At 39.6% G+C, this 143,777-nt stretch overlaps 7 protein-coding genes, 8 long non-coding RNA genes and 4 pseudogenes across 21 annotated transcripts; 10 read left to right on the forward strand and 9 right to left on the reverse strand.

Annotated features, from left to right (window-relative positions):
• The first annotated feature begins 5,604 nt into the window (after positions 1-5,604).
• LOC123470026 lies at positions 5,605-6,235 on the forward strand. Its single transcript, XR_006643434.1, has 3 exons — positions 5,605-5,765; positions 5,827-6,035; positions 6,096-6,235. It is a non-coding gene; the product is annotated as an uncharacterized LOC123470026 (long non-coding RNA).
• Positions 6,236-7,320: 1,085 nt separating this feature from the next.
• Positions 7,321-15,223, reverse strand: LOC123469850. Its single transcript, XM_045169197.1, has 6 exons — positions 15,214-15,223; positions 14,749-14,887; positions 14,559-14,683; positions 14,398-14,473; positions 8,417-8,617; positions 7,321-7,369 (listed from the first exon to the last, which is right to left on the reverse strand). Exons 1-6 carry the CDS (start codon positions 15,221-15,223, stop codon positions 7,321-7,323), a joined length of 600 nt encoding a protein of 199 aa, XP_045025132.1.
• Positions 15,224-18,938: 3,715 nt separating this feature from the next.
• On the reverse strand, positions 18,939-19,366 carry LOC123470027. The gene is made up of 2 exons (XR_006643435.1): positions 19,162-19,366; positions 18,939-19,086 (listed from the first exon to the last, which is right to left on the reverse strand). It is a non-coding gene; the product is annotated as an uncharacterized LOC123470027 (long non-coding RNA).
• An 18,027-nt stretch (positions 19,367-37,393) lies between these two features.
• On the forward strand, positions 37,394-38,889 carry LOC123469667. Its single transcript, XM_045168838.1, has one exon. The coding sequence runs from the start codon at positions 37,692-37,694 to the stop codon at positions 38,448-38,450; it is 759 nt and encodes a 252-aa protein (XP_045024773.1). The 5' UTR covers positions 37,394-37,691; the 3' UTR covers positions 38,451-38,889.
• A 5,730-nt stretch (positions 38,890-44,619) lies between these two features.
• Positions 44,620-45,627, forward strand: LOC123469851 (annotated as a pseudogene).
• Positions 45,628-45,674: 47 nt separating this feature from the next.
• LOC123469737 lies at positions 45,675-48,493 on the reverse strand. Its single transcript, XR_006643066.1, has 2 exons — positions 48,380-48,493; positions 45,675-45,913 (listed from the first exon to the last, which is right to left on the reverse strand). It is a non-coding gene; the product is annotated as an uncharacterized LOC123469737 (long non-coding RNA).
• A 2,387-nt stretch (positions 48,494-50,880) lies between these two features.
• LOC123469728 lies at positions 50,881-51,617 on the forward strand. Its single transcript, XR_006643041.1, has 3 exons — positions 50,881-51,385; positions 51,454-51,529; positions 51,591-51,617. It is a non-coding gene; the product is annotated as an uncharacterized LOC123469728 (long non-coding RNA).
• LOC123469729 lies at positions 51,438-52,053 on the reverse strand. The gene is made up of 2 exons (XR_006643042.1): positions 51,902-52,053; positions 51,438-51,828 (listed from the first exon to the last, which is right to left on the reverse strand). It is a non-coding gene; the product is annotated as an uncharacterized LOC123469729 (long non-coding RNA).
• Positions 52,054-52,344: 291 nt separating this feature from the next.
• LOC116926697 lies at positions 52,345-57,419 on the reverse strand. The gene is made up of 2 exons (XM_045169351.1): positions 55,973-57,419; positions 52,345-52,705 (listed from the first exon to the last, which is right to left on the reverse strand). Exons 1-2 carry the CDS (start codon positions 57,229-57,231, stop codon positions 52,642-52,644), a joined length of 1,323 nt encoding a protein of 440 aa, XP_045025286.1. The 5' UTR covers positions 57,232-57,419; the 3' UTR covers positions 52,345-52,641.
• A 1,912-nt stretch (positions 57,420-59,331) lies between these two features.
• On the reverse strand, positions 59,332-61,274 carry LOC123469852 (annotated as a pseudogene).
• Positions 61,275-61,551: 277 nt separating this feature from the next.
• On the reverse strand, positions 61,552-86,970 carry LOC123470224 (hrp65 protein-like). Of its 6 annotated transcripts, none has more exons than XR_006643867.1 (10): positions 85,499-85,659; positions 84,961-85,296; positions 84,674-84,895; positions 84,445-84,615; positions 84,146-84,385; positions 83,894-84,080; positions 83,523-83,827; positions 62,506-62,634; positions 62,233-62,304; positions 61,552-62,151 (listed from the first exon to the last, which is right to left on the reverse strand). XR_006643867.1 is itself a non-coding variant. In XM_045170249.1 (8 exons), the coding sequence occupies exons 2-8, from the start codon at positions 85,291-85,293 to the stop codon at positions 75,086-75,088; spliced, it is 1,461 nt and encodes a 486-aa protein (XP_045026184.1). In that variant the 5' UTR covers positions 85,294-85,296; positions 85,499-85,659; the 3' UTR covers positions 74,753-75,085. The 6 variants fall into 6 exon arrangements, 4 of the variants coding, with proteins under 4 accessions (XP_045026184.1, XP_045026183.1, XP_045026182.1 ...); XR_006643868.1 differs by having other exon boundaries at positions 61,552-62,177; XM_045170249.1 differs by lacking the exons at positions 61,552-62,151; positions 62,233-62,304; positions 62,506-62,634 and adding an exon at positions 74,753-75,088.
• On the forward strand, positions 63,990-67,341 carry LOC116917441. Of its 2 annotated transcripts, none has more exons than XR_004391143.2 (7): positions 63,990-64,930; positions 64,998-65,194; positions 65,266-65,423; positions 65,488-66,547; positions 66,635-66,796; positions 66,872-67,068; positions 67,125-67,341. It is a non-coding gene; the product is annotated as an uncharacterized LOC116917441 (long non-coding RNA). The 2 variants fall into 2 exon arrangements; XR_004391144.2 differs by having other exon boundaries at positions 65,488-66,543.
• Positions 86,971-87,086: 116 nt separating the features above from the next.
• LOC116918030 (tyrosine-protein phosphatase non-receptor type 11) lies at positions 87,087-90,701 on the forward strand. Its single transcript, XM_032923687.2, is given in 16 exon segments — positions 87,087-87,419; positions 87,566-87,623; positions 87,626-87,690; positions 87,750-87,944; positions 88,037-88,211; positions 88,274-88,340; positions 88,343-88,449; positions 88,512-88,659; positions 88,721-88,800; positions 88,895-88,984; positions 89,048-89,107; positions 89,181-89,342; positions 89,402-89,585; positions 89,654-89,805; positions 89,873-90,129; positions 90,193-90,701. Coding segments are annotated over 16 exon segments (1,992 nt in total). The 5' UTR covers positions 87,087-87,405; the 3' UTR covers positions 90,371-90,701.
• Positions 90,702-99,347: 8,646 nt separating this feature from the next.
• Positions 99,348-99,690, forward strand: LOC123470183. Its single transcript, XR_006643768.1, has 2 exons — positions 99,348-99,484; positions 99,542-99,690. It is a non-coding gene; the product is annotated as an uncharacterized LOC123470183 (long non-coding RNA).
• A 6,228-nt stretch (positions 99,691-105,918) lies between these two features.
• LOC123469761 lies at positions 105,919-106,898 on the reverse strand (annotated as a pseudogene).
• Positions 106,899-107,852: 954 nt separating this feature from the next.
• LOC123469733 lies at positions 107,853-108,808 on the forward strand (annotated as a pseudogene).
• Positions 108,809-109,156: 348 nt separating this feature from the next.
• Positions 109,157-110,219, forward strand: LOC123469853. The gene is made up of 6 exons (XM_045169198.1): positions 109,157-109,198; positions 109,425-109,580; positions 109,649-109,729; positions 109,801-109,932; positions 109,993-110,114; positions 110,195-110,219. The coding sequence occupies exons 1-6, from the start codon at positions 109,157-109,159 to the stop codon at positions 110,217-110,219; spliced, it is 558 nt and encodes a 185-aa protein (XP_045025133.1).
• Positions 110,220-115,192: 4,973 nt separating this feature from the next.
• On the reverse strand, positions 115,193-115,809 carry LOC123470095. Its single transcript, XR_006643593.1, has 3 exons — positions 115,748-115,809; positions 115,414-115,681; positions 115,193-115,343 (listed from the first exon to the last, which is right to left on the reverse strand). It is a non-coding gene; the product is annotated as an uncharacterized LOC123470095 (long non-coding RNA).
• Positions 115,810-138,344: 22,535 nt separating this feature from the next.
• Positions 138,345-141,738, forward strand: LOC123470264. The gene is made up of 3 exons (XM_045170371.1): positions 138,345-138,398; positions 138,534-138,593; positions 141,541-141,738. Exons 1-3 carry the CDS (start codon positions 138,345-138,347, stop codon positions 141,736-141,738), a joined length of 312 nt encoding a protein of 103 aa, XP_045026306.1.
• Positions 141,739-143,777: the final 2,039 nt, after the last annotated feature.

The raw sequence follows: 143,777 nt of genomic DNA on the forward strand, positions 1-143,777 counted from the left end.
TTGCAGTTTTGCTTGCTGTTCATTTTTATAACAAAGTTCAGTTGAAGTTGATGGAGTTGAAAGTTAGAATAAGAAGCCTCGAGAGAAAAGGTGGACAAGGTGGAAGCGCTTCTGTGGAATAGCTGATTTGTTTGGTAACTGTTCATGTGAGCGAGAAAAAGAGGAAAATCATGTTTTTGAAGAAGTTAAGGTTGAAAAGGATAGTTTTTTTTAGGATGTGTTTGTTGTGAAGGTTTTGGGTGATGTTTCCCGTTTTGGAAAATGGTTACGAGTGTTGCGGGGTTGAATTGAAATTGTGGTGGTTTACATTCCATTAGTGTCATACAGTGTTTGTTCAGATGAATTTTGTATTATTTGTTTTGTTAAATCTGTGCTTGTTTATAGTATGTGTCGTATAAGCATTTGTAGGTGGTTATTTGTCTTTTCATGGTGATTTGTTGTAGGTATTTTTATTTGTGTAGTTGTTTGGTTTTGGTGTTACAATTCAATGTTAAGTTAATAAATGGAGTTCGAAGAATGTGGTATTTTCTTTGTTTTTCTGCGGGATATGTCGATGATGAAGCAAAATATTACCTCTAGTATCAGTAGTAGGAACTATAAATTATGATAATGAATCGTAGGAAACATAAATTATGGTATTAGAATGCACACTTTGAACGTGTTAGCAGACGACTACAAGATAGATATACGAAGTCGTAACAGTTCATCTCCACAAACATTTAGGGGAATGGGATCCAGTCAAAAATTCAGATGTACACACAAGTCTATCTATGTTCATAATGTAATCTTCATTTCAATGAATTTTTCTAATTAATTGGATTTTCAATTTAAAACATTTAACTAGTCTTTGGAGCAAAATGATAGGATCATAGCCTTATGTAAATCGTTGTAGCCAACCAAACTGAAACTCCAGCAGTCCTTCAGCTATGGTAGAAAGTTACCTAATTAGTTTATGTGATTTGGAGAATAAATAATCGATCAGATGTATTTCTAGCTCAAACTATATTTACGGTGATGCATCATTCCAGGCAGAATTATAGATATCTTTGCTAAAAGTTTGGTTAATATGGGGAAAAAGAAGAATTCACACTATGAAATTAAGCAGTTCGAAAGTCAAGCAAATATGGTGTAAATGTGGTGGAAGCTTAAAATTATCATTTTCCCCCATTCTGCAACATTCGTTGCATACGATTTTTTTCATTGTTATGTTTGAGTATTTCAAAGATAATTTGAAAATCCTCCTTCTCTAAAACAGTTGAATAATTTTGATAATTATTTTCAATTTTAAACAAGAATAATGAAATAACATTCAAAATTTCCTATTGTAAAGAATGTCATTTTAATGTGTATGTTTTTCCTATTGCTTTCTATATGTGACCGCTAGATGGCTTTTTCTAGCGTGGTCTTATTATTCTAGAGCTAGTCAGATCTCGCTTGTTCGTTGTCGGTTTAGCGTTGTATGTTTCTCGGCTGGTGTATTGTTGCTATTCCTTTAGTGTATTTTAGTTTTATCCATTAGGGCACCATTGGAAGTAGTGTTAGTGTAATTTAGAGTAGTCCAATGGTGAAAGGGACCTATATGCTTGCGCCTTGTGTCGTGAGGCCAACATTTATGTAACTTTGGCTTTGGGCTGTTTACATCATCAAGTGTTTATTGCCATATACGAATTCTACCAGTGACACTATTATCTTACATTTTTTGTTTAATTGTATTATTGCTTTTTTCGCAGTGAGCCTATAATGAAGTAAGATTTGCAAAAGTATCGTGACGCTTTAGTATCGTTACGTCCCAACGGATTACACACTTTTCATTACATGGCATTTTTTTTTCTCGCAATTCCTCTGAACTACAGGATTTTCTCATTCGTGAAGCTTTCGCAGTATGCCTACGATGCAAAAACGCTTCCATATATCTGTGAAAAGCTGAATCCTTTACATCTCCATGTTTATTTAGTGAAGTATTGCTGTCGAACGCCATTGGATACTGCTTTCATCGATTCGTAAGTAGGACGTGGACATATCCGCGTTTCAATCATAATGTGTAGTATGTTGCTAGAACTTTTTAAACATGCCAATTACAAGAGCGTCCTGATTTTGTTTTCATTTATTCTATTTTATTTTCGACAGAATCTCATCAATATATTTATCTTCCACGATGACATCTGTTCATTGTATCATCGTCGTCGCTCTTGCAATCTCTACGAATTGTTGCGAATTGTACATTTCAGAAGACGGCGATCTATTCGAGATGACCGAGTCGACATCAACCTATGTCACAGTATTTCCGTCGAATCTAATATTTCCAAGACAAGGACAGTATCATCCTTGCCATCGTCCTCGTCTTCTCAATTTTTATTTTGGCTGCTACAATTTGGTATCTGTGTTAAAAATACGCAAATGTAAGCCCGACTTTTGATTGTCATCAAAATTTCTTATACTTCATTACTTCACGTCTTCGGTGTAATTTATTTATTATTTATCTATTCCAATTTTTTTCACAGACAGGTCACGGATTTCGAATTCAAACCAATCCTTTCACATTTCTAACTGTACCTCCAGCCATAGCCTTCTCTATTAGAGAAAGCCGAAAGGAACGCTATCCCTTGCATGTGGGAAAAGTGAAGCACATTTTGCTCACCTTTCCTCCCATTCCCTTCCTCCAAGGGTACCCACGGGAGCCATCTGGTGATAAAAATGATGTAGAGGGGAGGGGGAGAATCACCCGGATTTATGAGCGGTAATTTATGAACGCCCCATTTATATTTTGCCGTGAGGGATTTTAATGACGATGTTACACGGAATGGCATGCATTCCTGTTTATTGCATATGTTCATTCGCAGCCATTCAACACGTGCAGCCGTACAATAAAATTTTTTTGTCTATGGCTCGGCGAGAATGGGCATAACATGTGTAATTGAGGGATGCCTCACTCATTCCAGAAGGAATGAATTCATATCGATCGAAAAGTTAACTTTTAAAAATCGCCACTAGGCGATAAAACGGCTCCCATGGGTACACTTGAAGGATGGGCAAAATTGGAGGCAGGGAAGCCAAAATTGCTTAAAAAAAAGCCCCAACCTTTCGGCTTTCTTAATAGAGAAGGCTATGCTCCAGCCCGCCAATATCAAGCACCGGCACAAACATGGATTGAACACGAAATTTGAAAGCACTTTGTTACATTTTGATGTATTTTAAAGATCCTGATATGTTCCGTCAAATGTTAACCGCGATAATAAATTTGCCTTACTAATACATGAATAAAAAATAAAATTTCAAAGTTTAAAATATTGATAATCACAAAAGCAAGTTTAAATCTTAGAAAACCTTAAAACACATTTAGGGAATACGAATAGGTCTTGTTGTATTCCTAGATGGTCACTACAGAACGAACGAAGAATCACCGACTGCAGAAATGCTCATTCCTCCAACTTTTCATGGGAAAAAAGAGAAAAAAAAAGGAAAAAAAAATCACACGGAATTATTAGAAAACCAGTCCACTAGACGTAAAAAAAACGTTACAATACCAACGATTAACGTGCTTTCATTAAGGAGGCTCAGTCAACTGCCAACCTCATTCAAGCAAGATGCTCCGTGATAGCATAGACAACGAAGTGTCTAATTAACAATCTAATTAACAATCTAATTAACAACGCTGAAAAACCTACAGAAAATACTAAAACAGTCTATGAACCATTTCTATCAACAACCACCATGAACGGTTTAAGGGTAACGATCCTGAGTACAATTGATGTTACGAATTTTCTGTTTGATTCGGGATACGAGTACGTTTTAACAGGAAAATTTAATCAAGACTGTATTGAGGTGAGGTTCATATTAATTTATCTCCGTGGCACGTTACTTTATATATTACTTATTGTTCTAGAGATTTTTCGGTATCATTCGAATGAGCGGTCGCTGTGGCAACAAGCCTACAGTTACATCTTTCTTGGAACTCTTTCGGTTGTTAACACTCTACTACCCTACTAAACAAATCCTTAGAGGGAGCAACTGTGACAATGAGGGAAAAAATGTTGTGCTTACAACATTTAGCGTATGGATGAAATCTAGATTCAACGATATGAAGGAAAAAATGAAACAACGAAAGGAACACCTTCGTGACGTACTACTAAAAGGCATAGAACGTGAGCTATGTAGTCTGTCAGTGATCGATCCACTCTCACAAGTCACTATATGTGATCCAAACACAAAAATTGATGTTTTGGACTCAAATGATTTTATTTGGACTGAAATTATTTATTACATTTGCGGGTACGTTGTACATTGTTTTCGTAAGAAAGGCAGAAGGAAGAACTCGACATTTTGTAAAGAATGTCTGAAAACTGTCGATGTTAGTATTGAAGATCTACCACTAAATTTCACTGCAAAAATGCTCACAGAAATAAAAAAACGGGGACAGCTAATTTTCAGCTCCTATAGCTTGTTCCAATTGTTATGTGAAGTAGAATTAGCTTTTTTGTCATTGGTGAAACGTGATATGGTATTTGTTCGTGATGCAACTTTAACAATTCTCGCTGCCAAAAAATTGCCATTCGTTGGTTGTCCGCAACACCAAAAATCTCTCATGGTTAGTGTAATTTTTCAGTATTTAATTCTACGTTTCCGTTGTTTCGGGGAAAAGAAATTTATCGATATAGTGGAAGAGAAAAAAACGCAATCTCATGCAAGGATGAAATTGAAAAAATTAAATAAGTCAGTTAGAAAATAAAGTCAAGGGCAAATTACTGTTTGTGAATTTCAAGAAAATAAAAAAAACGATTGAACATTAATGTATTATCTTAACATTTATTTATTTCTTAAATACAAATCATAAATAGAAGTATGCAACAGCTATTATATCCATTATAGCAAAATTAGTAGGTTACCACAATAAGAAGTATCAGCAAATCATAATTAGCGCCCAACAATTGCACTCTATAAATATAAACAAAACAATGCTGCGTTTCAAGATTAATAAAATTGGTCTCGGAAAATGGGGAAAAATAAAACATTTTATGAACGTAGGTTACCCAACCACTAAAAATATGAAATAATTCACACGATATGCTGAATTTTTGTGCTTAATTTACATGTGCATACCAAAGTGATAACGTGCATGATTTCATTAAAAATTACGGTGTGTGAAGCATTGGATCAGTAGGGAAACCCAAAATTATTATCTTAGCGGACTCAGCGCCACCATGCGGCATCTCACGCGCATCGCTACCTATGCTCCTCTCAGCCTTATGGCCCCCTTCGTGGTCTTCCACTTCGTTGTCTATGGTGATAGTGACAGTGAGCCGGAAATCGAAAATGTTCAACCTGGATGCAGTACTCAAACGGAGACAGTACCAATGAACACTGCACAACCTACGTTTGAAAGAATTAAAAACATCAATCCACAGCTCAACAAGTAAGTAAAACTCTTCTCCTGTTAAGTAGACAAATCGTTAACCAACTAAGCTTATACAATTCTAGATGGAAAATTAAAGGAAGGGCATCCCGTATATCGAGACTTTTCCCAATCAAGGAAAACAAAAGGATGTTCTTTTTTGGACTTCAAGACGATTCGGGAACAAAAAAAGTAAAAACTTTCGGCAAAGACGCTGAAAAATTCTAACAAGTCGTTCAAGAAGGAGAACTTAACACCCTGCAGTTCGCTAAAGTTGTCCCAACTGCAAACCCCACCAGAAAGGTGAAGGCTTCCAATATGTCATTGAAAACATTAGGGCCCGGAAGGAATCACAGGGGTGTTGAAGAATTTGATGGTAATACGATTAACTATTACTATACAATTCTATGCTTTTATTAAAACAATTCTCTTGTTAGACACAAATTTTGATTGGCTATCCTACCACGAAAATGTTTAAAAAATGTTTGAGCTGACAAACGAGTCTCCAACTGCTCCTCCAGCTTTATTGCAGCTTTGGGAATCAACTTTTTCTGGTCGAAGAAGGGAGCTCGAAACCAATGTGCTTCCTCAAGGCGTATTCCCTGTTATAAATACCTGATGCCCTATTCTCAAACTACAACAATGCGTAACTTTCTAAGCTTAATCAACACATTTTATTGTAATCATCAATTTTATTATTCGATAGTTACTGGAAGAATTCGATTTGATATGTGGACCGGGAACATGCAGGATCTTTCGAGAAAACTGGCTCAAGTTAGTTCCAAACGTCATTGATATTACTGGGAAGCAAAAGATTTCGAATAAAGTTGCTGAAGGGCCAGTGTTGATCGTGTACGCATCGTCGTGTACGTGTACTGGGTACATCGTGTATTATACCGTGTATTTGCTAAACTCCGCCCCCTAGTAGGAGGGGCTTAGCGCCGTGTACAGTACACGATTGCCGGGTAAATCGTGTATTCGTCTTGAATACCATTTTGTATGAATGTGACGATATAAATGAGTTATTCGAAATTTAGTCCCACATGTATTATCTTAATTGAATGAATGGAAAAATTATTATAATTAGTGACATAGTGAGGTACACATTGACATTCACTTCACATTTTTGCTCCGCCCCGCCCTGGCTGACGAAGTGACACCCGATTCAGCTCCGATTGCCTTTTCCCGGGGCGCGGCGGTTAACCCGATTATGGCTAATCGGGGCCGATCGCTAGTCAAGCCTCAAGAGCGTTTATCATTTCGTTTTTTAAAATGCGCTGTTGCAATATGCAAGAAATTTTTTTCAACAATGTTTCGTTGAAACAATATCTTAGATATATATTTGCTTATTCGGATGGCAATCCTTTCGATTTCGCCGTCCTTCCATTGCGAATATCTGTAACCAAATACTTATTACGTAAATTATGTAAATTATACCACGCAACTAGTAAGCCATCGTTGATTTTTTAATTATTAATAAAAAAAGACTGGATTTACTGATTTTTCTATTTAAAACTATCGTGTGGTATTTATTTCAAATTGACAACCAAACCAAACCAATACACGTACACGAAAGGCTCCGTACACGATTTACCCAATTTCCGCCGTCGTCTGCTAGTGATAAACCGTGTACAAGCGGTGCTAAGTCCCTCCTACTAAGGGGCGGAGTTTAGCAAATACACGGTATAATACACGATGTACCCAGTACACGTACACGACGATGCGTACACGATCTACACTGGCCCGTTGCTGAAATTCTACATCGTTATCGTTCTTTGGATTCACCTGATTTCGGTTCGTGGCAGATCTAAGTGCTGATCGAGCGCGGAATGTCAAAGCCTTATGTATGTTTCTTATTAAACGGAAATTATATCAATGAATACGAGTTTTTTTATTTAAAATAATATTGTAGAAATTTGTGCAACCCTTTTTTACTCGCATTGGTTGCCAAAACCGATATGCCCGAGGGCAGCTTTCATACTAGTTTTAAGCATTCATTTTTCGAAGGTTAGATACTTCGAAAAATGAAAGTTTCATTTGGCGTAAATCGAAACGTGGAAACTAATTCACTTTTCGAAGGTTATTAACCTTCGATCTGGGTTGTTGACATTTCGAAGGTTTTTTCGTTCGAAAAACGAATGACTTTTTTAACAGTGAGGCCTTGGCCTCACACGGCCTGTGGAAAAACCAGTCCGTTGCCAGGTGACGCACAAAGCCCCGCCTTGAAAACAGCTTCGCGGCCTGATTTTTCCCTATCTTCATGACCGACGCGCCATCTCTCAGAAAAAAAATCTCCCAAAACTTCGAGTCGCTTTTAGATTGCTCCGCGTTCCTTTATCGTTGAGCCGATAATTGACACGACCCTTCGTTAATCTCCGCGTTATCTCCTCTACAACATGACGTCAAGTTTTGCGCCACAGCGTTTAAAATAAGAAAACGTATAAAAGATACGTACGAGACCCTGAAATCGACTCGAATGGGCCGACTAAACTGCTCCGCACTCCTTTGCCATTCAGCCGATAAAAACGGGGACTCGACCGGGAACTGCTGCGTTATTTCCTCTACAAAAGGAGACCAATCTCAGCGGCACAGCATCTAAAATAAAAAAAACGAACGAAAGATTAGTGTCGACACCCCTGAAATCGCCGCGCCATCAGCGCCATCTCTGGGGTAAAGTCTCAGAAAAAGTGTCGATCGATCCACCGGTCGTTGTAGAAGGGTAGGGGTGCCTGTATCAGGGGGCTGGGAAATGCGAGTTTTGATAGAATCCCTATCGGGAAATTTTGTTTAATTACTTTTTTACCATTATTATTTCTCCGTTTAGAACTTAACTTTCTTAAATATACGCTACAAATTAAAACATCTACATATCGTTCAGGAAAACAACACAGGACAACACACAAATAAAAAATCAAATTTCAGTGTTTATTTTTACTCACAAATTAGTTTACTTTTAAGTTTAACAGACGAGAGACAAAAAACGTTCCTATTTCTGGGAAACTGGTTGGGATTCTGATACATTTATACCGGATAACATCAAATGGGTATAATTCCAATTCAGATAAACAAGACACAACAGCTTCAAACAGAATTGTTGACGACAGAGGATACTCAAACATAGATTCAACCTTGAGATACCTTTTACCAATAACATATGGCGCGCCAGCTACACCAACGAAGTTCTCAATTAGGAAATATTGCAGCGTTTTATCCTGAATAATGACACAGCTATCACGCAAACAATTTGAAATAACCGAGTTTCCAAATATCAATTTGTTGTACTGTTTTGCATTACCTACCGCAGGCAATGTAGGACCATTTGTGTGATTACCAACTAAAAACACAGCATTTTTCTCAACGTTTGTTTTCCTAGATTTCAATTTAAGAAGGGTTATGGCATCCTTTTCATCGGAACGACAAACAGCTTGTTCTGTCTTTTCCTCCTTGATGCACAGAGTTTTTAATAATTTGAATTTGATTCTCAAATAAAAACGCACTTGTTTCTTGGAGACTGCCGTGTTTTCTTACACCTTCAGCTAGATGACAAAGACTGTGTATGTTTAAAGACACAAACTGTGGGCCAAATAGTTTACTAGATGCCTTAATAAAAAGTTTTAGCAATTTATCTGCATATTGTAACAGTATGTTGTATTGATGGTTCACAAGACTAAGACTGCCCACTGATACACGACCACGGGGGACTATATATGGGGGAAACACTGACGTCACACGTCCGGTAGCATTCCATACCGGATCACATAACGTGGTCATTGACCACGTGACATCCCCCCCTCTAGCTGCATTCGTCCCCGAATGCATTACTAAAAAAAACAAACATTACAAACAAAAATATAACGAAAGAAAACCGGGAACATTGGTACATGATATAGGCCACATGACACCCCCCCAAAAAAAACATCATCCTTTATTTTTCGGCGGTACTCCACCGCCGCGCACGTCGATTCTTAGCTTCTTCTTCTTCGAACTCCTCCACTATCCGTAGGCGTTCCCGAAGGTCGGAAGCAACACTGGCCATGAACAACGCTGCTCCCACACCCCATAGCTCGAATGGGTATGTATGATGTTCCGCCGCTCGTTTTTCCCTCTCCGAGTCGTCTACTGAGTCGTCTACCGACCGCAGTTGAGTAGGTGGGAAAAGTTCCCCCATCTGCGGTCCTAGTAGTCCTAGCAGAAGGAGAAAAGCCCCCACTGCCACCTGCGGCATTTGTCCGTATCGTACCGGTGGCATCCGGAATCGTGTCGATCGACGCACCTGATCGTCCACCCTTTCATTTCGAGCTTATTGCACCTCCTCGTCCAGGGGTATAGTCTCTCTAGTTTCAGCCTCTCGGTCACGGATGTCCTTTCCCCTGGCCTCTATTGTTTGCCCTGCTGCCGTACACAGTCCTAGTTGGTCTCCGGGCCACGAAAAATAGTCGCCATATTCCACTAACACTTCTCGGATGTTTTCTCTGTCTATCGGCATTAATCCTTCTCCAATCCTGCTGTCAAATTTGTGCTCTCGGTGCGCTTTCTTCTCTGCCTCTGCTGTCGCGACGGCTACTGGCGTGTCTCCCTCCTTGATTTCGGTCACTGGCTCGATTATTCCTAACACCGTCCCCTCTTCGATCCATTGTTTGTGGTCCGATAAGTGGGTTATCGCCATCTGTCCGATTGTTCCCACTCCGCTAACTAGGACCTTACCCGTCGACACCCTTTTCGTCCTCTGCAATGCTTGGGATGGTTCCACCAGTGCACCTTCGCCAAACCCATTCAAATCTAGTGGTTGAGTTGCGACCACTTTCCTCGATCGGGGTGGGACCCAGCATCCATTCTGGACTACTAGTTTCGGTGCTTCCTCCGTCATCTCTTCCACCGGTGCTCCCATGGCAGTGTCTCCAATGAAGATCTCCGGTAGCGCCCCAATCTTCATCCGCGTTACAAGTTTTTCCAACATGTCCTTCCCCAGAAGTAAGTCGATGTCGCCGTCCAGAACCAAAGCCTCCCCCTCAACGGTCATCCTCCCATCTGATACTGACAGCATTGCGGCTCCTCCCGGTTGAATCTCCTTGCCGTCAACTGATACTAGACGATTTGCGCGCCATGGTGTCACTGTTATCCCTAGTTCTCTTACTAATTTGGGCGAACACACGGACACTCCCGCCCCTGTATCTATCACGGCAGCCACCCGTTTTCCCCAGCACCACACATCCAGTACTACCATCCTCTGGATGTCGATTTTCAGAATTGGCCATGCTACTACCTCCGGGTCTACATGCTGTGTCCCTACTAGACCAATTACTTGCCTACCCTCTCCAGCGAATCGCACCTGCCGTTGCTGTTGTGGTGCCCCTCCTTCTCGCTGGGAGCTCGGGCAGTCACGACGTATGTGTCCTATCCCTTCACACCCGTAGCATACGACCTGTCCGTCCGGCGTCCGACCCCTCAGGCCTCCCTGACCGTTTGTTCTTGTTGGACACTCTCTCCCGATGTGTCCCTCCGTCTTACATCTGCTGCAGATAGGTTCCCCATCCGAAGTCCATTTCAGTATCGATCGGTTATCCGACCGATACTGTTGACTCTCCGCTCTTTCTCCTTGCTGTGCGGCTGCCCCTGATGCGTTCCTCAATGCAACGGCTCCCATCAGTCCCTCTAGCAATTTTTCTAATCGATCCATTCTCTCACTTCCCGCCGTTGGTGTTTGTTTTCCGACCACGCCCATCGCCCATTCCTCGTGTCTTGCTCGGGAAGTCATTTCCTGATACCACTTAATTTCTTGAAGGAATTCGTCACATGAGTTGGGTTTCAAACTCCAGAGTTTCTCTAATAAACTTGGCTTGAGTCCTCTCCATAGGTGCGCCAATTTCGTAGCTTCAGACATATTCGGGTCTACTCTGCGACATAAATCCAGGATGTCGTAAAAATACTCGATCGTGGATTCTTCGATTCCTTGTTTGCGTTCTCTCAGTTTCGCTTCATTGAATCGATTCTGATTGACTGGCTTGAATTGCTCCAACAGCTGTGTTTTAACTCCTGGTACAATTGGCGGTCCTGCAACATCCTCCCATTCGGCTGCTAGTTGTCCCGCGGCCTCTTTGTATGAGCGCCTCTTCGATTCTGCGCTGAACCGGACAGCGACAGCTCCACGTGGTCGCGAAGTTCTTCATCTCCCCATCGATTATATCTCCCGATTCTTTCGTATCGATGCATCCACTGCACGACGTCTTCCCCGTCCTTCCCCCCGAAGGTGGGTGGGGATTGGAATTTTATCTGTGCGGCCATCGCTTGCCTTGCGCCCACTTGCTGTTGAGCTGCTCTGAATCCCCGGATGTAGCTACTGATATTCGATGATCTTCTTCTCAAATCCGTGAAATCCCACTCTGGCTGCTCTTCTCCGTGTTCTCCCGATCCTTCTTCCTCTTCGGCGTCCTCCCACCGCTCAGTTTCCTCCTCACTGAATGTGAGATGATACTCTGCCGAACGGATGCCGGTCGCTGCTCCTGTTGGGGTTCGTTAGCCCCGTCCTCTATTTCTCCTCGCTCTTCCATTCCGCTTTCCCTCAACGGTCGACTGCGCGTCCTCGCCCGCCCCTGGGATGCACTCCCGATCTCGGGTATACCCCAACTACCCCGTGCCACGAACCGTCCCCGAGCGTCTCGGATTCTCTCCCCGCTCCTTACGTCCTCCTCTCCTATCATCTACTTCCCGCAATCCTCGCACCGCCTGTTTCTTGCCGAACTCTTCGGCTCCCGGTTCACTTCTCCGCTTCTTGCCAACAACTTTGGCTCACGGTTCACTTCTCCGCTTCTTGCCGAAAACTTCGGCTCACGGTTCACTGCCCCGATTCTTGCCGAACACTTCGGCTCACGGTCACTTCTCCGCTTCTTGCCGAACTCTTCGGCTCACGGTTCACTGCCCCGATTCTTGCCGAACACTTCGGCTCACTGTCACTTCTCCGCTTCTTGCCGTACTCTTCGGCTCACGGTTCACTGCCCCGATTCTTGCCGAACACTTCGGCTCACGGTCACTTCTCCGCTTCTTGCCGTACTCTTCGGCTCACGGTTCACTGCCCCGATTCTTGCCGAACACTTCGGCTCACGGTCACTTCTCCGCTTCTTGCCGAACTCTTCGGCTCACGGTTCACTGCCCCGATTCTTGCCGACCACTTCGGCTCACGGTTTCCGCTATCCACTTTCCCTCAATGTACCCGTCTGCCCCGCCTTAAACCTTTTCACCGTTTTCCCCCCGGCGTCTCTCCTTCGTTATGCTTCCCCCGATTGCCCTACGGTCGGAGCCGTGACCCCGTACCCCAACAATTTATGGTGCTAAAACCAGTTGGGTCGTCGACTCTCAGGGGTCCCTGACAGCCACCGCCTCCGTAGCACAGAATCGAACAGAAACACAACCACAAAAGAGACTTACCGGAGGTTCTGCATCTCCACCATGTAACAGTATGTTGTATTGACGGTTCACAAGACTAAGACTGCCCACTGATACACGACCACGGGGGACTATATATGGGGGGGGGGAAACACTGACGTCACACGTCCGGTAGCATTCCATACCGGATCACATAACGTGGTCATTGACCACGTGACAATATACAGAGTCCTCTTTGCACGAATCAATTTCTAATAGAAGTCTAATGGCAACATGGAGCAATATGATGTGGTGATAACGAGTTTTACTTAGAAATTTCTTGTAAATAACTGGGCACAGATATAGGAGATCAAGTCGTAGTTCAGCTGCTTTCCAGCGATTCAAATATTTTGCTTCTCTAGGCTTCCTTGCGAAATCGCTAGGAATGAATTTTTGAACATACAGGCAAAACGCTGAAATTTCTTCCAAAATTGCCGCACTTAGTCTAATGGTATCGAATGGATGGGAAAAATAGCAAGAAAAAAACCTTCTTGTATGAGCCTATGCATACTAGGTGCATATAATCTAGATGAACATCACCAATCATGTCTTCAATAACGTCCTCAATGATAGATCTAACGCCGTTCTTATTATGATGATTTCGATGAAGTCTTTGGCGAAAAGAACAGTTAGTTCGAAGAGGGGCATTCAAATCTGAATATGTAACTCGCCCACCAGATCTTGCTTTGTTTAACTTTGTTACACTAGCAGACCACTTCCCCTTACATATGCATTTACGACAGCCATAGAACGAATTGTGTGTTTTTTTGTTCAAAACGAACGAAGTGGCTGGGGCATCACAGGTCATTCCAACAACGGAAACACGGATCGTATTACCTTCAAAATCAAATCCGGATGACTTCAATTTAACAATTTCATCTCGAAAATCAGCTAGGAATAGGTTCACGTATTTTGGTTTTCCAGGTCCATGGTAAAGGCCTGCTACAAACACGTGATCCCACCCTAATTCCAATTAGAAAATTAAAATAAAGAAAAAAAAATTCGTAGTAGGAAATAATTACCAACAATTCGACAAACAATTCGCCAGAATTCACCGTATCCGCTTTTGGATGTAGAACTTCCATCCACATTGAATATAATTTGAACAACATTTGGAATTGGGATACCCATTTCTTTGAAAGCCAGCATAACCTTCAACAGCCCAGCTTCTACCCCGGAATGATAATATCGCCCCGGAGGAATTTCTTTGAAGTTTAGGTTTCCACGAATGGATCCTAACAGTGTTTTTGTTGTTCTAGGCATAAACGTTATCCCAGCAAAATCCTTGAGGATATGAAGCAAACGTGTACTGTGCATGTGAGCGACCCCACTTTCAACAACCCACTCTCGTAGCAGGCGTATGGCACAGTCTTGTAATTCTTCAACTGTAGGTTCTCGAATTTCTTCATAGAGAAACAGAAAAAAATATTTATAAAACAAGTCTGTAGTATACGTAACAATTTCCAGAAATAAAAAATGTATCACTCTTACCAGACTCATTTTGTTGATTGCCCAATACAATAGTTTCTTCCTCAACAAAGTCCTCCTCGTCAGTTTCTATTCTTAATGAGTCATTACCGTCAAAGTAATAATCACTATCTGGTTCACTGTCTAGTTGATTCACTTCATTGTGTTGTTCACTGTCGTAGTCTCTGGCTGGTTCCCTTTCGTAGTCTGTGACTGATGGTTCTACTTGATTGACACTAACTTTTAGAAAATAAAGATACCATCAAGGAAATAGCTATAATTTCTTCCCCCACTGACTCATTTGGAGAACTTTGGTGTGTGACTTGTCTCTGTGAGCAGCCCAGATGTTCATTACAGGTTTCAGGAATGTCATCAACATTTCTTATCTTCTCTTTACATGGCATATCTCTAGAAAGATAGAACAGAGAATTTAAATTATTCTAAGACATCATCATGAAAGTAAATATAGTTACACTAAGTTTGACATATCTTCCTTTTCAACTTCTGCATAATATTCCTGTAATCTTGCATTCACCCGATTCCTCATTTGTCTAGGACCAACAAAGACTTTTGTCGTCTTTTTCTTAACATATTTGCTTTTTACTGTGATTGCTGAAGTTTATAGTTCTAAAAAGTAAAAACCACAAAACCGACGAAATTTAGAAAAAACGGTAAACTAGGCTATACTCTTGGACTACTAAATCAAAATGGTCTCCGTGCTAAACTACTCCCAGGTCAGAGAGTTGTCCAACGTTGTCCCACTAGCTATTAGGCAGACCAATACTTTTTTAAATTTCTGTTATGCTCCTAAATTAAGATTGAAATGACAAAAAAAATTTATTTTAATTTACGGAATTTGATCACTTACCTAATTAAATAAACTGAACTCTTAAAAGTCTTAATTACAATAAAAATTATTTATTTTCTGTACTTTGAACTTGGCAACATACCACGCTGTCGGAAATCGTTCAAGTCTCCTGCTATCCTGTATGGTTGTGTCGAACTGTTTCGAAACTCGAAAACCACGCTTCTTTAAAACAGAGATAATTTTTCTCAGAACTATTAACTCGCAAATAAAAATGTTTCAAGAACAAGATGGTTGCTACGAAGATGTGAGTATCAAATGTTCTGTCATTTCCGATGTTTTTGAGAATTTTATGACTAACGTTTATGTCCATCTAAAATTAAGCATGGTACTTTCGCCATCGTTGATTTGCACTGTCATGGAACTTTACAAGTCGCGATTGTACCCGATTTCTGGTTGTTTGGTGACGAAGGGGAATTGTATTATTCATACCCACCTGGTAAGAGTACAATAACTCCAATAAAAATGAGGCATGATCCCGATAGAGAAATTTGGCCAAGTTTCAGAGCAGATTTCAGGAAGTCTTACAGTACGTTTTGCATGTGTCTTTTTACCAATAGCATTATTTTGTATAACTAATATTGGTTTTGCTTGTTTGTTTAAGGTTCTTATGAATTGGCTAGGAAAAGTCTGTCTAGTGCTGTACAGTATACTGACCTTTCAGAAGATGAAGACCTCGAACAACATTTAGAGACAAATGGACCAAATCTACGTAGATCTATGAGAAGAAAGAAAAATCCTTTTCGTCAGATTATGAATTTGATGTTGACTTGCACGACAAACCATCACTTCCTTTTCGTAAGTATTAGAGTTATCTCATTATTGTGATATTTTGTAACAGCAACCAATATTATATATCTGTGGTTTACAATTATTTTAGGAGGTTTGTGCTCACCAAAAGAATGTGATAAAGGTATTAAACTTGCAATTGTACTTTTACTTTGTTAATCTATCTAATCAAATTGTTCTATTAATCTAGGGAATGTGCCAAATTCTGACGACGATCGACCAAGCGATGACGATGAAGAACATGGACAGAGTCTAACTAAATATTTAAAGAGGAATAAGAGAATGCCTTTATCAGCTGATACAAGTAGTGATGGTAGTGATTTACTGGAAATGGAAGGAATAACACCTTCACTTCCTCTTTCGGTTGGTGGGAAGAGTAATTATCACAAAAAAATTTTTTTGTGTATTTTTCATATTATTGGTTAACTTATGGGTAATTCTATTATTTTCGTCAGGAGGATTCTATACATCTACACAAAAGGAACCAGGTGCGATACGTTTAAATTTAATCCGTTTTGAACTGAACTAAAGACAATTTTTATTCTAGGCCTGCCAAGTCCGGTTAAAGTAAATACACCTTTGCAATCAGAAGACGAGAGCAATAGTGGTACATTAAACCAATCTGCTAATGGTGAAAGCCAAAGTTATCAAGATGCTGGTCGTAATCGCCCGAAAAACAGTTATTTCAATCAAGCACCAATAGTCAACCATGTTAGTCGGCGTGTTTCTGTTGAAAAACCCAGCAGCGATGGTAACCGTTCGCACGGACAAATTGATTCTGCTCTTCTTGGCGGCAACTCATTTTGGCGGGCTCCTGTTGAACATTCTCCTGCAATTGGGAGACGTGTACGAGAAAACTCTATTCCCCTAGGTCAACCCGATGGTAAACGGCAAAATGCAGAACCCGTTGCAAGTGGAAGTCGTTATCGAGAAGATTCTTGGGATCAAGTTCTACCTGGCTGCAGCACAAATAAATATACTCCAGCCCCTTCTGCTAACGGAAATCGTTCTCGTCCGATTCATAAAGCATCTCATGGCAGACGTTCTACTGAAAATTCAACCGATATCGAAAGGACTGCAAGTAAAGGTCATCATCATCAACCAACACCTGACGCCAATTGTAATCGACAAGCTCCGAGTAAACAACCTGCTGCTAGCGGGAATAGCCACACTCCAAAAGTTAACGTCAACACAGCCTCTCCTCGTTATCCTGGTGTTCTTGTTACTGCCAAACAACCTACTTCAAGTGTTAATTATGCTAAAGAAGTTAGAAGAAAGGAAGCTCCACCAGTCGGCGAACCTCTTCGACGTCCTTCTGTTTCACAACTTATTCCTAATGGTAATCGACGTGCTGCAGTTGATCCCGCCACTACTCCTGTATGACGTGTCTCCACAGGATTAAATAATCATCCCTCCTCTGGTGTAAACGATTGTCGCCGTGAGGTACCTGCTGACGCTGTACTGCGGGCTGTTTACCAAATGAACGAAAATGTGAACAACATTCAACGTCAAGTTTCTCAAATTGCTGGCCGGATTGATGCGTATCGCCCTGAAGCAAGAGAAAATTTGGATCCTTTGAATGAGTTGCCCCTTAGCACATTAGAAGATTTAGTGGCATTCCAAAATGCGCTCACTGTCGACGAAAGGAAGCGTGAAGCGTTGGTATATTGCCATAATTATCCATTTCGAAATCTACTTCTGGATTTAATTGTTTATATTCTTTAGGCTCGTTTCGTGAAAAACATTGGTGGAGCAACGGAGTCTAAGAGTGTCAAAAGAGCATGGAAAGAAGTGATTTCCGTTAATGTTCGGGCGCTATGCAACTGGTACGGGGTGAACAGAGGAACAATACAAAAACATAAACTGAAAAAATCCCCAATTGTGTTAGCTGTATGGGGTAAAGTTTTAATTTCTAATTTACTTTAATTAACTTATTTTTATCTTTGTTTTGAATGTCAGATGGGCTTCGCAGAAACACGGCTTGCTGCCACTCCACCGATTCGGCATTGCAATGTGAAACAATAAAGGCATTTTCAAGATCAGCTGAAGAAACCAGGAGAAACGCAGCGCGAGCAGCCGCTCTTACTGAAAGGGAAAACGCAGAAAACATAGAAGATAACTAGTATCTATTTTTACCCTGTCATCATAACAATTAATTGATTTATCCGTTTGATCGCTCCAATACAATTATTGGAAAAACAATGCTTCTGCTGTGTTATTACTTTTCCTTTTAACGTTAAGCTTTGCGTTTTATAAAAGAAAATTCTTCTGCGTTGGTACCAATAAATTTTATTCCGTATCAGTACCGATAAGGACAGATTTTGAATGTAATTGGTATATACTTAGCAGGACATACAGACGATATACCATATGCGACGTCCATGGGAAGGTAATTAGGAAGTTTCCAGTACATCCATTGTATGTACAAATGGGATATACTACATCCCAAATTGTACATACCATGGATATACCATGGACGTACATGTTCTAGTAGGGAAATGTTGTTGAAATTTGTCACACGTCACACGTCACACGAGGAAAAAGCAGACGTTATTTAGCACAGTACGCTAGACAAAAACGCCGATATAATTGCCAGATTATTTTATACATGAGGTGTCCATTGACAAAAATAAAAAAAGGTTAGGCAACGCAGGTATAGGCCTTGTAAACAATTAAACGTCGTCTGTCTATATTTTTAATACCTGAATAAGATTTTTGTGGGCGCTTGAAAGGATTATCCCAAAACCTATATCTTTGAATGAGCAGGAACAATTGGTGACTATGAAGTTGAAATGTAACTCAGGCAAAATCTCCTTGACTTTTCTGATAATTTATTTTTTTAAGTCTTTGCTGATGATGGGAGTAAGTGGCACACTATGTGTACTTACTCCCATCATCTATGTGTACTTAACTTCCCATATAGTTACTGCCGTCCATTTTAAGAGAAACGTAGATTTTGTTTGCTCGAAACAGTGACAACTGAACGTCATCAGGTTTAAGTATGTATTGTTCTTGGACTTTAACGTAGTATTTTTTTCCCCCTCATGTATCGCTCATTAAACGCATAGAAAATAAAGCACTGCACTGAATCGATGAAGTCTTCGGTGGAAAGATAGCCCCTCCGAATAAATACCGAAGAAGTGAAGCTTCTGCAGGCCTAATTCAAGGAAAAAATTAAATTAGCACATTTACTAATGTTCCTAATAACAAATTTAAGAAAACATATTCGTACCTATAGATCATGATGTATTATTGGGACGATGATGCACCCTTTCTCGTATGGCATAACCCAACACTTCGAAGAAAGCTGCAATTTGCTGGTTTCCCATATGTTTGAAGAACGCGCAAGTCCGGTTGATTTGTAAATATTGATGGAATTTGATGGCATAGGCTTCTTGTAAAAACACCTGAGATCCAGGAAAATTCTACCAGTGATGTGCGTTTCGGTAATTCTCATCAATTTTATTACCAAACCGTTGTTGCATAAATAAAAAGAATCAGATCTTGTATTTGATCTCACCCCTTTCAGACGCAATGTTGAATAGTCTTCAGTGTTGAAGACCGACGCTGAAACGTCTTTCATGGGTCTTTCATTCCCCTTTTCAATTTTCCTAATATTCCAGCAGACAGAGAAAAAGGATGAAAAGACTTGTCACCGACTTTTACTTTTGTGGTTTTCAGAATTGTTCTTTGATCGGTTGGGATGTCGTGGCCCAAATCTTTAACGAGTTTTGCAACGCCACCAAGAGCACTGAGTGACAGACCCTTCTTTGAATATAGCAGAGCCAGTCGTTGTAATATTCCCTCTTTAGTAAGTGCTGGGACATGACTGCTATCATTTACGTTTTCACCAGTTTCAAGAACTAGGTGTTCTTGATCTTCAACTCTCTCCCTACTCTCATTTACGGCATCTGTCGTTAGATCGTTCAATTCGTCGTTATTAACTACGTGTAGGCCTACCTCAGTGGAATGGACTATGAGACCGGTGGAAGATACATCTTTGAAACCGTATTTGGTGCTGATATTTGGAGAAGTGTCTTCAGTCGGCTCGACAGCAGAATTCTCGTCTACGGGTCTTAAGTAGTAGTGGGCCGAACATCTCGTAATGAAATTAAAATTACTATCGGTTTGCATGAAAAAGAAATTTGTCAAATACCTACTATTCAAAGAGCCAACATTGCTACGAACTGACAATTTTCTTTAACTTGACTTGACATTGGCCATGAAGTTCTTCACTGCTTCATTAATAGCATATCTCCTTGCCTGTCTGGACTGTTTGAACATTTTAAACAAGACTAAAAAACGCAACAGATAACAGACTTCAATGGTGCACCTGTCACAAGTAATCAACCAACACACCAAACTGTATTTTGATGAAATAACAATATTGGGGCGTGATACAGCTGTGAGCTGAGCCCGGATGCCAAGTTTAAGATTTTCATAAAAATATAAGAAAACCGGGTTTAAACCAATAATGGGACATGATACAGCTCAGCACGGATGCCAAGTTTGAGATTTTCATAAAAATATAAGAAAACCGGGTTAAATCCAACATTGGAACATGATACAGCTCAGTACGGTTTCCAAGATTAAGCTTTTCTTAAAAATATAAGAAAACCGGGTTGAAACAAATATTGGGACGCGATACAGCTCAGCATGGTTTCCCAGTTTGAGACTTTGTTTAAAATATAAGAAAACCGGGTTGAAACCAATATTGGGACGTGATACAACTCAGCCCGGTTCTAAGTTCGGTATTTTATGGGAAACCGGGTTGAATCCAATGTTGGGACAAGCTCCTTTAAACACACGGATTCCGATTTTTGAGAAGCGCGGAAAAACGGATTCATCCCAATATTTCAGCAACTACGTTTTAACCCCAAAATCCATTGTTTCTAAGACGATGTCAGAGCAATCACATACCAATATCTTTTAACCAAGACTCGAACCCCCGTGACTAAACCAAGATTGGCCCAATGAAAAAAATCGTACATCAAAATACCTTGAAGATTGATGAAGATTGATGAAGATGGAAATAGCCAACAACAAAACGGTAGTCGTTGTTTGTTTTAGGTTTTTCCTGTTCATTACGACTACTTTGCAATTTCCTTTCAGGGAATGTTCAGTGCTCTTCTCCTTATGGCGATCATAATGAGATGCAAAGTATCCCATCTTTGGAATAACTCAAAGATGTACCCCTCTTTATACTTCCCACACACCACACTGACGTCTTTTAAAGGATATTTATTCATCCTAACGGCACTACTAGGATTTCTTTATTCGGTCCTGAAATCCTACAACGATGACTTAAAGATGATTTTAGCAGGTGTTGATGACCGGAAAAAACTGCTCTAATACAAGGATTTTAATGTTCACCAAAGCTCTCATTTTAGCCTTCACTGGGACGACTATAAAAAACCACTAAAAAGATTATTCTGCCATCGGATTCGAACACCATCTACGAATCATTCATTAATATTATAGGTAGGGGAGCGCGGGGTCATACAGAACACGTGCCAAACAGGACAGTAGCAGATACGTTTCTTGGTGATGATTTACTGGGGAGGGGGGAGAGGGGAAATACTGTGATGTTTTCAATGTCAATTTCTATATGTGGCAAAAAAATCATCGTGAAATTCTTAAAAATACACGAGTTATAGAGGATACAAAAAAGAGCACTTTTTTTCATTTTTATTTGCAGCACATTTTTTGGTATTGCCCACGCTATGACTCGTCAAAAATAAATATAATAGTTAAAGAAGCTAGCTAATTCATTTACTTATACAGAGCCGGTATAAAAAATTTTTTACGAATTACGGTTTAAGAGTTGTTAATGAATTAAAAATAGATTCTTATTGGGGGTGATACTGGACACGGTTTTGGGGGTACAATCGGACGAAATCGATTTTTTCTTGGCGGAGCCTAAGTTGGTCCAATCATGGTCCAAAAGCGTTGTCTGCTTCGTAAAATTTGTTTCACTAACAATCGATCAAGAATCGGTCACGAAATATCTAAGATGCCCCTCCCACTTCTCCATATGGTATCAAAATGGTCCAGTCCTCTCCCCCCAACTTCGTTAATTTTCTTCATGTTAATTTATTTTTTTGAAATTTAATCTACGCTAAAATAGATGTTCTATTGATGAAGTATTTAGGGAAATTTTTTTAAAAATTTATAACTAGAAACTTTTAGTGCAATTACCCGTGTCCAGTATAGGACACCCTCTGTCTAGTTTTACCCCCACATTTTTCCTCAACTACAATTTTACCCCTATTTTTCAAAATTCAATGATTCTTAAACTATATAATGTATAACGATGAAGAAATTCACTAATGTTATTTAAACAACGCTCTTTACACTAATCTAATTTTTTTCAGCGTAACATTGTTACACACTGAATTACTGACAAAAAAAAGTTTTTGTCCTGTTTGACCCCGCTTTCCCCTATCTTTAGACTGGTAAATAAGACAGTGAAATAAGTTTTTAAATAAAATTTAGAATTAAATAAATCGACACTTTGAACTCTTTTAACAAAATACCAAAAGAGAAACATAATTGTTATGAGTTTCGATCATTAGACTCCCGCATCATAGACAGAGCTTCTTCTTCTTAACCAATCACTACGTATTAAAAAAAGCAATTGCAGATTGTTATTTGATGTGGCTTACGTAATTCTTACGAAGTTGAGATCCAACGCTTCACTGTTAATTGTGGAATGATGGCTTTTAAAGAAATTGATCAAAATAAGACGTCTTCTGAGGGACATGATTTATTTTAAAAAAACCGTGGCTTAAACCGTCCTTATAACGTCCTTTGGCGGTCCAGTACTGCACGTCCTAGTAAGACAGATATAGGATGAGTTGCTGCATTAAATTGTTATGTGGGTTCCGATCTATCGCCATCACCTGGACCATATGAGCAGTCGTACACAGCTTTCTTGAGGAAATGTTAATAATGCTACACATTTTGTGTATTTTAACAGATTCACTGGGTTAAAGGATGTATTCAGTCATAGACAGCTTACACGACACACACACACAGCATTACACAGTGACAGCACTAACAGCACTAATAACTAGTCTGAAACACTACATTGGACGGCCCCTCTGGCCGGCCATAGACGGACTTTTGAGTCCACTGACATCCGGCCAGAGTGGCAAAGTCCATTGACATTACACATTTGCATCTCTTAGCATCCGGTGCTAAGTGACAAAGTACATTGGCGCTACATCCCCCCCTCCAACTTACTGACATGGGTTCCCTAAACTGGATAACAAACCCCACAAGGCATAACAAAAAGAGTCCCCCATGTTTTCTACTTTAACATTTGGTAAAACTAATCCGGGTAAAACGAAGATATTCACGCGGCATTCGGGCCGGGCTGACCTTGATCCTCTTCTCCTGGCTCTCGCACCTCAACAAGACGAGCCAACAGTAGGGGGTCCACGTGACTACCCAGCCTCCGATACTCGAACCACAGGTATACCAACAGTGGAAACGGGAACAGGATTCCGGTAAACCATTCAAAAGGATAACGCTTTGCATTTTACTCTTCTTCTCATTGGCGTCAAAGGCGTTCGACCGCTTTCAGGTGTGAACTCGTCCCCGCTAGGTCTATACGCGTAGGCGTTCTTAGGGCGGCTGGTGCTTCTTCCATGATGGGGCTCTTTGTCACCGGTAGCGATTGCTCGACCACCGGTGCCAATAGACCGCTCAGCATTCCTGCAGCTTCCTCGTCGATGACGCTTGTTACATTCACTGGCATTATCTGTCGGAAGCTCACTTGCAAAACCCATTCGTCCGAGGTTGCCAAACACAACCGTGGGATTTTTATGACCCCCGCTGCTGGCAGAACTTGCGGTAGGCCAATTTCGCCGATCGTTTTCCCAGGGTACTAGAGCACTATGGTTACGTTGTCTTTACCAGCGTAACCCCACTTCCTTCCTCCAATGTAGAACAGGTCAATGCCGGTCCACTTCTTACTGTCTAGGTGACAGTTCCTCTGGATTCCTTCCTGCTCCTGCATAAAGACCGCCGCCGCGCAGCTCTTCATCTTTTCGGTCAATCGGCCTCAAGAATGGATATACACTGCCTATGTATGGAGCTTATTTCCGGACTTCATCCACGTTGAACTCGACGAATAGCTGCTGATCAGGCGATACCCCCCAGGTATGGAGCCAATCCCGCGTTCAAATGGGATACCGACTCCTCTTTGCTGGTGGCTACCGGCATAGGAAACGCACTGTAGATCTGCAAGGCATGATTAAACTCAAATACCGGCAGATGAATGAACAAACGAACGTTGCCGTTCGCCAGCGCCGCCTCCACCCTGGCCTACTGGTACGCTCTCCAGCCATTTCCTCCTTGTAATGCTGGTGTCAGTCCCCAGTCTTGGAACAAGGCTTGTCGAACTGAATTCAGCGCTTTAGTCAGTAGATTTGGAGGACAAAGGAGTGGTGACCGTCTCCCTATAGCTGGATCTGCAAAGCCGGTTTGCCAGCCGTGCAAGACGTCGGCCGTCCAATCCAGTGCCCTATTTGCCTTTTTCACAGACATCGTTACCTTCTCTAGGAAGAGTAATTCTCTGGCAAGGTGGGTCCAGCTTTCATTGAAGACTTTCCTCAGCTGCGCCTGCTCTCGCCGCATCTGACCCGCCGCCGCCATGAGAGCACTGATTTCGGACTCATGCTCCGCCAGGTGCCCCATGGTCACATTTAACAGGGTCGCCTACTCCTGGAAAAGGTGTAACACCTCCAGACCTTTCTTGACAAATTACTCAAGCCTCGATTGCACTGATTCCAGGTCCTTTATCTTAGCGGTCTCAAAGAGCCAGTTAAGCAGCTGGCTACCTATGTCGAACAGCCCGCGCTTCCACCTGGTTTCGTCGCCTTTCAGAGCTCGTTCCAACTACCAAAATTCCTGCCCCCGGTGCTCCGCTCTTGCCTTGATTTCAACCAAGTCACGTGCCGGACCTTTCAAAAACGGGGTGACTTTCATAGGGAAATTCCCGTGATTGCTTTGTCAAAGGAACGTGCCATATCGTTTACCCAAGCAGTGACAAGTTTAATTACTTGTTCAGCTCGCTTAGTGGGCACTTCATAGATGACTACCCATTCCAAATCACCCAGGGCCAAAGTACCTTGTGGATGAAACATCGCTTCTTCGGTCGCGACGTACTTCCCTCTCATTTCATTTGCTTAAACCATTTGGCCTACGACACAGACCAATGTGAAGAACAGCATATTCTTCATCCAACCGCCGGTGATTCCGTTGCAGCTGAGACCACGGAATCCTTTCCGTCTTGTAGGCCTTCGTCCATTTCGGCAATCGGCTCCAATGGCCGGCGCCTCATTCTCCCCTTTTCTCTCCTGGCTGGCGGCTCCACAGCTGCTGCAGCCGTGCTGGTGTCGGTTGTCACTCCAGTGTCGGCTTCAGGCGTCTCACCCGTGTCGGTTTCGACACACGCCATACCCTCTTCAGTTTCGGCGCGTGCTTCTTCCAAACCAGTGTCAGCACGCGCGACATTCGAGTCGGTGTCGGCACGCTCGACATCCAAGTCGCTGTCGGCATGCTCTAGCTTCTCATCTTCTTCGTCGCTATCGGACTCCTCGTCCGATTCAACATCAAACTTCTTCATTTGCGACACATGCACCACTAGAGTTTTTTTTCGCTTGGTTTCCGAAGTTTGTAGTTCAACACAGTGACCTGCCTGATCACTTTGTAGGGCCCCACGTATTGATGCAGTAATTTTTACGCGAGCACCTTCTTCCGCTGCGGGCGAAAGATTAATCTAGAATAATCTAGCTGTGTTTAAAGAGAAAAAAATCTGAGCACTTGAAATTGATCCCAGTGCCCCTGGTGGCGCAAGCCTAAATCTTAATTTTCTCTGTAAAACATTTGAGTGTAACAACTTTGGGGTATAGGGAAGCACTTTTTTAGTTCAAATAATTCAAAAACATACACTATATTCTAATAGAATAAAGAAAAACGCGTCGTTCGGCATAACAAAATTAATTTAAGGATGTTTTGAAGTATTTTATTTATATTTTTGGAAACGCCGGTATTAACATGGCGTTTATGGGGAGAAAAGTGGTGTAACTAATCATGTGAACGATACTTTAGCGCCCTGGGTGTAACTCCTACAATTTTCCATGTTAAGATAACTTTTAGAGCACTTTCTCTTCTGATAGAGGAAAAAAGAAAAAAAAATTAATCCTTACCAGTAAAACGATATTTAAGTTTTCCTGAGACACGTAGCGCCATAAGAATGCACTCAAAAACAGGGGTGTACCTAATCGTTTGGTGGGTACTGTATGTATTAAAAAAAAACAATGATAAAGCAACCCACATAACAATTTAATGCAGTAATCCATCCCACATCTGTCTTACTAGGACGTGCAGTGCTGGACCGCTAAAGGACGGTATAAGAACGCGCTTAAGCCACGGTCATTTTTTTTTTAATAAATCCTCCTCAGAAGATGTATTATTTTGATCTCTTTCTTTAAAAGCCACGTTTCCACAATTAACATTCGAGCATTGGCGTTCAACTTTGTAAGAACTACGTACACCACATCAAATAATAATCTAGAATTATTTTTTTCAGTACTTAGTGGTTGGTTAAGAAGAAGAAGCTCTGTCTATGATGCGGGAGGCCAATGGTCGACACTCGTAACAATTATGATTCTTTTCTGGTATTTTGGTTAAAAAGCGTTTAGTGTCGATTTATTAAATTCAAAATTTTATTCAAAAATGAATTTCTTAGTGATGGAAGCCAAAATAATTTCACTGTATAATTTGTCAGTCTAAAGTTACCATCAACAGTATTCAATGTTGCGTATATGGTAGATTACTCAACAGTCATGCGGTAGACTTCTGTTCGAATCCAATGACAGAATAATATTTTTAGCGTTTTTTTTTTGGTAGAGCAAAAAGTCGTCCCAGTGAACGCCAAAATGAGAGCTTTGGTGACCATAAAAATCCGTGTATTAGAGCAGTTTTGGCCGGTCATCAACACCTGCTAAAATCATCTTTAAGTCATCGTTGTAGGATTTCAGGACCGAATAAAGAAATCCTAGTAGTGCCGTTAGGATGAATAAATATCCTTTAAAAGACGTCAGTGTGCTGTGTGGGAAGCAATTAACGACCCTTCAAAATTATCTGAGCTTTTTCTTACAAGCCTAAGATTAGCTATATTATTTTTTGTATATCAATTTACGAAGACCATAAATTGTCTTTTCTTCCAGTCACAAACCTAGAGGAGTTTGAGATATTCGAAAGAGATATAAAAAGATTTTATGCAATTTATAATAAAGTGTTAAGTTTTTACAATGGTCTCTTATTAGTAATCATTGAGCAATGTTCTCATTAATATAAGGATATATAAGGAGGTTATATCAGAAGGGCATAGAGTGTGCTTATTAAGTATTCAGTAGCAAAAGATTTGAATGGACTTGGGAGACCAATCAAAAGAATAAAAAATAGATTGGGAGAGCGAGGCATAAAAAAGCCCTGGATCCATTTCTTTAAAAGCCACGTTGCCACTATTAACAGTGTAGCGTTGGGGTTCAACTTTGTAAGAACTACGTACAGTATCCTGCACAAAAATCCGAACACCGATTTAATTTTTTAAAGCCACCTATTGGCGGGGTAAAGGGTTTTTTGTTTGTTTTTCTTTAAGAGGGAGGGTAGACGGGGTGATGGACACATAGGGCAGGGTTGGGTAAGTCTAGATATTTTTTTTATGCCTTAAGGTATTACGCTTTAAGGCAAGTAACAGGTCGGGACATTTTTGCAACCCCCAGGGTGGTGTGTTTTTTTTAAACGATAGTTGGAAATGTTGGACTTAGGCTGTGTAATACTCCTTACCCAAATAAATTAGATAGCTGCCTGTGCACAATTATCTCGATACCGATGGCATATGTGTATAGCCTCTGATTGCGACGCCGTAGATCAGAGTTCGATTCCCAAAAAGGAATTGCAAAATATTTGGTATCGTTATAATATTCTTCATTCGAATTTGCTGGAAATATTAATTTTTCTAGAACGAAGGAGATTATTATTTTTTAAATTATTTAATAAACAAAAAAACATATTGCTCGATGAAAATTTGTTTTATATATAAACGAGAATTTCTCGTAAGTTAACCATATTTACTCAGCACCTCATCTGGAATCGAACGCCGATCTCCAGCATCACATTCAGAAACGCTACACCTACGCCATTGACAGCGACGTAAACATTTACAGGCAGCTGGAAGATAAGCTAAATTGTTTCAGCAACATTACCAAGCCCAAGCCCTAAATTTCCAACTGTCGTTTTAAAAAACACACCACCCTGGGGGTTGCAAAAATGTCCCGACCTGTAACTTGCCTTAAAGCATAATACCTTAAGGCACCTTTTTAAAATGTCTAGACTTACCCAACCCTACCCTGTCGTGTCCATCAACCCGTCTACCCTCCCCCTTAAAGAAAAACAAACAAAAAACCCACTACCCCGCCAATAGGTGGCTTTAAAAAATTAAATCGGTGTTCGGATTTTTGTGCAGGATACTGTACACCACATCAAATAATAATCTAGAATTGTTTTTTTTCCATACGTAGTGATTGGTTAAGAAGAAGAAGCTCTGTCTATGATGCGGGAGTCCAATGATCGAAACTCATAACAATTACAAGTATTGATTTATTAAATGCTAAATTTTATTCAAAAATTCATTTCTTAATAATGGAAGCCAAAATTATTTCACTTTCTCAGTCTAAAAATGCCTACAAAAGTATTGAAGGTTGGGTATATGGTTGACTAGTCGACTGTCCTGCGAGAGACCCGTGTTCGAATCCGATTACAGAATAATGTTATTAGCGTTTTTTTGTGTGTATTGGATCACTAAACTTGAAGAAATATTAGGCAGTGTCTGGATTCGAGCTCGGGTATACCACACCACAATTGAATCTTATTCCACTGTTCCAATCTACACATATGTTTAATATCATTTTCGAGCAATCAAATCAAAATGTTGTAAAACACTTTAGTTTTTTATAAAAACGCTAAGTTTTAATAATGAACTTAGCGATCGGCGATCTTTGCCACCCACAGGGTAGTGTGTTTTTTTTTATGACAGTTAGAAGTGTTGGACTGTAATATTCCTTGTCGAAGTAAATGAGCTAGCTGCCTGTTCACAGTTATTTCGTTACCAATGGCATATGTATAGAGCATCTGGTTGCAACACCGGAAGTCAGTGTTCGGTTCACGATAAGGGAATTGAAAATCTATGGTGTATATATAATATTCTGTGTTCGAATCTAATTGAAATGTCTTTAGAATGGAGAGAATTATTATTATTAAAATTATTTCATGATCAAAAAAAGAAAAATTGATTGACGAAAATTTGTTTTATATATGACAGAGAACTTCTTATAAAGTTACCATAATAATTCACCACCCTTTCTGGAATCGAACACCAATCTCCAGCATCACAGTCATAAACGCTACATCTGGTGTAGGTGTAGGTATTACATGCGCCTCTGGAGGGACGAAACTGAAATGCAAGCACATGCACCATGTTTTATTTTCAATTGATAAAGATTTATATTATTAGGGATGATCGTGGAGAAATTTCTTCTAAAAATTCCCAAAAACAGGTTGGCCTTCCTGTTTGATCTTGTTCTAACTTACACTGCCGCCCATATAGTACAAGTCAGTTCCACGGACATCCATAGTATATTGAATTCGGAAAGGATGACATCTTACGGACATCTGTGAAACTGCCGAACCTCCGGGTAGGACTGGATATTGTAACAGTATGTTGTATTGACGGTTCACAAGACTAAGACTGCCGCCTGATACACGACCACGGGGGACTATATATGGGGGGGAAACACTGACGTCACACGTCCGGTAGCATTGCATACCGGATCACATAACGTGGTCATTGACCACGTGACATCCCCCCCTCTAGCTGCATTCGTCCCCGAATGCATTACTAAAAAACAAACATTACAAAAAAAAAATACCGAAAGAAAACCGGGAACATTGGTACATGATATAGGCCACATGACACCCCCCAAAAAAAACATCATCCTTTTTTTTCGGCGGTACTCCACCGCCGCGCACGTCGCTTCTTAGCTTCTTCTTCTACGAACTCCTCCACTATCCGTAGGCGTTCCCGAAGGTCGGCCCTATTAACGTCTCCTTTTCTCCCGCGGCACCACTGGATGCTGAACACAGCCACACTGGCCCTAAACAACGCTGCTCCCACACCCCATAGCTCGAATGGGTATGTATGATGTTCCGCCGCTTGTTTTTCCCTCTCCGAGTCGTCTACTGAGTCGTCTACCGACCGCAGTTGAGTAGGTGGGAAAAGTTCCCCCATCCGCGGTCCTAGTAGTCCTAGCAGAAGGAGAAGAGCCCCCACTGCAACCTGTGGCATTTGTCCGTATCGTACCGGTGGCATCCGGACTCGTGTCGATCGACGCACCTGATCGTCCACCCTTTCATTTCGAGCTTCTTGCACCTCCTCGTCCAGGGGTATAGTCTCTCTAGTTTCAGCCTCTCGGTCACGGATGTACTTTCCCCTGGCCTCTATGGTCTGCCCTGCTGCCGTACACAGTCCTAGTTGGTCTCCTGGCCACGAAAAATAGTCGCCATATTCCACTAACACTTCTCGGATCTTTTCTCTGTCTGTCGGCATTAATCCTTCTCCAATCCTGCTGTCAAATTTGTGCTCTCGACGCGCTTTCTTCACTACCCCTGCTGTCGCGACGGCTACTAGCGTATCTCCCTCTTTGATTTCGGTCACTGGCTCGATTATTCCTAACACCGTCCCCTCTTCGATCCATTGTTTGTGGTCCGATAAGTGGGTTATCGCCATCTGTCCGATTGTTCCAACGCCGCTAACTAGGACCTTACCCGTCGACACCCTTATCGTCCTCTGCAATGCTTGGGATGGTTCCACCAGTGCACCTTCGCCAAATCCATTCAAATCTAGTGGTTGAGTTGCGACCACTTTCCTCGATCGGGGTGAGACCCAGCATCCATTCTGGACTACTAGTTTTGGTGCTTCCTCCGTCATCTCTTCCACCGGTGCTCCCATGGCAGTGTCTCCAATGAAGATCTCCGGTAGTGTCCCAATCTTCAGCTGCGTTCCAAGTTGTTCCAACATGTCCTTCCCCAGAAGTAAGTTGATGTCGCCGTCCAGAACCAAAGCCTCCCCTCGACGGTCATCCTCCCATCTGATACTGACAGCATTGCGGCTCCTCCCGGTTGAATCTCCTTGCCGTCAACTGATACTAGACGATTTGCGCGCCATGGTGTCACTGTTATCCCTAGTTCTCTTACTAATTTGGGCGAACACACGGACACTCCCGCCCCTGTATCTATCACGGCAGCCACCCGTTTTCCCCTGCACCACACATCCAGTACTACCATCCTCTGGATGTCGATTTTCAGAATTGGCCATGCTAGCACCTCCGGGTCTACATGCTGTGTCCCTACTAGACCAATTACTTGCCTACCCTCTCCAGCGAATCGCACCTGCCGTTGCTGTTATGGTGCCCCTCCTTCTCGCTGGGAGCTCGGGCAGTCGCGACGTATGTGTCCTATCCCTTCACACCCGTAGCATACGACCTGTCCGTCCGGCGTCCGAGCCCTCAGGCCTCCCTGACCGTTTGTTCTTGTTGGACACTCTCTCCCGATGTGTCCCTCCGTCTTACATCTGCTGCAGATAGGTTCCCCATCCGAAGTCCATTTCGGTATCGATCGGTTATCCGACCGATACTGTTGACTCTCCGCTCTTTCTCCTTGCTGTGCGGCTGCCCCTGATGCGTTCCTTAATGCAACGGCTCCCATCAGTCCCTCTAGCAATTTTTCTATTCAATCCATTCTCTCACTTCCCGCCGTTGGTGTTTGTTTTCCGACCACGCCCATCGCCCATTCCTCGTGTCTTGCTCGGGAAGTCATTTCCTGATACCGCTTAATTTCTTGAAGGAATTCGTCACATGAGTTGGGTTTCAAACTCCAGAGTTTCTCTAGTAAACTTGGCTTGAGTCCTCTCCATAGGTGCGCCAATTTCGTAGCTTCGGACATATTCGGGTCTACTCTGCGGCATAAATCCAGGATGTCGTAAAAATACTCGATCGTGGATTCTTCGATTCCTTGTTTGCGTTCTCTCAGTTTCGCTTCATTGAATCGATTCTGATTGACTGGCTTGAATTGCTCCAACAGCTGTGTTTTCACTCCTGGTACAATTGGCGGTCCTGCAGCATCCTCCCATTCGGCTGCTAGTTGTCCCGCGGCCTCTTTGTATGAGTACCACTTCTGCGCTGCCCCGGACAGCGACAGCTCCACGTGGTCGCGAAGTTCTTCATCTCCCCATCGATTATATCTCCCGATTCTTTCGTATCGATGCATCCACTGCACGACGTCTTCCCCGTCCTTCCCCCCGAAGGAGGGAGGGGATTGGAATTTTATCTGTGCGGCCATCGCTTGCCTTGCGCCCACTTGCTGTTGAGCTGCTCTGAATCCCCGGATGTAGCTACTGATATTCGATGATCTTCTTCTCAAATCCGTGAAATCCCACTCTGGCTGCTCTTCTCCGTGTTCTCCCGATCCTTCTTTCTCTTCGGCGTTCTCCCACCGCTCAGTTTCCTCCTCACTGAATGTGAGATGATACTCCTGCCGAACGGATGCCGGTCGCTGCTCCTGTTGGGGTTCGTTAGCCCCGTCCTCTATTTCTCCTCGCTCTTCCGTTCCGCTTTCCCTCAACGGTCGACTGCGCGTCCTCGCCCGCCCCTGGGATGCACTCCCGATCTCGGGTATCTCCCAACTACCCCGTGCCACGAACCGTCCCCGAGCATCTCGGTTTCTCTCCCCGCTCCTTACGTCCTCCTCTCCTATCATCTACTTCCCGCAATCCTCGCACCGCCTGTTTCTTGCCGAACTCTTCGGCTCCCGGTTCACTTCTCCGCTTCTTGCCAACAACTTTGGCTCACGGTTCACTTCTCCGCTTCTTGCCGAAAACTTCGGCTCACGGTTCACTGCCCCGATTCTTGCTGAACACTTCGGCTCACGGTCACTTCTCCGCTTCTTGCCGAACTCTTCGGCTCACGGTTCACTGCCCCGATTCTTGCCGAACACTTCGGCTCACGGTCACTTCTCCGCTTCTTGCCGAACTCTTCGGCTCACGGTTCACTGCCCCGATTCTTGCCGACCACTTCGGCTCACGGTTTCAGCTATCCACGTTCCCTCAATGTACCCGTCTGCCCCGCCTTAGCCTTTTTCACCGTTTTCCCCCCGGCGTCTCTCCTTCGTTATGCTTCCCCCGATGGCCCTACGGTCGGAGCCGTGACCCCGTACCCCAACAATTTAAGGTGCTAAAAGCAGTTGGGTCGTCGACTCTCAGGGGTCCCTGACAGCCACCGCCTCCGTAGCACAGAATCGAACAGAAACACAACCACAAAAGAGACTTACCGGAGGTTCTGCATCTACACCATGTAACAGTATGTTGTACTGACGGTTCACAAGACTAAGACTGCCGCCTGATACACGACCACGGGGGACTATATATGGGGGGGAAACACTGACGTCACACGTCCGGTAGCATTGCATACCGGATCACATAACGTGGTCATTGACCACGTGACAATATTACAAGACCTCCTGGGAAAATGCCATCGGACATTCTAAGGGCATCCGAATGGGCTTCTTCTGGCAGTGAACGGCCGAATCAAGTTTGATTCCAATCAAAATTTGATTCGAATCAGTGATTCAAATCAATTTTGCTTGATTTCCCGATTTTTTATTCTAACCTAGTTTTGGTTTGATTTTTTATTCTGATTTTGTCATTTTTCAATGAAAATGATTCAAATCAATGATTCTTTAAAAAAGAATCAAATTTTTTAGAAAATGCATTATTTTTATCCTTATTTATTTTATACGTCACAACGTCGGCCTTTATTAGCAAGCATTACATTAGCAAACTTACTGTACGTCAAGTCTCAAGTGTCAGACTACAAGCATGCTTCAAGTGAATTTCAGCTTATATCAAGTATAAATATAGATGTTGGAAGGTAAGAAATGTTACATATTTGAAATAATACTTAGATAACTAATGACTCACTGAATATCTGAAATACTATCATCCAGTGTTCTGCCGAATAAGGAAAAAATTTATTTGAATATGAATACGAATAAAATGAAAATTGAATCGAATAAAGAATAAGAATAAAGAATAAAAATAAAAAATGAAGAATAAAGAATAAAGAATAAAAATAAAATATATTTTTATTCGTATTTCGAATAAATTTTCGAATAAATTTTCGAATAAAATAAATTCTAATGATTTTCTTAATTTAAGGATGATGTTTAGATTTTTGAATCATAAAATTAAAAACAATTAATAGTAAATAATTAAGCAAGTGATTTGAAGCAATCAGCCAATTACACTTCCAGTCAAATGACTCCAAATTTCTGAACAGCTCACACCTGTCTTACACTCACACGAGTCACACCTATTCAAAATTCAAGTAGCCCTATTGTATTAGCATTCAATTATAAAAATAAATGGCATTATTTGATAATTTTATTACCGAAATGCCTAATTCCAGTTGCAAGATTTGATACACTTTAATACGTAAACGTAACAGCTTAGTTTTATACTTTAAGTTCTTCCAATTGGCAACTCAGCCAATGGCAGAGGACGTTGCTCAAAATTCTTCTCGTGGTTGCAGACGAATTTTAAGTGTCTAAGTCATAGCAAAAGAAGTTGGAACTTGTACGCAAAGTGACTCAAAATTGCTGTGATTGTACTTTTGTTTACATAGTTGTTTTTAAAATGAGTCAAATATTAATTTAATTTATTATTAATTTAGTTTAAAATGAGTAAAATATCGGCAATAAGTGCTGAAAAATAAAAATTTTGTAAAAGGGGAATTAATTCTGCATTAATTTTTGTGTGATAAAACCTGTGATGAATTCTATAGAAGGTCGATCGAACCTAAAAGTCACCATTAATTTGTCAGCAGAAAAATAACTTAGAATATCTTTCCTTGTACGATAAAATGGAATAAGACGACGCTTTTTGGCTCGGCGATTTTCGGCTCGCAATTCATTATCACTCCCCGTAGATAAATCGTCAAAATTATCAGTTAAATTACCCATATCCTCTAAGAATTCATCAATGACGTCATTACAATAATCGGCCATTGTGTAAACAAACGCAACGCCACTGCCTATTCTCACCGCTACTTATAGAACTTAAGCCCGTAAGTCAGTTTCAAGGCACCTAAAAGGTACCTTGAGATTTGAGAGACTTAACTTAGTTTTAATGCTCGACTTTTGAGTTTTCAAGTCCAAGTTTCTTACTTGAATTGAAATTTTTTGTTCGGAATTCAACTTCGGGTAAAGTCTGAAAATTTTTTCAAGTCAAGTAGGAAAAACGCCTAAGTCAAGTCCAAGTCAAGTCTAAGTCGGCGTTCGGAATACGACCCCAGAAGTAGTATCACTAATTCAAGAGTGTGCTAGTAGCAGACAATTATTGGCCTCATGACATTTTCAATGGCTAAACGGAAAAAATAACTCCAAACAAAAGAGCAACGGCTAGCGGAAACAAAGATTTTTAAAGTTAGAGGAACTTTATTTTTTATTCGATTTTTCCATTTAAATTTTGGATAATCGAATAAAAAATAAAAATAAAATACAGGTAAAAAATATTCGAGAATAAAGAATAAGAATAAATCGAATAAAAATTTATTCGAAATAAAGAATAAGATTTTATTCGTATTCTTATTCAGAATACGTTTTTTATTCGAAAGAGCTTTATTCGGCAGAACACTGCTATCATCTTTCTCGCAGTAATAAGCTTAACCGAAGCAAATAAGCATTCATATTTTTTCTCGCTCACTAATGAAGAAAAAAATTGACACGGATATTGCTGAAAATGTTACATTAGAAGATGAAAGTGATGAAATTGTGAGGGGAATGAGCGAAGATTCTGATTTTCATATAGATTCAGAAGACGAACCAAATGATCATGATTTGCTACTTGAAGAAGGAGAAAGACATAGGACCAATTCTTCTCAAAGCAGGTTGTCGACCAGCAAATCAAACGAGCAGAAACTGGGGTATGAGCAACTAGTTTTGCAATACTTTGAATTTCCCGAAAGTCTCAAGAAAAAGAAAAGGGATGAAATAAAAGAAAATGAAAACATCAGTGGGAAATGTTTAGTGTAGGAAAAAGTATTCTTGTCGTCCTTTTTCAGCCAGCAACTGGCAAAGGCATCTTAAGGTTAGTTGCACTTTACTGCTAGACTGGCAATATGCGTTTACAACATTTTCATAAATTTTTTTCTATATTCTATAGACACATTCTACTGTATACCAGGAGTACACCAAGAAGTTGAAAGAGGCTAGAGAAGTTAGGAAGTCTAAATCTAGGTCCACATCCAGCAATTAAGATATTGTCGCGGTTATTTGAGGCCCCATGGACTAGTTGTCACGTCCGGCGCTTCTGTATCGGCTATTGACCGCAACTCTACCCGAGATGTCCGGCAGTCTTGTCAGCAGATATTTCTCCCGGTAGCTGCTGTCTACGTTAGTGCATAAATACTTGTGTGTGTCCCTTGCTGTGCCCCCAGTCTAGTTGTAACTGTTTGTTAGTACTGTGTGTGTGTGAGTGCACCGACAATGAATACAATCTTAATCGCTACTTGAGTCTCAGCGTTATTCCTCGGTGCTACATGGTGGAGATGCAGAACTTGTGGTAAGTCTTTGCGCTGTTTCATTCTATTGTGCTCTAGTTGTGCGGAGGCGGAGGCTGTTAGGGGCTTCCGAGAGTCGTCGACCCAACTGGCCTATGCGCCTTAAACTGTTGGGGTACGAAGCCACAGCACCGGCCGTGTGACGGGCGATTAGGGTGCGATAGCGCGGGGACGGCCATAAGAATTTCTGGGGAGGTAGGTGGGACCTAGTGGTGATTAAGGGGGCGTAGAGGCGGACAGTGGTGCGCTGCAAGGCGGTAGATCATCGCCGGTAACGATTGAAAAATCGGGAGTTAGACGAAGAGTCGTTCGTCGGGAGGCGGTAGGTTACCGTTGTGAGCGATCTGAGGATCGGGTTTTAGACGAAGAGTCGTTCGTCGGGAGGCGGTAGGTTACCGTTGTGAGCGATCGGAAGATCGGATTTAGACGAAGAGTCGTTCGTCGGGAGGCGGTAGGTTACCGTTGTGAGCGATCGGAAGATCGGATTTAGACGAAGAGTCATTCGTCGGGAGGCGGTAGGTTACCGTTGTGGGCGATATGAGGATCGGGCTTTAGACAAATAGTCAGAAGGCAGTAGATGAGTGGGGGTGCTGGTAGAGCCAGGGGAAGACAACGCCCTCGCGACGAGTTTGGGCGATTTGCGCCAAGGGTTGATCAAGCAATTGTAGGTGGTATCGTCGAAACCCTCAACCCGAGTAACCTTGTGCGAAGGATCGGGAGTCGAGTGGACGACTGTGTAGGTGAGCCAGGAGGATTATCCGGGTGGGAAGACCGTACACGGGTAATAACGAGAGAAAATAATTTGGGGCAACATCAAGCTAGTATTAGCGAGGAGGAAACTCTAGCGTGGGCGGACGGCGAGGACAGCTCTGATTCTGAGGACAGTGAAGAGGGAGTAGAGTGGGATTTTGGCGCTTTTCGACGGAGATCTTCGGTTGCAAGCGCTCGATTGCTACGCGGCAGGTTAGCGAGAAATTCTGTTGTGGCCGCGGCAGTTGCCCCCCTCAATACCGTAGGGATGGCAGCCCAAATCAAATTCCAGACTCCACCCACATTCACCGGTCGGGATGGGGAAGACGTAGTGAGTTGGATCCATCGCTACGAAAAGGTGGGTAGATACAACCGATGGGGTGAAAACGAGTTACGGGATCACATTGAGCTGTCATTAGAGGGGGCTGCGGGCAAATGGTATGCGTGCATGGAGGCAACGGGCAATCTTCCCAATGCGTGGTCGGACGTACAAGGGCCCCCGGTGGTCAGGGGAGTTAAATCGACACTGTTGACACAGTTTACGCCCGTAAACTATGTGCGACATAACGAGGCCAAATTGCGTGCGAGGAAGCAGGGAATTGAGGAATCGACCCTGGAGTACTACTACGACGTGCTTGATCTGTGCAGGAGGGTAAACGCGCGTATGGCCGAAGCCACGAAGCTAGCGTATCTCTGGCAGGGGTTGAGACCTAGTGTACTAGAACAATTATGGAGCTTAAAGCCCACTAACTGCGATGAGTTCCTCCAGGAAGTAAAGCGCTTCCAGGAGATGACCGATCGAGGGAAGCAATACGAGTGGGCTATGGGAGTTATGGGAAGGGAGGAAAGACCCACGCATGACCCATCGCAGCAAGATGCAACGGTAGAAACGAGGTTGGAAAAAATCGAGAGAATGCTGGGAGTTATGGGAAGGGAGGAAAAACCCACGTATGACCCATCGCAGCAAGATGCAACGGTAGAAACGAGGTTGGAAAAGATCGAGAGAATGTTGGAGGAATTAATGTAGAGAAGAAAAAGAGCGGCGTGAAAGCAGCCGGAGACAGAGAAGGAGAAGCAGAGGGGAGGACTTGGCCAAGCTGAAGACCCAATTGGTAGAGAAGAGCGACACTGCATGGAAATTCTTCGATGGCGGGAGCGGTTGACTTGCTGAAAGTGGAAAAATCCCCCAACTTATGTTATTTTATGAACTCATGTACTTTTTTTTCTCTCTCTCTCTCGGTTGATGTTTGGCAAGGTATTGTCTTTGTAGAGTGTAGAGGGGTCAAATGTTCCCCATGGTATGTTGAGTTTTTGGGATATAGAGTCTTATAGGAAAGTAATAGCGGTCGGGACGACTCGCTATCTAGGGAGGGAGATGTCGCGGTTATTTGAGGCCCCATGGACTAGTTGTCACGTCCGGCGCTTCTGTATCGGCTATTGACCGCAACTCTACCCGAGATGTCCGGCAGTCTTGTCAGCAGATATTTCTCCCGGTAGCTGCTGTCTACGTTAGTGCATAAATACTTGTGTGTGTCCCTTGCTGTACCCCCAGTCTAGTTGTAACTGTTTGTTAGTACTGTGTGTGTGTGAGTGCACCGACAATGAATACAATCTTAATCGCTACTTGAGTCTCAGCGTTATTCCTCGGTGCTACAATATCAAGGCAAACGACTAAAAGTTAGACAAGCAAAACTTAATTTCTTCGCAGTCCAACATTAATTTCTTCCCCTATCCGTCTATGACAGATAGGGAGCAAAAAGTTATTAATAGGCTTATCGTGAACTACATTATTGACGAGGCAAGACCACTCCAAGATGTAGAATCAATCCCATTCCAAGCAATGGTAAATGGTTTAAACCCCCGTGCAAACATTATGCGTGTCAAAAAGCTAAAGAAACTCATCGAGACGGAGAGAAAATCCTACCATACGGAACTGCTTCAAAAATTCGAGTCAGGGAAATACGTTTGTTTAGCAGTTGACATGTGTGGTTCCCTTAATCGTAGCTTTATGGGAATCACTAGTCATTGGATCGATGAAGCATCCCTCGAAAGAAGATCTTCTGCTCTGGCTTGTAAAAGATTCCAAAGTGGGAAGTTCAAAATTACGACAATCTTTTTCTTTTTCAATCAGTATTTAAAATGAATAAATCCATTTATCTTTTATATTGCTGCTTTCAGGGCGACACACTTCTGATTCTTTTGCCAAAATGATTCAAGAGGTGATGAAACACTTCAAGCTTGGTAATAAAGTAAAATCCATCGTTACTGACAACGGATCAAATATATGCAAGGCGGTTAAGAGTTTCCAAGAAGAAAAGAAGACAGTTGTGAAAAAGAAAAGGCTTGCTGCAGCAACTTTGGCAAAAGAAACCGAAGAAAAGGTTGGCTTTCGTAACGATGGAGATACAGACAGTGACTGGGGAGACGAAGATCTTGAATTTATCGACATTGAACTGGAAATAGTAGATTCGGAGAATGACGGGATCATATCCATTGGTGTTGTATTAGATGCTCTGATTGTCCAAGACAAGGACGAAAACGATAAAATTACCGTTTACAATACCGCTTATATCCCGGAACAAATACGTTGCGCCTCTCATCTCTTGGCCCTACTGGCGTCCGCTGATTTTACAAAGATTTTGCTTACTAATCGCATCTTTAACGAAAATTAAAACCGTTCTATGGGCAAGCTGCCAAAATTGTGGAATAGATACAACCGAAGTACCCTAGCATCAGATACAGTTCATTCCGTTTTCGGTAAGAACTATGCTTGAAATATTTGTGAATGGAATTTAAAAACACATTTATTTGTAAATTTGTTAAGGTTGTCAGCTCAAAACACCAGGTGAAACCCGATGGAATTCTAAATTTGATGCTGTAGAGGACATTCTATCCAAAGATCGAGCTAAATTAGATGAACTTATGTTAAGGCTGCAACTGGAGACTCTCGACGAAGAGGACAGGATTTTACTAAACGAATTTTTATTAGTCATGAAACCGATAGCTGTTTACCTCCCCATGTAGCAAGAAAACAGCCCAAGGATGTCCCTCGGCCATTCTGGTCGGATATTTGGGACATCTTTAGAATATCTCAGAAAGAAACCAGCAAATCCTTAATACGTCCTAAGGATGTCCTTCGGATTGTTCCTTGATTGATTGCTGCCTATTCATATCGTTCTCATGTACCATGGACGTCCAAAATGAACTATTCCGGGCACTATACGGTCACTCAATTTTTGATAGATCCTCCTGGACTTTACAATATGTTGCTGAGTAATTAAGTTTGTGATTTAACGGAAAATCAAATGTATTCTAAGTTTTTTTACGTCACAGTTATTTTGTTTATCAACTGAACTGACCAATAAACAGAAAATAATCAAATCAAATGAAAAAGTAACGGATTTTTTTTTATTTGGATGATGAATAATTCTTATTCAGATGCGCTGTGCCGGCTTGTCTTCAGTGATCGGCTTCCTGTCCTTTGCGTGGCGCAAGTAGTCACGAATGTGCTTTTCCATTTTTTTTTTTGTCTGTTGCCCCTTTGGAATCTGGACTGTCTTTGGTAGCACCTGAAGTATTTAAATAATGGGAAATGAATCTATGGAATAGAAGACGTAAGAAAACACCGCAATACTTATAATGGTAGACCACACTTCAGTGTCTTTGAGCTTTCGATTTCTCCTCAATCCATCAACACTAAATTCTCGTTGGAGTGCTTTCGTCATTAGCCTGGAAATGATTCTCCTAATGAGATCTCCCGTATCATTCCCACCTATCATCTTAAGCTCATCTACCTGTAAAAAAATAAATTTTAGTTAAAAGTGATTTACGTGTACAATTTAGAATAAGTATTTAGAACAAAGAGTTCACACCACAAGCGCAAGTTATAGCAAAATAGAAAAATTATTTTGATGAATAGAGTTTCGACACTTACTGTTTGTTGTTTGAACTCTTTGTCCTTCTTTCGACGGTTAAGGGCCATAAACTCGGTGTATGACGTCAGTGTCCATTTGTCGAATTCCTCTGGCTGATGTGATGCTGTATTCTTTTTGCTGAGGGCGTCGATAGATTTTTGCATGGTCCTAAGCCTAATCATCAGCTCGTAGTCAGCCTCCTCTCTATCTCAAGAATCGAAAGCTAGACCAATGAGATTTTTCTTGAGGTCCTGTTCGGAAGCTGAAGAAAATCTATTATACTTGCTTACGTAAGAAGCAGGGAAAAATCTGTAAGTCACCTGGTTTACGATTACTCCCGATGTTTCTGTCTTTACCGCAGGCGGATTGAAATGTCTAGGATGATAGACGAGAACACAGTTTTCTAGAAGGACTTCCGTTAGCTGTATTGAAGGTAGACAAAAAATTGAAATATTATCACGATTGTTTGAACCAAAGTTTCGAATACCTGAAGAAGTCGGTTTAGGTAACAGGTAATCCTCCCCAAGAACAAAACATGAATTTTCCTGCTCCTCTTCGTAAGAAGATAAAAAGTTTTTGCCCGATTTAAGAGAAATAGCCATTTAACTATCTTGATTGTTTGAATAACGAATTCTGGTTACATTTCGTGCTTTTCTTCCCACAAAGCTAGTCCTTGCAACCTAAAATACAGTAATAAATAACAAATTAAGAAATTACTTCAAATTGCTACAATAGTTGGTTTGAAATGTGAAGGGAACCTGATGATTCAATTGTGGCGAGCTTTGTATAGATGAAATACGATAATTTCCCTCATTTGAGTCTTGTTCATGCTCACCTGTTTAAAATTTGATTGAATGAACAATTTTAGCTGCTCTTTAAAATCTACATTAATAAGAAAGCTACCTTTTTCTGCGTCAAAACCAAAGGATATCGAATCCTGTGTTTGCTCAAAGTCGTCGTTTTCACGATGAGCGTTCCTTTCCGTGGGCCTAATCACAGACCGCTTCCCTTTTGTCTCTAAACAGCTCGGACGACTCATGTTGAACTCGCCACGGGATTTCGAAGTATTTTCGTGTCCTAACAATAAAAAAAGAAAATGATCTCTTCTAGATCAAAACATAGTGCAAACTATATATAATGGTTTACTACCTTTTGTATTGGGAACCGGTGGCGCCAATTTGACTTTCGCTGAATTTCTGATTTTCTGAATTTAAATCGTTGGAGGAATCACTACCATCAGAGGACCAGCTTTCACATCGATTCCTCCTTTTAGAGGATGTCGAACGTCTCAGCTGGCTTTTGCTACGGTAACCTGGAGAATAATCACAACAAAGAAGTCGTTTCGATGCGATTTTTGCCCGTTTGCCTCTGCCCAAGCCCTCTGGATCAGTGACAATTAAGTCCTTCTTCTTCATACACTGAATTCCGTCCTCAAGAAAACCTAAAAATGAACAAATTTACAGTATATTAACATGTGTATCTAATGAATTCAATAATTTTTTTTAATTGAAATATTACAGTACGATTTAAAAATTTTTATTTCGATCAGCTGCCACGTAACTACATTTGGCTCAACTCTTTTGTTCAGCAGTTTGTCGAATCTTTCCGATTTAATCCTCTCATCTGGCGGCCAAAAGCAGCGATGCCCGTCATCAACGACCCAATAGACCACGAAAGGATGCTGAGTTGCCAGGTCTGGAAAAGGTCGAAAATCTCGATTAGGGACAACATGCCTGAAATTATCACAGCCCTGTTATGGAGCTTCATTTTCTATTAAATAATACAAAGTGAAAGAACGGGTTATTTTAGTGTTTAATATTTTTAAAGGATTTGTCATCATTCTGGCCTTTTAAAAAGGTAGTATATACCCATTTTTCAATTTCTCATAATTGGTAATTAATATTAGTTGGCCCTTGTTTTCATTTGTAGCAGTCATGGCTGGCTTGGCTACGAACCAAACCATTGAGCTATACCGTCTGTCACCCTATGTCAAAGAATTAGTCCCTAAAGAGCAAAAGAAGTACATAGAAAAACTTGTTACTTTAGATTGTGACTATCCTTACTTATTCCCATCAGAGCTTTGAAAAAGTAACGAGCTTCCAAATATAAACGAGCATGACGTTTTCCAATACTGCGTAGCAAAACATAGCAAAAATTCTGGATTGCAATTATCTGCATATAAAGCAATTAGAGATGCAGAACAATATGTCAGTTATGGATGGGTCAAGGATGGTTTTAGTGCAAAATTACCCAATTCTGTGGTCATTGTTACTTGTAGAGTGCATCATTCACGATCAATTCGAAAGTCACTACTTAACCCCTGGGCTGCCATCGCAAGAGATTTGTCCATAATATGTTCGAGCTGTGACTGTGAAGCTGAGTATGTGTTTTTACTATTGATTTTATTGTTTTTAATACTAAGAATTTGTGCATATTTAGACTTGGTGAAACTTGTTCCCATGTAGGGGCAATGTTGTACAAGATCATTGCAGTTAATAGCATGCATGTACATCGAAGATGGGTTGATACATCTAATGTCAATGATTTGGTATTCTAAAGACTATCACTTAATATTCTGTGTTTTTTATTTGCCTTTGTTATTTACAGAAACTCTTCAAACGACTTAGTGGAATGAACGAAACAATTTACAAATCAAAGGGACGCATCACTAAAAGCCGGAACAAAGTTTACGACTCTGCTGAGATACCATTAATGTCCTAAGAAGAGCAAAATGAGTTTGAAAAGGTCCTGTTGAATAACAAGGCAGTTCAACTACAAGTAGTGAATAAAAACGAGGTCTTCAAACATTTCAAACCTCCTGATCTCCCAGTGGCCTTTGGCATCCTGTTAAAAGTTCGCTAGTAGGGAAGTCTTATGAAGAAGTAATAGAAGAATGTGAGCGGTTGCAAGCAAGTTCTATACTAAGTGTCACTGAATTGCAGTCTAATAATCTGAACAAATGCACCATTGGACAAAAGAAAACTCCCCTGTGGCAAATATATCGCAGTGGAAGAGTTACAGCATCAAATGCTTATGCAATTTACAATGCCAATCTAAATTTACCTGCACTTTGGTTACAAAAAATATCTTGCTACCCAACAGAAAAACCCTTCGCAACAGAAGCAACTAGGTAACCATCAAAGAACGTCTTTCTTTAGAAGTAATGCTGATTTAATTTCTATTTAATGTTAGGTACGGAATTGACAATGAGAGTAGGTGTATTACTAAGGGATGCAAATTGATAGAAAAAAAGAACCTACATAAACAATTCAGTGTTACAAAATGTGGGCTGATAATCTCAACCGAGTTTCCTGAAATAGCTGCTTCTCCAGATTCGTTATTTACTTGCAAATACCATGGATTAGGTGTTATTGAAGCTAAATGTTCCTGGAAACATAGGTATTTTCAAAGTGTCCCTTGCTGCTTTCCAACATTATTTTACATATATAACTTAAGGAATGTTTTGCATAAAATTCTAGGTATGCTAGCAGTTTGAGGGAAGTCTGTGCTTCAAATAAAGACTTTTATTTAAGCTACAATGAACAAACTTAACAGTTCCATCTAAAAACTAATCATCCGTACTATTTTCAAGTGCAGCAACAACTACTTGTAACGAAGAGAACATTCGCATTCATGGTTTATATTGAAAAGGACGTGGCAGTTGTGTACGTTCCCGAAAACAAGGAGTTGTGCAACGAAATTAGAATAAGGTCCAAGTTCTACTTTAATCAAGTCTTACTACCTCAACTTGTCAGCGATCATTTCTATGCCAGTCACCATCTTAAAAGTGTGATAGAAGACAATTCAGTGATTCAAGTTGAAATGGCTGTTGTTCATTCACAAAATGTGTCATCTCCAGTTAGTCAACATCACTCTGTACATCATGTTCCTGTTATTGTGATGCCAAATGTGATCTCAGGTCCTGTAACTATCCCACAGAGTAACCTTTTAGAAGATAACAGATTAGTCAACAGAGAAAATGAAAGGTCTTCAAATTCATTTTATTGCATCTGTCAACAAAATCGACCTGGTGAGGATATTGTTGTTTGCAGAAACGTCAACTGTATTGTTAAAGTCTTTCACAAATCTTGTATCGTACCTAAGAGAGTTCGCTTTGGTCAAAAGTGGTTATGCAAACAATGTGTGTCTGATGAAAAGAAGGAAAAGAAAAGTATCGGAAAAGAAAACCAACAGCGTAGCACGGTGAATGCAAAAAGATTGCGAAACAGTAATACTAATCCTGTACCCAGTAAAACACGCAAACCATTACAATCTATAAATGTTCCATGATAAATTAACGCATTAATGTAATGTCACGAAAAATAAAAATCCAGATGTAGTTTTCATCACCATGACTTCATTTATTCGTTGGTATTTAAGTAGGAGGTACAACACTTGGCATTGCATTAAGTAAACAACAACAAACAGTAACTACTTTATCAACAAAGGTTTCGTCATGTGGGTCTGTGCACAAATCACGAATCTTTATTGGGCCGCGTAATATAGTATACTTCTTGCGCACGTTTCCAATAACGCGCCAAGGATTATTTTGCGACATCGTTTGAAGTACATCTGCCTGAAAATAGAAAGAGTTAGTTTGTTCCACTGAAATGCACGTAGTTATTTTTTAAATTATACATTTTTATTGTTCCATCTAAAATCCAGGTTAATGATAAATTAAATCTCTCTACGCAACATGAGGTTGCATCAGGAGAGGAAACACCGCATATGAATTTAAGTGTTTTGTTTGTAGCGGTAGTTTTACCCCTTTACATTTAATTCTATCTACTGGCTAGGCTTTCGAAGGACCAAATTTTTGTACTAAAAAAAATATGAATAAACGATGAGGCGACAGGGTACGTAAAGAGATCTTTTTTACAAGTAAATTCTTGGCCAATTGCCAAAATAGACTGATTAAGCAATTGTACGATGTTTCTTATTAAGATAACTGTGAGGTCGTTAAGGAAACCACAGTTATTTGGCTTCAAACACGACAAAAACCATGGGCCGAACTTCATCTGATAAAATTGTTTGCAAGAATTCAAATTCATAGGCAAAGGTCCCCCAGTACGTACATTAGCTAGTCGAATTTCTCTTGAATCTAAATTTTTGAGTAAAATGCCCTTGTTCATACACGACTCTTGTTCTTTTATTCATTTTACAACCTGTTGCAATGGACGATTGGCGTACCTGAGATATTTTTTGATTGACTTCCAGGAGTGTTCAAACGGAAATGCACTGAAATTTTCTAAAAGGCCGTACTTTCTGACATCAGCTGGTAAATTAATAAGGTTGTGAACCGTGTATGAAATGTAGTGGCATCCTTAGAAATTTTTGAATTCTTTAACAAACAATTTAAAAAGCTGATCTGCATAAGAGTTGTGTTCTCTGAACCATTTGTCGGTGGCTAAATTCTAACAGCAACATGCCGTACTAAGAAATTGGCAGAATTCTTTTAGACACGCAACCTTTCAGGACAACGGGTCCCGTGTATAAAAGAAATTGGCGAAATTCAGTCGCTTTAAAACGCGGAATTTCCTTCGACGTTCTAGATTTTCTCGCAAATTCTTTGGGAATTGCTTCTTTGAGAGAAACAAGATGATCAGACAACGAGTTTCACTTGCAATTAGAAAGGCGGACTGATAGTGGACCCCCCTTCCAAAGGAGAAAAAGCTTTTTAACAACACCCTGATAGATTGTGTGCATAGGATCAACAGGGAAATCCTCCACCATATCAATATTAAGAACTTCCAGTGCGGATATACTGGTGTGATGATCTTCATCTAATTTCGATCGGAAAGAATGATCGGTTCTTAAATTTGCGTTTGTTTCCAGAAAACCCATTCTATGTTCAATATAATCACCATCTACGTCACATTTGGTACAAGCAGAAAAGCCCGAGTGTCCTTTTGTTTACTTTTAAACGCAAGGGCTGTCGCAAATAAAACCGTAAATAGAAAAGAAAATAGTATGACTCTTGAAAGTAACACCAAATTGATGTAAATTGTTAAGTTCATCAATCAGATCAGAAAGATATTCGTTCAAATTAGCCGGCTTTTGAGTTCCATGATAAATGGCGACAGGAAAGACTTTAATGTAGGGTAGGTTGGCAATTAAACCGGATACAACCCAAAATTGACTCGAGATACTTTTTGGCAATTGACATACCATCAACGTGAAAAAAACGTCAATTCGATGGGGAAGTGAAAATTCCGGTAGGAAAGAAAGAACATTAACAATCCCAGTGAAAACACCAACAAAATAATGCTTCCCCTTATCAACGTCTTTTAACGCAACATTTCGAGGGGTTTTAAGCAAGGTTCGAGCGGTTTTGGCAAATCTGTTCCCCATGTCTCTGATCGGCAAATGGCAAGCAAATCGTCGATATCTTTTAGCTGCAAACTTGATCTGGCTGCCCAGGAAGCCAATTTGCTCTTAAATGTGGGTCGCTCAGCAGGTTCGTCTACAGATACAGTATCAGACGATGATTGGTGTAAATCACAATCGCTAAATTCAAATGTATCTGCATCAGTATCTCCTTAAGATGACTCAGAATTATATCCAGGACCAACATTGATTTCCAATTCTTCCATGTTTCTGTTTGGAGCACCATTTCCAGAATGATCAAATGGTGCATCGTTATGCAAACCATTATCAGAAACAATAACCCTGTAATCTTCACCTCTTTCGTCATGTAAAACGTATTGGGCTTCTAACACTCTTTGAACTCTCAAACGTTTAGCTCGATCAGAAAGTGGCCTTGATCTAACCCTACCCCCTTTTGACAAAGACTCTGGAATTGAATTTGAGTCGGAACTGGAATGCGATGGGTTCCCTGACGCCATTGCCTGAATAACAAGAAGTTTTAGTAACAATAGTGTTTAAAAAAAGGCCATGCATGAAAAACGTGGCATTTCTCTAACTAAGAAATGAATTGGGAAAAAGAGCAAGACAAAAAAAAGCCTTCGTAAATTACGAATAATAGGCCAAAGTGTGCAACATAAATGTAAGGGAATTTATATGAAACAAAATATACACTTACCATTACCAAGAACGATGAATAAGTAGAAAGTGAATCAAGTTCACAAAATGAGACGAGAAATCACAAAACGAGAATGGGGGATAAAGTGGTAAGCAGCGACTATCCACGTTCAACCCGAACACGCGATTGGCTAATGGGACAAGGGCGACTATGCGACGAGAGGAAAACAAGCGGGATTGCCAAAGTAGTATTATAAAAAGCTAAATCATAGTTGAATCATAACTTATAGAATATTTAAACATTTGCCTAATTTTTATGGTTAATATTTTAAAGATAAATTAAAAATTGTTCGATTAGTAATAGAACATTAAAAGTAAGCTAGTGATAGAAAATTACACTTAAAATTTTTTTTTTAAGAATATGATTCGGTTTTAAGAAGCATTTTTCTGCATCTGGGGATTGCTGAATTTGTCTATCATCACAACATTTTTGGTTTCTCAGTCTGATAAAAAAAAATGTGGAAAATTTCATATGATCAAAAATGTAAAATGCAAAGAATCAACGCCAGGTGGAAATGTTTACGCCACAAACCCGATTAGGATTTTAAATCGGAGTTGGTAATCGGGAATCCAACCATAGATCACAATCAATTGATTTACATAACAATATAATCGATCGAGTTGATACCGATAATTATGATAAAATTTGGTGAACTTGCCCCCATCACCCCGATAACTAACCCGACCCAACTTTGAAGTTTGAACTCTGATGACAACTACATTGATACTTGTAGGCCGATCACGCCCGTTTTTAATGTTTCATCTTACTCCACCAATTTTGCAAATGGTGTCGGGGCAATCGGGGTAAGTTTAAATTTTCCCCCTCGGCAACCTGACTGGCGAAATACTCTCTTGCAAAGCACGACATTTCGTTCACGGAAAGGCTACTAACCCTTTGGTTTTATAATGATTTTGTTTAACTCTTTGTAAACCAAAAAGCAGACATGAGATATTAGTCAGGTATTTTTATGTCTTTCAGGGACGTCCGATGGAATTCACTATTCCATATACTATAACTATGTCCACTTTCAAGTTAGAACCGGACTTCAAATGGATGTCCGGTAAATATCCATGATGGATGGAACAAGTTGGATTTAAAATGGACATCCCCAGGATATCCTGTGCCACATAGGTCGACAAATTGCAAGGAGAAAAAAACAATTTCGTCGGCTGCGTTTTACCTTGCGTATTGAAAATAAGGCACGACATTGGGACGATTGCTAGTAAAAAAATCCAACCCAATGGATTTGGGTATTTCATCAGAAGAGGAATTCTGAATCATATTGAAAAAAGGTTTCCTTTATACTAAACATATTAAAACATCCTGTGTACCTAATCATAATCAATTCTTATTGTCAATTGAATAGATTTGAGACTGGGTTCCAAGATGACGAATTGGTGATTGCCACTTGCGTTCATCCGAAGTTCAAGCTCGATTGGATTCAAGATGAAACTGATGTGAGATCTTACAGGTAGTTAATAGCTAGCAAGATGGCTGTTATTCAGGAAATGGAAAACAATGAAGTGTCTGCTACTTGTGACCGTGACCCCTTGGATTTCCCTTCCAAGAATACTGCCACTCTAGACGAGCTTGAGTTGTTTTTCATTGACAAGGATAAATGTCTAGCTATGCTTGACAAATATCCAAGAGTAAAAAGTTTATTCTTAGAATATAACACAATTTTACCATCAAGTGCGTCAGTCGAGAGGCTGTTCAGTGCTGGGGCACTTGCACTAACCGCACGACGAAACCGTGTTGCCGAAGACATTTTTGAGACTTTGTTGCTGCTCAAAGTTAACTCAAATAACAAAAATTAATATTCCTTGTCAACTTCTTAATATTAGATGTACTTTGAGACTGTCATTTAATCTAGTTTGAAACGTTGATCTCTGCACACTACAGAAGAATAAGCATCTGAAATTCTGAATAAACTAGACCACACTGAAAACTGTTGATTCTGATTTTTGATTTTTGATTCTTGATTCTAATTTTGATTGTGATTCTTGATTCGTGATTCTGAATAAAAAATCATTTAATTATTCTGATTTTTGATTATCTGATTCTTTGATTGTGGGATTCTATTGAGATTTGATTCGAATCACATTTCATTTTGATTCAGATGATAACTGTCTTCTGGCTATAAACAAGAAATCATTTGCGAAAACAATTAATCCTCTTTCAAACCAGGCGTCACATTCATGTTAATTGGAGAAATCTTTTGATACTACTTCTTAATATTGTAAAATACTTATGAAATATTTATCGGTTATTCTTCATGTAGGTTATTTCGTATTTCTCATTCTTATTAACTATAATTAAATGTTTGCTGCTGGAGATGCCCAGCAGCTGTCTTATAAAATTATCTGCTTATTATAATTTTTTACACTTATTGTTACAGATTCACTGGGTGTATTACTCGTAGGCAGGTTGCACGATACACAGCAGTACACGACAGCACTAAACAGTACTAACAACACTACAGCTACACAGAATCACTTAGTCGTTGTGTTTGTTTACTCGTCCTTTTTTTGTGAATGTTTTATTTGAAAGCAAAATTAGGAAAGAAATTAACCTGTGCTATTTGTGGAAATGTATATGAAGACGGCAGCAGAAAAATTGGTGTTTTTTCAGTACCAAAGAATATGTTTTCTCGGTGGAAATCGATCATACCTGAACTGAAAGAAACAGCGAGACTGTGCGACATTCATTTTGAAGAATCAGATATAGTGAAGGGTTTCTAAAACGGGCAGAATTTTCATCCCCTACAAAACTGGAGATTACTTAAGTCAGCTATTCCAAAATTTGTCTTGGGTACATTACAAATGTACTACTCTCAATTTACGATGAAACAACTTAAAGTTTTTAAAACAGTTAAAACAAATGCAGAATCCCCATCTGCTCGTAAACCTTTAAAGCAGCTGTTAAATGTCATTGGCCATAACAACCGCTTGCCAACAAAAAGACAAAATAATTGTCATTCTACTGCACAAGCAAATGCCAGAAAACGTAACTACATATCAAGCAGTAATTCAAATTTGAAACCGCTTGTAACATTTTCCCCCTCCATTTCACAGGCTGCAGGAAAGAAGTAAACAATAAGCCCATTGCTGGAGAGAGTATGGTTCAGGAAATAATTTCGTCACAACAGAGGTAATCGAAATAATTGGATTTCATTTGTATTGCAATTCTTATTTTTTTTCCTTTACTTTAGTCCACAGAAAGTATTGATTGTTTCTTTTAATGAATGTGCAAGCCAGGGGCCGTAGTCTGAACTTGGATTGAGTATCAATCCAGATTGGCCTCCATTGACTTGACATGGCCATCCAGATTGGCTTGACGCTCAAGCCAAGTTCAGACTACGGCCCCAGGATGACCTGATTTCCAATCCATCACAAGATCAGGATAGCTATTGCGAGCATGGGCAACTTATGCCAAACCACTGCCTACAACTGTCAATACAAATGTTTAAAAAGAGACTCGCACATAACTTTTTTTCCAAAATTTTAATTTGGCTAACGTTACCTATTTTATCGTGAATTTTCCAGTAAAAAGTACAGCAAAACAAAAATAAATATAAATAAACACAAGTGAAACCAGAGTCCAGAGTGACACTGCCAAAGAGAGTAACAGCTGACAGGTAGTGATAGCAAACCTCCCAAACGCTTGCCTAGTACAGCAACGCTACGCGTGGTGGCAGTTGCTTCACTGTTACCGTTTTCTGGCACGTCCGCACTTTCCCTCTCCCCCTCTCCCACCCACCGGGTGATCTCACTTTGAAACACCCCCTCAAAAAGCTATGACAAGGGCTTACGGCCAAATCCAACAGTGTGGCCATACCATTTCCTCCTAGACCATGGCTAGACCTTTCATGTGCCAAGCCAAAGACATTGTGGTGGAAAATTTAAACACGGTGAAGTCCCCCAACCCTTTTATTTTTGAAAAAATAATTTGAAATTGTCCCAGTTTACGCCAGGACAATTAGAATTGTACGAGATTATACGCTTCGATTTGAACTTGTGTTGACCTGTATTGAAACAGCTGTTTAAAGGGGGGTAGGGAAAAAAGGGGAGTAACCGGCCGTCGCCTCCTCAGACCATTCACTGATACAGAGATAGGGAGGGGGGGGGCGGGCAAATAAACAAACGGAACAGCAAACAAATAAGCAAACAAACAAAGGAAAAGGGGGGAGCAGCACAACAATGACTCCGATCTTCTTCGTGGCTCGAATTTCTCATGGTGTCCATGAGATGGCTATCCGACTCTTAGTCCCCTCGACCACGATATCCCCGGCCTCTTCCACGGAAAGCGCTGTTGTTACCGGATGATCTAATAGAAAAAAGGAAAAACCATTATGATTTTAATTCGGATCTACCTAAGACGGACCTCACGAACGATAGATTATTTGAACTGTAAGTGGTGGGAATGGGAGGGATCTTTACAGTTCAAATCGAAGCGTATAATCTCGTACAATTCTAATTGTCCTGGCGTAAACTGGGACAATTTCAAATTGTACATATCGATTTACTAATCGATTTGAACTTGTGATCTTTAAAGCGACTAAAAATAAATACCCACATAAACTTACGACCTTTCCGAATATTACATCCATATAAATTAACGGGACGCGGTTCTCCCCCGTACAATGCGTATAAATAAATGACGTGAACTAGGACAAACGAACAGGAGCAAATTAAATACTTGTTTTTAGCTGCTGATTCCATCCGGCTGAAGGACAATTCCGACCAGTGATGGGTCTGTCGGTACTTCACGATGATAAAATTTTCTGAAGGTGGACGCGGAGGCCCAGTGACCCGCGCGCAAGACCGTATCAACTGAGATTCCAGCTGCGATTGCCTTCGAAACCGCGGCCCCCCGTGTTGAGTGGGCCGAGAACATATTGATGTCTATGCCCGCCTCTCTCAAGACTTGTTTGATCCAGCCAGATATCGTGACGCTCTTGACCGGATTGTGCTGACCTACTGAGCTGATAAACAGCGAGCCCTCGTTATGAGGGCCCCTGAATACCTCTGTTTTCAAAATGTATGCTCGTAGGCACGCAACCGGGTCCAGCAGCTCGTCATCTAGCTTTTCTAATGAGAAGGACTGCAGCGATCCTGCTTTCTAAGCCTTGCGAGGTCTGTTGAGGGCGAAGGAGACTCTTTTTTCTGCGAATATTATGGACTTTAAATTTACCGAAGCCAAGTCTGATGCTCGAAACAAGGTGGCTAGGGCCAAGAGTGTCGCTAATTTCGACGCCAGCGCGCATAGAGAGAGGGCCGCATTTTCTTTTGTTTTGAGATGAGACAGCACTGTATCTACATCCCAAACGGAGTCATACTTGGCTGCTGGGGGTTTTTTGTTGTAAATGCCTTTCATTAATAATAAAATCTTTGGATGTTGGCCCACTGGGAAGCCTTCAACTTTTTCCAATGTGGCGGACAGGGCGGATCTATACACATTGACCGTACTGTATGATTTTGACCTGGATTGCTCCGCCAAAAAGGCCGTTACCACGATCAAATCATTACACATGGGATCCGAACCCCTTCCCACACACCAATCTGCCCAAATTCGCCAGGCACTACCGTACGCGCTGGTTGTATTTGATCTGATGGCCCCCACGAAAAGCTCGACCACTTCTCCCGAAAAACCTTGCTTTCCGTACATCGCCCTGACAATTTCCAGGCGACTAGCCGGAAGCCCGGAACGCTGCATAATGGGTTCGTCTCCCCTTTGACCGATTTCAGCAGCCCTGGGCTCGGCCTCAAGATCCGAGGGTGTCGCACGCCATGCTCAACAGCGATGGGAACCACGGCTGAGCCGGCCAAAGTGGGCAGACCAATAAAATCGACGCTTCTTCCCTCCGCGCTTTCGACAGGCAATCCCGAATGACTGCGAATGGCGGGAACGCATATGCCCCTTTCAGCTCCGCCCAATTCAGAGAAAACGCATTCCATGCCCAGGCTCCGGGCTGTGGGTTCCAGGACACAAATTTTGGCAGCTGCGCGTTCCAGGGATTCGCAAACAGGTCGATCGAGACCTTCCAAACTCTCCAAAGAGCTTGAAATGTCCTCGGATCCAGTTGCCAGTCGCTCCAATCGATCCTCCTTCTCGACTCCCTGTCTGCGATAACGTTCAAAATTCCCGGTAAATACTGCGCCCTTAATGTAACATTTCGCTCCTCACACCAGCGCGCAACTTGGACGGCCAAACGCGTCAACGATTCGGAATGTGTGCCCCCTTTCTTATTGATATACGCAACGGCCGTTGTGTTGTCCAGTCTGAGCTCGACAGTGCAGTTCGTTTCAAATGCGGCGAACGACCTGAGTGCATTGAAGGCGCCCAACAACTCCAACTCGTTGATGTGGCGTCTCGCCTCTTCCTGTGACCACGTCATACTGGTGCGGAGACCGTTACACTCCGCCCCCCAACCCGAAAGCGACGCGTCGGCGCAAATTGACATGATGGGCTCTGACTCAAACATAGACTGGCCTTCACCGGTGGCCAGGTTTTTCGCCCACCACTCTAACTCTTCTTTCGCTAGCCGTGAAAGGAAAATTTTTTCCTGCAGGTTCCCTTCATTCGCTCTTGCGCGTTCTATATAAAGAGCTTGCACCTCTCTGTAGTGAGCCTGTGCAAACGGCACAGCTGTTGCCGCCCAGGTAAAACTGCCTAACAGACTCGCTAGCTCCCTCAGTGCCACCCTTGATTTTTTTGACAATTCCGCACTCCTGGTTCCTATTGATTCGACCTTTTTTTCTGGCAAGCGGAACCGCATCAAAATTGAGTCAACCAACATGCCCAAAAATTCCATCAATTGGGACGGAGTCTCTACAGACTTGTCCGAATTGATCACAAAGCCCAGAATTTGTAAAAATTTTTTAATAAAATTTAGTTGCTCTACGATGACCATCTTACACTGATTCAGCAGGATGATGTCATCGAGATAAATGATCACCCTAAACCCGAGGCTCCTCAAGAAAGCTACAACTGGTCTTAAAAGCTTAGTGAATGCCCAAGGGGGCAGAGGCGAGGCCGAAGCAAAGACAGGTAAACTGGAACACTTCCCCTTCCCATATAAACTGAAGGAACTCGTGGAAATCACGATGGACGGGGACTGTCAAATACGCGTCTTTTAGGTCCAGCTGCACCATCCAATCCCCTTTTACGATCAAGTGTCTGAGCGAGGCCAGGTTTTCCATCTTAAAGTGTCTATATACCACAAATTGATTGAGACTTTTTAAATTAATTATAGGTCTAAATCCTCCCGACTGTTTCTTTATAATGAACATCTGGCTGACAAACCGGATCGTACTGGCCCTTACCGCCGCTCATTTTTGAATTAACGACCTGACTTCGTCCCGCCCAATGTTCAATTGTTCTTCTCCCATTCGTGCGTTCGACGGAAAATTAAGCATCGTGGGAGGTGACTCGAACTCAAGTTCCAGCCCGTTCCTGACCACATTAAGAATCCAAGGATCGGCTGAAATAAGTCCCCAAGCTCTCCAAAAATGTCTAATTCTTCCACCAATAATACTTAAAGCTACTGGGGGAGGGGAGCTAGAAAGGGAATATATTAAATCTATTGGGTACCTATTGTCGCTCCAATCTTGTTGGTTGTTATTCCACCGGCTAGCCGATCCGGGCCCTTGGCGGCCCTGATCACCTACGCCGTTTCTGGTATCCCGAGAATCTGGTTGCCGAAACTGGGGCGCGTGCCGTTGATTACCGTTGTCATCTCGGATGTTACCGGCTCCGCCACTGCTGTGGTTGGTCTGCCGGCCTCGGTAACTGCTCTGCTGATCGTGGGAAGAGGGTAAGGAGACACGCTCTCTGACTGGCAGCTTGCCCTTTCTCTGCCCTCCTACGTCCAGGTCGACCAGCTCTCTGACGAAACGCCCACTTTTCGATAGCCTCTTCATGACGGAGCTCCCAAACAGATCTTTTCCTTCACTGACTTCAAAAATTTCACGGTCTTCTAAAAGCGGAATGATCGCAGGGCCCACTATTTCCAGGATGTTCCGACGGCGCAAGTCAGAAACGTCAAAATAGGATCTTCCGATTAACTCTGCCAAATGACGGACTGCTTTACCCGCATCTCCTTCCAACTCTTTGGACTCCAAAAACGCAAGCACTGAGAAAACTGGGAGCATGGATTGTTGCACTTTGTAAAGAGTCTTCTCAACTTCATTGACTCCTTTTCCGGTTGATGGCCCTAACAACTTTTGCAATTTCAAGTGCATCTCGAAATCGATTGAGGGGACTTTAAAGTCCATGCTGTCTTCCACATCCAATCTGTATTTGGATTTCAGCTGCCCAACTCTCTTGTTGCTCGCTCCTCTTCTCAGTCTTTTCAGCATGCGTCTGCTTTGCTTGATGGAAGGCTTGAGTCTTTTCTTCTTACTACTCTTTGGGGCGTGCTGAGCTTCTATGAAGGAGGCTAGCTGTAACAGGGCCTGCCCCACCGCTGGAATCGGTCTCTCCTGAGCCACTCCGTCTGCTGCTGCCACTCCGTTTGCTGCTGCCACGGCACCCTCCGGAGCTTCCATCCCACCTGCATCACCATCTCTTCCTTGGGCCGGGACTTCTTCATCGGCTCCACCCAAAGTTGCACGAATAAGATTTGACAGTGCTACTGAGGCTGCGGCAGCATTCCCTGAACCACTCGCCTTCGGATTGCTGGGTTTTTTGTGGATACGATCGGGGGACGTGTCCCTTTTACTGCCCTTCTTCCTACGTGATGCGACGTACGAGTCGGTGGACGAGGCGTCCGAAGTGTCTGTCGAAGACGACGAAGTTGAAGATTCACTAGAACTAGTAGCTTCCGATTCCCTACGCCTTTTATTCCCCATCTTGCAATCGAACTTTCACAAAATAATTGACTGGTAAAGAACTACCGAAAACTGCGACTGCTCCCCTTCAACAGCTAGAATGGTCTGAGGAGGCGACGGCCGGTTACTCCCATTTTTTCCCTACCCCCCTTTAAACAGCTGTTTCAATACAGGTCAACACAAGTTCAAATCGATTAGTAAATCGATATGTACAATAATTTTAACAATCAGAAACCAAACCATTTAAAATCTTTTTTGCTGTTGGAAAGATGTCCGTAGAATGTAATATTTTGATCCATTGCACTTCAAATGTGACTAGCCGGCGGACGTCGCTGAACGACCCATAGAGGACATGGATGTCTAACGGACATTCGGCCATGAATCGGACATTCGATGGAAGAAATGTGCTATGTTGGCGTCTATGCGGATCTCTAATTTTTCCTTTTCTAGCAGGTGGCTTCCAATCTTTTTTCTAACATTCCTTTGATAGGTCTTTGTGCGAGTCAAGATTCGTGAGATGGGTCCTCTATGCCTTCTTTTTCGCTTGGATTATGTGCCTTCTCCTGCGTGCCTCAACTTCCCGTCAATCTTTCCTCCTTTGGTCAGAGAAAGAGGCGTTTCTCTACTCTCTGAAAGCTCTCCTAGTATCGGTCACAATTACATTACATGTTATATCCCACCCGTCCGACGTTTATAATTTAATTTAATTTAATTTAATTCATGACGAGATAAGGGACCATATAGAATTCTGTCGATTGTTAAAGGCTTACCAGTAGATAGGTAAATTCTTGTGCCGAAGTCGATAGGTGTAAGTAGCGATACATCCGGCAATTCCATCGTCACTGTCAAAATCAAGATACCTCCTCTGTTCACGTTTACATGCGATTCCCACAAATCTCGATGAACATTGAAATCTCCACTGCTCACAAATGGACTAGCTCGTGTAAATAAACTAAAAATTTTCTTCTTTTGAGGCAATTGTCTCCTCTCGGTGCGTAAGCGGAAATAATTTCTAGGTTTGCAAAGGTAATTGACGATATAAATATGGCAGCTCCTTCAATAGAACCAAAAGTAGGGTGATGGAGGGAAACTGAATCGATTTGTAAACTAAAAAAGCGACACCACCTCCATTCCTGTCGTCTGGTCCTTCTTCCCGACGGTATAAGAGGTGAACTGATCATTGAAACTATCATTCCAATGAGTTTAACTTTATAACACCAACGTTGGGATAGAATAACTAAGGAAGTGCTTTGACTTAACCAGCCTCAATTTCGTAAGGCCACGTGAGGTTCATTGTAGTATTTTTATTTTTTTTATCGTTTATCATCTGTTCCGTCCATGGGCGGTCCGACGATTCTGTGAGAGTTGATGGTTACGGCTGACCTGTAGCTTTCGGATTGATTCAGCAGTTTGATTTCTCCGCAATGAACTTTTCATAGCTTGTAAAAAATATATAATTTTTTCCTAAAAAAGATTGCTTTATGTCAAAGCCAAATTAATCAAATCAATGCAAGTTAATGTATGTGAAGTTAAAAAAACATAAAATAGACAATAAGATATCCAATTTGGGGACCCATACTTAATAGTTAAAAGATTTCCTATAATACTCTATAACGGATATAAAAAGAAACATGTAGAAAAACCCAATTGCAAACCAAAACCAGCTGTTCAAGAATTGGTTTATGTTTTGAATATCCAATGCTGTTTCACAGCTCTTCTTCAGGTTAGTAGAGTATTCTAAAACCTTTTAATGTGTCTTCCATGTTATTGAAAAGGGAGGTGCCGTCCGCGTAATCTATTACATCACTATCTAATTGTAAACATTAGGACGTTCCATTCCCGACGATTATAATTTTTTATGACGGCGTTTATGGACCGGGGTTTTTCTACATTCAAAAACCACTGTATTTTTTATTTTGAGGGAAAAAAATATTTAGGAATCATGCCGCGTGAAAAAGAGTGATAAACCCTAGTTTTTTTACCTTATTTACCATCGGGTGGGAAAATTGGCAACAAATTCTAAGATGCCACAAAAAAGAAAACTAGATAAATAGTTTTTTACTAATTTTATAAATTTCATGAAGATTCAACAACATTTAGACATCATACAATAAATATTTTTTATTCAAATTGTATTTTCTTCGTCACTTTGTACAAACATCCAAAGATTTTCAGGTTCGATTTATTAAATGATTTGAAATGTGCCCTGTAATCTTCGATCAGTTGGAATAGTTATTCCTGATCAAGTAACTTTACCGCGGTATATATAAAGTCTGAAAATAATTTTAGCGTTCTCTCTGCACAATCATTGGCAACTTCAAATGAACGCACAAACTTTTCAATTTTCTTACAATCGAACATATTCTTTTCCAGTAATTCACCGGAGAATAAATCCAATCAAAGCATTCTTCACCTAACTTCTTCAAAGAGAATAACCAACTACGAGGCCCGAGTAAAGTTTTCAGCTTATTTGGTTTGATTTCCCATGGGCGGATGACATAAGACGAGGAATTAATTCCTCTGACAATTGTCAATAGTTTTTCTACTTAACTCTTTCCCAGTGAAAACTTTTGTTCGTTGTCAAAAACTGATAACATCACTTCTTTTTCGTTCAAGTAGCATAAATGATTATGTACAGACTTTATCGCAACAGTAACAGCTGCCTGATTTTGTGTGCGTGCATTAAAGAAAAGTATTTTAAATTGACCACTGGTAAATTTGTGGACAGCCTGGATTTTAAAAACACTTCGCTATGTAAAATAGCAATGAATATCGACATTTCCTTTACATCTTTTGATTCTTCGTTACTCATTTCAAATTGATGAGATGAAAAGTGCATTTTAAGAAAGTATATCAAAAATGCATAAATCGGGCATGGTGATGTCTTATCGATTCGGAACCAAATACAAAAATATAATTGATAGTGTCGATTTCCCTTTAAAGAAAGAATAATATATGCCGGTTTTCTGAATTGCAACAGCCGCATTGGATCCACCCTACTAACCGTATTTTTGAGTGACAGAAAGCTGTAACTGGCGAGTTAAGTTGAGCGGAACTCGTTCTTTTAAAGTTGAGCGCCGTTCAACTCATTAGGAAAACGAGTTGAGCGCCGCTCAAAATTTTGAGTTTGAGTTTAAGTTCGCTCAAAATTTGAGGGCGCTCACGGTAAGTCTGCTTTTGGGAGAATACAAATTTAAGTCATTAATATTCATTTAAAAAATTTTATTTTTTGGACAATTAAAGACAAATGGTTAAACAATACTCAATATTAATTTCAATTAAAATCATTCATCACTTTGAGGAAGATATAAATATAGTGTTCTGTTTTTTTAACAAAAATTAACCAAACTCTAAAATAAAAACTCCCAAAATATTCCGTTAAACTAACAAATATTTTTGCTTAGCATTTAAACTGTTGTTTTTACACTTAATTTATAACAATAATTTACTAACAAGTTTGTTAGAAAAATTCACTTGCTGGATTTCATTATTATTTTTACAATTTTTATTTTACAAAATAATCTATTTCTGTTCTCTTAGGTTTCATCAAATGTTTTCCGACAACGAGTTGCGATAACAATCTCCAATCCAATGTAAAATCTGTCCTAGATGGAAAGGATGAGGATATCACACGCTAAAGGTTTTTGTTAAAATGTAAATCCTAACGCTTACATAGTGTCATGCAGCAAATGAATTCATCTGAAATTTAGTTTTTTTATTGAAAATGTAACACAAAACCAAACCTCATTTTCAATGCATTTAACAACACAGAGGAAAGTTTTGATGACATATCATCATTTCTTTCTGAACATAGTCCATACAAAAATAACGGAATAATTTTTTTCTTCTATAACTGGGAAGATAAAAAATAATAAACCAATGACGAATTGAAAAAATACATAAAATTCTCTCTGAGTCCAGAACAGTTGGACGAGTATTCAACGGTGAAATTCATTTGACAAGTATGTTTTATTTTCTTTTTATTACTTCCAATGGATATTCAGAAGTATCATATTGTCATGGGTGAAAAAGGGAGATTTTTTATATCTTAGCAGAGATGAGTCACCCCTCCTTCGACAACGGCTGTGATCGTGGTGAAGAAATCATCAGAAGTCCGCTCTAAGGAAGATACGGAGATACGTAGTTTGGAAGGGGAGTAATTCGCGCGACGGTATAAAACGCTGCCACAGATCTTTTAGTTGGATGAGTCTCCATCGAGTGAGCTCCCGGAGCTGGGCTCTGTTAGAGGAGTTCCCTGAGTTATCTAGAGGTCTTCAGACGCTTCTTCGAGTCTGCGTAAATTGTTATTCCGCTTTTTGGTTTTAGTAAAACATTGTTTAGTTTAAGTCATCGCTTGTTGTATTACTTCTTGTTTGTGAGAAATACAACATTCCTGTGACAATATACTAATATCGTAATTATGTATTCCAGACGTTATAATCTGTCCAGTTTTATGCCGTGCTAAACCTCCCCCCAGTAGATATTAAGATTGATCCAAAAGAGGTAGGAATCAATTCAATATCTTCCGTGAATTAATAAGTATACATGCAATATAAGCATAAGGGATATAACAGTAGCGAATTTGCCCATTATTCACCTACAGTTTATGTGCAGATCATAAATGGATTCTTACCCCTTAAACCAAAACATAATAAAGCGTTAAGGTTGGTAGCAAGTAAACATGGATGTATGGAAAATGTCTCAATTCTTATACACTAAAAGATAAATAAATTGAAAGGAGATAGTAAATGCAATCATAAGTAATGAAAACAAATATAATAGGTTATTTCACGTAAAAAAATCTATTTTTGAAGTATTAAAAAGCGATAAAAATTATTTGCAGCGTTGCTTCAACATTAAAATGGAAAAAATCCACCTCTACGAAACGCGTCTCGTACTGCACCAATTTACGAGATATTTTGTCTTTCATCACAATTCTTCCTATTAAGCGAAAAAAAATTGTGTATCTAAAGACAAATGCAATAAGCATCAGAAGTTGTCACTATTACTCAAATTTCTTACCAGAAAGAGCACTGGGAGTAATTACGAAACAGGATCAGTGACGCTGACTAAACAATTTCCTTAGCGTTCATCCTAAAGAAAACGCAAATCTTATTTTGCTGCGAGAATAAGTAGAAAGTTTTTATTACAAAATAATATATTCTTCGCTGACATACTGTAAAAAATTCAGTCAGTTTTCAAGAATAGTAGTTAGCTGACAAGAGTCATGGCGTCATAAATCAGCTCCATTTTCTTCTATATCTTTGATTCAGTAAGTATTTTGTTTATAATCACCTTTTGGTGTAAGCTCACAATGAAAATCCATCCCAATCCAGTTGTTCAGGCTCCACCAGGAATTTCTGCTTTCTTTGCACAAAATGAGCATCGTTTACACATTCATGTGTTTTATGCCCAATTCATCATCTGAAATTTAAAAAAATTAGAAAAGTTCACAATGGGAAGAAAGTGCTCTCTTTGGTAAAGAATTATTTAGGCTTTCCAGTTGCATTGTGGCTACATTATGTCTGATTTGTTAGAATACTTCCCAATCACTTTTGATTATCCAATGGGGTGAAGGTGTATAGACACTATTCTTTTACCCTCCCTCTTCTCATTTTCTATCATTATAGTGTTTTAGACAGATTTTTTTTCAAAAGTACATTACCTCCATAGATTGTGGGAAATGCAGAAGGATAAAATTGCTCAAAATATCATTCATCGTATCAGGAGAAATAAAAATACCAGACATTTCCAATCCTTTGAGTGGTAGTTGAATGTTTAAATTCCAAATAAATAAAACAAAAGTCAAATACTTTAAGAGAAACATTTAGTTTTTTAACATAAACTGTTGCCGTTTTGCCCTTACAATTTTATACGAAAATTAAGAAAGGCTACTTCTCCTGGCATAGCTTATAATTCTTATATTACGTTAGGCCTAAAATACTGCATATTTACTTAGGCAGATCAGTAAGACTGCAAATGGAGTGATTATCTGAATCCGGGCCAGTCTGTATGGACCTTGTTTTATTGTTTGTTTTTTTTAATTCAAGTTGATTACAGATTTGACAAATTACAATGAGGAAAATGAATGTCTTTTGAGTTAAGATGAAGGCAAAAAGCGAGTGCTGAAAAACGAAGTTGGAGTAGAAAAATACTAAATTATTCTAAGAAATTTAAATTTGACATCCCACATTATGTTTCAATCACGCTTTTCTAGATACGGTCAATGACAAATCGGTTAAGGGTAAGTACTAGGCTCCTTAAATATTTTCATAAGAAATTTTTCCAGCAACGTTTTCAATTCAATTTGTTTACAATGCTCATTTTCAGATAACTACGTCATATTTACTAGCATTCTACTCAACAACAATTATTGATAAAAACATACAAGTAAATATAAAAAAATATCTCGTTCTTTTCTTAACGATCGACGAAAGTTTCATGAGCATGCGTCAATATTTTCCATCCCGACTAACCGTCCTCGCAAGACACCCGTCGCTGTAAGAACCCATGTAAAAAGCTCTAAAACAATGGGTGTTCGGACATTAAGGGCGAGTAATGTATATGTATTGTTTAAGCATCGCCCCACTATTTTCCGGTATTAGGTCGGGTTTCGGGACTGACCCCTATCTGTCACTTATTTAATATATCATGATGTCGACTTGTTTCATTCTTGGAGGTGTGAACAGAACAGACAAAAAGGACTCTTGCTCACTCTTTCACCAAAAATAAATAGCTTAGGAGAATATAATCTTTCCTTTTTGCAACAACGGCGTATTTTACGACCCCTATTTTTAGAGATGAAGTCCCCAATCCCAAAGCGTGGCTTTTAGGATAATATCGATTACTAGTCCGGTTGGAAACAAACAGTTCTAATTTGAAGGGACTGTAAATTTGACATCCTTTGGACGTAAATGTGGGACTGAATTTGAAATGGAAAGCTATGTCTAGGAAATTCGATAAAAGGATATAGTGTGGATATCCCACTAATCCATTTTTGGAACGAAAAATAAACTGACACTATAATGACTCTAACGGGATGTCCTAGGAATGAAGAATTCTTATGAGTTTGGGATAAGACTGTTTTCGTCTTCTATATATCTAAGTGGGACCAATCAAGGAGGTATTGCTCAGCTCGTCCCAGGGATCCCAACGATCCAACGGATGAAGACTGTTACGTCCATGGGACGTCCAATTCAGGACAAAGTGACGTTCAAGGGATATCCCCATATATTGTGAGGATCCGCCACCCAAATCAAATTCAAACGGTGTACGTGCTTCTTTTATTTCCCTTATCTCTCAGTCCAGACTTGCCGTGATTGAAATAAATTTATTATCACGGTCAAACTCAAACTAAAAAAATTAGCGATCGATTAACTCGTTTTGAGATGAGTTTGATCGCAATCAAACTTAAAAATTCTGATCGAACTCAACTTAAATTGGAACTCAACGCTTCTTATTTCACGCCATCTACTGATAATATATAGAACTATATTCCCATAATTCTACTCCTAAATTCGGCTTAATAATTATACTGTCATAAGTTTTTCAAACTGTTCGTAGTACTTTCTGTGGTATTTTGTCTTTTTACATTTCAGTTTTACTCTTTGACAGGGAATTGAATTAGATTAACGATCACAATTTCCGAGCTATCTGTTCAGGGCGATTTTTAAAATGAGAATAGTGATCCCAATTCCAACGTGTCACATGAAAATGCCAGGTAACAATTTGTAATATTACGATAAACTTGATTTTGTTCTTTCACATTTATATTTGTACTTCTATAGCATGAATGCAACCACTGTAAAGAAGCTAGTAATTTCTGAAATATTTTTTTTTATTTGTTGGGAATGTCACTGGCAAACATGCCAGTCTGTATCGGTGTCTGTTTTCTGGCTACGTTCAAAAGAAAAAAAAGGATGGCACTGACAAACTGCTTGTTGTTTCTCATTGTTCTTGACATAATGCGAAAAGGCATTTTTTGGTAATATTTTTGGTTGCAATCATAATGCATGTAACATATGATAACTATTTCAGTGTTTCCCTTATTTTCAGAAACATGATCCAACTCAAGAACTTGGCCACGTGAAACTTTGGGATGATGCTTCAAGCATGTAACGTCTGAGAGTAATTACACAGTTACTCTCTCGACTTCTTTGTCAGCAAATAAAGGTATAATAATTATCCAAGAAAACCTTGACAGTTGGGTGGTGGTAAGTTACAACATTACTCGATGTATGTTTTTCTGATTCTGAATTGTTGTATGATTTTTTTCAGAATTACCTCATTGTAGACGTGTCGTCTATAAACACTGTTGAAAAGCCGGGTTTCAAGCAACTGGTGTCTAGTCTCGCACCAAATTTAGTTTTACGTGGACGCACATTCTTCACCAAAAAAATAGAGTTGGAATTCACTGAACGAAGACAACAGTTGATTGATGTGTTAAGCAACTGTACAGACGCAGCAACGACGATTGAGGCATTGACGCAGAAGATCATATATCGGTGAGACTATCCATTGGTTTGTAGACGAATCCTTAAAGCGAAGAAGTGCCTGTCTTCGCATCCGCCGGATAAAAGGTCAACATACTTATGATGTCCTGACAACTATAATAGAAAACCTCCATAAGGAGTACTCAGTTATAGACAAAATGCGTGGAGCCACAACCGATAACGGTTCGAACTTCGTAAAGGCGTTCCATGAGAGTAGTGAGGCATCAAATGTGCCAAAATATGAAGATGACGATTTCGAACAAAGTGATGAAGAAGAAGAATTGTTATATTTCGAAATTGGAGACCTAATCGACGGTCGAATCAGGGAAGACCATCTGTCAAGCAATGTAAATCCCACTCTGCCGCTACATCGCAGATGTGCCTGCCACATTTTAAGGTTAATTGCAAAGGCTGACATATTGAAGATTCCTGATCCAACCTTTCAAGAATTAAGTCAAGTTTTGTTAATTCTGACATTATATCATAATGCACCACATTAGACAACTGTTCATCTTAAAAAACGAGATAAGATGGAAATCTGAATACTCCGCCATACGGTGCATTGTCTGGCTCTTGAAGAAGAAGAATAGATGCATGAAGAAATTTTTTCATGAGCTTAGTTTAACTTTGTTTATCCCTAACCAGGAACAATACTTAAAGGAGTATACCAAAGTAATGTGATATTTTACCGAAGCATTAGATGAATGGCAAGGGGAAAAGAATATTGGTTCGGGTTATCTCCTTCCCACAATTTCTCTTTAAAAAAAAAATCAGCTGCAAGACGATGCATCAATCACACACTGCCAGTCACTAATAACTGGAATTCTTGATGCGATCCATTGTAGGTAACTTAATTTTAATCTCTTGTTACTCCAGTTAGAGTACCACATAGTTCAATGGATAACTAATAATGATTTTGTAAATATGTACAGATTTGAACATATGTTTGCTGACAACGAGCTTCATTTGGCAACACTTACCGATCCTTTCTTTAAATTGTCCTGGTTGGATAATGAAGATGAAATTAGACGCGCCAAAAACTTACTAAAGGGAGAATACGTTCGCTTTCAATGAATATCCAATGAGACCAAATCGTATGCTATTATATCAGTTGCATATTTAAAATTTTGAAGAAAGTAAATTTCATAATATTTATTTGGAAAATTCAGATGAGTTCAGTGACGGAACATGTTCGTCAATTTCAGATCCTAGCCCGGAAAAGAAACCAAAATGTACTAAGGATTTCTTTGCATCAATTACAAAAAAATACTAAGACCAAAGTTATTGATGAAGTGGAGACTTTTTAGAAGTTATGTGGGAATTTCGACGATCTAAGGAATTATCCAACGATTATGAAGATGTATAAGTATGTGACAACACGTTACTGTGTGTAACAACATTGTAATCTCATTATTTTTTTAGGCGATATAACGTGACTTTGTCATCTTCGGCCGCAGTCGAGAGGCTGTTTAGTCAAGGGGGATTAATATTTACCCCAAACGACTATAGTTGACAGCAGTGTTTCGGATTTTTTTTTTAAATCAAATCCAAATCCAATCAAATCCAAATCCTCCCGGATTTTTAAAAGATTTGGATTTGCCTTATTTTTCAATGGCTTGGATTTGGATCGGATTTGATCCCCACAAAAAAAACCCGGATTTTTTCAAATCAAATCCAAATCCTTTATAAAGATCTGTTTCGGATTTTTTCCAATTTAGAATTTTTTTCCTGTACCACCCAGCCACTGTTTAGTATTTACCTTTCTTGTCGTCTGCAGACTCTGCACTTGATCCTCTGTAAGACCAGACATTTACTCTTTACCGTTTTATTAGATTGAAAAATTTCGTGATTTCCTCAGCGAAATATGAAACTTATGAGTCCTGTGACTCCTGTCAAACACAAATGATGAATTGTGGCTAACTCTTTTTTTTTGCTCTTTTCACCATTGTCAGTCAGAATACTCAGAAATAAAAAGATTTAATCCAACTAGAGAAATCTAAAGGAACCTGTTATTATAGTTTTAAAAAAATATGGATTTTGTAAGAAATCAAAAGTCGAACAGACTTTTTAGCAAAACTTCTATTAAAAAGTAAACTAATCCAATTAAGTCTTGGATTTTTATTTGATATTAAATTAGGGATTAAAGTAAAAAAATTTAAAGGAAATTTTAAAAATTTTTACCTTGACACAGAAATATGTAGAAGAACTTGTATGTAACTATGTGTTACATGTTGCAATCATAAAATTAACAATTGATTGTGAATTGGATTGGATTTGGATTGGATTTGGATCGGATTTGGATCGGATTTTCTCTAATTTAAAATGATTTGGATTTGGAGTTGGATTTGGATTTGATTTGGATTTGACGGATTTCAAAACACACGCAATGATTTGGATTTGAGTCAAATCCGGCAAATTTAGAAAATCCGAAACACTGGTTGACAGACAAACATTTTGAAATGTTGTTTTTCTTAAAAATGAACAACAATATGTTAAATAAATGGTAAATAAAAAATTAAAGGTGATTCAAGAACCAAAGTTTTATGTCTCATTGTCTCTTCATTTATCAACGATTTTAAGGTCTAGAAATTTCGGCATGTTTATTTTATTACCCGCTAGATGACGTATTTTTAATAAACGTAAAAATTGATCGCAAATATGAGATTGAGCGAACTCAAAATTATTGTAAGTAGAGTTGATCGTGCGATCAACTCATTCCATGATGAGTTTGAGTTCACTAAAAAAATTGATCAAACCGCAAGTTTGTCTCAGTCATTACCCTGTTTTGACCCTAAGTTTCTTGCCCCGAATGACCCCTTTTCTAATTTTTTTACCTTAACGGTAAACCCAGCTGTCTTCCGCCCGACTTTTTATTTTGAAACCGTCTAACCTCATTGGACCTTAAATTCTGTTCTCTGTCTTGCCGTATAAAAAGTGGGACCACCTCCACTTGAAGGAGAGTCAGGAGTGAGGCATCACAGCAAGAAAGAGAAAGGAACAAAAAATCGTCGTGAATTTCGACCACCTCGGTGACTGCGACGACCAGCCCGGGTTGAAACATCTGGACCAAGTGCAGCCTTTACACTCGATCTTATACTAGGCCCTTCAAATGGAATGAGATCAACCTATCTTTGTACATAAAACTACCCGGGTAGAGGGAAACATTCAACTGTGAGTTCTCCCTAAATAAATAAATAACAAAAAATACGCGGCGCTAGGCGACGACCAACGCGCCTCACACGCTGTACACCAAGCCGAAAAAATCACAGAATCTAATCGGCCGTGGCCAAAATTACGAAACGAAGCAGTCTACGCTGCACAAAAGTGCCATTGCTCTTCGTGCAAAGGAGGCGAGTGCTTGTCTTCCCAGCCGCCTAACTATCCATCTCCAAGGCCGCACGGAAACTCGACAAAGCCGACATTGGAAGATCAATATTGCCAATGAAACCTATCCAATTTATTTCACAACTATCTAAGTCCCACCAGCTCTTACAGAATTTTTTCACCTAAAGCTAGTTCCCTTAGATTTTGACATCCCTGATATTTATATAGACTGTGGCAAAAAGTCAACCAACCTCGCTTCTATCCTTCCCCTACCTCCATTTCAAACTAAACAGAACATCCTAATGATAAACAATTCAATTTTTTTTTACTTAGAACAGCCGACGTTTTATTGAAGCTATTACATCGTTTCTTCCTTTATTGATATTTCTGTTTGCGAAGCGGTGTTCTAGGTTTAAGCACACCTGGTACAGAGGCAATTCTATTTGTACCGAGCCCAGGGCTCGAGGTGGTACGAATTTCTTTCAACGGAACACGCCACACCGAGCTCCGCGATCATAGACGTCCGCGTGACTTCTCCTTTTTCGAATTATTTGTTTTGTTCCTGTAAATCTGTTTTGAAGAGACCGTCTAGGTTTAAACATTTTTCATTCAGATTTGTTTAATCAAGCTCCACGCTTGAAGGTGCACATATTTTCTTCGACGGTACAAGCCACACCGAGCTCCACGCTCTCAGACGTACGCGTCACTACTCGTTTGTAGATGAATTAGTTTTCTTCACCGTATTTCGTTCCAAGTAAAAAAATTATCATTTTATCTGAGTCGATTGTCCTGCGGCGGTCGCTTTATGAACTTGATCCATTGTAACGAAGACCAACGCAATAATGTTCATCAAATACTTCTGTTTAAGTTGTCATCTCCCTTCAACTGGATGATGTACTGTTTTGAGAAAAGAGATTGTGAGATACAATCTATTTGGACATTGGGGAGCCATGTCAGGATCAACCGACTAAATCAAATTTAAATGATCAAATTGAACATGCTTTTTTTATTTCCCTTATCTCTCAGCTATTACCCCGTTTTGACCCTAAGGTTGTTGCCCCGAATGACCCCCCTTCTAATTTTATTATCTCAACGGTAAACCTAGCTATCCTCCGCCTAACTTTTTATTTCGAACACGTCTGACCTCATTTGACCTTAAATTCTGCTCTCTGTCTTACCGTATAAAAAGACGGACAGCCTCCACTTGAAGGAAAGTCAGGAGTCAGGCGTCAGGCAGAGGTGTCGTGTCTAATTAAAGAGCAGGTTTTATGCGGGGACATTACAACCATGACAGTGGTGGGTATAGGATCAGCCATTTATGTTATATCACCAGACTTATTGAAACACACACTTACTTTCCGGAGCAATGGCATGGTCTTATAGTACTTGCCAACGGAACAACATTAGCAAACAATTTTTCAGATCGAATACACCCACTTAAATGTTAGTTACATCGGGTGAACTACCGCTTGAGGAATCACATGACCAATAATCCAACTCCTAAAATATCATAAGATTATAGTTATTACCATATGCATGATTCCAGCTTTGGCAGTGATTCCAGTTTCTACGACGCTTTGTGCTGAACCAACTGCCATGCCCTTGTTCATCCCCTGTAAAAAAATTATTGACTACAAAAACACTATCCGTAGGACATGCTATGCTTTTGGATAACATCCAGTCGATTCCAGTCACGAATTTCTCCTCTGTTCCAGTTTTGTTAGACGAAGGATCGACGCTAAGAACTATACATCCATGTAGAGACGGAGTGGTTCCGTGTAACTTCGATGAAACAACTACTGAAAACATCCCACAGAACGATAGCAAATTGGCAACACCCAGGGAAAAAAACTACTTGACTACTTTGCGGCAAATGACAAACCCATCGGATATTTTTCAACGGTGGAATATCAAACAAATATGAAGGAAGGAGAAGCACTAATTTGTCAAAGACCACATTCCAGCACATGAAAAGCTCGCAAGATTATCCAAAATCTATCGGAATACATGTTCGATACGGGCCTCATGGAACCTTATTATAGTCCTTAAATGCCACCAGCAGTTCTGATTAAGAAAAAAGATGGTTTGTAGAAATTCTGTGTTTTCTACTGCGACCTCAACGAAGTGATCATCAGAGACGTGTACCGGTTATCACGACTTATTGGCATTCTAAGCAAATTGGAACGATCAGAATACTTTCCATAACCGACTTACAATCTGGATATCACCAGATATTTTTACGTAAAAAATATAAAGAAAAAACATCAATTAGCACGTCAGATAGATTGTATCAATTTAAAGTGCTACCGCATGGGTTAATCAATGGTCCCAGTTCATTCCAACGAGCAATGGACGGGATCTTAGGATGATTACAATGGACGTCATATCTCGTCTATTTAGACGTTGTTGTGGCTTGTGCACCAAATTTCGAAAGTCACGTGCAATGGTTCCACCTGGTGCTGTTTTGCTTGACCCAATCCGGTCTCAAACTAACGGTAATGAAATGCCAGCTCGCCAGCTCGCAATGACTGCATTAAAAGTGCTATACACGAGGCATCTAAACAAAGGATAGCACTAAACCCAGAAAATCTGTATGCTGTGGCGGATTCCGAGGAATGCAAAACGGGCGTACACACAGTTTGGAGGAATGCAGCTACTTTTTTCGCGGGGGGGGGGGATAGAAATGGGGGTGTTGCTACTGAATGAGACTTTGAAGATTTGTAAATCAAGACATTCAACATGCGCCCTAACCTTTTCAGGAGTGAGTCTTTTGAAAAGAAGTTTACTAAATTTGGGTGGCAATGCACGAAAATTGTTATTTTGAGTCATTACCCAAGCAGATCTTCTGGAACTCAAAAATAAGATCAATGCTATTGAAATCCAGAATTAAGCGGTGGTTCATGTGTTGGACAAACACGCATCCATTGTACACGAAACTTTACAACTAACGCGATCGAATCTAGTTTTACTTCGGGAACTACAACGCTAATCCGTTACTTTAAAGGAGAAAGTGGACGTTCTCGAAATAGGATTGGTTTCACCGCTTTTAAAGCTTGATTGCGTTATTAGTTTTTAGAGCAAATTTAGCTAACGGATGCAATGAAATAAATATTTAATGATATATATTTTATTTAAAATTTATAATAAAATATTTATATGTTTTATGATTGTTTTATTATTAAACAATTACACTATTTTCAGGACCGAAATAATTTTGTAAACAGTTGTGTCATCCAACCTTAGAACGCGGATCTCCCGCGTCGCCGACGGAAACCTATCCCATAAACAACACACAACACAGTGGTTTAACTAACAATTTACTAGCAAATAGCTAGCATACCGATGGAAAGAATTTTGTGTTTCTATTTGCTACCCGATTAACTGACCCGATAATGATAATAACGAGTAGGGGAGAGTGGGGCTAGTTGGCAGGAGGGCAAGTTTGCAATTCTTAATTTAGACGAATTGTGTGAAAGAGGTTTTATTGAAATAATTCATAGTCAAAGATGTTTATCGTGCGCACATTTGTGCAAAGTTTTATGAATTTATCCCAAATAGTTTAGGAAATAGAAAATAACGAAATTTTTTGCGTCAAATCCACAATAGTTGCGTGCTTGGTATTCATCAATTTTATCTTTTCTTGGTATGCATATAATTTTTAAAAATATTAGTTTTATAGAAAATTGTGTCCTCTATCGAACTGTAACAATGGATTTGTTTTAATCAATTACAAAGGAGTAATAAAAATTTTTATTTTAATAAACCCCGGGTTGGGGAAAGTTGATACATTGCAACATGGGGCATGTCGGCATAGGCATTATACATGCATATGTATAGTACATGGCCTGTCAAAATGTCAGGGAATTGTTAGTCGAATTTTTGCTAGATATGACTTATGGTGAACAGTGGTATGCATTAAAGGCCAAAATTTGGCAAATTTTAAGTGTTTCTCTTTATACGATGTTCACCTGTGAAATGTTTGCCTGAATTATGTATATTATTTTTTATTTTTGCATTTAAGGCTATTAATCCTTATGTAAGTTATCACAACTTATTTCTGAGTTTCCCACTCTAAAATAACTATAGGATTTTTGTTTATTGTAATGTTATTCTAGTTTGTTTACAACATCAACATTTCACTGAAATCCGTATTTAAAATACATGGGGCCAACTTACCCCACTACCACTGCCAACTTACCCCGTTAGTGGGGCATGTAGGCAAATTTTTTTAGCTTTTTGAACGTTGATTTCGATAAGAATTCTTCAACGTAGATCAAATTAAAAGATAGCACGAGAAAGCTGGTTATCTGAGCTTTCTTTTACAATTTTTAGGTGTCAAAATATGAAAAATTAAAGAAACCAGAGAAGAAATTTAAAAAATTGTACCAACTAGCCCCACCCTCCCCTAATGGAAAGACTCTGTTTTGTATTGCAGAAATTTTTCTTGTTAGCCTAGGGGTAAAGGAGTCTAGTGATAATATAGTCTACACTTTTTAAAGACATTTAATCCCTGGGGCAAAAAGAAAGGGTTTCTGGACTTATATTACCCATTACCCTTAATGATGATTTTGCGCCAAACCCGCCCGACCTCTCTTCAAAAAAGTAAACAATTAATATTTTCTACCCACAGATGGCTTTTTCAAAATAAATCAGTGTACTTCTTTTCTGCCGGATACTATACAACTTAAAAATATTTTATAATTCATCGATCCTTCTATCATCATACACGCAATTGTTTTTAAGATTTTTTTGCAATTGTTCTGATATTCTGCAATTGAAGATGTTCCTAGAACCACCTGTGCAAGTAGAAAAGCTAACCAAAAAGCAACGAGCAACGGTACACATGGAGTATGTTAAATTAATCTACCGGACTATTTAGCTGTTTGACCAGATCTTGATACCTTTGTTATCGGACCGTGAAATGCTTAATTGCCGCCAATTTGACAAACAGCTTGGCAAATTTTATACAGGGTACTCCAAGAGGGAGAATAAGAAGTCGTGTGACATTGCCCTATTCACTAAGCAGCATGTCCTGAAAACTGGATATTCCCAGCGAGTCTGGAGGAAGCACCACAGCTACCGCAGTATCGATCCAAATGTCAAATCTTTCAAAATTTCCACCAAATATCACGGAATAAAAAGTAGAAATGGTCATTTAACTCTCCGCACTAAAACTTATACATCTAAATCACATTAGCAATCTTTTACATCAACAAGAAAATATGAAAACGAAAAAATTATATTAAAATCTATAAAAATCTCATATTTAAAAACGATTGCTACAAAAAAATTCTATATACAGAAGGTGCCAAAATTATCCGAACACCACGGGTTTCCGAACCATTTTAGCATGGGTTCTTATGGCGGCGAGTGGCTTGTGCAGTTTGGGAAAATATGTCCAAAAAATGTCTGTAAGGCTATGAAATTTCATTTTTAGCTAGGAAATGAATAAGGTACCTGACACAATTTTTTTTTCAAATTTTTCGGACTTACGGCCACTCGTAGTTATCAGTGCACAATTATCACTACACCAACTCTTCCCATGTGCTTTCTTATTTAAGAAATGTGATTTCTTGTTTAAGAAATGTGCTTTCTTATTCAAGAAAGCACAGGGAAAGTGGTGCACAAATGTGCACAAATAGGATGGAACTTCCGTTGCTGTGCAGTTCATGTAAAAATTAACTTTTATTTCCTTATATTGTTTAGCTGGGATTCATTTTTGGCTCTTTTTTTGCTTGAAAATCTATATTTTATTAACAGTAGCGTTTGGAATAATGAATAATTGTCTTTTTCATGGGGAGACTAGAAATGGAAACGGAAGGTTACGAATTTTTTTGTTCCGCTGATCGTTTCAAAGCATTAATTTTCACTGATTTTCAAGGTTTTAACTGTCGTGAAAATTGACATTTAGAAGGTTTCTCTACTGGTGAATGTGTCAAACCATTCCTGAAGAATCTGTTTCAATCTAGTGATCTTCCAATGGGTTTGCACCATTTGCACGAAGACGCCAAAACGAAACATCAAAGGCGTTGTCCTTTTGGTCTGGTACCCTTATGATACTACTGAGAGACCGAAAAAATCACGTTGCATTATTACTCCGCATAATTTGTGTTATAAATAGTGGAAAAGAAAAATTGCGCTGGAGTCAGAAGATCAAGCGTAAGGCTTAGTTAACATATTTACCTTTTTGTTTACTTGCCAGCTATACAAACGAATTCAGTTAGATTCACAATAGCAATAAGATTATAGGGAACAATGCACATAGCACTTGCATGGCTTCTGAAAATCGGTGGTCTATAGGCGGAAAAGAGTAATCCTAAAATCAAAAGACCACATGGAAAATCGGTTTATTATTCTAGGTTGTTAACTAAGCTGCGGGGTTCTTCGATCTTAGACGTCGCATTCGCTTGTCAATTATATTTTGTATGATAAGAAATTAAATTAACTAAGGTCAACTACATAGTCATTTGGAGTTTAATAGGGATACATTGATTTTGAACTCGCGCAATTCTGGGGGCACCGGAAAACGCCCCGGTTACTTAGTAGCGCTTAGTAGTATGTTTGGAAGCGTGTATAGACCTGCCTTCTTATGGTGCGTTTTATCGTCAACTTTTTATTAGCTCAACCCGAACCTAAATTGAGCTCAATCAGTATTTTTTCGTTAACCAATTCGTCACAGTTGAGCTCGATTTCCGCTTTATGGTTAACAAAAAGTTCAACCAAAGTTGTGCTCGACCAAATTTTCGAGCTCAACCACAAAAGTTCAACCACAGTCCAGACTGTGGTTGAACTAAATTCAAGTTGGTTGACCCTCCCACTTTATAATAATTCTTATTTTATTTAATCTGGCAACCTTTTTTTTGTTCAAGCCATCACAGCAGACGGCTTTCTTTAGATAGGGACGTGGCACGTGGGTCGTGGTACACGTTTGTAATTTTTTTCCTATCACAATGAATACAAAGTGTGAAGGTGTTTTAAGGCCAAGAGGTAAAATATTAAATAAAATAATAAATATATATAAAATAAAAAAATATAAAAAAATATTTTAAACTTGGTAATAATTCCTACATTATTACCATTCCAGAAATTTGAGATTAGAGATAAGTAAATAACTACTGAATAGACATTGAAGAAATTGAGTTATCTGCATTTTGTTGCTACAAATTTTTCATGTGGACGTTTTACGTCTGCTACTCACACTAAATCAATATATTAAAACATTTTAGCAAATTTCAATAAACTACGTAATACTATTATAAATATTTTTGAAAAATTTACAGACACCGTTATTTCCTAAAACAACTTTTTTTTTATTTCTATCAAATTTACAATTAAGCATTTCTGAAAGGGATGGGAAAGGAGGAGGAGCTTTCCATATGTTGAGATCAATTTTCGTTTTATGGTTAACTGCGTAGTTTAACCTAAAAGTTCTACTCAAACAACGTAAAACCCGTTTTATGGTCAACCAAAAAGTTGAGCAGCTCAACTACAGGTTGACGATAAAACGCACCTATTGTGGCCACTTTTCCTGTAAATCTAACGTTACAGTTTTTGCATATGTGTAGCCGCTATTAACTCCGCTATTTTGACCAGCAAGATTTCAACAGAAATTTTTTAAAATTTGCTATTAGCACGTTTAATGGAAATTATAATTCTTCGACAGATTTAAAATGTCGAAATCGTGAGTTGAGTTGTATTCCGTCGATGGAGAAATTTAGCTAGTGATTATCACTATATCCTTTCAAGAAAACAAAAATAATCTTTTTGTCATCATGATCTGGCAGTAAATACAGGTTTAACGCGAGGGTTTGTCAATTCAAAAAATATTCATACACCCCAATATTTTTAAGCAAAAATACAAAAATACAAAAAATATGATAAAATATGATAAAATATTAAAATATATTAAAATATATTAAAAAATTGAAAAATCGGCAATAGTTATACTTAATATATCGAAATGCTCATACGGGCGCAGTTATGATCCTAACGGAAATAGGTAAAATAGAAGAAGCCTACCAAAAATAAGATTTACACTGAAAAATTTGTTTTTTTTACAAAATTTTGATATGGACCGAACATATGCCTTCCAACTGTAACAGGTAATAGATGGCGCAGGTCAACAATAACATTACATCAAAGTTTATCTGGTATTCAAAATCAAATTTCGAAAAAATTGTCGGCTCGGGTGGGTCGGTTTGGGTTGTTGGATAAACCAGTGCGCCCCGCAATAATTTTTATTGACGAACCGTCAATGACGGTTTAGGAGGCCAAAATTTTAATTTTCGAAATTTTTATTCATTATTCTTTTTTTTTTTGTTCTTTTTGTTTTATTTTTTTATTTGTGAAACGACTAACATTTTCTGTTATCCCACTATTAAATTTTATCGAAATCGGTAACTATAGTACTAAGGCAATTAGGATATGGGGTAGAGATTCTACGGTACTGAAGTTCAAGTCCCGGTGCTGATTTGCTTTTCTTTTACAGTTAATTAAATTTTAGGCTTCATTTGCTGAAGAAAATGTTCATTTTTAATTATTTAATGGTAAATAGAGTTGTTTTTGTAAGAAAGCATGAAAAACATGTAAAAAAAGATCTAAAAAAGTTTCACAAAATTTAGCAAATCTGGAAAATATGAAAAAATGTGAAAAATATTAAAAAATATGAAAAAATATGAAAAAATACGAAAATATTTGAAAAAATGTAAAAAAAATATCGAAAATACAAAAATATGAAAAAAGGAAAAATATGAAAAATACGTAAGCGTTCATTTTTAATTCGTACACCCAAATGACGAGTCGACAACCCCCGGTTGAACGTTCTAGTTTAAGAGCAGAAGCGTTTTACTTTATTGAATTAAAATTTTCGATTAATAGGCTACAAGATTTTATGCCCGTCATTGCCTCCAGTGATCGGGTTGCCGAATCATTTAAAATTTTGATTCGAATCAAATGCCGTCAAAATCACGTTGTCGACAGAATTAAAAATCAAAAATCTAATTCCATTTAACCCAATTCATTCTACAACCAAAATTCAAAAATCCGAATCAAAATGAAAATCAAACACAAATTCTAATTTCACTCCGCCCCAACCCGTTGAACGAAGAGGTTCCCCGATCGGCTTTTTCGGGGCGGGGCGGTTCGTTTACCCCGATTAGAGCCAATCTGAGCCCATTCTTACTAAACAATAATTTTCTTTTTCAAAAATCAATTTTGTAAAAAAAATGAGAAATCAAGATCAAAAATCATTATTTTTCAAAAACTAATTCAAATTAAAAATCAAAAATAATGGAAAATTGATTCAAATCATGATTTAAATCAAAATATGCTATAAATCAAAATTGATTCGGCTGATCACTGCATAAAAGTATACTATCTAACTTCGCCATTCCGTAAGCGTTTATATTTCTATAGCATTATGGAAAAATTGATATAGTGTAATGTTTAGGGAAGTATTAAAATAATTGTTTCTGTCGTTCAGCGGACAGCTATAATAATAGGCTGTTTGAACTTCCGCCTCTGTTAAATTTTTTTAAGTTTAACCAACAAAGACGACATCGACGACACAAAATTTAAAGACAAACTCCAGCCAACTTTCCGGCTAGTCACTGATTCATAGGTAGAAAATATATAAAAAAAAAGAGAGAAAAAAAAAAAAAAAAAATAAAAAAATCGAATTCTAAGATCTTCAACATTTTCAAATAACTAATCTCGGATATATCACAACCAAATTTTAAAAATTCTTTGTGTGTTGTGAAAATTGTTTTCTTTAATAGGCTGATAATGCGAAAGTCTTGGCAAATGCAAAAAAACCAACACGTTTTTTTAAGTTCCTTTGCTGATGATTAGATGACACAGCAAGATTACACTATTTGCATAATTCGACGTGTTGATAAAATCTGAAGGTAGTGCACACAATTCTGGAACAGGGCGTACAGAAAAGATTTTGAAACGGCTTCCACTTATTTTGGCTTCCATCATGAAGACCAACATTAATTATAACACCAAAATTCACTAAATGACGCATCTCATACGCACCACAACTAAATTGTTGTGCTAGACTATACAAAAGAACTTTGCCTCGTGAGCAGGCTTCAAAATCTTTCCTGTCCAGGAGTTGGAAAAATGTGCACAGAGCACAATTACGTAGTACATTTCCACAAAATCTATTCTAGAACTGAGAAAGGCAATCGATGTCTCATATATTGATAGTGAAATGATGGTTCTGCTTAATCCAGGTTTTTCCAGTCAACAATCGGATAAAGTTTGCTGAGATGTCAGATTGTGCCCGCTCCTGTCACAGTGAGCCAATGGTCTAACAGAAAAACGTTCTCTAGTAATCAGACGGAAAATAATGTTAGTCAATATAATTTTTCTATACTTACCCGCGGATTGGCAATCGATTCCAACATCGTAGGGGAAAGTTAGGGCATTGAAACAATTAACAATATTGTGTTCTCCCGGAATTAAAATATGACCAAATTTGGCCAAAACGTACAGTTTGGTAGCTAGTGATTTTAGCTACTAAACTACACACGGTTTCTGTATTGTATAAAACTGATTCGAAGTACATTGTGAAAAGAAGAACTACGTTCCATGTTTCTTCCCATTATGATGAGGCCATTGTACTAAAATTGAAAGCACGCTTTTCCCACAAAAACTTTATGCCTCGTGATCATCAGTAATATTGGAGATTTTTTTAATGAAATTAAAAATTCGTCGTCATGTAAAAATGGTAATTTGTCTTAACTATTATTTCAAATATCGAGCTCTTATTTTACGTGTCCAGAGGTTATGAGATTAAACGGGATTACACGTCAATCAGAATTTCTAGAAAATATTCCACGTCGACAACAGTTTGGCCTTCCTAACACCGTAACACGCCAGTGGCAATGACGCTATAATATTTCCCAGACGACAATATTTCATCTTTTTAAATCTTGTGAATATAAAAGGTCAATGTAATGGGATAACCTGACACTGTTACCAACCTTGCTAACACTACTTTTAAAAAATTATTTATGACGTGAAATTGGTAGCATATTATGGTTAGACCACCCGGTTTATAGGCTACGACTGTTGTGAGAAATTTTGCCTCAAATAAAGACCACTTGTTTTCCTAGTTCACCATTATCTAGTTTGGTGTCTACTGTCAGGATACAAATGAATGCTTTAAGCTACTTTTACGTATCTTTCAATTAATTTAACATCGAGTGAGGCAAACTGGCTATCAGTTAAGCGTACTATTACCATACTATAATTAGTTGAAGAATTTCGTATTTTATGAAGATTTATTATTACTATTATTATTTTATTAAATCTGAATGTTTACGTAGTACAAAGAAAATTACTCGTTTAACATAAAAACACCGTAATTTCTTTCCCACGGTTAAACATAAGCCGTTTTTCAAGTTTCCTAAAGGATTTCATAATCATTTTGAATTTTGGCTAGAATACTGACATTAAGCCAAAACTGTAGATCACGTACACTTAGGGCTCGAGTTGCCATTCCACCAATACTTACTATTCATTCCGACCGATTCCGACTTACATTTCGCTTTGTTACGTTAATTGCACGAACCACAGAAAATTAGCAGAATAAACTCTAAATTATTTTACTCTCTATCAATGTTCTTTAAATGCACGTACAGAATTATTCGTAGTCCTCTACCTTATCAAAACACGCCAACTTACACGATTCGTGCAGATTCCACGCAATAAGGTCGTCGTAGTGGTTACTGTTTCACAGGTTAATAGATTCCATGTCAGATATTGTCTGAAAATTCAATGTTTAAAAAGTTCCACAGACAAACAACAAGCTTTGAAACATTTCTGCTAAATCAAAACAGCGGCAAAAACTGCAGGAGGAATATGCATTTTTTAAATCCTGCTGCATGGACCTGATCCAAGCATTTTCCTCAAATCAGGGCAAATAGAAAATCCAGCAAGAAAAACATATTCCTTTTTTAATTGTTCGTTAAGCAAAATCGAGTTGCGTTCTGTACGTACAGGAAATTTTGTACTGGAGAACCCAGGTGCAGCTCTTTTTTCTACATCATAGGTAAAACAAAGCAAAAAAAACTCCAGCCTTCTGAAAGAAGCCAGTTTCGTTCCTGAGAATGAATGATAATGTTCACCATACAACGCCTTATTTGAGAAACAAATACTGTCTTATGGCTTGCAAGAAACTTTAGCGTTCAACATAAGTAATGGCAATCATCTGGGGTCGGCAACTGTTGCAAAAATCAGTCAGTTTTGAAAATGCCAATCTCTCAAGAATTCAGAATCTTAAATTAGACTTTTTTTTTGTTGAAAAGATGACATTTTTACATGTCTCAAATGACCAGATTTCTATTTTTTTTTTTTTATGGCGTTGAATAAGTAAAACATTTTTTCACTAGCACACATCAAGTGCTTTGATTAGCACTGAAGTGTCTTTCCATCCAATGCCAACAAATGGATATAGCTACCCCCAACACAAAATTCAGGGGTGTGAAGTAAACAGAAAAATGCCCAAAGACTGACAAGCGGGAGTGAAATAAAAGGGAAGAAAAAAAAAACGGAGACCGATAAACAGGTTAGAAGTAATTAAAAAACCTCAAATGACATTCCAATAGGATACAGTTCATCTGCAAGCTGATGTGCAACTGACGTCATTTGAGGAAGACATGAGCATTCAGTGCTTTTCTTCACTGTGAAGCTTTAAATCCTATGGTGTGATCAAGGTAACCTACGTATAAAATCAAGGAGTGGCGATATCTGGTCGAAGCCAAAGTACGAGCAGGACAAAAAGATTTTTAAAAGCAGCTTAGCCACTTGCAAACACATTTTTTTAGAAGGGCTTCTGATATTTGCTAAAAAGAACAATTTCTGCGCATAGACATTAGTCATACACAAATGTCTAATACATGAAGCCATGGGGTTGGCAACCGTTACAAGATGTTGGAAATATCAATCATAAGAGGTTTAATCTCGTACGCTTGATGAAATCACCATAGGTGAGGAAAAATTTTAAGTGTCGTAATTTTCGTCTTTGAGTTGTCAATCCCCCGTATAACACCTTTATGCCATTGGCGTAAAAATTTGTTTGTAAAAAGATTTTTTTCTTTTTTTTTATATTTTTGAAAGAAGAAGCACACAAGAAAGATGATCTTCGACAGGTCATCGATTTTGTGTGTAGTACACATTTTACCAACAAAACCAATCAAAGTCATGTTTTAAAAATTAGTTTGGATTGGTTGGGATGGCAGATATAAGTGAGGACAATTAAGAAATCAAAACACCAAGAGTCGAACGACTTACAAAAAGGCAATAATCAAACAAAAAAAGAAAAAAACAGAAAAAAAGGAGGGAAAACGAGAAAGAGAGAGGGAGAGAAAAAAGAAAAGAAAAAGACAATAGCTTGTCTCAGATTTAACCTGAGAAACGGAACTAATTCAAGCAGAGATTTAATGTCGTAAAAAAATAAAGAAAAAGGAACACAATGATTTTTAAAAATGTTTGTTTTCGTGGTTTTTTTTTCTTGTCTTTTTTTTTTTTTTTTAAGGTTTGCACGAGATTTGTTTTGATGCCTTTCAAGAATAGGCTGAAAGTAAGTCAGAGAGTATAGTATAACCAATCTCTCAGAAACGGCGACGTTTTACCAGAAAATCCTCACGATCGCGTTCGTTGGGTCGGCCCCACCTCGGAGCAGAAACTCCGTGAGGTGGCCCGCGGGGTGGCATGTTTCCCATGTTGTTGTTGGGACCATCCATACGACCCCCAATGGGCATGTTGTTAAACATCGGTGGCGGCTCCAAAGGCCGCTGTTCAAAGGAGTTGTGGAACGGCTTATTTTCCTTAATTAGATAACAACATAGGGACGTCCCGATAAGTCTTATGATAAAAATTGTGAGCCACACAGCTGTGTTCTCCACCCCCTCCCAATAAGAATCAAAGATTATGAGTGGTAATAAAAATATATATATATGACAACGATCAGTCATCGAAAAAACAAAAGGAAGACTTCTAAGGATACCAAGATGTTTCGTCAAAATAATGGCTGTTCTTTCACCGAATGTGATTCCCTACACTGACAACCATAATAAACCGATGCGCATAATACCCTTGACCCCATGGGATACTGGGTAGAATTTCAATTTCAAGACAAATCTTCAGAAGAAAATTCTCGAAGTTTCAATCATTCATGTTGGTCATTACCTTTCCTATTTCAAACAAGTAGTAGTGCTCTCTCTATCTAGGTAAACCCTACTGTCCTAAATTAGAACTTTGGTCTAGATTGCAATAGAGGCCTACAAAACAATGGAAGTCTTATCAAAAGGGTTTTCAATAAACCCTAACCTTCGTTGGTTCATTCCCTATTCCACAATTTCATCAAATGAACCTTGACCCACACAGAAAACAGAAACGATCTTTGAGGCTGATCGGAAGTATTACATTAAAACAGGATTGCAAGCGGCCTGTTGGCTTGGTAAAAATTGAAAAGTATTGACATACCATTTGCAGATCCATGAGATTATGAGGTCCATTACCACCCATCATTGGCCGATCAAATGTGGGAGGTTGGAGAGGTCGACGAAAATCTGGAGGAGTTCCATCTGTGTTTTGCTCTTGCATGAACATGTTGTTTTCTTGTTGACGCCGACGCATTTCGTCTTCCTGCTGGCGCAATCGATGCTGCATTTCATCCTGTTGTCGACGAAGAGTTTCCTCCTCTCGTAACCTGGATTCTTCGTGTTGGCGTTCTTTCAATTCCCAGTCACGTTTTTGTCTCTCGCGATCCTGCTCACGTAGTCTGAGTTCTACGAATAATTTGATAGCGTTGTGAGTTGTCATGTTATCGATAAAAGAAAGTAACCATTGTTTACGTTCACGAAGCAGTTCGGTTTCATGTTCATATCGAGCATATTCCATCTGGGACACCAACTTATCTTCTTCGATTTTCAATTCCCGCTCAACAGCATCCATTTTTTGCTTATACAGTTCCAACAATTGCTTCCAGCGTTGACCGTAAGTAAACTGGAAGCTATTAGGTTCAGCAAACCTTGGCCCCGTCTATAATTGTCAATAAATCTTTGTGTTAAAAACTAAAATTGAAAAGAATACATTATTTGAAGTACTTCGCGTTCTTTAGTAAACTCCGGAGTTTTTTTAGCAAATGCGCGTTCTGAAAATCCATCTTCATCGTCTAATTGTTCCATTGGTTCTACTACAACGGGACGTAATGACGAAGTTAGGAAAAAACAGCCATCGGTGCAACGCCGAATTGCAGCCTGGGCTCCTGGTTTGCGCACAAATTCAACAACACCTTCGTTCGTTGATTGTCCACGCTCATTAGCAACCACTATAGCTCTTTCAATCTGTAATTGAAAAATGTAAAAATTGATGACATACACTAAAATGGAAAGCACATAATTACATCTCCGAATATGGAAAAGGCTTTTTCCAATAATTCATTTGTTACGAAGGGAGACAAATTTTTCACACGAATAGCGGCGCTATGTGGAGCAGAGCGAACGCGCAACGTACGACCTTTCAAAACTTTCCCATCCAATTCTCGTTTTGCCTTTTCTGAATTGGAACGGTAATCCTGTGAATTTTTTAAATTATTTCAAACCACCGTGTAATGAACAAAAATATGCACTTGCCAGCCTGACAAAAGCAAATCCCTTTTCCTTATTGAGGAAGACTTCTGCAATTTCTCCATATGCAGAAAAGTGTTCCTTTAAATCCTGCTCCACTATATCATTTCCAAGGTTTCCAACATACAGACGGCTGCGGCCTGAAAATTTAGTTTCTGTAAAGGATCTGATTGGTAGATCAGCAGTAGAATTGGACAGTGATGCAAGTTTCTCTAGTAATTGGCGATCCTTTCAATTTTGAAAACAGTGTTCATGTGTTAACTTAAAGATTGGAACTTTTAAATTTAACTAACCTCTGACAGTTTTTGATGCCCATTACCATGTGAATTATCTTCCCATTTTTTCTCACCATGGCTTTGACCAACTTGATTTGTATTACGCTGAAACCGGCCAACGTTGTTACCATTTTTCCCATTTCCTTGATTGTTTCTCCCTGATTGTCCCCCTCTTCCTATGCCACCCCTACCACTTCCACGTTTTCCTCTTCCACTGTTATTTCCCACAGAGGCAGCAGTACCATTGACAGAATTTTGGGGTGTAGATATGGAAGGCGTAGAGACAGCATTTGAAACAGGAGAACTCTCCTTAGTTAGTTTTTCCGAACTCGCCGTTTCTAGTTTCTGCATGTTCTAAATACGCAAAAGAAAAAAGAAAAAGATGCTTCAGTTACAATGGTTCAGTCTACAAATTATTCTTGAATCTTAAGTAGGGAAACAGCAGATAGTGACACTTCTACCAAACCCTGCGACTTATTAGAGCTGTATTTGGGGAAACGTTTAGAACACGCAACATCCACTTGTGATTCTTAATCAATAAATTTATAAATCTCACATTTGACTTGAGAAACCCAGAATTTGTTGCTTTTAATATTCCTTCAAACACACGAACGACAAAACGCAGTCAACACATCAAGAAATGGCGACGAATGCTTGCAACGTTGTCTAATCCACAATAGCTGGAATTTAGCTATCGGATCGCCGGTCGGCGATAGGGATCGGCCCCAACCCTAATCGGGGCGCATTTTGCCAATCGGGTTTTCAAATTCGGTGGGTGGGGCGGGGCGTTCGGGGCTCGGGGTGAAAATTTTTGAACCCCTATCAGGGATCGGCCCTGATTGGCTGTAATTGGAAAAGCTTAAATCTATTGCCACGAAAGATGTCGTGGCAATAGACATTGATCGTCATGCAACGACATCTTTCGTGGCAATAGATTTAAGCATTTCCAAAAATTGCATTTAAATGCTAGAAATCAGACGGTACCAGAATCCTTACCAAAGAATTGTACCGTTGTGCGTATGCTCAGCCTCGTTTACCTGAGACCCAGCTTACTACCGGAATGTACTGGCGTTCAACTGAAAGAAAAAGCTAAAAAAAAATAATTTTTACGTGTGTCGCGCCAGTTTCTTTAGTAAGCTAAGTTTCAGGTAATCGGGGCAGAGCCCTAGTTGTGCGAGGTAAGCCCATCAAAATCTGGCTTTCAAAATTGGACAGGGGTGTAGCTTTTTACAGGGTTTTAACATGGAGTAGTTAGATCAGGTTATACCGTCCAACAATATCTATTACTTTGCCTCAAGTTTGTAAGAAAGGGAAGGGCAGAGTCATAGATTAGGTGGTTCAAGTATTCCATGTTAAACGCCTATAAATAAGCCACGCCCCACGTCACTTTTCGCAGCCCAGATTTTTCAATCTCGCTCCCTCCGATCTACCTGCACCACGCGGAGATCTCATGCACTAGAATGCAAAAAGGCTATCTCTTGTTAGTGCAATCCGACATCCGTGTGAAGCACAGTCGGAAGGAGCGAGATCGGAAAAATTTGGCTTGTGAAAAGTGACGTGAGGCAGGACTTACAGGAGTAGTTTGGCCGGAGTCATAGATTACATGGTTTGAGTACTCCATGGTAAACGCCTTTAAATAAGCCACGCCCCACGTCACTTTTCGCGGACCCGATTGTTAAGGCTTTTTCGGGTTCGCTCCCTCCGAAAGCAGAGTCATAGATTAGATCTATCTAATGGTGATATTAGATTCCAGATTAGATTCTAATCTTAGACCATGCCGAAAGTGCTGCATCATGCGGAGATCTCTTGCACTACAAATGCAACTCTCTAGACATCCGCTTGGTGCAAGTATTCGAAAACTCTATCTCTCTTGTTAGTGCAATCAGATCTCCGCTTGGTGCAGCACTTTCCGAGGAGCAAGATCAGAAATCGGGTTCGCGAAAAAAGCCGCCGTAAACCAGGGGCGCGTCAAGTGGCAAATTAACAACAATACGCTAGAAACGCTATATACCTGATCTCAGCAGCCTCCTGGCGGTAATCAACTTGTACTACACTTTGTACAGAGCCTTATGGAAAATCAGGATTCGTCTGATTTTCCACTTGACGCGCCCCAGGAGTAGTCAGACCATGTAATCTATGACTCTGCTCTGGGGAGGGTTTGACAAGTAAGGGGACCAGTTTGGCAACATGGGCTAGACAGTATCCCTCTGGCTTCTTATTATCTAGAAGGCTATGCCGTAACATAGGTATCCCCAGGTATCCCTAAGGCTAAATATTTGTTTTGTTTAGTATTTTTGTGAAGCTTGCCGATTCTTCTATTCATACTGATTGTTTCGAAGCCAAAGAACCTTTGACTCATATCGCTAAAATTTAATAGAGCGTTGGACATCAAAGTGGTAATATTTCCCCGATCTCAGATAAGCTTCGACATTTTTCGCTGGTCTCCAATTTGCGTCTCCATCCATGGGCTCTAGAAGGTAAACAATTGTTTACTCAACAAAGTTTTTTTATTGCAACAATTTGAAATTTGTTGTTAATCAAATCTCCAAAACCTGGAATACTTATGTGTTATAGATATTAATTGGGTAGTTGCAAACAATTTAACTGAAAGTATACTTTCTAGGTGGTTTCATCCAAATGTATCAGGGATTGATGCAGAACTACTTCTCTTAAACCGCAGCGAATAGATGGCAGTTTTTTAGCACGTCCCAGTAAGAGCAACCCAGGAGATTTCACCCTGTCTGTTAGGTAACATTAAAGTGTAATAATTTTTGTTAAGGCTTTTGATTTTGATTTTTATTTTAAAGGAGAAATGGTGAAGTTACTCACATAAAAATTCAAAATACTGGAGACTTCTACGATCTGTATGGGGGTGAAAAATTTGCAACTCTGTCTGAACTGGTGCAGTTCTATATGGAAAATCCTGGACAGTTGCGTGAGAAGAATGGTGAAGCCATAGAGCTAAAATTTCCTGTCCATTGTTCTGACCCAACTACTGAACGGTAATTAATTGTGTGAGAGAACAAAAGCGTTTACAATGCCATTTTCTGTATAACCGTCAGTTGCTGATTTCATTAATTTTTTTCTTTTCCAGTTTGTCTTTCAGGTGGTTTCATGGACATCTTTCAGGAAAAGAAGCAGAAAAAATTCTACTTGATAAAGGGAAGAATGGAAGTTTTTTAGTGAGAGAATCCCAGAGTAAGCCCGGAGATTACGTTTTATCTGTTAGAACTGAAGACAAAGTGACACATGTCATGATAAGATACCAGGTTATTTTACACTAATTTAATAATATTGGTAAAATTTTGACAAGGCTTTTCATGATTATTAGGAGCAAAAGTATGATGTGGGTGGTGGTGAAAAATTTGATTCACTGTCTGAACTAATTGAGCATTACAAAAAAATCCAATGGTTGAAACCACAGGAACTGTGGTCCATCTTAAACAGCCTTACAATGCTACTAGAATTCATGCGAGTGGAATAGAAAGTCGCGTCAAAGAATTGCAGGTACTTAATGCGAAATATATTTGCTTACTTTTTCATATTATTTTTCATTATATCCTCTGCAGAAGGAGCATAGCGTGAGTACAGGGAAAGGAGGATTTTGGGAAGAATTTGAAAGTTTACAGCAACAAGAATGTAAACATCTATATAGCCGTAAAGAGGGACAAAAACCAGAAAATCGGAATAAAAATCGATATAAAAATATTTTACCATGTATACTCATTTTATTTGATCAAAATTAGAAAAAGTTTACATACCTTAATTTTATCCCTAGTTGATCACACCCGTGTTCTACTTAAGGATGTGGATGCGAGTACAGCTGGTGCCGACTATATAAATGCCAACCACATACGGGTAAATAAACACGTTAGTAACTTTACCGTAGCTATGATTTTTTAGCATCTCACAAATATTTAAAATACATCGTTTTCTAACACGTATCTCGCAGCCAGAAGATGATGGAAATGGGGACCAGTTCCCACAATACATTGCTACCCAAGGCTGTCTGCCACACACAGTCAACGATTTCTGGCATATGGTGAGACAAAGACGCTAATGTAGTTATGTTTTCAGTTATGTCACTAATAAGTCGACATTTTAGGTCTGGCAGGAAAATAGTCGCGTAATTGTAATGACAACGAAAGAAATCGAGAGAGGAAAGGTAGAAACGCAAATGTCCTCTCGTTTGGTTATTTTTTTTAGATTTATTCATTTTTCTCTATGTGATATACCAGTCGAAATGTGCACGCTACTGGCCAGAGGAAAATCAAACAAAAGAGTTTGGAAAAGTTGTTTTAAGGTGTGTTAGCGACTCGCTTCGTGCTGATTATACTCTTCGAGAGTTCTTAGCAACAAAGGACAACGAAGAGAGGCTGATACATCAGTATCATTTCCAGGTAAGCTTTATATTGGAATTTTCCCTTGAATTTCTTTAGACGTATTCTTCGCCTGAAAGGCATGGCCTGATCATGGAGTACCAGGAGATCCTGGATGTGTGTTAAACTTTCTTCATGATGTGAATACAAGGCAGAATTCAGTTGCGAATGCAGGTCCTGTCGTAGTGCATTGTAGTGCAGGAATCGGTCGCACTGGAACATTCATTGTAATTGATATGATCATCGGTCAAATAGAAAGACGAGGTATCTGTGAAATAAAAAAGTGCGAGAAGAGAACCAAAGTATTTAATTTAAAAAAACTTCTTGTATAGGATTGGATTGCGAAATTGACATTCAGCGCATGATTCAAACTATTCGTGCCCAAAGATCTGGTATGGTGCAAACTGAAGCGCAGTACAAATTTGTTTATATGGCAGTTCAGTACTATATAGAAACTTTATCACAGCGCATGCAAGCCCAGCAGGTAAATGAGTGGACACGTTATGCTCAATAGATAATCGTTATGTGATAAAAAATTCTTGATTATTTAGAAAAGCCTACAAGCCGGCAGAGAATATACTAACATCCGTTATTCAACCGAAGGCGGTCTGACTCCTGCTGCTTGCAACCAATCCCAATCTTTGGAGTCGCCGACGGGCAAGAGTTTGTCAAAATCAACCCTTTCACTCGCCAGTGTGTCCACTCCTTTGTTAAATTCTTTTCATGTAACATTATCTAAGTCGGAGAAACCTCCAAAGGAAACAAAAGGGGTTGCCAATAGAACTGTAGCTGAACATCCAATACCGATGTAAGCTAGATTGCCATTTGTTAATAATGTTTAAAACACATTTGTATATATTATTATTTTAAGGCCTCCGAAAGATTTCCCAAAAATGCTTTACGAAAATGTCCCTCTGAACGAGCGAAAAGCAGCTGGAAACCAAGGACCGCCACTTTTCCCCCACCACCTACCCCACCAAGAAAAATGTAAACCACAAAAAGGAAAAGGTTTCTCATCAGAGTGCGGACGTGAATTGGTGTGGAATTGACCAAATTTGGGATGTCGGGAGAAAACAGTTATCCTGCAACCACATTAGCGACCTGCAGTCGAATAAGATCTTCGTCGATTTAACAGACAATTTTGCTTCTTTTTTCCGACATTCCTATTATGTTTGCATTCCTTCGATTTCTTGCTTAATTTTTGCCTTTTTCGCTCGTGGCTTTATTTCCAACATTGGCAAAATCTTCATGCCTTTCGATTCGCTTAAGTCACACCATACTTAATCGTTGATGTAAAATGACTGCTTTATTTATCGGTCTCACTACTACAATTCTCCTGCAAAACCTTTACAGTGTTCGCTATAAATCAGTTGAAACTCATCCGAATCGTCAGTTGACTACTGTTGCTCTAAATTCACAGTTCTAAAGTATGTTGCGCTGTATACGACCCGAAGGCTACCAAGAGCCGCAAATAGCATAGAAAAGATATGCGACCGAAAGTGCTACGCGAGCAGGTGGGTTTACAACTTTACAGGGATGCGGACGGTAGAACTCCACGTTGAATAGAACCCTACCGATAGTGGTCCTGTTTTAAGAAATTCAAAATAAATAACTACAGAAGAATAACGCTTACATTCAACTCCACAGACATCAGAACCCTAGTTTTAAAAATATAAATATACATGATATCAAATGCAACAATGTACGAGGCAGTGTTTCGGATTTTTTTTTCAAATCAAATCCAAATCCAATCAAATCCAAATCCTCCCGGATTTTGAAGGGATTTGGATTTGCCTTATTTTTCAATGGCTTGGATTTGGATCGGATTTGATCCCCCAACAAAAACCCGGATTTTTTCAAATCCAAATCCAAATCCTTTATAAAGAAGAAGGATTCAGTCATCTGGTCTTGTTGAGAACGATGTCTTGCAGTCCATTAGATCCGAACTGGAATACCGATACAAACATTTGCGTACGGACCATTTTTAACCGAAAAACGAATTCACAATATTGTCACGTGGTCAATGACCACGTTATGTGATCCGGTATGCAATGCTACCGGACGTGTGACGTCAGTGTTTTCCCCCATATATAGTCCCCCGTGGTCGTGTATCAGGAGGCAGTCTTAGTCTTGTGAACCGTCAATACAACATACTGTTACATGGTGGAGATGCAGAACCTCCGGTAAGTCTCTTTTGTGGTTGTGTTTCTCTTCGATTCTGTGCTGCGGAGGCGGTGGCTGTCAGGGACCCCTGAGAGTCGACGACCCAACTGGTTTTAGCACCTTAAATTGTTGGGGTACGGGGTCACGGCTCCGACCGTAGGGCAATCGGGGAAGCATAACGAAGGAGAGACGCCGGGGGAAAACGGTGAAAAGGGCTGACGGAACGGAAGGAAAGAATCGGAGAAGTGAACCGTGAGCCAAAGTTGTTGGCAAGAAGCGGAGAAGTGAACCGGGAGCCGAAGAGTTCGGCAAGAAACAGGCGGTGCGAGGATTGCGGGAAGTAGATGATAGGAGAGGAGGACGTAAGGAGGGGGGAGAGAATCCGAGACGCTCGGGGACGGTTCGTGGCACGGGGTAGTTGGGGGATACCCGAGATCGGGAGTGCATCCCAGGGGCGGGCGAGGACGCGCAGTCGACCGTTGAGGGAGAGCGGAACGGAAGAGCGAGGAGAAATAGAGGACGGGGCTAACGAACCCCAACAGGAGCAGCGACCGGCATCCGTTCGGCAGGAGTATCATCTCACATTCAGTGAGGAGGAAACTGAGCGGTGGGAGGACGCGGAAGAGGAAGAAGGATCGGGAGAACACGGAGAAGAGCAGCCAGAGTGGGATTTCACGGATTTGAGAAGAAGATCATCGAATATCAGTAGCTATATCCGGGGATTCAGAGCAGCTCAACAGTAAGTGGGCGCAAGGCACGCGATGGCCGCACAGATAAAATTCCAATCCCCACCCACCTTCGGGGGAAGGACGGGGAAGACGTCCTGCAGTGAATGCATCGATACGAAAGAATCGGGAGATATAATCGATGGGGAGATGAAGAACTTCACGACCACGTGGAGCTGTCGCTGTCCGGGGCAGCGCAGAAGTGGTACTCATAGAAAGAGGCCGCGGGACAACTAGCAGCCGAATGGGAGGATGTTGCAGGACCGCCAATTGTAACCGGAGTAAAAACACAGCTGTTGGAGGAATTCAAGCCAGTCAATCAGAATCGATTCAATGAAGCGAAACTGAGAGAACGCAAACAACGAATCGAGGAATCCACGATCGAGTATTTTTACGACATCCTGGATTTATGCCGCAGAGTAGACCCGAATATGTCCGAAGCTACGAGATTGGCGCACCTATGGAGAGGACTCAAGCCAAGTTTACCAGAGAAACTCTGGAGTTTGAAACCCAACTCATGTGACGAATTCCTTCAAGAAATTAAGCGGTATCAGGAAATGACTTCCTGAGCAAGACACGAGGAATGGGCGATGGGCGTGGTCGGAAAACAAACACCAACGGCGGGAAGTGAGAGAATGGATCGAATAGAAAAATTGCTAGAGGGACTGATGGGAGCCGTTGCATTAAGGAACGCATCAGGGGCAGCCGCACAGCAAGGAGAAAGAGCGGAGAGTCAACAGTATCGGTCGGATAACCGATCGATACTGAAATGGACTTCGGATGGGGAACCTATCTGCAGCAGATGTAAGACGGAGGGACACATCGGGAGAGAGTGTCCAACAAGAACAAACGGTCAGGGAGGCCTGAGGGGTCGGACACCGGACGGACAGGTCGTATGCTACGGGTGTGAAGGGATAGGACACATACGTCGTGACTGCCCGAGCTCCCAGCGAGAAGGAGGGGCACCACAACAGCAACGGCAGGTGCGATTCGCTGGAGAGGGTAGGCAAGTAATTGGTCTAGTAGGGACACAGCATGTAGACCCGGAGGTGCTAGCATGGCCAATTCTGAAAATCGACATCCAGAGGATGGTAGTACTGGATGTGTGGTGCTGGGGAAAACGGGTGGCTGCCGTGATAGATACAGGGGCGGGAGTGTCCGTGTGTTCGCCCAAATTAGTAAGAGAACTAGGGATAACAGTGACACCATGGCGCGCAAATCGTCTAGTATCAGTTGACGGCAAGGAGATTCAACCGGGAGGAGCCGCAATGCTGTCAGTATCAGATGGGAGGATGACCGTCAAGGGGGAGGCTTTGGTTCTGGACGGCGACATCGACTTACTTCTGGGGAAAGACATGTTGGAAAAACTTGGAACGCGGATGAAGATTGGGGCGCTACCGGAGATCTTCATTGGAGACACTGCCATGGGAGCACCGGTGGAAGAGATGACGGAGAAAGCACCGAAACTAGTAGTCCAGAATGAATGCGAGGTCCCACCCCGATCGAGGAAAGTGGTCGCAACTCAACCACTAGATTTGAATGGGTTTGGCGAAGGTGCACTGATGGAACCATCCCAAGCATTGCAGACGACGAAAAGGGTGTCGACGGGTAAGGTCCTAGTTAGCGGCGTGGGAACAATCGGACAGATGGCGATAACCCACTTATCGGACCACAAACAATGGATCGAAGAGGGGACGGTGTTAGGAATAATCGAGCCAGTGACCGAAATCAAGGAGGGAGACACGCCAGTAGCCGTCGCGACAGCAGAGGCAGAGAAGAAAGCGCGTCGGGAGCACAAATTTGACAGCAGGATTGGAGAAGGATTAATGCCGACAGACAGAGAAAAGATCCGAGAAGTGTTAGTGGAATATGGTGACTATTTTTCGTGGCCCGGAGACCAACTAGGACTGAGTACGGCAGCAGGGCAGACAATAGAGGCCAGGGGAAAGGACATCCGTGACCGAGAGGCTGAAACTAGAGAGACTATACCCCTGGACGAGGAGGTGCAAGAAGCTCGAAATGAAAGTGTGGACGATCAGGTGCGTCGATCAACACGAGTCCGGATGCCACCGGTACGGTACGGACAAATGCCGCAGGTGGCAGTGGGATCTTCTCCTTCTGCTAGGACTACTAGGACCGCGGATGGGGAACTTTTCCCACCTACTCAACTGCGGTCGGTAGACGACTCAGTAGACGACTCGGAGAGGGAAAAACGAGCGGCGGAACATCATACATACCCATTCGACCTATGGGGTGTGGGAGCAGCGTTGTTTATGGCCAGTGTGGCTGTGTTCAGCATCCAGTGGTGCCGCGGGAGAAAAGGAGACGTTAATAGGGCTGACCTTCGGGAACGCCTACGGATAGTGGAGGAGTTCGTAGAAGAAGAAGCTAAGAAGCGACGTGCGCGGCGGTGGAGTACCGCCGAAAAAAAACGAAGTTTTGTTTTTTTGGGTGGTGTCATGTGGTCTATATCATGTACCAATGTTCCCGTTTTTCTTTCGGTATATCTTTTTTGTAATGTTTGTTTTTAGTAATGCATTCGGGGACGAATGCAGCTGAGAGGGGGGATGTCACGTGGTCAATGACCACGTTATGTGATCCGGTATGCAATGCTACCGGACGTGTGACGTCAGTGTTTTCCCCCATATATAGTCCCCCGTGGTCGTGTATCAGGAGGCAGTCTTAGTCTTGTGAACCGTCAATACAACATACTGTTACAATATTAAACATTTGGTTTTTATAATTTAGGAGACTCCCAAGAAATTCAAGAGGGCACGGCAGGTAGGGCAATGAATTCACCTCCGTCTAAGCGCCAAACCTTGACTCGGGCTCTATTTTCAACGGTCATCCAGAAAAGGGCTCAATCTGCTAGCGCATCAAAGGTCCTTGATGAATTTGAACTCTACCTCTCAGAACCAGTGTACCAGTCAAGTGGTCCAGATTCTCCTGACAATGATTGTCCTTCTGACTTGCGCTTTAGTCCCTTGGGTTATTGGAAAGTAAACGCCCATCGATTCCCGTTGTTGGCTTTGATAGCAAGGAGCTCTTCGGGGTGCCCGCTTCGGGAGGAGAGATCGAACGGGTCTTTAGCACCGCCACGGACATTGCAACGGCTAAAAGAAATCGCATTAAGCCTCCTCTCTTCGCGAAAATGCTTTTCATAAAGCGAAATATGAAACTTATGAGTCCTGTGACTCCTGTCAAACAAAAATGATGAATTGTGGCTAAATCTTTGTTTTTTTGCTGTTTTCACCATTGTCAGTCAGAATACTCAGAAATAAAAAGATTTAATCCAACTTAAGAAATCTAAAGGAACCTGTTATTATAGTTTTTTTTTAAATATGGATTTTGTAAGAAATCAAAAGTCGAACAGACTTTCCCTGGTGAAAATCGCTAGTAATTTATTACGAATTAATTACCAATATTCATGATTAATTATGTAATTATTGTCTATTGTTGTGATTAATCATGTAATAAAAGTTTATCATGAAATTTATTATATTTATTACTTGATAATATTGCCATATAGTATGTAATTAATTACACAATGAATAAATTTTGTAATTAATGCTACTCATAGTAATTAATTACTTAATGAAATTTGGAAATTGTGCCCAACAATAAATTTTGTTGTAATAATCCTAAGCAGCAAGTAAATTATTATAATAAAAAAACGCGCGCGATAGCATTTAATCATTTATACAAGAAATTTTTATACGCGTATGTTTTGTTATAGCATTATTTCAATATTCGAGATTAAAAAACAGTTTTTGCTTGAATAAAGACACATTTTGTATATTCTGGTGGAATTTAGTTTACAGAGCAAAGCAAACATAATAAACCATGCAGTTATATTAACACATTTTGTATCAATTAATCCAATTCAAATCTTATATTGTTAACGAGAAAGATTTCTTCATTGTTCATACAACGTACGATTAAACCTTTATAAGTTATTTCGTTTGGGGAAATAGCTATTGTTGAGCCATCTTCACTTCGCTGCACGACCTTGAGAAAAGCATTCAAATTCACACGGCTGTATCTTTCAATAGATGGAGCAATGGGGTTTAGACTTAAATTATCACAAAGAATTATGAATGTATGTGCTGCTGGAGAAGTTTTTAATACACAGCCAGTGCCCAAATTCAGCATGCATTTACAATTAACTTGTAACTGAACAACGTTTTTGATTTCCAACCCATTTCCTTCTACATCAGAAATAACACAGTTTTGGCGTTTAAATTGGGTGCTATAAGATTTTGTACTGTACATTTTTCCATTCAAACCGAAACGTTGATAGCTAAAGGCGTTTACGCAATTGAGAATTATTTCATACTTTGTTTCTATAGCTAAGACTTCTGAAACAGTCAATTTTATGAGTATTTTTTCCCAAGTGGAGTGGGAGTAGAATTAGCAGAATACGAAGAATAATCACTTCCGACCTGTGAATCTAGTTTACCGTACAAATCACGGACACCCTCTTCCGCTAGAGGAATAAATGATCGCGCATACTCTCTCAACTGTTGCTTAGCTAAAAAGGAATTAAATATTTGCTCTCCAAGATAAGTGGTACCATGAAAAAATGATTTTAATATCCTACCCAAATCTTCATACAAAAATGACGATGACGCCCACGGAGCCCCCAATTATTTACTGAGTCAGGAATATGTTGCAATACATGAACGTTGTATGTACATTGCTCTTCCCCATACAGATGTGGTATTTCCGAAATAAACTTATGTATCAGAATCTTTGCGCTTTGGATTTCTGATTGGGAAATTTCCTTTTTTAATAGGATCCTAAATGCATTTACTAATAACAACCAATGTTGATAGTATTTGCAGGGAAGCAGAAAGTATAATACAACTGGGGAATAGAATAATAGCCAATTTCGTAACTCACTTGCCTTCCACAAAGATATTTGTTCTACCGATCTGGGTGTTCGTCGAATTTCGTTTGGTGGAAAAATGTTTAGTAAGATTTCGTCAATAAATGATGCTTTTTTTATATAATAAGCGAAAAAATATTGGGAAATGAAAAGATGAATAGGGTACCCACTGGGCCACTGCTAGGAAGAAAAGGGGGAAATCTAAATTATAGTTATAAAAACTTAATTTTTAACGTGAAGAAGATGGTTTCTCCATAAGACGCTGCAGCCGCAGCAGACCAACTTGGACACAAATGAGATTTTCGCATTTGTGGAAAACGCGCAACGCAGGATGTTTTACTGCTCTATTAAGTCTTGGGTTTTTATTTGATGTTAAATTAGGGATTAAAGTCAAAAAAATTAAAAGGAAATTTTAAACATTTTTACCTTGACACAGAAATATGTAGAAGAATTTGTATGTAACTATGTGTTACATGTTGCAATCATAAAATTAACAATAGATTGTGAATTGGATTGGATTTGGATCGGATTTGGATCGGATTTGGAACGGATTTTCTCAAATTTAAAATGATTTGGATTTGGATTTGGATTTGATTTGGATTGGATTTTGCTGATTTTTTCGAGCTTAGGATTTGGAACGGATTTCAAAACACACGCAATGATTTGGATTTGAGTCAAATCCGGCAAATTTAGAAAATCCGAAACACTGGTACGAGGGTGTCTAGAGTTCGGCCCCCGTCGCCGTATAATTTAACGATTGCTCGAGGTCGCTAACTAGCGACCGATGAGCAATCAGGATTATTTACAAGTGGTGAGACCTGGATCTATACGGTGTTGACCTTGTATTGCATCAGCTGATTTTGCAAAGAACAAAAAAGGGAAGACCACCTCAGGCCATAGGGGACCAACGCCCCTTCAGACCAACAAGGCTTTCAATAAAATAAACATAACAGGATGTAATCCGCTGGAGTTCGGTCTCTACTTTTCGAATGATTTCGCCTACTGCTCAGTAGTGTTGGGGATACCGATACCACAGACTACGAAGTAAAAACCGATAACCCCTATCTCATTGTGTAGGCGATGCTCGGGTCTTAACCGCTAGGGGCATGGCGTACGTATTGGACAAATTTTTCAGCTTTTTCACATTTTAGTACTGAATACGTGCTTCACACACACGTATTAGCGGGAATTGTGGTTAACTTTATTTCTTCAATTGTACACCTTAATTTTCTAGATCCCCTTCCGATATCCCGTGAATTATTTCAGAATTTAATTCTGATTTTCGGTTGCGTTTCTTAAAATTCTTATTTACCCCATTTTTTCACGATATTTTGGTAGTATACAGCTCATCATGAAACGCTGCATTTCAGACAGCATTTTTTTATCGCTCTGAAATGAGCGCGAAGTTTGTTGTTACCGTTGCTACTCTGTTTTCTTATGTTGACATTTATCAAGATCAAATTCTTATTAAGTCAATAGTGTTTGAATTTGATGTATTTTTGGGACTTGAACTTTGAAAATAATTTTTTTGTATTACTATTCTTAGAAATAATTAGCTCACAGCTTACTTTTTTACTATTATCCTCGGTCCTTGAATCTTATTTTACTACTGTGTAATTTGTCATTGGATACCGTATAACTTTAAATGACTGCTACTTGAGAATGATTCCTTCCAAACATTATTCGGTGTATTTTTCTGACTTGCTAATGAAGTGAATACTACTTAATGTCTAACAAAGATGTTAAAATACCTTTTTCTTTGTGCTTATGGTCCCAAAAATACATCAAATTCCAAACACTATTGACTTAATAAGAATTTGATCTTGATAAATGTCAACATCAAGTTAACAGAGTAGCAACGGTAACAACAGAACTTCGCGCTCATTTCAGAACGATAAAAATGCTGTCTGAAATGCAGCGTTTCATGATTAGCTGTATACTACCAAAGATGGTGAAAAAGATGGGGTAAATAAGAATTTTAAGAAACGCACCCGAAAATTAGTGTTGGCGATTATCTAATTTGGTTAGATACAAATTATCTACGCCCACTTTTAGATAACGATACGATTATCGATAAAGTATCTAATAGACCATTTTCACGTTGCGAAAAGCAGTATTCATGTAGTCCGGCAACCCTGCAAGCTGCCATTTGTAGTCTTACTTAGCCTTGTTTAGGTGGATTTAACATGGGCTAACAGCACGATGACTGATTTCTCCCATTAATTTTGCTACCAGGAGCAAAATTATTGTGCACGTTGTACATCAGGATATTGCCAACGTTTCAAGTGCCAAATTTTCAAGAATTCGCTACAACTAGTACTTGAAATCGTCGTTACAGTGAAGGGCTATCAACATTTGAAACAATAACAAACAGTCAACAGCAAATGGTAACTTTAAAAAATGTGCAATTTTCTTATAAAACTTAAATTTCTTGGTATAATTAGGAATGTAAATGTCTTCTGAGGATGCAGAAGATCTTTTACATGATTCAGTTATTGAATTATTTTACTTATCTGATTATTCTTCAACTTTGCCAAACGATGCTAAAGAAAGATATGTTGCTAAGCTCAATGAAGTACATTGTGACTGTCTTACATCATAGAAAATGAGTATTATTTGTAAGTTTTAAGGCCTTGAACTCAAAAAACAGCCCATCTCCAAAATTATCTCATAAGACTTGCAGCTCTTATAATTATTCATATCGTTAGCTGTATAAAACTGTTTTCTGTAGACTAGATAGTTCTAAACATCTCCAAATTCAACTGATGGTAATATTGTTTCTAGCTCTTGTGTACTGGAAGTCCAATACTCATTTTCTATGACGTAAGGACAGTCACACTGTACTTCATTAAGCTTAGCAACATATCTTTCTTAGCATCGTTTGGCAAGTTGAAGAATAATCAGATAAGTCAAATAATTCAATAACTGAATCATGTAAAAGATCTTCTGCATCCTCAGAAGACATTTACATTCTAATTATACCAAGAAATTTAAGTTTTATAAGAAATTACACATTTTTTAAAGTTACCATTTGCTGTTGACTGTTTGTTATTGTTTCAAATGTTGACAGCCCTTCACTGTAACGACGATTTCAAGTACTAGTTGTGGCGGATTCTTGGAAATTTGGCACTGATGTTGGCAATATCCTGACGTGCAACGTGCCACAATAATTTTGCTCCTGGTAGCGAAATTAATGGGAAAAATCAGTCCTCAAAGTCGTTAGCCTATGTTAAATCCACCTAAACAAGGCTGAGTAAGACTACAAATGGCGGCTTACAGGGTTGCCGGACTACATAAATACTGCTTTTCGCAACGTGAAAATGGTCTATTATCCCCATCTACTGGCCAAAAATATACTGCGTACATGATTGTATCAATATAAAAACACGGTTAACATAATATTTAAAAATTATATGCAAAAGGGACTGTGAGTTGTGGTAACCACGGTACTACTAACAAGCCTCAAACAGTAAAACAAAAAAATAGCAGTTTTTTCTCATTTGCATCGATAGTCGTCAACAAGATTTTTATGGCGGCGAGACATTGTAAAAATGTAGTTTGTAGTAGCGCTAAGGTTAACGACTTAGGCTGTGACCATAAAGTTCGGAGTTCAAATCCAGAAGCGACTGTATATTTTTCTTGATGAGTGGCTCTTTTAACGCTGATAATGATTTTTCTTTTTTTTTTTTTGAAGTTAGGTGCCACTGGCTATGGCTGTTTGCCACTGGTTACAGTTTACGGGCCGCCATAGTAGGGGCCTTATGCACCGTGAGCAGTGTAAATGTTGTAGTGTGTAGTTTGTGTGGAAGAGGGGCGATGGAAGTACCATCATTTTTCGTTAGGAAGAGGGTGTGAACTGTCCGTGTAGTGGTGCGTGCTGGATGTGGGAGCAACTATGCTCACCAGGGAGTTGAACTCGGATCACAAAGTGCCCCGATCCCAAGTGACGCCTTATCCAACTCACCCATCCGCCCCCTAATGATTTTCTCATTTTAACGCATTTGAAAGCTAGCAGACGACGGAAAGATTAGATTTTTTGTTTACAATTTGTATCGATACTACCCAACAGTAATTAATATTTTTATGCTGAAAGTTCTGAATAGATTACTGGCAGCAGTGGTATAATACCAGTCTAGTGATAATAACGTAGTGGGTTCAAACCTAGTCGAAGAAACTTTTTCAGCGGTTTTATTGTAGGGAAAAGCTTGCCTAAATTATTTTTGACGGTTTTATAAATCAGTTTGCATAACAGACCTATTTTTTGAATTCTAATGTTTCTTATTGTACTTTGAATTAGTAATTAATTTAATTTTAAAATAATTATTAAGTGCGATGCAACCTGATATCTATCAATATTAAACAAATTTGCTATCAACGCCAAATATAGTATTACAGACGACGATAATTTTCGATTTTCGTCTGCAATTTATATCGATACTACCCAACAACAACAAACTCATTGTTGTGCTGTAAAAATTTACAGAGTATTGGCACAGTGGTATAATACAAGGCTACCGATGTAAATTATTGGGTTCAAACCTGAACGAAGAATGTTTTTCAGCGATTTTATTGTTGGGAAAAGCTTGCTTAAAAGATTTTTACAGGATTTTCTAAATCAATTGCATAACAGATTTATATTTTTGAATTCTAATGTTTCTTATTGTAATTTGAATTAGTAATTAATTTAATTTTAAAAAATTAGTCATTGCTGTGCAACTTGATATCAATAGTGTCACGTTCCATCTGTTCTCTAATGCTTTAGTTCTTTAGTTGAGCGCTAGATGGCTTCGTAGCGACCTCCTTTCCTCTTTAACCCTTTTCCCCTAACAGATTCTGTCTACTTGTTGCGTCAGTCGGTCGCATCTGTTCTCTCGTCCGAGTTTGCTCTTTTTGTCTGTATGTTGCTTATGTATTAGCGTGTGAGAGTGCGTGTGTGTAAGTTGGTTGTAGACCCATTGGGGGCATCATCGGCGTAGTGCTAGTGTAGAAAAGTGTAGAGCCGATGGTGAAGACCACCGCCTTGTCCTGTGCCGTGTCGATTGGCCAGCATTGCGGTGCCTTTTGCAAGTGGTTTCTCAACAACGAGTGTGCTAATTTGATTGCCCGTGACAATAGTAAACAATTTTACTATCCAGCCAAATATAGTGTTACAGACGACGATAATTTTAGATTTTCGTCTGCATTTTGTATCGATACTAACCAACAATAGTCAATATTTTTTTAACTCTTATCAGTTTACCAACTTGATTGGCATAGTGGTATAAGACAACGCTCATGGCAGCAAGGATCTGTGTTCGATATCAATAAATAACATAACTTTTTTATTGCACATTAGTCTGGGAAAATGGTGATTTTACAGTGAAATCGTTGATAATTTGAAGGTTTGACTTTTTACTTTTTCTAGTTGATTTTCTATTTGTAAAATTATATCGATTGTCGTTCATATAGTTTATTTTGCTACAGCATAAACTGAATAATATTGCAGGCAACTATAGGCTCTGTGGTATCATACAGTATTTGGGATTCAGAGTATCGAAGTTCAAATCTCATCGATCCACATCTTTTATTTCGTATAGGGTATTAACATTTATTTTCGTGTTCCTTGCGTGTTCTTTGCGACTATTTGCAATTAAATCGTCTTAATTTTTCGTTTGTGAAAATTACAAAAATTGATGTAAAATTCGATAAAAATATAGATAAAACTAGCTTTGTAACATACTGTTTAGTCTTAAGAAAAGCAGACGATGATCAGTTCAGATTTGTATTGTGCAATTTATATCGATATTCGGTAACAAAATAATTTTTCTTTGCTTGGCACACTTGTTTATCTTCTCAATGGCTCTGTGGATGAAGACAGCAATTGCATGACAATGGTTCAGAGTTCAACTCCAGCGATGGGTATGAATCTATTCTTAATGTTTTGTTTTTCACAATACGCCATCTATTGAGTATCGGAAAAACTATTTGGAAAATATCGATACAACGATATATCTAAAAATATCGACTATCCAACATTTATCTAAAATATCGATATATCGTTAAAAAAATTAGATAGTCGCCAACACTCCGAAAATCAGAATTAAATTCTGAAATAATTCACGGGATATCGGAAGGGGATCTAGAAAATTAAAAGTTGTACAATTGAAGAAATAAAGCTAACCACAATTCCCGCTAATACGTGTGTGTGAAGCACGTATTCAGTACTAAAATGTGGAAAAAGCTGAAAAATTTGTCCAATACGTACGCCATGCCCTAACGATTAAGACCGAGCATCGCCTACTAAATTTCTCTCAGCCTTATGGCGATGATATCGGTCTTTACTTCGTAGTCTGTGCCGATAGCGATACAGCGATGTATCTATAATTTTAGATATTCGATATCGATACGATCCGATTCCGATGTATCTGAATATCGGATCAGCGCCATCTAGCGGTGGAAATAAAAACTCGATAAGCGGCAATATATACTATAATAGATATACTTATATTGCCGATTTACTGAGCGAATCCTCCTCTTCATCCTCAGTACAGTATCTTTAACAAAACAACCTAGCAGAAATATTACACGTCCGTTTCCTCTAAAATCTTGGGACTTGAACCGTCGACTCCCGGGTTACAATCCGCTACCATACCACTATGCCACCTTTACATGTTCAAAAAGTGGGAAGTAGGACGAGATGAAGTTCAATATATCGATTCGTATCGTACGAGGACCAAAAGGAAAATATTTGAAAACAAAGAAAATCAAAAATAAACCAATCTTTGGATTAATAAACTAGGGATGATTAATTATTTATAAAGACTGGAAGACGTAGAATGTCTTAAAGTGTAGTATTCTACAACATTTTCTGAATTGGAAAACTATTACTAGGGTAAATAAATCAAAAACCCCCTTTTTCCTATCTCCCCCTGCAATCAGAAACCCCCTGGTTTTTTAAATTTTGCCAACGTTGTGTCAGGAAACTGGGTCTATTATGTATATATTTTGTATTATAGAGTTGGCTAACGTCCGAAGTTGCCAGTTCGATGTAAATTGTGAAAAAAAATTGGACACGAACTAGTAAAGGTTCTTGCATGGTGGCTTACGGAGTTTCTCCGTTATAGGTTTAGTTTTAATTTTTTCCCATTGGAATTATCTTCCGTTCCATTCATAATTGGATTACGAAATTCCTTCGTTATCAGGTAATCTTGTAATTTTTATTTGACCTTGATATATAGACTGTACTTTATTTTATTATTAATTTTTTTTAGACGTTTTACTCTGTAACAGAACAATGGATGTTGTGGAAGAAACTGGCGGGCTGATAAGGAGCCCATAATAACAATCTGTGAATTCAAGTGACTATCACCATAGACTTCGGTGAAAAAGACAAAATGACAGTATGTAGAAAAACTAGTTAAATGTGAAATAGATTATCCATTTTTATTCCACAAGCAAATGTGGGTAGTAGAAGCCGTTGTTATCGAAAAAACTGTGCCCTTCGTTATAATAATTATATTAATTAATTATAATGGGCAATCTATTTTCACATTTAGATTCAGTTTTTCTTCATACTATGTCGTTTGTCTTTTCATCAAGTCCCTCAGTCTGTGCATAGTCAATTCTAATTCACAGATTGTTATTATGGGCTCCCTGTAAATATTAGCTGAGTCTATCTTTCACGGTTTAGAATTTTATTCACTGTGTCTTCTTACTTTGCCTGGATTGTTACATAAACGACTATACACGGTATTAAACACTTTGAGTTATATGGAGGCAACTGAGAACAAGAGAGAGTGGAGAGTAAGAGGGAAAAGTAGTAGAGGAGGCAGGGGAGGATTGCCAGATTTCCACAGTTTGACAAAAGAATAAACCAACATCCCACTCAAACAGGAATGGAAACCGTTCAACTCCAATCTTCTTTCTGAAATCCTGGAAAGCTGGACCAGCAAGCGCCTTCGTTAGGAGATCCGCTAGTTGTCCTTTGTCCCGACGTGATGAACTGCAAGACTTCCATCCATTTGCTGATCGCGAACGTAGTGGTATCGTACGTCGTTATGTTTAGTGCGGCGATGGAATTCGGGATTGGATACCAATTTGAGCGCTCCTTGATTGTCGCAAAACAGTTCAGTTGGTTCCTTCTGGTCACATCCAATTCCAGTTCAATCGGCGAGAATTTAAACGATATCTTTGCGGGGTTAAAGTCTATTTTAACCGACCAAAGTAACTGTAAGTTAAGTTTAGTTAAGTTAAGTTAAGTTTAAACAGTACTTAACTCTTTCATTACTCAAATATACTGAATTGTATATACTGTATCGTTTCTTTTTATTGTCAAACGTCTAAAAGTTGCTTTAGACTGACAATGTTGTTGTACAAACGTATTAGTTAGGCGATGTTGCTATCATCAAAGTGTAGTATTTACTAAATTGTTCGTTTAACATGAATATAATTATACGAATAAGTATGCTAGGTAGCTGTGTGGTAGAGCATTGGATTACTATGCTATATGTCATAGGTTCAAATCTTTCGTTTTCATTAAATTTTAATTTGGTTTACTGAACTAGTTTATATGAAGTAAATATTTAAATATCATATTCGACATTCTGCTATGGGTTTTCTATATATTTTTACTGTTGTTTTGTTATATGTATCACTAAATTTATTTAGTATTGTAAACTATACTGTACTGGTTTACTATACTTTAGTATAGAGTTGGCTAACGTCCGAAGTTGCCAAGGGAGCAGCGGTAAAATGCGAGTTTTACAAGATGTTACCTCGTTTAGTTTAACTTGATGAATTCTTAAATGTACACCAAAAGAGGTACACAGAAGTACATTTTTATCAAAATGAGATTGAGATTTATTTTGCTTATCAAAATTTAAAAGTCAACTGAGTACAATGTTTCACCATGATCAATCATCATTTGCGTTAGATTTACTACAGAATGGAAATAAAGGGGATGCAAATACAGATCATGGCGGAATCTTTGTTGTAAGCAGTCAAATTGCTTTAATCGTCGGTTCAAGGTTTCGTGCCTTGCTAAAACCTGTTTTTTCTTCCCATCATTGTTTCCGTTAGGGCAATCAAAAAAGTTTGGGTCGTTGTAACCGCGATCGGCAATGGCTTTCTCTCCTTCTATAAGACCGAAAATAAGACATCTCGGGCTAGCCTAAGATCTGACCATTCGCCACAGGGAAGTCCGCCGTAAGCCCAAACAATGTCTCCGGTTCGGATACAAATGGCTAGTTCGTATCTAAGACCGGGACCATAAAATTTATGGGAGTACCATTTGGGGTTGAATGGCGATGGCTCCATGATTCTGAAATCTACTCCATCAATAGATACCAGAATGTTGGAGCCTCTAAGGGCTCTATGGAAACGATTCTCCCATTCAATCTATGAATGAAAACAAATTAGCATTATATATAAACCCCAAAGAAATTATTGTTGTCTCCTACCACTGGCATTTTTCGAGAAGGCGAATGAAAATATGGCACCACTTCCGAAATGTTTTTTCCGACACTCCAACTAGAGCAGAACTTATGTGTTCAGTAGCATAATGCTTCAAATGCAATAATGTCCATAAAAGATGCTCTGGGCGCGATTTAGTCATGGGACGGACATGAGATAAATTGTCATAAGCAGGCAGCACACACCCCGGGGAAGTCCCAAAAAGGATCTGAATTTCCGATAGCCTAAAGCAATACTACCGTCAACGTCATGTTTAGTAATATTATGGCCAAGCCGCCAGAAAGTTTCAGCTGATGCCATTTTTTTTTAAGTATGAAAAAGTATAAAAAAAACAAGACCGAAAACCCAGTAAATCACTAAGTCCAATAGATTTTCGTCTGCTTGACAGGGTTGAACTGTTTGTGTAATTAGAGAATTTGTAAAATATTTAAAAACAGGTGTCAAGAAATTCTTTTAGGAATGATTAAATTGCCTTGACGAGTTTTTGCCTTAAATTAAGCTGTTCATATGGAATAACTTTAAAAAAAGTAACCTTATGCGGAACATTTGCAAAGTCTAAAAGATTTAAAAAGTCGAGATTTTAAGGATCTTTAAGATGCTAATTTGTCTTCAATATTGTTTAAATAATGGAAATTTCTTTTTTTAAAGCTGTTGTAGACATGAATCTGCAGCTTATAGGCAGTGAAAAAACTAATAAACCTTCCTTGTGGTGAAAATTAGTGGATTGAATGTTCAAATATTTGAAGAAAACCTCAAATTTTTTAACATTCAATTGAATTTAACATTCGATTGAATGTTCAAATATTTGAAGAAAACCTCACTCTCAATTTTTTTTAACATTCCAATCCACTATCATTTTTCCACCGCAAGGCAGGTTTATTAGTTTTTTCCACTGCACATAGCCGCAGATTCTGCATGTCTACAACAGCTTTAAAAAGAAATTTCCATTATTTAAACAATATTGAAGACAAATTAGATCTTAAAGATCCCGAAAATCTCGACTTTTAAATCTTTTAAACTTTTTGAAATGTTCCGCATAAGTTACTTTTTTTAAAAAGTTATTCCATATGAACGCTTAATTTAAGGCTCGTCAAGGCAATTACATGTTGCATAAAACAACTTTTCGACAACTATTATTAATTAATTTAACCGTTTTAAAACATTTTGCAAATTTTCCAATAATAGAAATCGTTCAACCTTGTCACAACAAAGCAGACAATAATTTTTGCTTAAGAAAGTCACGTCTTTTGCCACACTCAGTGTTTATTTCTTTAATAGCTAATTTCAAGCTTAGAATGAGCAAAAATGCCGCAGTGGAAACACAATCCTCCGTGTAAAGCCCACACTATTCTTAGTCAAATGTTCGCAGACGGAAAAATTGATCCAGCAACCACTGCACTGCAAAGCTGCATTCTCGTTTCACCCCCAGAATTTGCCAAGTTTACCATGCCGGTCTTTTACAACAACTTCAGGCAGCTTAAGCAATTGCATGGCCTCGAATGTATACCCACATTTTATTTTATTCTCTATTTGTTTAGCAATTATTATATTTTCAGATATTTTTTATAGTAAAAATTCCGAAAAAGCTCCATCGTCTGCCCTGAGTTGTTTGGAGGACTCGGCCAACTCTAGTAGTGCCGCGTTCTCTTGTCATTTCTCGCAAACGCCTCCGTGACGATCAAGAGTCTGACTTAAACGAGGAAATAGAAGATTTGCATAGCAGGATAATTCACCAGAACCAGCCGGTCCTGATGGCAGTTTATAAGGATCACTCATTAGCCGAGATAGTCTCTATCTGTGTTACGCTTCCTAGTGGTGTCACTGATATCCGCTTCACTCTTGATGGGCACTGGGCCCGCAACGACGTTTGCTACCATTACGTACACCTGGCCTCAAGTTATGTTCGACATTGAAGGTTTTTTTGCATCTGCCATTAAAAAAAAAAACTATGACAGTCGAACACCCCAAGATCATAGCCCTTAAATTGGAACTAGAGAACAATAGACAACACATAGATAGAAAACCTCAGGGCTCTATGGAGATCTCTCTGCCTATTCCTGTCAAAACCGATCCGAACACTGTTAACTATAAGTTGGCTTAAGGAACAGATGGCGTAATAGTATTAATGGCTGATTTATGTGCATTCCACAGATCATAAACAGCAATCAAACCTGAATTCAAATGTGATTTTGAAGAATTCTAGACTTCTAGTCGTTTTGGTTTATGTTTTTATTTAAAACAAATAAACTGACACTCGCAAACCCTATTCGTACCTATTCGAATTTCTCTCATTTTACCGCAGCTTCCAGTTCAATGAAATTGTGAAAAAAATTGGACACGAACTAGTAACAGTTCTTGCATGGCAGCTTACGGAGTTTCGCCCGTTGTAGTTTTAGTTTAAATTTTTTTCCATTGAAATTTTCTTCCGTTCCATTCATAATTGGATTACGAAATTCCTTCGTTATCAGGTAATCTTCTAATTTTTATTTGACCTCGAAATAGACTGTACTTTATTTATTATTAATGTTTTTGTAGTCCTATATTTTGTTTGAGTGATCTCTTTCATCTGTCGTCCGCATCTGACAAAGTGTTTTTTGTTCTTCTTCGACATGTCTTGGAGGTGCTGTGTTTCTGGTTGTGGTTCCGAAGGAGTACCTTATATTTCGTATTCCAAAATTGAATGAAAGTTTAAAAACTGCTTTGAAAGAAAAAAAAGGAACGAAGAATTGTTTGGCTTCAAAAGCTAAACGTGAAGGAATGTGACTTAAACAACAACACTCGTGTTTGCTCTCATCATTTTGCATCTGGTTTGTAAATCAATGTAGTTTATAATCATTTGCATCAATCACAGTGTTTTAAATATCATTTTCATAACAGGCAGGCCATGTAAGAATTCTTTTCGATAACTCTCACCCGGACTGGGCACCTTCACTACACGTCAGAAATTCTTATTTTGACAGGGTTGTACAGAGAAACATTAGTCGACATTCCAGAAGGCTTGAAAGGGAATCAAGAACATTGGAACAGATCAATGTGACATTCATCCTATTATTTAAAGTTTGTGATAACAGTCATTAATGCTTTTGTTCATGTATTATTAGGCTGTCGTAAACAATGGAAAGAGTGCCGCCAATAGACAAGATAATGATGTGCCCAATGCAGTGGTAAACAACGAACATGATGTACAGTATATTAATGAAACATTTTATTGCTTTGTCGAAAATCATAACTAAAACTTTATCTTTATTTCTAGCATAATGAAATACCTCTAGTGTCTGATATGTTGGAAAGTGGAAGCAATGATTTTGCATCTGAACAAGTTCCTAATTTTTTCGGTGTAGAAATCAGCGATGAATGTAACAACGGTGTTGAAAACCAACATGAAGTACGTTTAAAACATAAAAAATTTAGTCTTTTCATTTTTATATAATGTATTTCATTTTAGGCTACTGGAGTCTACAAAATATTGGAACTGATGACAACCCTAGCGGAGTTTTGTCGGGTCGGATCCCGTGTTGAACCAGTGTGCTTCACCCGTGTGAAGTGTGACACTGGTGAAACACACTGGTGTTACACCTCTTGTTCGCGTGATAGGGGCGGGTTTAACACCGGTGTAAATTATAAAGCTTTACCCGCAAATTTTATAGTTATTTTGCACCGGTATTGTTCTAGTTAAATATACCCGTATAAAGCTCAAATTTGTCCCAGTGTACTTCTCTGATTATCCCTACTATATTAACCGGTGTAATACACTAATATGTAACTGGTGCACTTCTCCAGCTGAAATTTTTGTATAATGGGTGCATAAACCCGTATCAAACCCTTTACATGTACTGGTGATTTTCTCCAGTTTTAATCTCATGCAATTTGTTGGTAGATCACACTAGTGTTACCCTATTGCATTTTTTTGGTGCATCGCACTGGTTTTGAACCCTTCAAACATACCAGTTTTCACAGTTACAATCTTGGTCCGTCTCTTTCACGAGTGCAAACACGCTAGACATTTTCAGTAAACAGACAAGTGATTTTTACTGCAACGTATTTTATTTCTATTGTACTGCTGAATGAAAAAGCATGACATTAGGGCAAAAACAAGTAATTGATTCACTGATGCAGTCCAGAAGGTCTAATAACCATGAAATGTTAAATAAAAATTGTCACAATGTAAAAACCTAACATTGGAATCTCTTAGTATACCAACGACAAAACACATTAAAGACTAAAACAGTTAACTAATGCTTGAAGTAACAAATTCACACAAACTCGCCAACAGGAATTCCCAACTGACATGCACGAGGAATAATTAAACATTAGTCGGGAAATATTAAATTAATAAGCTTAGTTTTACCATTGGCGTTATTCACCACTAAATGCGATCACCACGCGATATGTCTTTTTCCAAGTTCGTCTGCTCTTTTGCAGCTTGGAGAATTCTAAAGGTATGGAAAGTCAAATAACAAAAGACGATTGATAAGCGACAGCAAATAAAGCATTCTTACTGCTGGTATCCATGGCTACCACAGTATGTCGTCGTCTGCATTCCCACTTGTGTTTTACAATATTGTAAATAGACCGAGAGCCTGCGACGGTTAGGGGTAATTTTTGTAACAAAAGGCAGACCGCCAAAAATATTTAAGTTAAGGTATTTTATCGGCAGCAATGCAAGTCTGCCGTGCCGCAGAGGGTTCCCCTGGGCGGTACCGACTCCCGAAGTCGGCGGGAAATGCCCAAGTTGGGCAAAATTTCAAGAGGGATAAGATTTTCACTAAAAAAAGAGTGTGAAAAGTTATACCTAAACCGCTCAGACCAAACGAAAAAATCGGGTTCCCAATACCGACCAGACGCAGGTGTGTAACGGTTTTCCCCCTGTCAAATTCCTTTATGAATAATGGCAACGTCGCATTGACGGCAGAAAATTCAAAAATTTCCTTTTATTTTTTTAGTACTCGAATGATTTCTGTAATATAACATTTATTTTGGTTGTAATTATTATATTCTGAAATTGAATGAATACATAATAGCAACTTGCAACACATTACTGTCATCTAAAGCTTCGTCTGCTTGGTAAAAGATTTTTTTTTACAAGAAGGAAATGTGATGATACGAGAAGTTAAGAATGGAAAATAATGCAAGTGAACCTAACAGAAAGTGTATTCTTCACCTAGACTTTTTGTGCCTCCCCTAAACTCTTGAGGCTTTTGATTGTCGTCAAACGAGTGTTTGCCACCACTTCATCACAATAGCGAATTTGAAAGCAGCCTCACCGCTTTTGCGTCCCCTATTTCTTTTCGTGCATTTCTTTATTGCAGTCACCGGCACTTCAATTTCGTTTTATTTTATTTAACACATTTATTCCCCAACTCAATTCTAGCCACGAATTAAGTGCTCTTTTGTTTCTTCTAGCGTCTACTTTTTGATCCTCTCTTCCCTCAAATTTACAAACGAATCAAGGACGAAAATTATTCAACAATAATTCGACGCATTTTTATTGTTGAACGATTTTTAATTTCTAAAATTCCGAACAATCGACTCAAAATGGATGGGCTTGCATCCGCTTGGCTTTTTTATCGACAGATGTGCGTGATTCTATATGCGATCAATGCTAGTTGTTTTGAAAAAAATAATTCATTGATACGGCATCTGTAATTGCTATCTTCCTTGAAATGATGTATAGTTTCTAGATGAAGAGCACTCGCCAGTAAATATGGTAATTGCCGTGCCCTTCATTGATGAATTCTTAGTTTTTCGTTAAAGGCATCCGTTGTTCCGTGCCAATTGCTGTCTTCATTCTGCCATCCCACTTCCCCGACTCTTTCTAGAAGTCAACGACATTTGAGTAACTTTGTTTTTAACGTTGCCCCATTTTGGCAAAGCGTTCTGTTAGTTTGCCATATCCAATAAGCAGCCGTCAAAGGGAGCCCGAATCTAATGTTTTCTCGGATCGTTGTAGGTGTGAAACCATAACGTCCTATTGCCTTTGTGTTATTATTTACGATCCGTATAAACGTTCTCTTTGGAAAAATTAGATTTCCCTTGTAATTCTGATTGTTGGATTGCAACAGAGAACCTTGAATTGAAAAACAAATTAAGGTGTTTGACTTGTCTCCACTGCGCTCAGGTAACACTAGTTCACCATACAAAAGCTATAAACTGTATCTAATCGATAAAGAGCTACGAACGGCTGCAACTATCATTTATAAACAATTCCCTGGTTTAAAAGGAAAATGATTGCAATAGCTCCCTTACGGTTTCGTTCATCCAATTTTCCCATTCCATGAAATCCATTTTTGGCTACCTTTATCACCCGCTGGCGTGAGAACAAAATTACAGCTTTACCTTTGTCTCACCTTATAATGCAGATCGTCATTTCAGTGTGATTCTCTCGCTTGTTAAAAAAAAAATCCTTTTGATGTCGATGCATCACAAGAAACGACACGTTTGAAACCGATAAAAATTGATGTGGTAGTTAGATATTTGATCGTCACGTCTCTGCATTTCAAACGGTTAACGAAACTTTTGGAGGATGCACTTAGTTTCAAGATAAACGTGGACGGTGAGAAAAGAACCACTCGGCCAAGGTTTGGTACGAGTCGAATCTTTTTAAACGGCGACCACCTAACTGCAAATCCCTCCAAAAATTTCGTTCAACACTTTGAAAGTTTGGCCGTGAATACGTTGAATGGCAAACAAGTCACGTTGTTCCTTTACAACGGACTCGATCCTCTCGAAAGTCTCAAAAAGCTGTGAGTCGTCACTCGTCAGTGTGTCGAGGAATGAAAGGATGGAAAGGAGCGGATTAATCGGAAAAAGGGAATCACGTGCTATTAATCTGGAGATGAGGAAACAACTCAGAAAGAGCTTAATGTTCGTTTGACATTTAGGCCATATCATTTTGACGACAACCTTTGAAGTTGCCCAGTGCTCGAACGTTGTTCCATTTAAAGCAGAAGAGATCAGCCTGTTTTTAGAATTTCAAATAGTACAGTCGTCATAAAGCTGCGATCTCTTTGAATGTCGTATAATCACATCGTCAAATAAAAAGACTTAACCGTGTCGTTTTTTTTTGGGGGATTTTTGTATTACCATATAGCAACGAACGAATGCTAATTTCTACTAACATCCGGCCGGAAATCAATGGGTGAAAGAAAAAAAGTGTAAGTTGGAACTTCTTGTCAAAAAAAAAATCTTTTACCAAGCAGACGAAGCTTTAGATGACAGTAATGTGTTGCAAGTTGCTATTATGTATTCATTCAATTTCAGAATATAATTATTACAACCAAAATAAATGTTATATTACAGAAATCATTCGAGTACTAAAAAAATAAAAGGAAATTTTTGAATTTGCTGCCGTCAATGCGACGTTGCCATTATTCATAAAGGAATTTGACAGGGGGAAAACCGTTACACACCTGCGTCTGGTCGGTATTGGGAACCCGATTTTTTCGTTTGGTCTGAGCGGCTTAGGTATAACTTTTCACACTCTTTTTTTAGTGAAAATCTTATCCCTCTTGAAATTTTGCCCAACTTGGGCATTTCCGCCGACTTCGGGAGTCGGTATCGCCCAGGGGAACCCTTCTGCGGCACGGCAGACTTGCATTTCTGCCGATAAAATACCTTAACTTAAATATTTTTGGCGGTCTGCCTTTGTTAAAAAAATTACCCCTAACCGTCGCAGGCTCTCGGTCTAAAAGTGAACGTTTGAAACGCAGTAAACATTGGATGGAAAACTATATTTATGAAACAAGATGTAGACGCATTTCAATGCAGTGTCAAACCAATATGTTCCTTACAAACTGTGGTAATAAATTGAAATAAAAAATATGAGTGTGGCAAACCAATATGAAATGCATATAGATGTAATTTTAAAAGCTACATGTCAACCACTTTGATGAATATTTCTAAGTCCTTATCGCAGAAGAAGTAAACCAATATGCTGTTTCGTTAACTAGCCTACCCACGGTTTCAAACTGGTGTCACACACACTTAAAAAGGCGCAGAAACCACAAAAAAATGTAAGTGTGTGACACTATTATGAAACCAATATTCCCCGAATAAATCCTCAACACCAACTAGATGAATTTTTATGGTGCTTAAATCTAGTTCTACCTAAAGTTCATATTGGTGTCAGACACCCTCCGAAAAATGCCATCAACTATAGGGGAAAATATCATTAAGGAGTGTCCTGCACCCGTTAGGAATGCTCTTGAATCTGGTTTACAAAAATTACCTTTACTCTAAGTAAAAATGAGGCAAAACTGTTTCGTAACACGAGGATCCGAAGAGTATCAAATGCAGCTTTCACATCGCAAATTCAGAAATACGTTAAACGAGGCTTTTCATTTGAAATTCCTCGGTTGCGTGAAGCACACCCAATTTGAACCATAAATGAAGGGTTTGAAATAAGTGTTTTACACCACACCAGATCCACACCAAAAACTCCACTAGGGAAGGGAAAGGGACTGTCTACTTGTTGAAAATGAGAAATTACGTAGAATGAATGAGCAGTTAACTGCATCTGAAAAAACCCTTCAACAACAAGTGAATAATTTGAATGAAAGAGGAAAATGCCAGTTGTTTACTGAAATTAGTGTTGATGAAAAAAGTGCCTGTTTTTCACAGGGCTGAATACCTTTACCCTATTTATGATCTGTTCCAATGTTCTTGATTCCCTTTCAAGCCTTCTGGAATGTCGACTTATGTTTCTCTGTACAACCCTGTCAAAAATGGAATTGCTGATGTGTAGTGAAGGTGCCCAGTCTGGGTGAGAGTTATCGAAAGAATTCTTACATGGCCTACCTGTTATGAAAATGATATTTAAAACACTGTGATTGATGCAAATGATTATAAACTACATTGATTTACAAACCAGATGCAAAATGACGAGAGCAAACACGAGTGTTGTTGTTTAAGTCACATTCCTTCACGTTAAGCTTTTGAAGCCAAACAATTCTACGACCCTTTTTTTTCTTGCAAAGCAGTTTTTAAACTTTCATTAAATTTTGGAATATGAAATAAAGGTACTCCTTCGGAACCACAACCGGAAACACAACACCTCCAAGACATGTCGAAGAAGAACAAAAACACTGTCAGATGCGGACGATAGATGAAAGAGATCACTCAAACAAAATGTAGGACTACAAAAAATTAATAATAAATAAAGTACAGTCTATATCGAGATCAAATAAAAATTACAAGATTACCTGATAACGAAGGAATTTCGTAATCCAATTATGAATGGAATGGAAGATAATTTCAATGGAAAAAATTAAAACTAAAACTATAACGGGCGAAACTCCGTAAGCCACCATCAGAGTTGCCGCGATCGATTTAATGATCGAGATCGATTGATCGATCGATCGAGATTTTTGCGATCGAGATCAATCGATTGATCAAACCGATTTATCAGGATCGAGATCGAGATCGAAAGGGGTTGAACGAAATTGATCTCGACTGTGGCGACACCTAGTGGCGGATACAGAAAGTTTTTTAAACATTCATTAATCATACGACATAAAACTTTTTTCAAATAGTAGACGAACTTCGCGTCTTGTTTTTTTTTCTATAGGGCAGTAAAACATCCTGCGTTGCGCGTTTTCCACAAATGCGAAGATCTCATTTGTGTCCAAGTTGGTCTTCTGCGGCTGCAGCGTCTTATGGAGAAACCATCTTCTTCACGTTAAAAATTAAGTTTTCATAACTATAATTTAGATTTCCCCCTTTCTTCCTAGAAGTGGGTACCCTATTCATCTTTTCATTTCCTAATTTTTTTTTCTGGCTCCAGTTCTATCTACTTTATTTTTATTTTATTTTTTTTTGTAAGTTGCTCGTCTCTTTTAGCCGAAGAATTTCGTTTGCTGCCAGAAATTCGTCTGCTACAAGGGGATGAACAACAAACCATTCACAAACTATAGCTAAATAAAAATAAACCAGATAGAACTATGGCTAGAAAAAAATTGGGAAATGAAAAATAAATAGGGTCCCCCCTGCTAGGAAGAAAAGGGGGGAAATCTTATTATATTTATGAAAACTTATTTTAACATGAAGAAGTTGAATAGAGAATTTCTCGTAAGGTATCCACAATTATTTAACACCTCATCTGGAATCGAACACCGATCCCCAGCATCACACTCAGAAACGCTACACCTACGCCATTGACAACGACGTAAATGTTCACAGGCAGCTGAAACATACGCTAAATTGTTTCGGTAAGAAACATTACTAAGCCCAAGCCCTAAATTTCCAACTGTCGTTTAAAAAAACACCACCCTGGGGGTTGCAAAAATGTCCCGACCTGTAACTTGCCTTAAAGCGTAATACCTTAAGGCACTTTTTTAAATATCTAGACTTACCCAACCCTGCCCTGACGTGTCCATCACCCCGTCTACCCTCCCCCTTAAAGAAAAACAAACAAAAAACCCACTACCTTGCCAATAGGTGGCTTTAAAAAATTAAATCGGTGTTCGGATTTTTGTGCAGGATACTGTACAAAAAGATCTTCTCAACGAAGAGAATCAGATGCTGCTCGATGAGTCTTCTGGTCAGGCCTCACAAGCCAATGAGATTCATACTTTAGATGAGCCCCCGGATCAACTTCTCACTGCAGATGGTACAGAATGGCTGGTAGTGGATTCAGGAAATGAGGACGAAGAAATAATTCCATCAAGTTCGAAGGTTCCAGATCCACCACCCAAAACGCAGCCAATTCCAGCTTTCAAGCAATATACTTTTCTTCAATAAACGGAACAAGAACTTTATGTAGTTCATTTACTAGTTTGAATGGAAAAAATGTGGAGCAATAGAAGTCAATACAGAAAAAGTATTTTGTATTTGTATTTGTATTTGTATTTTATTTTATTTGGTATTTGATGTTTTGGGAGGAAAAATGTATTTTGAAGGACGAGTATTTTAAAATACAGTATTTGTATTTATAAAATACTCGTTTTTTTCAAATACGCTGCACTGATCCAAATTCGGAAAAAGTATTTAATTACGGTATATTTGTAGTCGAGTTATTTATTGGAATAGAAAATTTTATAGGGAAATACAATCGAGGAAAACGAGTAGATGGTGTATGGGTATTTGGTGGGGTTGAAAGAATATCAGGAAAATGCTTCCTCGTTGCTGTCCCAGATAGATCTGCTGATACCCTACTGGATATAATCAAAGAATGGATATTGCCTGGATCTATAATAATATCGGATTGCTGGAAAGCATATGATAAGATAGAGTAATTAATCATAATCATTTTTTTTCATTTTTACCATTTCTGTTTAAAAAATTATTTTACGTAGGGAACATAATGAATATATCCATTTAAAAGTTAACCATAGTTTACATTTTAAAGATCCCGAAACTGGAGCGCATACTAATCAAATAGAGGGTAAATCACCTTGGTATATAATATTATTATTTTACTTAACTGCTTTTGTGTTAGGATTTTGATTGTTAGGATAGGAGAATTTTTATTTCAGCTGGTATTGTAAATGGTGCTATGTTTGGAAACTTCTAAACAAAAAAATATTATAAGTATTTTATGAAATTTAAATTGTTATAAAGTTGTGTAATATGTTCATATATATTTTAATCGTGCAGCGTATAGTTTTAACTTAATGTATATAGTTTTTAGATAGTTGATATAAAGAATTATTCACATGTTATCTACTTCTTAGAACTTAAAAATAATTTGTGTATAGTATTTAACTCTTGGAGTTTTTGTTTTTTATATAGATATTCCTTTAAGTCATTGTTAACCATATTCATGTCTTGTTCGTCCTCTAAATCCTCATTGTGTTCTTCTTCTGTTTCAACTATCACATTGTTATTAATCTCTATATCAGAAATTATAATATTATCTATTTGTAGTTGTCTTTCTTTTAATTCTTTTATTTCTATAAAGTCCAAAATAATTGTAAAAACTTTAGAAATTTATGTCGTTCAAATTTTTTTTACCTTTTTCCATTTTTTCAAATTATTCGAGTAGGACATTTTTTTCATTTTGTAACATTGTTATTTGTTCTATCTGTATTAAATATTATTAATTAAATAAATAATTGTAATATTGTATATGAACTAAAATAATAAGACTTGCCAAATTAGTTTCACTTTCCTCATATAGAGTTTTATACCGTTCACTCTCATTCTATAATCAGATGAATACATATAAATATATTGTCATGCAACTATAGTAATAAATTACCTTATATTCTTCCTTGTACCCATTAGATTCGTTTAATTCATTTTGTAACTGAATTATTTTGTCTACAAGGGTAGTTTTTAATTCAGTCATTAATTGTTTTTTTTGGACCGATGTCATTTTGAATTTTTAAATGTACTATTACTATACTTTTCTTATATGACTGAAATATAATTAGCAGAAGTAATTGAAATCAGCATTGTCATTTTTGTAAATAATTTATAAAAAAATCGTAATATATATAAGAAGGATTTTCTACTCCGTGGGACTGCCATCTTGCGATTTACAAGCATGGAGGAAAACTACACACCCGCAAGAGGCTCTCCCATCGGGTGGGAAAAAACATAATGAATATAACGCCCTGTCATTTGGTTGTTAGACTTTATGGTGTGAAGTTTTCATTTTTTAATACGGATAACTTAGATTGGTAAATATTTTATTTTTACGGTACTTAATATACCTATCCAAATTTCCTGACTTCTTCGCTTCGCTTAGTTTCTTTAGTAGTTTAATTATAAATTTAGTATTTTCAGTTTAAGTTAAGTTAAGTTAGTAAAGTAAAATTATTAAGTAAACTATATATACTTTCATTCACTGTACTTTACTAATATAGTATATTACTATACTATGATATACTTTACTTTACCAACCAAAATCTCTTATTTTTCTCGATTTATTCGGGCTTCGTCCTCTTTTAGTATCTTTTCTAGTAAAATTATAAGTTAAGTTTATTAAGTTTAAGTTAACATAGGTTAGTTAAATAAATTTATTATGTATAATTTATAGATTTTCATTCACTGTACTTTACTAATTTATTTAATTACTTTATTATACTATACTTTACTTTACCCACCCAAATCCCCTATTTTTCTCGCTTTGCTCGGGCTCCGTCCCGTTTAGTTTCTTCAGTAGTATAATTATAAGTTAAGTTAATTAAGATTAGGTTAAGTTAAGTTAGTTAAGTTAAAATATTAAGTATACTTTGGTCGGTTAAAATAGACTTTAACCTTTTGCGGCTTCGCACATAGCTATATATTCCGCTTCCGTGGTGGAAAGTGACACACAGGACTGACGCCTGCTTCCCCAGGCCACCGGACCTCCGTTGTAGATTAACAAATATCCAGTAGTTGACCGTCGAGTGTCAGAGTCTCCAGCATAATCCGAATCGGAAAAAGCAGTGAGAACGTGGCGTTGTTCTGTTCCTCCATAGGTTACTCCATACATTGATGTTCCCTTTAAATATGCTAGGATTCTCTGAACGGCGATCCAATGAGTCTGTTTCGGGTTGTGGCTGAATTGTGCTACCTGTCCGACTAAGAAGGCAATGTCCGGGCGCGTACACACCATTAGAAACATCAAGCTGCCAACCGCTTCTCGGTATGTGGAGTCATCTATGGTTGGCGAAGAAGATCCACCTTCGATTACATCGATTGTTAATCTCACATATGGATCTGCAGGCTGCATTTTTCGATTGCACTCCAACATCTTGAAACGGCGAAGAATCCGATTGGTGTATTGTTCTTGAGAGAGATGGATGGTGTGGCGTATGCGATCCCTGTCAATTTTTATTCCAATAAAAAAATCTGCATCTCGCGCTGTGATGTCTAGGTGTGCTGATAGTTGAGTGATGAGCTCCAATAATTTATTTTTGTCTGGTCCGCAGAGTAATCCCTCGTCCACCCAGATTGCTAAGATGACAATACCATTCTCCTCACTTCGACGATAAACACATGGGTCAGCCACACTGCGAACAAATCCAAGACCAACTAGATAGCCGTCAAACTTGACATTCCACGATCGAGAGGCTTGTTTGAGGCCATAGAGACTCTTTAGAATACGGCATACATGAGTAGGAGAGTCACTAGAGATGAAGCCTGGTGGTTGATCCATAAAAATTTCTTCGTGAAGGTCTCCATGCAAGAAAGCAGTCTTGACGTCCAGTTGGATGATTTCGAGGTTGTGAGCTGCTGCTGTTGATAATATAACTCTGACTGACTCATGACGCACAACAGGGGCAAATGTTTCATTAAAATCTATCCCTTCCTTTTGAGAAAAACCTTTCGCTACGAGGCGTGCTTTGAATCTAGTCGGATGATTAGCAGAATCATATTTTACTTTGAAAATCCACTTGTTCTTTATTGTGCGACGACCTTCAGGTAGTGGTTGGAGCTGCCATGTGTTATTTGCTTGTAGCGATTCCATTTCCTCTCCCATCGCTGAAATCCATTGAACAGATTCTGGCGATGAGATCACTTCTTGGTAAGTCTGCGGTTCAAAAATTTCGTCGTGAATAGCGTCCATATCAGCGTGGCTTAGAAAAGCCAGGTCTTCAATAAGTCGAAGTGGCTTCTTCCGAGTGCGCGAAGGTCTTTGATGGGATTCCCCACTGGTTTCAAGTAGGTGATTTCCATGAAATGGTTCCTCTTGCTGTTCAAATCCATGAAACGGCTCTGTAATACTGTCAGAGTTAGTCCCTGATGAATCACGTTGATCGTTGGAACTGTCGAAATGAGACACGGTGGCACGTCCATCGGATGCCTGAGCATCCCCACCCACTCCATTTTCTGAGACAGTTTCCAGTTGGATCAGATCAGTACGGGGAGCAGCTACCGGAAGTAATAATGTAGCCTGGATGTTTTCATTGAATATCACATCTCTGGAGATTTTAATTTTTCCAGATGAAGGATCCCATAAACGGAACGCCTTTTGCGTTTCGGAGTATCCAACGAATTTACATTTGACTCCTTTTCGATCCAGCTTTGTGCGCTCATCCTTTGGGATGTGTGCATATGCATCACAGCCGAAAACATGAAGATGTGAGACATTCGGCTTTCTCCCATACCATGCTTGATATGGTGTCATGGATGGAACGGCTTTGCAGGTAACTCGATTTAATAAGTACACAGCGGCTGCTGACGCTTCAGCCCAAAGGTTAATGGGAAGTGTTGACGAATGTAACATACTCTTCATCGATTCCAAGATGGTACGGTTGTAACGTTCTGCTACACCGTTCTGCTCAGGAGTTTTTGGCGTGCTGGTTTGAGGAATAATTCCGCGTTTAGCCAACCACTGGATCAAATCTTTACTCATAAACTCACCACCATTGTCAGAACGAAAAATGACTATGGTTTTTCCTGTTTCAGTCTCAAAGCGCGTTATTAGATCTTGAATGTGCTCGTTGGCATCTGATTTCTTCTTTTGAAAACGAATGAAGCTGTAACCAGAATAATCGTCACGAAAAGTAAGGAAATAAAGCGAACCATTTGGAGATGGTGTAGGCATGGGTCCACAGAGATCACTATGAATGAGTCGACCAATTTTTGTTGCTCGAGTTCATCCACTGGTAGGGAAGGGAAGTCGGTGTGGTTTCCCAAACACACAGCCTTTGCAGAACGGGGGTCGACTAGATGATTTTTCAATGTTAAGGCCGTCAACCAAGTTAGACGAGTGCATATGATGCACTGTAGAGTGGCTTGCATCACCTAAACGTTCGTGTTAAAGCTGCAATGAGTTTGGGACACGATTGGCGAATAGTGCCGCAGTAACAGCAGATGATGAGGAGTTTGAAAAATGCATAAGCTAGAGCTTTTTCTGAATTCTCGAGCCTGTGGCGACTACTTTCCCCTTTTTCTGAGCTCCATGCCGTTTTTATCAAATGTAGCTGTAGCTCCGCGCTCTGTTGTGGCTCCAATTGAGAACAGGTTGGCTCCTAGATCTGGGACAAACAAAACATTGTGTAACACTTCATCATTCCATTCTCCATTTACTTTAGTCTTAATGGCGACAGTTCCAATTCCAGCTGCATATAATGCTTCGTTGTTCTTTCCTACGCCTTTTATTGCTCGGTCACCATGCTTGATAGGAGTGATTGTTTGAAAGATGGATTTCTGATCACTCATGTGTTCACTGGCACCCGAATCTGCGTACCAGCATTCGGTGTTGAGTTGTGAATCTGCTGACTTGAAGGCATAGTCATCATCAAAAGCAGGTGCAGTTGGTTTCTCTGTTCTTGGTTGAGCCAGCATTGCTTCATCTCTTCCAGCATCACGTTTTCCTTTGAGATAGGCTTCTTTTATCGAGCAATCCTCTTCACGATGAGATGCTCTTCGATTAAGGTTACGGCAGTGGCCACAAGTAGGTTTAGGACGACCATGTGAAGGAAAATCACTTGATTTGGACTCGGAAAAAACAACTTTACCTTTCTTTTTGCTTGCAAAGAATGCGCCATCTGAAGTTTCGACACTCATGTCGGCCAGTTTTAGCATGTTTTCTTCAACTTGAAGTCTGGACGCAAGTAAAGGAAGTGTCTTGATAGCATCATCAGTACTGTTCCATGCTGACATGAAGGATCTATAGTTGCGGTTACCATTTAATGGTAGAGAAAATGTGATTTTCGCTATGATTTGATCTTCTGAGATTGTTGAGTTCACATCACTTAGTTGTGATGCAAGAGATTCAACAGCTGAAACATGAGACATTATGTCGAGTGTTGAATCATATTGATAAGCCATGAACTTGCCCATTAGCAAATGTTTGTTTTCAATAGAGGCCAATTCATATTGATTTAGTAGCCGAGTCCACATTGAGTTTGCAGTCTTACAATTCATAATAGTCCTCATTACCTTCTCCTCCAGAGTAGCTACAATGTAGTTTTGTGCAGCAGTGTCTTTCTTTTCCCAATTGTCGATCTCGCCATTTCTGGTGGTGACTGCAGCATTGTTCGAGTTGTCAGCAAGTAGAGCAACGGCTGTTGGTTTGGTTTCAGCACCTTCAACAATACCAAGTAGTGCATGATTCTTGAGCACTAGTTTTAGTTGAAATTTGTAGAAGCTGAATTGGTCTCCCTTGAATTTCGTGATGTGCGACACATCTTTAGCAGAGAAAGTTCCAGCGGCAATCTTGGCTCTGTTCTAGAAACAACGTGAGTACTCTTAGCCTATTTTGCAGTTATTACAGAAAGTGGGTAGCAATTGCGAACCTGGGCCCATAACCTGTTGAATATTAGCTGAGTCTTTCTTTCACGGTTTAGAATTTTATTCACTGTGTCTTCTTACTTTGCTGGATTGTTACATAAACGACATACACGGTATTAAACACTTCAAGTTATATGGAGAACTGAGAACAAGAGAGAGTGGAGAGTAAGAGGGAAAAGTAGAGGAGGCAGGGGAGGAGTTGCCAGATTTCCACAGTTTGACAAAAGAATAAATCAACATTCCCTTATCAGCCCGCCAGTTTCCTCTACAACATCCATTTGTCTGCTACAGAAAGTAAACACGCCTACAAAAATATTAATAATAAATAAAGTACAGTCAATATCGAGGTCAAATAAAAATTACAAGATTACCTGATAACGAAGGAATTTTGTAATCCAATTATGAATGGAACGGAAGATAATTTCAATGGAAAAAATTAAAACTAAAACTACAACGGGTGAAACTCCATAAGCCGCCATGCAAGAACTGTTACTAGTTCGTGTCCAATTTTTTTTCACTATTTCATCGAACTGGCAACTTCGGACGTTAGCCAACTCTATTGGTATTCTCTTCAAGAATTGAGCCCCGGACCACAAATCCACTCTCCGCTTACAAACAGATATGCCATTTTTACTAAAATTAATTTTACAAACTAAAAAAGACATGATTTTAGGTTTGTCGATAATTACGATACGGAAAACCAAAACAAAATTCAGAAAGCAAAAAAATCAAAGTGTACATTCCCGGATTTAAACAACGGGAATATGCACCCACAGCCCAAGATTATGCCAACTAACCATGATAACGTTAAACAATTTACAATAAGGCAGATCAAAATTTCATGAAGAATACCGATACCGATGATTCGAAATATATTTCTCAATTGCAATATTCATTTCAAAAAAGATTTTCCTTATGTTTCCTACTGACATCTCAAAATAAGCATGTTTATAGAATCGAACATCATACCACGATATAATAGGAAAGGTACACTCTCGCGCTATCCCAGTCTCTTGGAAGAAACGGTGGGTGTTCAGTAAAGGGTCTCAAGATTCCTCACCAGGTTCGCTAGTATAGGGGGCCCCTCGCCTCTCGGGGGTGTAGTAAAAATGTGTTTCGTTCGTTATCTATAAAATTACCAATCAATGTGTCCAGAAATTGATTACATTTAAGCTTAATTTAATTCCCTATCCTTAAATACCTAATTCATCCAGATTAGGCAATTATTTATATGTTAAATTTGTGATTGAAATTCAAAATTTTTTGGAATTTGCGCCTTTCGTAACATTGCCTATTTCATTATATTAAACACGTTTGTCTTCTCTCTAGTGCAGCAACTTTAACACCTTTGTTAAAAATGGATATATTTAATAAATATTGACGAATTCTATTTATAATGAACTCTGCACTAGAGAGAAGACAAACATGTTTAATATAATGAAATAGGCAATGTTGCGAAAGGCGCAAATTTCAAAAAATTGTGAATTGCAATCATAAATTTAACATATAAATAATTGCCTAATCTAGATGGATTAGATATTTAAGGATAGGGAATTAAATTAAGCTTAAATGAAATAAATTTCTGGACACATTGATTGGTAATTTTATAGATAACGAACGAAAAACCCCAATTTTTACTATACCCCCGAGAGGCGAGGGGCCTCTTATACTAGCGAACCTGGCGGGGAATCTTGGGACCCATTACTGAACACCCGCCGGTCTTGGGGATAGCCGAGAGTGTACCTTTCCTATTATATCGTGATCATACTACCAGTTCACTGGGCACTACTGTACCACAGAGCCATTCTTCTAAAAAACCATGCGGTAAACTACGAAAGACATGAATTGAGGTTTATCGATACATTCCGATACACGCAAAAAAAAAAGAAAAAGCACAAAAAAAAAAACCACAAGTAAAAATTACTCCGTGTGAATAGAACCTACTACTCTCAACGTTACAATTCGCAATCACAGATTATACCAACCACCCACATCGACTGCGTTATACTTTGTTATAGAATATAAAAGCGAAGAAAATTATCTATACCGATATCTAAGAAATAATTAGATCGAAAGATTGGTGTTTCTGTGAAGAGAAACTCTATGGAAAAATTCAATTACTTTATCAAAAGAAAATTTAGTATTTGTATGCATTCTACTGTGAGACTAGAACACTGGACTAAGAATGACAGATTTACAGAGTTAAGAAGCGCTAGACCATACCATTGAGCTAAACGGATATTGAAATAGGAACAATCTAAACGCACCATTCAAACCATCTACGATACCGATACACCGACACATCGACGAAACGCCAATACTCCGATACGACATATCTAGTATCCATAGAATTTCGATGTAGCCCCAACACTACTAGACACCCTTTATTTCCCAACCTCCTTTTCCGTTTTTCGTTTTTTTGAAGTTGCAATATACGTCTGAAATACTTGACATAAATTAACACCGTAAACAGGGAAACGTGGGCGTTCAAATTCTTAAAAAGTTAATATTTTTTTGCCATTTTAAAAATCCCTAAATAGCGTTCACGGGAGTAGTTTATGTGGGAAAGGGGCGGAGCTTGACGAGTCGTTTTTGGGTATTTGGGACGATACCGTCCAAACAGCTCAAAAAAAGCGTGACCGTGCCCCCAGGTGATGACCGCCTATCAAATCTCTATCTAAATTATTTATCAAAATATTTTTTTTGTCCCGGAAAGAATGCGTGTTTTGAAAATAAGGCGAAAAAGAGGCGTGTTTCAAGGGCGGTGAGTGGAAAGCATCAATTGTCTTGATCGATACGATTGTTAACATCTTCCGCAATGAAATTTCCCAAATTATCATTGAACGCAAAAGATCGAAATGTTTATAGTGTTTTCAATTTTCCCTTTTTTGAATTTAAAACTTTAGAACTTAATTTTTGAGTGCTATGTTTGGGACTTAATTTGTGGAGCAAGATTTAAGTCTATTTTTATTGGTTGTTTTTTTAATGGTTAATAAATAGTTGTGTTCATTGTTAGTTTTGAGATGGAAACTTAAGAAATCGATTTTTTCCCCCCCATTTTCCGACAGTTTCGATTAGCCCACTTTAGCGTTAAACCAAGTGGGACCTGCAGCTGGCTGCACCTTTATTTAGCAAGTGCTTTGTGATGTAGGGTGGGAAAACCTGATAGATCCAGGTCTCACCACTTGTAAAACAATCCTGATTGCTCATCGATTGCTAGTTAGCGACCTCGAGAAATCGTTAAATTGTTGTACAAGTAGCTCGACCTGGATCTATACGGTGACTTTGAAGCATAAATCATAAATAAACCCAAGTAGAGTCATTTACGTAGAGCGCTAGTCACCAAAGCGCCCTTCTCAGTGGGTCGGTAAAAACGGGTAAATGTCGATTCCGAATTCCAGTTTCCTGCCGCAAGGATCGCTTCCGTCGGCACACCAGAATTAGCCGCAATGGACGTGGAAGCGCCTCTTGTAGAATGGGCCGAATAAACCGACGTGTCAATGCCCACGTCATTCAAAACAAGTTTGAGCCACCGAGCCACTGTTGAGGCCCCTACCGAGTTATGAGGGGGTCTTAGTCCAATAAACAGCGATCTTGGCCTGTCTTTTTTACGCCGTTGATCCACCGCCGTGACGAAGTCTCTCAAAGTTTTGACCGGGCTTGCTAGTGAAGGGGGCAGTAATTTCTCTACGGTAATAACTTGAAGAGCAGAGTTCCGCTGAGACTTCCTCGGTTTCTGAAGAGCAATCTTGCCTGATTATTTAGGAAAATTACCAAATCTCTGTCGATGCTGGCGAGCTCCGACACCCTACAAAGTGAAGAAAGAGCCAGCAAAATGGCTAATTTCATTGAGAGGTTCTTGAAAGTAAGATCACTATTTGGACCTAGGTAAATCAAGAATTCTATTACTGAATCCACTTCCCAGAAACGTGAATATTTAGGGGTGGAGGGTTTCTTGTTGTACACCCCTCGCATTAATTTCACTACCAGTGGGTGTTTGCCCAAATCGAAGCCGTCCAACTTGCCTAAGGTTGACAAAAGCATAGAGCGGTGGACGTTTACCGTTCTATACGCTTTTCCGCCACTAACCAGCAACGAAAGAAAATCTTCGCTATAGAAGGTAACATGGAATTGATCTCCTCTCTAACACACCAATCACTCCAACTACTCCACGCGGATTGGTAAGCAATTGATGTGGTGTTGCGTGACCCTCCCATGAGGAGTTCGACAACTCGGCTCGAAAGGCCGCTGCTTTCGAATTGTCTCCGGACAATCTCCAGGCGACCAGCAGGAGCGATTCTGACAGCGGGTGTGGTTGGCCTGCTAGGCCCAGCAACAACCGTTCTCTCGGGAGAACTAGGGCCGGTTCGCCCGCTAGCTCTAGTAGCAGTGGGAACCAGGTCTGCGCCCGCCAAAAGGGGATCACCAACGTGAGCTCTACTCGTCTCTCAACGCTTTCATCAGACATTTCTGAATCAGGCAAAATGGGAGAAATGCGTAGCCATTTATCTCCGCCCATCCCAGGCTGAAGGCGTCAACCGCCAGTGCGTCTGGTTGCCGGCCCCAACTGACGAACTGGTCCAGTTGTCTGTTCCAGGCCGATGCGAACAATTCTACCCTTAGGCTTCAACGAGCTCTCAGGTGACTGAAGACGGACGGGTTGAGTCTCCAATCGCTCGAGTCCTGGCCTGCTCTTGATAGACGATCTGCAACGACATTTTGCGTCCCCCTCAGATATTCAGCATTAATTGTGATTAAGCGTTGTTCGCACCATGCCACTATTTCTTCGCTAATCCAACACAGCCTCTGGAACCTGGAGCCTCCTGAATTATTCACGTAATGGACTGCCGTTGCATTATCCATCATGGGCCTCACTGACAACTGAGATGTCATGCTTGTGAATGATTTTAATGCGAATAGAGCCGCCATCAGCTCTAGCTCGCTTATGTGGCGCAAATGATCTTGATCCACCCTTTGGCACTGGCGTCATTCAAGGAGGCACCCCAACCCGAAAAGGAGGCGTCAGAAAAAATGATTAAATCGGGATCACGCACCGAAAGCGGTGCGTGATCGGAGCGATGGATAAATTCCCGTCGGCCGCGCTGACTGCAGGATGTACAGCCGCTGGAAGTTTCTATAATGCACCTGGGCAAACGGAATAGCTTGGATCGTCCAAGCTAAATTCCATAGAATTTTCGCCACCTCCCTTAATGAGATGTCGACGGTCGAACGTGCCTTGCGACAAATTTCAATGATTTGTTCTATTTTCTTGGGGAGGAGAGAGACGGATAACTCCTTGGAGTTGATCAAAAGTCACAGAAATTCCCTTTCCTGCGCGGCCATGCCCACAGATTTCTCCCATTTCATAAAAAACCCACATTTCTCTAGTATTTCTACTACAAGTAAGAAATCGCGCTCTGCCCCCTCCTTGGTTTGGTTAAGGATGAGAAAATCATCCAAGAAGATTAGAATTCGGATCCCCCTCCTTCTTAGCGAGGCCACTATGGGTTTAAGGATCTTTGTGACGGTCCAGGGAGCGGATGATAAACCGAAACAAAGGCATGACAATTAGAAAAGCGACCCTTCCCACATGAACTGGAGAAATTTCCTATCGTTCGAATGGATGGGAATGGTAAGGTAGGCGTCTTGAAGGTCTATTTTCGTAAAATAATCCTCCTTCCTTACCATTCCCTTCATTACGCTGACACCCTTTATTTTCAAATGTAACTTTTCTACAAACTTATTTAACCCTTGTAGATAAACTATTGGCCTAAAACCACCGGAACTTTTTGGGATCACAAAAATGCCGCTGACAAAGCATCTGTCTTCGAGCGGGATTCTCCCCACTGCCCCTTTTTCTTGTAACGAATTGACTTCCACCTGACAAATCACTGTTAGCTTCGGGCTAAAGGACATATTCTTCCCGGGGCGGCCTTGAAACGGGACTCCGGTAAAGGGAATTCTAACCCCCACTGAAATGGCGTTTAAAATCCATTCAGCAGCCGTCAGCGACGGCCAAAAGGAAGTAAATTGGCGCACTATTCCCCCAACATTAATGTTTACCACGGGTGGGCGCACAAAAAATGGCGTAGCAAGTAAATTCGAAGAAACTGAACTTGAATTCCTGTTAAAAGAGCCCTGCTTGGCGCCTCGTTTGTTAAAGCTGCCGTGCAGGTTAAAGCCGAAACCGGACCCTGATCTCCCGCTTTCACGCCACGCGATGCGCCGCCGCCCTTGCCGTGTCTACCAGATGTGGAAGCGGACGGTTGACCTCCCGGGCATCCTAAGGCCGGGAGGAAGTCCTTAACCATGCCTCTGAGAAAGGTACGGCCGAAGAGAAGGGCACATTCCTTCGGCTTGAATCGGGTGGATTCCGCTAACAGCGACTCAAAACGGCGGTCCGTCTGCCGCCAGATGTTTTCCCGCCTCTGAATGGTGATGTTGTGGAAGGCGTGGCCCAAAAGCTGCAAGGCTGATTCGGCCACGCTAACCATAAGGGGGTCGACTACGGCTGCTACCACTGCACTTTCCAATACGTACAGGAATGGTTTGCCGATTTCCAAAATCTTGTATTGGTCCGCAGAGAGGGACTTCTTTTTCACCTCCGCTTTGCTAGCTTCCCTTTCTCTTACTTCTTTTAGCCTTCGAGCCATGGATGGGTCCAGCTTTGGAACTTGCAAGTCAAACGAGCTCTTTTCAAAAGTGGGAATAAAATTCTCTCTTAGCTGTTTTGACTCCTCCGGTTTCTGAGGTGTAGTCATCCAGGTCCTGAGCTCCTTCGAGCAATATTTGTCCAGCTGGAAACTCTTCGGGAGAAGTGGCTCCTGCTCAATAGGTAGAGGGATAGCAGCAGCATCACTTGCCTCTTGATCCGACTCCGGCCCTTTCAGGGAGCGCAGGATCCTCTCGCTGACCACGACCGCGGACTGGTGAATGGCTTCGAGTGCTGTCCACTGAACGGCTGCGGTTCCGGTAGCGACTGTGGTTAGTCTCCAAGCCTACTGAATTTTCTCGGCCACGTGACGGTGAAACGCTACGCGTGTCGCTACGGCCTCTGCTTCGACTTTGGCGCCTTCCTCGGCGGTCCAAATCACGTTTTGCCCTCTTCCTCTCTCTTGGGGGTAGCTACGAAGACTGCGGCGACGAAGAGTAGCTGCCCTTGAATCTGAATCTGAACTTGAAGAGCTAGAAGAAGACGATCTTGAAGAATTAGACGACGACATGTGGTCACTTTGAAAGCTGAAAAAGGTCTAAAGGGGCTCTTATGGCTTGAGGTGGTCTTCCCTTTTTTGTTCTTTGAAAAATCAGCTGTTGCAATACAAGGGCAACACCGTATAGATCCAGGTCGAGCCACTTGTACAACAATCGGGGACATTCGCTGTGAGGATTTCTTAAACGATTCGGTACGTCTGGTTTTCAGCTGGGGCTCGGCCTCGTATTACCCATGACCGGTTACCTACCGGAAGGTGATGGTGCGACACACGTAAAATCATCTTGAAAAAAGCGCTAATGCTGACTCTAAGTAACAATGACAGTTACTTTAACTTTTGTGACGGAATGATTTTGTAAAAAATCGAACTCTTATTTCTTTGATTTTTTTTCCTGTTGGCTCGCTGACTTCAACAGTTTAGAGAATACCGAACGTCCAAGCTGATTCACATCGGTATCGCATTTTTCAATTGCCGTACAAGTGGCTCGACCTGGATCTATAAGGTGTTGACCTTGTATTCCACAACTGACTAGGATGATCTGAGGGGGACTAACGCCCCCTCAGATCTTTTTCAGCATTCAAAGTGGCAGCATGTCTTCGACATTGTCTAGTGTTTCGTCAAGTTCGTCATTTCCTAGCCCATCGTGTTTCGATTCTGACTCGAGGGCAACCAGCTTCCTTTGCTGTGACATAAGCAGCTGTTCGCGTACGGAAAGAGAAAGGAGAGAGATGGAGCGTGACTTGGATCGTCGTGGGAGCCGCCGGGTACGAGGCAGGAGTCGCAGCAGCTCGTGTGGTCTTTCGAGATCACGTGGCAGAGATAGTTCAGCAGGCTTAGAGAGCACCTGAATTTCTTACCCTCCTTTGAGAAAAGTTCGTTCGACTTACAGTTTCGAGGCTGGACTCTTCCATGGCTCGTTGGCTCAAGGAGGTAAGAGGAGTGGAGGCAAGTAAGGTGGAGGCAAGTATGGTGGAGGCCAAGGGGAAGACCCTCATGGCTTCGCAGTTTAAAATTTTGGACATTGCCAGACCGCTCTTGTATTGGTGGGGTAGCACCACGTATAATACTAAACTATCGACCCCCTTTTTGTCAGCGCGGCCGAGTCAGCCCTGCAGTGATGGGGCCACGCCCTCTACAATATCACAATTGAGAGGAGGCTTCAAGTCCTTGCTAGCTGAATTTGGCCGATTCAGACCCAAAAAGTGTGCACTTCTGTTCTTTCGCACATTCCTCTGGAGTATGGTCAGAGACGCGTCGGATGGCCGGAAGCTGAAGTCACTCAGGAGGACGGCCATCTACTGCAGCGTCGTCAAGTTGGCCCAGCAGAAGCAGTGGCAGCACGACTGGATCTAAAAGTGGGAGGTCAGGATCCGGTTTCAACCTTCACGGCAGCTTCAATAAGCGAGGCTCAAAACCAAGCTCCTACAATCGCGGCCTTAGGTTAGTCTCTCCGGTTCTGTGTAATCCGCCAGTTGCTATGTGTCCGTTGTTATTGCGTAACGTTATTGGGGGAAGAGTACATGAATTCACTTCCTTTTGGCCTTCACTTACGGCCGATGGACGGGTCCTGGAGTCAATTTCCTCTGAAGTGAAAATTCTTTTTGTCGATGTGCCGGCTCAGATTAGCCCCGTTGCTAATATGCGGTTCAATGCAGAGACGAGAGTGATCTGCAGCGCTGAACGAGTGGCCCTAGTAGCAAAAGGTGTCGTTGAAAAAATCCTGACCGAAGACATGTGCTTTGTAAGCGGTGTTTTCGGTATACCTAAGAGCTCTGGTGGGTTTAGGCCGATCATTAATTTGAAAGGCCTCAATAGATTTGACCAGCATTTTCGTTTTTAAATTGAGGATGTCAGTGTGTTGAAGGGAATGGTAAGAAAAGGCGATTTTAAAAAATTGACCTTCAAGACGCGTAACTCACCATTCCCATCTACCCTGAACATAAAATATATCTACAATTTTTGTGGGAAGGGTCACTTTTCCAGTTTTCATGCCTTTGTTTCGGGCTTTCATCCGCCCATTGGACTTTTAAGATTTTAAGACCACTAGTGGCCTTTTTGAGGATAAAATGGATTAGAATTATTGTTTATTCGGACGAATTTTTGATTCTGAATCAGTCCAAGAAGGGGTCAGAGAGCGATTTTGCCTTTGCGGTAGATGGTTTACAAAACTTCTATTTTTAGTAATTGGAACAAATCGCGGGCGATAACCGAAGAAATGAGAGAGTTTTTGGGCCTATTAGTGTGGACTCTACTAGTTAGCCCTCTCACTCTTGCCCCAAAAGTTGCGACAAATTGTCGATATGTTCCGCTGGGCACGAGCCGCCAGCTCCGTCTCGTTAAGATGGCAAGGATTTTGGGTAATTTGGCCTGGGCGATACAGGCGACCCCCTTCGCACAGGGACACTATCGCTGCGTCCAAAGACAATTTTTGAGAGAATCGAAACAGGTTGGTGGGGACCAATAAGAAAAGATTCCATTAGACGGAGAATCGATTTCCAATCTAGATTGGAGGGCGTCCAATGTGGAGATAGTAAATGGCAGACCGCTGTCGACTTAGGAACCAAACTTAGCCATTTTTTCTGACGCATCCCTATCAGAGTGGGTGCAGTCTTGAACGATGTCACGGCAAAGGGACCCTGGGCAGAGCGTGATCGACCCAGCCACATCAACGAGTTAGAGCTGATTGCGACTCTTTTTTCCCTAAAATCATTCACAAACCTAGCTTCGCGGGTCTCACTGCGGTTGATGATGAACAAAATCACGTCGGTTCACTATGTAAACAAATTGGGTGGCTCGAGATCAGAACATCTATATCAGATAAGTGCGGTGATCGTGATGTGGTGTGAGCCACGGGCTATCACTATTAACGCTGTAATATCTTCCGGGTGTGCAAAATGTAATTGCAGATCAGCTCTCAAGGGCGTCTCCGGACTCCAGCGACTAGAAGCTCAATCCAGTAATATTCAATCACCTGAGAGCTCGCTGGAGCCTAAGAGTAGACTTGTTCGCTTCGACGGGGAACAGACAGCTGGACCAGTTTGCCAGTTAGGGCCGTCAACCAGGCACAATAGTGGTAGACGCGTTCAGCATCGGCTGGTCCGGCTTAGACGCCTACGCATTCCCGCTATTTCGTCTAGTTCAGAGGTGTTTGATGAAGATAATGAAGTAGAAAACGGAGCTGACGTTAGTGACTCCATATTGGCCAGCCTAGCCGTGGTTCCCATTCCTTCTCGAACTGACATGCGAGCCGGCCGTGATCCTGCCAAGGGAAAGGTTTCTGTTGGGTCCGGCAGGCCAGCAGCACCCGCTGTCAGAGTCGCTTCTACTAATCGCCTGGAGATTGTCAGGGGACAATACGAAGACAGCGGCCTTTCGAACGGAGTGGTCGATCTTCTCCTGGGAGGAGCACAACACATCGGCTTCTTACCAGTCTGCATGGGGTGGTTGGCATAGTTGGTGTGTTTAATGCTATTCCTATTTCTCTTTCTTTGCAACCCGCGAAAAAAGTGCAAAATTAAAAGTAGGAAAATTGACTGAAACGTAGAGGAAGAGAAGAATGGAAAGAAAACGAGGGTATGGTAGGCACCATAGTATCCCTTCCGTCCAAACAAAATGAAAGGATATAGACCCATTTGCCTGCTAAAGAAACTTGCACGCATGACTGTATATATTTCGGCATTTAATAGTATTCGAAGCAAGCATACTTATGATAGGATTTTAATTTCAAATAATGAAAAACTACTTTAAACTTAATAAATCAGGCTGAAGTTAAAATTTAAAAAATATTTAACATTACTTGTTCAATTGCAGTTTATACACTTGGATTAACCTACACTGGATTAACCTTAAGTTTGACATTATCTTGAATTTTAAAAATCCTGTTGGTGATTTGTTATCGAAAAACTAATATGATTTACAACTATTCGATTGGATTGTTGGAAAATAATGGTCAAGATATGTGTATAGGGGCGCGTTGTTTTTTTACTTGAAAATCATGCAAATTTAGGTTGCATTTGTCTCCAAATACACGAAATCTCACAAAAAATGGCGCATACCCACACCCCTAGTTGCCGCATGTAAAACTATTTTTCTGACGGGAAAAAATAAGAAAATGACACATAGCCGGTCACGGAAAAATGCATTGCCAAAAAGGGATTTAAGTTTAAGCATAACAAGTGGCCGGAATGAGTAGATTACATATTTTTTCACATAACAGCCTAGTTAGCCTTAAATAGTCTTATATTTGGTAAATTTTAAAAAATAGTAAAGAAGACACGTAGTGCCATAAGGAAGCACGACGGAAAAACTTGCGTTCGGATAATTGTGCACTGATATGCCGGCTAGCGGCTACAAGTAATAAAAATAAAAAAAAAATTGTTTAGATACTTTAGTTTATTATTTGGTCACACAATTTTTTTCATACACTTAGGTGGATTTTTTAACCCTGTTTTTCTCAAACGCGCTAGCGCACTCCGTCATTTCCATTCTCCGAACCCATGCTAAAATGGTCCGATTACGCGAAGTGTTCGGATACTTTTGGCACCTACTGTACGTTTATCGATTCGTCTTTAATTCTAGACTAGTCGAGGACTTTAAACTAGTCGATGGTTATCGACTAGTCAAAGGTTCTCCACTTGTTTTGGATCATCTTTAGCACGAAGGACGTGTGTGAACTGGCGTAGTCGACGCTTACTAGTCATTAATGACAGTGAATGGTACGTTATTTTTTACTTAAGTCATTTTTCCGCAAAAAATGACGTGTTGGTGACTTTTGACGTTAACCTAAAAAAATCCCCGACTTTGTTGTTGACGATTGACGTTTCGGGATTGAAAAAAACCATAATTTTCCATCAAAGTCAATAGTTTTGCATCTCCTTTAACAGTACACAATTGTGTACTGTTGGTTAAAGAGTACACTCAACATACGAGAGTCCCGAGTTAGAATCTCGGGGAAGGTGAGTATGAAGTCAGGATCAATGCACGTTGGTCTCCATATACGGAAGGTGGTCCTCGATGTAAAAGTCGTGACCTCCCACTCCGTTCTTGTTTATAGTCCGCGTACTCTTCACAGTAATAAAACCGAAGCCGTGTAACTCTTGCTGGTGGACAAAAGTGTATAGTGTATTACTTGAGATGTTAATATTGCCTTAAAATGTCTTTCAAATAGTATCGGACAACTTCCGATCTAATTAAATAAATGCAAAATGGAAATTTGACGTTTTTATGACTTAAGTCATGACTTTTGACGTAGGGAAATTGTTTGATGACGTTTGACGTTTTGACGTTGACTCTTTACGGAGGAAACTTCCGTGACGTATGACTTTGACGTTTTTTATAAAACATCATTTTTTTTTGTTGACGTACCATTCACTGATTAATGATAGAATAGTCGACCATTTGACTAGTCAAGCAAACTTACGTGCAGAGGTGTGTGTTTTTCAAAAATCCTTCCTTCGCGTTACAACTTATTTTTATCTTGGAGTAACGCGTTAACACCATTTTTCTCGGCAGTTGACTACAGTTAACGGAAATCAACTAGTTGAAGGAAATTAACTGAGTTAAAACATTTAACCCGTTAACGCGGTTTTTTCTGTTATTTTTATGCATTTTAACGCGCTTACGATGGTATTCCTGAAAGGCGGAAGCGGAATTTCGGATTGGCGGAAGCTAATCGAGGCAAAATGAAGCATCAAAATATGATGACGGAATTTGTGGTGGCAACACTAGGTAGTAATACCTAGTATTACCTAGTTACCTAGTAATACCTAGATTTTTTCAGCTACTTTTACCTAGTTTTCGGAAAATATCTATTACTAGGTATACCTAGTAATAGTAATACCTAGTTTTTGAAAAATTATTTCCTAGGTAATTACTTAGGTAATTTCCATTTTTTGCAGCATTGTCAAATAAATGACTATCTTTTTATTTCATTGGAATTTAACAAAGACAGGATTTTCGTTTGCTAGCCACGCTAAGCTTCTCTGCTTTGTGGTAGACAGGCCCGGCACCGGCAGGCTGCCGGCGGCAGCCAATATTTCTCAAACTCAAAGTCAAACTATATGCAGTTAATAACTTAATTATTTATCATTGAGAAGTGACTGCAAGTAAGGTACTGAACTATACTTAATGAAAACACTAAGATTGTTTTGATTTTTATTCTAATTCTGAAATTGATGTTCTCTGTGTGTATTCTATAAAAGCTACGTAGTTCGTACTTCAGCAGAGACTTCCGACTTGTAAGCCTGCGAGTAAAGTACTTGATGAAAACACTGTTTGTCTGGATTGTAATTCGAATTCTCAAATTCATGTTCTGTAGGCTGTATCTGGCTACGTTCCCAATTCCTACTTCAGACTTTTAAGCCACAGCACATTTTCATTGGGAAGTGACTGCGAGTAAGGTACTTAAATTAAGTACCTTACTGAAAATACTATGTTTGGCTGGATTGTAATTCTAATTCTCAAATTCATGTTCTGTAGGCTGTATCTAGCTACGTTCTCAAATTTTCCTACTTCAGAGTTTAGACTTCTAACTTTCCAAGTTCCAAACTTCCAAGTTCCAACTCTGCAAAAATTCTACTTTTCAAATTATATAGTCACCTCTCACCTCATCTCACCTCATCTCCTCACCGCGTGCAATGGCAGAAAACTCTCACTCTTCTACAGCTACACATACAATTGTGGAACAAGAATCTGAAAATGAAGAAACTGAAGAAGTACTTCAAACATGAACTCCGAAGCGTACAAGAAACACATCAAGTGTGACTTCAGCTGACATTCACGACGAAGATGGATATGAAGAAGCTGAGTCCTCCTCACACAACAATTCAGAATCAGAACCATCATCGTCTGATTCTCGTCCAAACACTCCAAAAGCAAGCCTATTTGGCAATATTTTCGATGTGAAGGATCGAGAAAAGCTATTTAAACATTTTGTCTGGTCAAGATAGAAGATAAAGATTGCAAATATGTCAACAAAGGAAGAAATACAACAAATATGAGACTTTACCTAGAGAACCACCACAAAGAAGAAATGGAAAAACTGCAAGATTATGAAAAGACAGCAGCTGAAAATAAAAGTAAGAAACCTTCAGGAATGTCACGATCTTCTGGAGGACTCGTCGACTTCTTCAACAAACCATCTAATTCATCTAAACCGCGCGTCAAAAATCCGTATCCTCAAAAAATTTTAGCCTACAAAACGTTTAAAGAGGATCTCACTCGCCTGGCAGGATGCACCTCCTTTCCACTTAGCAAGGTAGATAGTAGTCATTTCCATGCATTGCTTTTTCATGCAAACAGTCGCATTGCCGACTGTCCTCCAAGCCGAAACACCCTCAAAAAGGGGGTTGTGGATTATTCAACAAAAGTGAAGAAAAATGTCATCGCATCGTTTAGAGCAGCGAAGAATTTTTTCGTCACAATGGATATTTGGAGCCAGCCAGGACTCAAAAAAATTTATCTTGGTATTGTAGCTGTATTCTACAATCCGAAATCCTCGAAAATCGAAGTAGCTGCATTGGCCTGTAGAGATTTTCCTCATCCACATAATGGATTGCGTATTAGGCAGCTTTTTGAACAAATTTTCGTCGAATATGATTTAGATGTGAAGAAAGTTATCCGTTTCACAACTGATAAAGGAGCTGACGTTGTTAATGCTTTACACATAGGCGTAGAGTAAGGGGGGCTCTGGGGCTCGAGACCCCCCTCACCCCCAGACCAATGACAGGGGAGGGGCAGGGCCCCTCCCCCCGGAATCGGAAGCAATTTAATTTTTTAATCCTATTTTTTTGCAATAAAATTAATATAAAATTACACGTGAAGTTTCATGTTCATCACGTGACAAGTGTTAGGCAAGTAATTAGCCGATGACCCGCTGTTGGCGCTAGTAAGTCGTTACATGTTAGGTCAGCTCAGCTAATTGGTCCGGCCTTTCAACTTGAACGTTCAAGGTCAGTCTCGGTCTTCAGTTACTACGTTAAATTGTTCTGATGAATCTGATGAGTGATCTCCCGAAATACTAGTTAGTTTTAGTTTAGTGACAGTGACCGTGAATTGATTTATTGATTGAAGTTTTCACCGGGTGTTATCTTTGTGCTACTACAAAAATGAGTAAAAGGAAAAACCAAGATTTTTTCAAGCCAATTTCGGCGTTATCGGCAAGAGAACAGGGTTCAGATTCGAGTTCGACGGAAGCTCCCAACAAGTTAAGTGACGAAAAATCTAGTGAACCTGTTTTAACTCAGCATACTCATCATTATGCGACATGGTGCGAGGGTACTATAAATGAAGTCTGTGATTCCCGTAAAAATTGTATTTGTGAAAAAGAAGACGGACAAGCACCAGAAACTGTTGCTCAGATTCTTCCGAACTCGCAGGATCAAACATCATTTGAATTGATAAAGCCGGCTTATCCCGATTCACATACGGATGCGTCTACTGGAAAAGGTATGAAACCATACGGTCGGCAATATCAAAATAAGTGGGCTCAAACATTTACTTGGTTATCGTTCGACTCGCATAAAAATTGTGTATATTGTGCTGAGTGTAAAAGGGCAGTGCAAATGGCCATGCCTCTACCAGCGTCATCCCGAGAAAAAGATTCTTACTTAAATTTTGTCGTGAATGGCTTTTCCAACTGGAAAAAAGCACTGGACAGATTCAAATCACACGAAAATTCGGAATTTCACAAGGTTACTGTATAGATGATTCGATCTGCGACGGGGATTGTATCAGTGTCCAATCAGACGGATAAAATTAAGAAAAAAGATGCTACTGACTCTCGCCATGCCCTCAAGATTATTTTTACTACGCTTCAGTATCTGGCTACCCAAGGAATTCCAATTTGAGGAAAAAAAGAAGAAGATTTCATTTTCCACCGCTTCATCAAATTATGGGCAACTGACAGTTTAACATTAAACAAATGGTTAAATCGCGAAGAAAAGTATAAGTGGCTTCCACCCGAAATTTCAAACGAAATTTTGGAACTTATGGCTCACTCAACTTTAAGAAAACTTTTTAGTGAATTAAAATCTTCCCATCATTTTGCATGACGCTGGACGAAACAGCCGACATTTCATGCTCAGAACAAATATCGGTTATTTTCCGGAAAGTAACTGAAAAATTCGATGTAGAGGAACTGTTTTTTGGGTTCTACAAAACCGAGAGCACGACAAAGTCAACGCTTTATTCCTGTGTTACTGATTGCCTCCGCCGTTTTAATTTAAAAATCAAGGATTGCCGTGGTCAGTGTTATGACGGCGCTGCAAACATGTCCGGTCATGTACGTGGTCTTCAAATTCTAGTTAAAGCCGATGAACCCAGATGTCTTTTTGTTCATTGTCGGGCTCATAACTTAAATTTGGCTGGTTAAGATTCAATCAACAGCCAAGTTGAGTTTTAAAATGTTTTAAAGAACCTAGTTAAGTCCTTTGTGACTTTTGCCCGTGGATCGCCGGAAAGACTTGCTTGTTTTAAAAATTTCACAACACCTGATGGAGTATCTCTGCGTCCCTTCTGCCCAACTAGATGGATTCTATGAAAACCAAGCATAACTTCAATTACAAGCAACTACTCTGCGATCATGAAGTGGTTAGAAGATTTCGACACCCATCCGGAAAACAGAAAACAACGTGCTGAAGCGGCTGGTTACCTGGAAACATTTTACAAGTTCGACACCTTTTGGAAGTTTGAGTTGCTGCGTATCATTTTCACAATGGTCGAAGATTCCAACACTGCCCTACAAGGAGTTCAGCTAAATTTTCCGAAAATATTATCAAAACTTTGAAAGAAATTATCAGTCGATATCGCTGTTCAAAGAGATTTGATTTGTTATGGGACTCAGCAGTCTTGGCGGCAAAAGCTGCCGGAATCGATGAACCAACGTTGCCTAGAAAACAGAATTTTCTATGAGATAGTTGATGCTGTCCTTGTCGGTCTCAATTCTCGATTCAAAGAAACGGAGACATCAAAACCTCTCATCAAAGTAGAAGATTTCATTATCCGGAAGAGTGACGTATCTCACGTGAAAGAATTCTTCCGTGATGACTTTGAAGACTACGGCAGACTAACGCTTCATCGAAACATCTTTTTAGATCTAGCAAAAGCAAAAAATGTTACGCTTGTAGACTTTCAATCGGCCTTGGATTTTTTGAAAAGTGTTAATGAAGATATTTCTCAGTCTCTAACAAGCATTATACCAGAGTTTGTCAAGTTAATGAAAATTGTATTAACTATGCCTGTTTCAACATGTACGGCTGAAAGAAGCTTCTCCTGTCTTTGTAGATTAAAAACTTACTTGCACTCTACGATGACTCAAGAAAGACTAAACCATCTAGCAGTCTTGTGTAGTCATTCTGATTTACTAGAAAATATTGATCTTGATGTCTTGCTTGACGAATTTATTTCCAAAAATGCTATTCGTATGAATACTTTTGCTCTCAGTCACTAAATTGTATCTCACCTCAGTAAATTTAAAGCTCACTGATGCTCACAACAAAGGAATCAATACAACCAAGAAATATGAAAAAGTCTTGGTAATCGATTAATTTTTTGGCTTAAGCCCCACCACTCCCCCCCTTCCCCGGAGAAAAGACAACTCTGCGTCTATGGCTTTACAGCCATATAAAGTTGTTCAATACGTGAAAGAAACTCCATCGCTAGATCAAGCTGAGGATCCTAGACCTGAACGTACTGATGATGCCTTCGTGGAAATTGAATTAGATATTCAAATAGCTGATGAAGAAAGTGACGATGACGAGGAACTTCTTTCAGACAATGAGTCAGACGATGGAAATGGACACGAGGAAGAAAATTGAGATCCTCAAGCCGAGAAAGAGATGATGTTTATGATTCTGAACAAGAACATTTCCGTCAAGCATTTCCAAAAAGGATGACATGCGTCGCTCATGCCTTAAACTTTATCTTTTACAAAATTTTGGATGTAAGCAACTCCTGCCTAAGCAATCTTCGAAAAAAAGTCTTGAAATTTTTCAAAAAGAAATATACTTCTGGGGTCGCGAATCAAAATATTGTCGCGGGTGAAAAAGGAGATTGGTTATCTCTTCGCAGAGATGAGTCATCCGCTCCTTGGACAACGCTGCGATGGTGGTGAAGAAATTTTCGGGAGAAGTCCGCTCTAAGAAAGATACGCAGTCCGAAAGGGGAGTAATTCATGCGACGGTATAAAACGCGGCCCCGAATCTGCGTTAGATGAGTCTCCATCGGGTGAGCTCCCGAAGCTAGGCTCCGTAAGAGGAGTTCCCTGGTTTCCCTAGAGGTCTTCAGACGCTTCTCCAACTTTTGGTAATGGTTATCCCTTTTTGTTCGAGTTAAACCATTGTTTAGAATTTAAGTCATCACTTTTTGTATTCGTTTGTTCTTGTTCAAATACAACTCGTGTGACAATATGAAGAGACTTACAGGAAAAAAGCTACTGAAAATAGCAAATTAAGATGGAATAGTTTCTTTTTTGTCCTTCAGCGTACACTCTTGTTGAAATCTGCCATTATCTCTGTTTGCCGAGAACGCGTTTGGGTAACTGATTTTGATTGGGCCGACGTTAAAAAAGTTGTTCTCTTTTTAAAACCATTAGCCATGGCTACCACCTACAGTACCCACCAAACTATTAGGTACACCCCCTTTTTTCAGTGCATTCTTATGGCACTACGTGTCTTTAAAAAAGTGCAAATACTCTTAAATGGCTTGGGCTAGATTTTTTGTATTTTTTTCCTGAGTAGATCTAATGATGATCTACATTTTTTATACACACAAAAATGTCGTAGGATTAACCCCCATGGCGCTACGGTATCGTTCACTTTATTAGGTACACCCCGTTTTCCCCCATATGCGCCGTGTTAAAAACGGCGTTTTCAAAAATATACAAAAAAAACTAAAAATAAAGCTAAAATCTTTTTCTTTGTGCCAAAAGATGCAGAATTCTTCACTCTATACTATTCCAAAGTATGATTTACAGTCAAACCAACTAAAAGAACCCTTCTATATACCCCAAAGTTTACCCCCTCAACATTTTCAAAATCAAAACTGGCGATGCCGCCGCCGCCACTGCTACAGTTACCCATTGCAGAATTACATCTAACTCGCATGGCGAAATGACAACAGAATCGGCGTGTTCATTATTTCGCTTAAGCCAACCTTTGATTCGCATGAGGCTCGACACCGCTACATTTTTCTAGCCTATTTCTTTTCGGATCTTTATTATTTTAAGTGCACTAAAGACACTTTCGGATGAAGCGTTGGAGACTGGAAGTCAGAACAAGAGAGAAATGCATTTTCGGAGATTTTGGTAACATACTTTGGTGGCTGAATTTCTTAAATGTAATACATAACACCAATAATTTTCTACTCCGAAAGTAGCAATCTGTGACTCGGTTTCCAACCCACAGTTTTCAAAAACACTGGTACCTAGCATCGCCTGACCCTTCCATTCATTTTCGGCGGGGAAGGGGTCGCAGGAGTCTTTTAGCTTCGGAAAGCGTTTGAATAAGAGTTGGAGAATTCTTGTAGTCAAGTTACAAGCATTAGCCGGTTTCAACATCTCATCTATTTGAAAATGTCATCGGTGAAGTCAAATCGATTTTTCATATCCAGAATGGTATCTATGGAAAATTTTCTACAATTATCACGGAAATGATCGAGTCTATTACGCTGCAAAATTCCTTAGTCTTGCGATAGGCAAATTCTTCTATACCGCTACATTAAATGAAATAAAATAAATTCATTGAATAGATAAATTGAATATTTCTGAAAAGAATAAGTGTCATGTTAGAGGACAATCAGCTAACTATTTTCCTTGTCTGGCAGCTCTAATAGATCTCGATCAATATCGTTTCCAAAA

This window comes from Daphnia magna, linkage group LG2 (assembly GCF_020631705.1).
Source record: "Daphnia magna isolate NIES linkage group LG2, ASM2063170v1.1, whole genome shotgun sequence".
Classification (NCBI taxonomy): domain Eukaryota; kingdom Metazoa; phylum Arthropoda; class Branchiopoda; order Diplostraca; family Daphniidae; genus Daphnia; species Daphnia magna.

Coding starts and splice junctions, on each gene's coding strand:
- LOC123469667 (XM_045168838.1), top strand. CDS start 37,692: ATGGCAGCCCAAATCAAATTCCAGACTCCACCCACATTCACCGGTCGG.
- LOC123469853 (XM_045169198.1), top strand. CDS start 109,157: ATGTCTTGGAGGTGCTGTGTTTCTGGTTGTGGTTCCGAAGGA. Junction 109,581..109,648: donor GAACATTGGAACAGATCAAT/GTGACATTCATC, acceptor ATGTATTATTAG/GCTGTCGTAAACAATGGAAA. Junction 109,730..109,800: donor TGGTAAACAACGAACATGAT/GTACAGTATATT, acceptor CTTTATTTCTAG/CATAATGAAATACCTCTAGT.
- LOC123469850 (XM_045169197.1), bottom strand. Junction 14,684..14,748: donor GAAGATATGTCAAACTTAGT/GTAACTATATTT, acceptor CTATCTTTCTAG/AGATATGCCATGTAAAGAGA. Junction 14,474..14,558: donor AAATGAGTCAGTGGGGGAAG/AAATTATAGCTA, acceptor CAGACTACGAAA/GGGAACCAGCCAGAGACTAC.
- LOC123470224 (XM_045170247.1), bottom strand. CDS start 85,293: ATGCAGAAACTAGAAACGGCGAGTTCGGAAAAACTAACTAAGGAGAGT. Junction 84,896..84,960: donor GGCATCAAAAACTGTCAGAG/GTTAGTTAAATT, acceptor CAAAATTGAAAG/GATCGCCAATTACTAGAGAA. Junction 82,865..83,522: donor ATCTCATGGATCTGCAAATG/GTATGTCAATAC, acceptor TATCTAATTAAG/GAAAATAAGCCGTTCCACAA.
- LOC123470264 (XM_045170371.1), top strand. CDS start 138,345: ATGGATATTTGGAGCCAGCCAGGACTCAAAAAAATTTATCTTGGTATT. Junction 138,399..138,533: donor TTTATCTTGGTATTGTAGCT/GTATTCTACAAT, acceptor TTAGATGTGAAG/AAAGTTATCCGTTTCACAAC. Junction 138,594..141,540: donor TTAATGCTTTACACATAGGC/GTAGAGTAAGGG, acceptor ATGGCTTTACAG/CCATATAAAGTTGTTCAATA.
- LOC116926697 (XM_045169351.1), bottom strand. CDS start 57,231: ATGGGGAATAAAAGGCGTAGGGAATCGGAAGCTACTAGTTCTAGTGAA. Junction 52,706..55,972: donor CAAGATTGGAGCGACAATAG/GTACCCAATAGA, acceptor TTTTTCTATTAG/ATCATCCGGTAACAACAGCG.